Source organism: Prionailurus bengalensis, chromosome B4 (assembly GCF_016509475.1).
Source record: "Prionailurus bengalensis isolate Pbe53 chromosome B4, Fcat_Pben_1.1_paternal_pri, whole genome shotgun sequence".
NCBI classification, from domain to species: Eukaryota; Metazoa; Chordata; class Mammalia; order Carnivora; family Felidae; genus Prionailurus; species Prionailurus bengalensis.
The window spans coordinates 80382543-80498540 of record NC_057358.1 but is presented as its reverse complement, the minus strand read 5'-3'; the positions used below and the strand labels follow the sequence as shown (position 1 = coordinate 80498540).

Genomic DNA, 115998 nt, shown 5'->3' with positions numbered 1-115998 from the left:
ATTAAAGAATCTACTTCTGAGATCATTGTTGCACTATATGCTAACTTAGATGTAAATTAAAAAAATAAAACTTCAAAAAGAAGTAAAAAAAAAGGATACAGTTTTTAGGAGCATCTGACTCAGTCAGTAGAGCATGTGACTCTTGATCTCAGGGTTGTGAGTTTAAGCCCCATGCAAACAAAAAAGATATCGTTTTTATGAGAAGCTGAGTCTGGAGCATGTCTCCAAATCTCCCTTCTTAACTCTATAGAAGTCAGGTTATTCCAATCTTATATACACCTTATTCTTTGCTACTCTGTTCATTTTTAAATGTTACCCCTTGCCCTTCAACCATTGAAATCTCTTTCTAGCTGTTTTTTTTTTTTTTAAGGCTAATTCTTATGCCTCACCACATTTAAACTTACCAGGTGTCCAACCTCAACCATACCACAAATCTTCACAAGAGAAGTCAGAATCACATGCTGCTTTGTATTTGCTATACCATATATCACTAGCCTGGTGCTATGCATCTAGGAGATATTCACATACTTGGTGCTTAAACTGAATCAAGACCCAATTTATAACAGGCCAAAATTTGTTCCTTTTAAGCTGTTGTTTTTGTTTTTTGTTTTTTGCAGCTAGCTAATTTTAAAATGACTTCAGGGACACCTGGGTGGCTCAGTCTGTTAAACGTCTGACTTCAGCTTGGGTCATGATCACATGGTTCATGGGTTCCAGCCCCTCATAGGGCTCTGTGCTGACAGCTCAGAGCCTGGAGCCTGCTTTGGATCCTGTGTCTCCCTCGCTCTCTGCCCCTCCCTGGCTTGTGCTCTGTCTCTCTTTCTCTCTCAAAAATGAATAAACATTAAAAAAATTTTTTTAAATAATGACTTTTTTTTTGCTAGTTTACTGATTAGTTCAAGTATAGTTAGACTTACAATTAAAAGTAGAAATTATAATCAAATGGATATTTTCTGACCCTATGAGACTTATTCCTACCTAAATACTTTCTAGATCCTTTTCAGATGATCTTTTTCTCCCCTTTAAAGCAGAAAATAGAAGGGAGAAAAACTAGATACCTACAGAATCTAGCACATTCTAGTATACTTTGTACAAAGGAGGGCTACTGACTTGCTCCCTTGTATTTACCTAATATAAACAAGATTTTCATCTAAGGCCTTACACAGATTTTGAATTTTTTAAATTACACTTTGGTATATTAACACCAAACTATATGAAAATTAAAATGTTTTCTAGGTGGAGCACCTGGGTGGCTCAGTTGGTTAAGCATCCAACTTCAGCTCAGGTCATGATCCCATGGTTTGTGAGTTCAAGCCCCATATTGGACTCTGTGCTGACAGCTCAGAGCCTGGAGGCGGCTTCAGATTCTGGGTCTCCCTCTCTCTCTGCCCCTCCCCAGCTCACAGTCTCTATCTCTCTCTTTCTCTCAAAAATAAATAAACCTTCGGGGTGCCTGGGTGGCTCAGTCGGTTGGGCGGCCAACTTCGGCTCAGGTCATGATCTCGCAGTCTGTGAGTTCGAGCCCCACGTCGGGCTCTGTGCTGACAGCTCAGAGCCTGGAGCCTGTTTCAGATTCTGTGTCTCCCTCTCTCTCACCCTCCCCCGTTCATGCTCTGTCTCTCTCTGTCTCAAAAATAAATAAACGTTAAAAAAAATAATAAAAATAAATAAATAAATAAACCTTTGAAAAAAACTTTGGTAAGAAAATGTTTCCTAGGAAAAATAGCCCAAAAGACAAAGATGTCTTCCTTTATCATATTTTAGGTATATGGTATCGTCCCCTAAAAAGCCATGTAGTCTTAATTGATTGGTGTGACCACATAATTTTTCCTTCAAACCAGGATACTCTTGAGCATGAAGGGGGGAACAATAATTATCCTAGGATAACAACAGCAACAACATGTTGGCCACCCTAGTCTTAAGGGATAAAACATCATTAATTAGGCAGCTGCCATTCAAAATATAGATGTCAGATCTACTCAAATCTCACTTTGAGAAGTTTTGAGTTCATTGGAGGAAGGCACAATAGAAACTAAAATATCTTTTTTTTTTTTTTTGGCCTTTGACGTAACATTTGGTCAAAGCTTTGAAAGTAAACAAACTTATGGAAAAATACTTAAAAGGAAAAAAAAAGCAAAGTTTCAAAGTAACTGCCTCAAAGCCTGCCTAGATCCCCAAAGTCTTAACTATTCCCCCATACTCCCATAACAGGTGGTGTATGTCTCCATTTAATGTCCCTTCATTCTGATTTATTATTATTTTACTATAAGGTGCTTTAGGAGAGACATGATCTTGACTATGTAACAGTTCTGTACCTACAAAAAAAAAAGAAAAATCAAAGTTGCTGAACATGAAGAATCTATATAGACATGGGGTATAAAGAAGACTCAGTGCCCTGGGTTAAATATTTATACTGAATAAATCAATCTTTCCAAAACCTTGGTAACCAGAATCACTCATTTTCACCAAAAAGTCCTAACGAGGCAATTTAAATTGTATTTATGTAATGCTAACAAGCCTTCCTAGCTATGAAGTTTCTTCCCTACAATCACGTTTAGGATTTCTACTCTTACATTCACAGCATGATGGGGAAACCATTGCTAAGGCCCATTACTCATGTCATAATGTACCAAACTATAGCTCATTGGTTCCCCAGCTTTATCTTGTTGGTCCATACTTCTTGACCTTTCTGTGCAGGCTTCCCAAGCAACTGTGGTATAAAACGAGGAAAGGACAAATCTCCAATATTTCTTCTTCCCACATTTTCTTACAAGGTAGATGATGTCTCACAGTTGTCCTAACAGCTCCTGACAAAATACACCTGTGCTCTAAAATAATCAAGTATCTACTGTGCTTGCCACACTATGTTAAGAACTACAGTGGCGTGGTCCATTATAAAGGAACAATGTTGACAGTAAGAGTATAAGGCAATGGTTCTCCAACTTTCATGGGTATCAAAATCACACGAAGGCCTTGCTAAAACACAGATGAAAGGACATCTCACCCGAGCTTCTGATTCAGTACGTCTGTGGTAAGTCCTAAGAACTGGCATTTTCTCAAGTTCCTAAGTGATACTGATGCTGCAATTTGGGACCACACTTTGAGAACCACTGATCTAATACCCAGTTTAAGTGCTAGGAAGGGAGGAGGGTGGAAGGAGGTTATAAGAAAACATAAGAACTTAATCCCAGGCAAACATTAGGTTTCAGAGAAAAAAATGACCCTTGGGTGACATTTTTATTTTTATCTTATTTTTTGTTTTATTAATAATTTATTTACTTTTTAATTTACATCCAAGTTAGTTAGCATATGGTGCAACAGTGATTTCAGGAGTGGATTCCTTAATGCCCCTTACCCACTTAGCCCATCCCTCCTCCCACAACCCCTCCAGCAACGCTCTGTTTGTTCTCTATATTTAAGAGTCTCTTCTGTTTTGTCCCCTCCCTGTTCTTATATTATTTTTGCTTCCCTTCCCATATGTTCATCTGTTTTGTATCTTAAAGTCCTCATAAAACATTTGACGTTTTTAAAAATAACAGATCAGAATGACAGTAGAATTTTAGAACTGTTCAGTGCAAGATTAGTCCTTTATGTAATTTTTAGTGGGTAAAATTTCTTTAATATAATTCTGCCATTCTACCACCTTTTCAACAAACTTCTTTTAAGCAGTTCCATTTCCTCACCGATTTGTTCATAAGCCAAGTGATACTCACAATGGTTTGCAAACTTTGACTTACAATTTACATCTTAGCTGCCAGCATCAGAAACAGTGTGAGGAGCTATTTGTTGCTGACTCCTGGAAAAAGAACTAGCTGGAAGTCACGGAAAACAGAGAGAAGAGATTTCTCAAGCCCACTGGTAACTGTTATAGGCAATGTGGATTACATAGGTATATGACATTTATATATTAAGCCACAGAATTAAAGTACAACTTTTTCAAAAATCGCTATTTTTTTTTAATGTTTGTTTATTTTTGAGAAAGAGCCCGAGTACAAGCCGGGGAGGGGCAGAGAAAGACGGAGACACAGAATTCAAAGCAGGCTCCGGGTTCTGAACTGTCAGCACAGAGCCCGATGTGGAGCTTGAACCTACAAGCTGTGAGATCATGACCAGAGCCAAAGTCAGACGCTTAACCAACTGAGCTACCCAGGGACCTCTAAAAATCACTATTTTTATTCACCCTTTATTATCCTGTGTTTCTTGAGCTTAATATTGGTTATTATTCAATCCAAACTCCCACTAGGGACTCTTCTTTAAACATAAATTTATTTTCTTTGGCCCCCTGCTGGCAGCACTTCTCCCTGCTACTTTCCCTGAAAAATTGTAACCAGGCCCAACTTTTCACCCTCCTCTACAGCAATACTTCCCAATCTATCCTCATCAGTAAGAACATCTATTATGATCCCCTAGCTCTCTCATTTTGAAACATTTTGCAACTGTATTTATTGAATAGTTTTCCTATTTTTTAAATTTATTTTTGAAGAAGAGAGAGAGAGCATGAGCAGGGGAGGAGCAGAGAGAGAGGGAGACACAGAGTCCGAAGCAGGCTCCAGGCTCTGAGCTGTCAGCACAGAGCCCGACGTGGGGCTCAAACTCACGAACCGCAAGATCATGACCTGAGCAGAAGTTGGATGCTCAACCAACTGAGCCACCCAGGTGCCCCAATAATTTTCCTATTTTTAATTATGCACTTAACTACTGACTGGCATCTATAATTAGATAAGAGAATCAGGATTTTGTTGACAGCACTCAAGCCAGAAACAAAGAAATTTAATATTTTAGTCTTCCAGTGGGCTAAAGTTTCAGTTTTATTGGGCTATCTCAAACACTGAAACTCCCAAAGAATCTCAAGGACTACTGGAGTTCCTTCCATCCTAAAAGCTGAGAAAACTAATTTTCTAACAAAGATTTGTTTTTTTAATCACTAGGGTACAGATCTGTCTTTATAGTCATTAGTCCAGAGTGTTTGTTTTTACCTTATAATTAGTTCAAAAATATAATCTATAGGGGCATCTGGGTGGCTCAGTCAGTTAAGCACCAGACTCTTGATTTCGGCTCAGGTCATGATCTCACGGTTCGTGAGTTGGAGTTCCATGTCCAGCTCCTTGCTCACGGTGCAAAGCCTGCTGGGGATTCTCTCCCTCTCTCTCTGCCCTCCTCCCATCCCAAGCATGAGCGCACACACATGCTCTCTCTCTCAAAATAAATAAACTTTTTAAAAAATTTAATATACATAATCTATAATTTAAGGACAAATGCTAGCCTATTATCAGAGAGAACCAGCCAGGATCAGATTCGGTTTATGGTATTAATCCTAGCTAGCTTCTAGCTCCTAGACTAACCCTGTGTAAATGCCTTGGTTTGTTTTTTTTCCCTTTTCAAATATATTCAACCTGGCTGAAAAGCCAGTCTGAAAGACAACTCAGCAGGGATCTTAGATAAAGCAGGAACTTTCTAGGTTGGAGATGAATGAACAAAGCATTTAAGACTAGAAAGAATAGATGTGTGGCGCATTTTTATTTTAAAATCTCCACTGAAAGTTGGGGGGGGGGGTTTGTTTACAAGTTGGTGGGCTTGTTCACTCCTGCTAAATGGAACAGCTTTCTCAGCTGAGGATCCTGTCACCCTGACGCATTACTGAATGCAGTGAAGCCTGACTTTGGATTCTGGTTTGGAACCCACCCACCCCTTCCATCCTCTCAAGCCCTAGCTCTTCCTCAGAAATTTCAGTCTGAAGGTATCTGAAAAGTACTTATGGGTCACAGTAACAATGTCAACAATTTTACCAGCTTACTGCAATTTGAAGCCTGAAAAATCACATTTCACTTCAAATCACATTGGCCCCACCAATCTGCATGAATGATGTGATAAATTAAGAGGTTTAGAATTTCAGAAAGGTTACCTTAAGATATTCGTAACAATCTGAAACCGATTTGCCGAAACAGCAGCTTTCTCTAAAATGCTTTGTGCTAGGCTTGCAGTGAAGCTTTCATTCTTAGCTATTATCTTTCAAGAAGCACTTTAACAGCTTGCTCCTCCTTCACAGGAATTATCCAGGCCACTCAGGTGAAAGAATAGCTTTCCTAAATGCAAAACAGTGCCTAGGTCAGTGGTTCCCAGCCTTGACTGCACATTAGAATCACCTGGGTAGCTTTTTAAAAATAACTATGCCCAGCCCTTTCTGATTAACTGGTCTGGAAGGGGAACTTGGGCTCCCCAGATGATTGGAATGTACAGACAAGATTAAAAATCACTAGCCTACAAGAATGGCTTGGGCAGGGCGCCTAACAACGCATTTCTTTTTAGGGTCTTAATATGAGCCAAAGACTTTGATGCACACTCCTAAGTCCAAGAGCTGATAATCTTAAAAAAAAAAAAAAAAAAAAAAAAAAAAAAAAAAACCCAACAACAGGTAACAAATTATGTTTACGGAGTATTCTCGGAAAAATAAAATGTCCCATCTGTGATCCTTTTCACTGAAGCCACATTCAGTTCATGCTATCAGGATAAGTTCTCCTAAGTCACATTTAGGCACTATTAGTCACTGATAGGTTTCAAAAATCCCAATATTTCAGTACTCAGACTGATCTCTCATACTGCCTCCTATACTTTGGACAGTACAAAAATTTTTGTCATATCATATTTTTACTTCTTGGTTTTGAAAAATAGTATCACCAGATCTACCATAACAGATGTCAACATCTTCCTTTTTTCCTGTCTAACCTTCAAAGACCACAAGTCCCTTTTTTCCATAAAGCCTTCCCAGCTCACTTTGGGCCTCAGTGATTTCTTCCTAATGTAAATTTCCAGTCCTGACCATATTTTTGACATCTGTTATACTGCTATTTTGCCTTTCATCCACTCTAGGCCTGTTTTCCTAAGCACTTCAGGGACAAGTACTGCGTGCGTGCGTGTGTGTGTGTGTGTATCACAGTTTCCACAACAGGGCTAACAAATCTATGTTTGGGTTTCCATTATCGAGTTATAGCTTTCTGGCTCCCTTCACCTCTCCAACTCTTTTCATTGAGCTCTCCCCTCAACTCTAAAACTCCCTTTAACCCAACGAGGTCATCCTCCCTCCCAAGCATTCTTACCTACTATTATTGACTTCTGAATTTTAAGATTCTACAACGCTTGCTAAACAAAAACAACTAGATTCCTGTCCTTGGTGTTTTGTTTGTTTAGGCTCTTCTGTAGGCTTGTCTCCTTTACGATTTCCCTCTTCCCGCCCCGCAAAATCCAAATTACACCTCCACCTGGATAACTTACACCAACAAGGCTTCCTTCCCACCAGCAGCCGGCCCTAACCAGTCTCATTCCCGCTTCGAGCGCACATTCGCCTTCCTAAGATGGCCGCCACGAACCCCGAGGAAGGCAGGGCGGGTTCCACCCACGCAAGGCCACTACAGTTCCGGAGACCCCCAGGAGGATGGGCTAAAAAAGGAGAATGGCGCGAGGCGGGGGAACCTGAAGAGCAGGAAGGGGCCAAGGCGGGGCCCACGGCGAGGGAAAGGAGGGTCCACGCAGCCCACGCTCCCGCGGAGCAGAGGCCAGCGTCACAGGAAGTAGGGGCCCCACCCTCCAACGTCAGGGGCCGGAAACGAGCGTTGCTGGGGCGCGGAGGTGGGGAGAAAGCCACTGTGGGGAGAGCGTGTCTCGACCAGGTAGGGAAGGCGAGGCCCATCTGGCTTGGGGCCGCCGAACACCTCCCCTTTAGTGTGCTGGGACACCTTCGCCCTCTAATATCTTCCTTTTTCCTCCCGTAGCCTTGGGACTGTGGGTTCCCGGCGCTGCTGTTGTGACTGCGCACCCCGAGGGCCTCTACCTCTTTTGTCTCCATTTTTTTAAGTTAACCACCTTCCCCCCCCCACCCACCCTCTCGAGTTTAGTCTCCTTGCTTAAATCTACTCTGATTGTTTCGTTTAAAGGAAGAAAAACGATAGTTTTACTGAGACCCCATCTCTGTTAAGAGTTTAACCGGTTGCTTCAGACTACATCCAGCCCCCCAAACTTGACTGCTTCACGTAATTTGTCCATTTCACCGTGGTCTAGTACTAGGGAAAAGGTAAAGAATCGCCTGTTAACAGTTCGTTACGGAAGATACTTCAGTGGACACGGCTGAATGATGAAGCTATGGATTCCAGGGCCCTTAGTCTACTGTAATTAGGCGTTCTGCCCCCAAAGTTTACGGTGGCTTAAAAATCAAGGAACCTAATACTTGGTTCTTCCTTCCAAACCTCTTATTTTTTATTGAGAAAGTGTAAAGTACGTATAAGTAAAACTTGTCAAAAGGCAGATCGGGATTTCTAAATCCAGATATGAACAATATTTTTTACAACATTTTCACTAACAGTTGTCATTAAGAAATGGGCTCCACAGCAAATTTCTAAACTAGAGTTCCAGCTGATCACTTGTGTTTCCTATCATAGATTCCAAGGCTGCTTATGTCATAGAATGGGGGGAAGGGGTGTAGAATTGTATGAAGGGCCAAAGCAGAGCTTGCTCTAGAGACAATAGCCGTAAATCTAGCCAATTTTGAGGAGTTTCCTATGAGAATGGCTTTATATAAATTTAGTTCTTCCCCATAATGATGTTTGTTTAATCACAATGCTAAATAGGGGGAGATCTTCAGTAAAAGAGGATCCAAACTACAGAACTATTTCCTATCCTTTAATCGTCTGCATTTCTGGTGGAGAGTTGTACTTTTGTTACTGTGTTATCCATAAAATGAACAGTTTTTAAGTCCTAACATTCAAAAGTTTTCCCTCAGTGGTACAGGAAATGAGTTCTAACTGGAGGCACTTAACCAAGTGTATCCATTTTAGCATAGGAGATTGGCAGGGGGGAAGGGAGGTGAAACATCACTGGCATAAGTGTGGCACTTTGCAGTCCTGCTTAGGAAAAGTCACAGAAATAATAAGCTAGAATGGCTCTGGGCTTATTGGATCCATTAAGTGTGTACTTAAAGTAGACTGCCTTATCACCTGAATACAGTTTAAATTAGTAGTCATATTTGGTTTTTCTTAACTGTCTGTGAGCCCTAGAATTTATTCCAAGAGCGTGTGTTAGGCAAGCATGTTAAAATGCTTCAAAGTAGTAAAGAATGCTTTAAAGGAGGGTAAATATTTGGGGGAACAGGACAGTCAGGCTTTCTTATATTGAACTTGGGTAGCTTCAATTCCAGTTCGACTCCCCTTTTTGGGACTTCCTTTGGTACATATTTATTTCTGGTTACCTGAACCACTGCTTTTTTTTTCCCCCCTCAGCACTTGGATTCAGCTCCTTCATTTCCAACATGGAAGAAACTTACAGTATGTACTTCTTGTTGCTTTTAGAAAATAAGTTAAATTCTTTACATATAGTTTTATGTCTGACAAGACTTTTAGTGTGTTGGGAAGAATTCACATTTCTCCCTAAACTGCTGAAGATGTCTATGTGGTAGGTAGTAGAGAAATACCCAAAGTTGAAATAAGACACTTGAAATTTATCAAGCTTTGAAAAGGCTACAGTTGGGACAGCTGTGTTAAACTATATTTTTATTAAATGAAGCATTTTAATTTCTCAGGACTTCAATTGCTCCTATTAAGTACAAGGGGCTAGTAACCCCTGTTTTCTTTCTATTTTGAGGAATAATATTTTTACATAATCATGTTGACGTACGTTGAATTTTTAGGATTTAAAGACATCCTAGGAAGAATTCTTAATTCTTAAGTGACCCAGGCACCTTAGATGGCCCAAGAAGTCAAAAGGGAGTGAGCACCTAGAATCATACAAACGTAAAAACAAAAGAAACCTGAAAAATCATTTCATTTAAACGTTCAGATTTTACCTACGAGAAAATAGAACCTGGGTTAACTGACTTTCCCAAGGTCGCGTAGTAAGGGACAGAGTCCTATGTTTTTCATGTGTCATGCCATACTTGATACCATAAGGCACTATGGTTTCTAGGTCCTAACCAAGTTTAATTTTTTTTTTTCAACGTTTATTTATTTTTTGGGGGACAGAGAGAGACAGAGCATGAATGGGGGAGGGGCAGAGAGAGAGGGAGACACAGAATCGGAAACAGGCTCCAGGCTCTGAGCCATCAGCCCAGAGCCCGACGCGGGGCTCAAACTCACGGACCGCGAGATCGTGACCTGGCTGAAGTCGGACGCTTAACTGACTGCGCCACCCAGGCGCCCCAGGTCCTAACCAAGTTTAAAGAACCTCTGCATCAGTGAATGGATGAAACTTGTCAGCGGGGCCTGCTTTGTTTCTTACTTTGCTGTCTCGTTCAGAATGTCTTTAGAGTAAGTTCCAACGAAAGGATATTTTCGTTCCATTTTACCTTCAAGGAAGAGTCCAGTAGAATCTTTATTACCGATCTATAGAAACTACATGGAAGTGGTCTTTATTAAGTATCTACATCAGAGGTTTTCAGACTTTTGAGCATGCAGCAGAATCACCCAGGGAGCTTGTTAAAACTCAGATTGCTGGACTCAATCCCACAATTTCTCATTCAGAAGGTCTGGGACCCAAGAATTTGCAGTTCTGACATGATTTCAGGTGAGGCTGCTTATCAGAGGACCACACTTTGAGAATCCCTGATCTAGAAAGCTGATTCTCTTTGGTCTTCCGTAGGGCTCCCTCCCCTACTCCCTTAATTTTTCTTAAAATATTATAATTTAAGCCTGGAATTCCATGTAAGATAGGCAGATAAATATTTATTTGTTCTTGGAAGCTTACTACTCTATTAAATTAGAAAGCAACAACTCCCCTTTATGTCTCTCATTCTTTACTTTTTTCAGCCGTATGTTTCTATTTTGCTTAGAAAAATATCACTTGGGAGTATGTTAGAAATGCACAGTGTCAGGACACCATCCCAGACCTACTGAATCAGAATCTGCATTTTAACACAGTCCCCAAGTGATTTAACACCTAGGGATTATGTTAAAGTTTGAGAAGGCCTGCTTTAGAATATACTTGACCTTCTCAACCTTAAATTTTAACCTTAATCTGATAGGTTGTGGGGCCCCCGGGTGGCTCAGTTGGTTAAATGTCTGACTCTTAGTTTGTCTCAGGTCATGACCTCATTGTTCCTGGGATCAAGCCCTTTGCTGATGCTGAGGGTACAGAGCCTGCCTGAGATTCTCTCTCTCCCCCTGTCTCTCTGCCCCTTCCCCACTTACATGCGAGCACGTGCGCTCACGCGTGCACACACGCGTGCACACACATGCTCTTTCTCTCTCAAAAATAAATAAACTTAAAAAAAATAATTTGATAGATTCCAGAAGATTTCCAGTTTCTGCTTGGGAGCTGTACCTCTTAGCTATTGATACTTTTGTTGGGTCTAGTCCTGATTTCTATGAAGTTTCCTCCATTTTTTCTCACCGTGGGTTCCAGGCCCTACCCAAGGGTAAGGAACATCTGAGTCTGTGCTTTTAGAGGCAGCTTATCTACAGGGCCTACTCTGTTTTCCAAATTAAGTTATATTCCCAAAAAGCCAGACAGAGTTTTTGCTGAGCAGTTTGATAGTATTTATTACAGGTATTTATGACTTTAAATACACCTGTATCTCAATGCCGCACTCTTAGGTATCTGTCCAAGAGAAATGCTCATACGGTACACAAAGAAGTGTATACCAGATTGTTAGTCACAACATTATATATAATAACAAAAAAGTGGAAACAACCTAAATGTCCATCTGTATAAAAACTGATTGGGGGGGGCGCCTGGGTGGCGCAGTCGGTTAAGCGTCGGACTTCAGCCAGGTCACGATCTCGCGGTCCGTGAGTTCGAGCCCCGCGTCGGGCTCTGGGCTGATGGCTCAGAGCCTGGAGCCTGCTTCCGATTCTGTGTCTCCCTCTCTCTCTGCCCCTCCCCCGTTCATGCTCTGTCTCTCTCTGTCTCAAAAATAAATTTAAAAAAAACGTTAAAAAAAAAATAGTGTTAAAAAAAAACTGATTGGGGCGCCTGGGTGGCGCAGTCGGTTAAGCGTCCGACTTCAGCCAGGTCACGATCTCGCGGTCCGTGAGTTCAAGCCCCGTGTCAGGCTCTGGGCTGATGGCTCGGAGCCTGGAGCCTGTTTCCGATTCTGTGTCTCCCTCTCTCTCTGCCCCTCCCCCGTTCATGCTCTGTGTCTCTCTGTCCCAAAAATAAATAAACGTTGAAAAAAAAAAAAAAGAAAAAACTGATTAAAAATCTATGGCACATCCATATGCAACACTAAAATATTCCTGTTACGGTTTGGTTGTTTGTTTTTTGTTTGTTTGTTTGTTTGAATATTCTTTGTATGCACTGACATAGAAGGAGCTCCAGGATATATTAAGTTTTAAAAAAAGGGGGCAGGGGGTCAGAGCATCTGGCTGGCTCAGTTGGAAGAGCATGCACCTCTTGATCTCAGGGTTGTGAGTTCAAGCCCTACATTGGGGGTAGAGATTATTTAAAAATGTAAATAAAAACTTTAAAAAAAAAAGCAAATAGCAAAATAGGTGCAGGAAATCCTGTCACATACTACTATATGGATGAACCTTGAGGACATTATGCCAAATGAAATAAGCCTGTCAAAAAAAGACTACCCTAGGGGCGACTGGATGGCTCAGTCTGTTAAACGTCTGACTTCTGCTCAGGTCATGATCTCCCTGTTCATGGGTTTGGGCCCCGCATAGGGCTCTGTGCTGACAGCTCAGAGCCTGGAGCCTGCTTCAGATTCTGTCTTTTCCCCTCTCTCTGCCCCTCCCCTGCTCACGCTCTGTCCCTCAAAAATAAATTAAAACATTAAAAAAATTTTTTTTAATAAAATAAAAAATTTTAAACAAGGCTACTCTCTGCTTTTACTTATATAAAGTATCTAGAATAGTCAAACTCCTATAAACAAGAAGCAGGATTACTGGTTGCTAGGGATTGGGGAGAGGAGAGAATGGGGAATTGTTGCTTGATGGGGATAGCATTTTGGTTCTGAATTGCTTGATGGGTATAGCGTTTCAGTTCTGCTAGGCAAAAAATTCTGGAAACTGGTTGCACAACAATGTGAATATACCTAACACTACCGGACTATAGACTTACAAATGGTTAAGATGGCAAATTTTATGCTGTGTATCTGTGTATCACCATGAAAATTTTTTTACTTAGAAGTAAAACAAAATTTTTCAAATCTAGAAACCAGTTGAGAGCTGACCTAAGTTACCAGAGGTCAGGAAGTAAAGTGTTAATGGTAGGAAGCCATCATTATCAGCTCTGATGCATGGCACTGTACGGGCAGTATAATGTGTACGAGTCATAAGGTGTGTCCAGTCAGTCAGCTGCTGACATGGCCCGACATGTGCTCATGATGGAATGGATTAAATGAAGAGAAACTAATAAGAATTCTATCTGTAAACTCTCCCTGGGTGTCTTGAAGCTTCAGAAATATGAAAAGATTGCTGGTCAGGATGAGCCCGGTTGGCGTAACAAGCCTGCCCGTCCTCTAATACTTTTCCTGCCTATTCTTTCCGTCCTTCAAGTCACCTTTCTGGCTCATTTGCATCACGATCATGGCTAGCAGTCTGTTCCATGTTTACCACTCTTCCAGTGAAACTGCCTGTTTCAATTCCCCACTGACCTCTGATTTTCAGAGCAGTCTCCTGGTTTATAAGCTGCTTATCAAATGTGAATTGTTTACATGATTTCACTTTTATCATTGCCTTCAGTGATGGCAACAGCATTTTATTAGGTTGCCTCTTGTCCTCATAATATACTCAGAATGTGCTTAGCCATTTAATTTTCCTTTCTTAACCAAGCTTGTTAGAATTGGGGGCTCAGCTTGGGCATCATGTGAAGTCTACAGGTAGCATTATCCATTTAGAGAAACTTCTTTCGTAACTATAGAGGTTATTCCTGAAAGTATACTCTTCTTTTAAAAAAAAAAGTTTATTTATCTTTGAGAGAGAGAGAGAGAGGGTGTGTGTGTGTGTGTGTGTGTGTGTGCGCGCGCGCGAGAGAGAGAGAGAGCGGGCAAAGGGTAAAGAGAGAGGGAGACACAAAATCCGAAGCAGGCCTCAGGCTCTCAGCTGTCAGCACAGAGCCCAACATGGGGCTCGAATCACGAACTGCAAGATCATGACCTGAGCTGAAGTCAGATGGTTAACTGACTGTGCCACCCAGGCACCCCAAAAGTATAGTCTTCTAAGGGTAGTTTTAAATAGCATGATCTAGGTTAGGGGGTTTCTTTCACATATGTCTGCAATTGTCTTAAACTTAGGAGGTTCTGTTTTTGTAGCTTTTTTTTTTTTTTATCTAACTTGATAATCACTAGATTAGAGAATTCTGGGTTTTCCTCACCTGTGTTCCAAACTATGAAAAGTAAAACCACCAGGGTGCCTGGGTGGCTCAGTTGTTTGAATGTCCAACCCTTGGTTTTGGCTCAGGTCATGATCTCACACTGCGTTGGGTCCTCACTGACAACCCAAAGCCTGCTTGGGGTTCTCTCTCCCTCTCTGTCTTCTCCCGCACATGTGCGCACACATACAGGCATATTCTCTCTCTCTCTCTCAAGATAAATAAAAAAAATAAATAAAAAGGTAAAACCACCTGTCTGATAAAGGTATTGTTTTCATTTGAGAGGTGTCTGCAGCAACCAAGATCAGGAACTACTTAATAGTAGTCAAAACAGGGGCGCCTGGGTGGCTCAGTCGGTTAAGCATCTGACTTCAGCTCAGGTCGCGATCTCGCGGTCCGCGAGTTCGAGCCCCGCGTCGGGCTCTGGGCTGATAGCTCGGAGCCTGAAGCCTGCTTCCGATTCTGTGTCTCCCTCTCTCTCTGTCCCTCCCCCGTTCATGCTGTGTCTCTCTCTGTCTCAAAAATAAATAAACGTTTAAAAAAATTTAAAAAAAAATAGTAGTCAAAACAAACGAAAAAGAAATCTAGATCTAGAGCAGTGCTTATGAACTATTTTCACGACCTGGCATACTAGTAAATAGGCAGGAATGCTGGCAAAGGGTATTAACTACCCTCAATTTGCCCTAGAACTGACTGATGGGGGATAGAGGGCACACGTGCAGAAGAATCCCCCATCAATATATTGGCACGCCATCCATTCTGACCTTTAGCATACTGGTTGGGAGGCTTTGGTTTGGCTAGCTAGAGGTAAGAATGACCCTGAATTAGCACATCTAGAAGGGAGAAGAGGCTGTCATTTCATTTAACATTATTGTTGTTTTCATTGTTACTCTTCGTATAAAACAAATTTATGTACAACCAAATGTGAACTAATAAGATCCTATCTTATCAATATCCTGATAGCTTGTTTTGCTAGACTTCCCAAGATTTGGTGGTTAATACAGTTTTATCTTCTCAGAGTTACATTTTCGTGTTTAAATGTTTAGTCACCCTTTTTTTAAAATGCCAAGTTGTCATTAGACTGTCTTGTTCTATTGTTAAAGATTCTGTTGAAAAATCCAGTGTGTCTGGAATACTGGAGTTGTACAAAGTCTGGTTGGGTTTATGTTTATCCTACCTTTCTCTCTTTTAGTCGATTCCCTGGACCCTGAAAAGCTATTACAATGCCCCTATGATAAAAACCACCAGATCAGGGCCTGCAGGTTTCCTTATCATCTTATCAAGTGCAGAAAGGTAAGATATTGTTTGCATTATTTGCCTTGTAATGACCTCCTGAGTTCTTTTAAGAGACCAGATTTTGTAAATAACCGTATAATTTTAACAAAAGTGTTTTAACTTAAAGCCAGAATTGTTTTAGGACTCTAACTACCAACATTTATAGAAAGGAATTTATTTCTTGAGTACATAAATTTTTTCTTGTTTTCATTTTTTTCCCCCTTAACTAGTGACAAAACACCCTTTATATGCTCTTTTCACTCTTTGTAAAACAGAGGAAACACTAATTTTTGCTAGCAACGAGAAATCCCTCTTCGCTTGTAAATTTGATGTGGTCATTGTCCTGATAAGGACTGAGTGCCATAATACACTTATTTTTTATTTTTTTGTTTGTGTGTTTAGCAATGTTAGAGAAGTTGAACAGCTAGAGGTTAGCCTAAGAAAAGATTCCTAAAAATAATCATTTCTCCAAGTTTAAACAGTAAGCGTCTTTGGAGTTGGGGGGGGGGGGGGAAGAAGTCGTCTGAGTTTTTTTCTCTGGTCTTAGCTGATGTAAACTACTTTAATGCTGGTATACTAATTGAGGCACTTAGAAAGGATTTTTAGAATACAGATGTCAGATACAGAGGGCAAAGGTCTGCAAGGATTTTTGCTTGGACAACATTTTTGGTATTTAATCCAAACTGCATACAATTCATGTATGCATTAACATCCTTTAAAGGGTGTTTCTCTTATAATCTTGGAGACATGGTTGTAATGCCATTGGTGATCATTTCTCCACCCCTTTTGAATCTCTAGAGCAAGGATCCCTTAAAGTTGAACCTGGATAATCTGGACCAGCAGATACCACAATGACTTCCTTCCCTAGGCTCTCAAACATGCCCCAAGGGTAAAGGTTGGGAAAGGAAGCCAAGCGATAAAAAGACGCTGTCTTTAACTCTCTTCTTGTGATGCTCTTAATCTTTCACCACAAAAATCTTTGCATTGGAATGCTCGCAAATTCCTCACAATTTTCTTCATCCTCTGTTTTTCTCTAGTGTCCTCCCCCTTCACATTATTTTTACATTTTTGAGTATCATTTGTGATACGTGTTTTGCTTCTAATAATAAATGAATTTCTTAACTGCTGATGTACTTGCTTACAGGATTTGGGTGATGTTAAATACTTTGTTGTTTTGTTTTTTAAAATAAGAAACTTGGTCAGCAGAACAGACCCTCATTTGGGCTTTTCCTCAGTACAATAACCAAAATAAAGGTCAAATTGTTCACAGCCTCATTTCAGGGATCGTTACTTTAAATAAGCGTTCCTGTGTTAATCTGAAAAGCCATTGCTTTGCTGCTTCTGCGGCTCCCTTCCAACAGCTATTTTCCAGCACTATTGCATTGCAATAATAGGGGCGCTACTGCAATGCAGACCAAGAGTGTGTTTCCGTGTTACCGTTTCCTGAATATCACCCTTCAAAGACATCCAGAGAGCTCCACCGTTATAGGCTGTGCTGCCAGAGTCTTGTGACCCTGAGAAAGATGGCTCAAATACCCAATCCGAAATTCACCATGTCCTTCCGTATAAGCCACTTTTGACCCAGTATCTGTGTTGTCAGTCTCTGTGATCCTAACAAAGAAGCTTATGTTTTGATGATCTTGAGGTCACCTGTACAGTCTGTGTGAGTGATAAGTAATTCCCTCTCACTTTTCTACCATGAGTTTGCCTCCCATAGTTAAGCCACAAGTTTATTGAGAGATATTAGTGGAGTCGTTTATAGAATAAACCACCTTATTTTGACAGACCCCTTAATTTGTGTTCTGCAGAATCATCCTGATGTCGCAAACAAATTGGCTACTTGTCCCTTCAATGCTCGCCACCAGGTTCCTCGGGCCGAAATCAGCCACCATATCTCTAGCTGTGACGATAAAAGTTGTATTGAGCAGGATGTTGGTAAGACTAGCTAAAATGTTCCAGTGCTAGAGGTTAGCCCTAGCTATGTATTGTGCTATGTTGTCACCTTGATTTTTGACTTTCATCATTTCAGAAGAATAATACCTTTCTGCCTTTGAGTTTTTTATCTCATCAGTAACAGGTTGTCAGGTTGTGTTTGTCAGACTGCTTTCCCTTCTGAACAGCCTGATCCATTTTACCAATAATTCATCTAAAAATAAGAATCATTTTATTGCCGTAAATATGATAAATGTCTTTGTTCCTGCTTCTCTTTCTTCTGTCAGCAAAGGGATAAGACCTCTCTGTTTAGCTTTTGTAGCATCCATTTTTCAGCAACAAAGACCCGTTAGGCTACCCTGCAACCTTTTAGGCCATTGACCCCTTTTAACATAATTGGCGATGTCCCCTTCTTACAGCAGAGTCTTTATTATCTTGCAGTCAACCAAACCAGGAACCTTGGACAAGAGACTCTGGCCGAGAGCACCTGGCAGTGCCCTCCTTGTGATGAAGACTGGGATAAAGGTGAAGTGTTTCTATGTCTTTTTCTTCACAGTGTCTAAATTCTCAAGTCATTTGCTTTAGACAGAAGGAAGATTTTCCTTTTTTATGAGCACACCATGTTGTGCAGAATGCCTTATTATTTTTATTGGGCCCCAGAACGAGCACATTTGTATCACTGTGCAGACACGTGGAACGGCCTATCCCTCTTGATTGGAAGAAGCACTTCTTTACATCTGTTTTTTTCCATAAATTGTGTTGTACCATCTGTGTTTGGTTGTTACTGGGCACGTTTATTATTATTTATGTTGCTGTGTTTGTATCCTTCAATTAAATTCCTGCTACTGTGTCAGGCAGGGTACTTGATCAATTTTTACTTGCTTCTCTAAACTTAGGTGTATTACTTCCCCCCTTACAGATTCAACTAGCATAAACTACAGCACCACAAACTGTGTTTTGCTTTCTTTGGCAGATCTGTGGGAACAGACCAGCACCCCATTTGTCTGGGGCACAGCCAACTACTGTGGCAACAACAGGTAAATGAAATGGTCTCGTTCCCAGCACTGCCTCCCAAAATCCAAGTGCTCTGTTACCAAAGGAAGCCACCAAAGCCTGATTTGATCTCGTTCCTTAATGGTGTTACTTGGTGGTAATGTAGTCTAGATGTGGTTTTGACGAGTTATTTTCCTTTTTTATTCCTCAGTTCATAAAAAAGTCACATGCTTTGTGTTAATCACTATGGGAACACAAAAATACTAGCTTATAGCCTAGCAAGGGAGACAGTGGTACGAGACATTCTTGTGTCTGTTTGGTTTTTTTTGCTAGGTTCATGGTATTTAAACACTTTGAAAAAAATTCTCCAGCTACACCACATGGATCAGTTTTACTCTGGGTAGCTAGTGTCTAAGGAAAAATAATCTTAAAAGTTTGTGACTTGAAACTGGATAAGCCAGAGTACCTTTGGGTAGGGAAGAAAATGCATCTCTTCTTTCCACTGATTTGTATCTAAATCTATAAGATTTCTCATTACTGGGGAGCCTGGGTGGTTCAGTCTGTTGAGCATCCCAACTCTACATTTCAGCTCAGGTCATGGTCGTGATTTCATGGTTCATGAGATCAGGGAGTGGAGCCTGCTTGGGGTTCTGTCTCCCCTGCTCATTTCTGCATATTCACTCATTCGTTCTCATATTCTCTCCCTCTCTCTCTCCCTCCCTCCCTCCCTCCCTCCCTCTCTCCCCGCCAAATAAACTTAAAAAAAAAGATTTCTCATTACTACTTCATCTTCAAACAAGACCAAATTGCAAATATTCAGAAATGAAAATATTTATGGATTAGAAAATGAAGGAATGAGATGCTAGACTTCATTTTTCCCCAAATAGAATGCTTATCAATTTTTATTTCTTAGCTCCTAAGATAAGTTAACAGTTGCACGTGTACCTTATTGTGTGTGTGCACTAAAATAGAAGACCTTGAAGATGAATTTTAATAGTACAGTTTTAATTTTCCCTCCGTCCTATGAGATGTGTTGCCTTTGGTTTGCTTGTCTTGGCATTTTATCTCTCATATTTGTTGAGTGAGTTGATGAGCCTGTCACACAACCGAACAGTAGATGGCATTGCTGTTTATCTCAATTTCTGGAAAATGAAAATGGTCAGACCCATCTTAATGCTTTTACAGAACAGTGAGCTTTTCAGAGAAGTAGTAATCATTCTAATTGCAAGAATGTTTTGATGGAAATGTGTTTACATTTCAGAATGTAGTTTGCTGTTTTCCCCCAAATTACAAAAAACACATTTTTGATGGTCTTGTGTGTGCCTGCCTGGAGAATACAGATAGGCGGGCATAGGCAAATTTGTCTTTCTTTTTGCAGCCCTGCAAGCAACATAGTTATGGAACATAAGAGTAACCTGGCTTCAGGCATGCGTGTTCCCAAGTCTCTGCCGTATGTTCTGCCGTGGAAAAACAGTAAGTGAAATAAAGGCAAAATGCTTTTATTCTTTTCATTGTGCTAAATACAGTTGGTCTTGACTAGCCAAAAACGTGTTCAGTGTGAACACATTACACTCACATGACCCTGAGAGTGAGTGCCTCCTTGAATTTTGCATCTGAGCACTTCGCTTTCTTCACCCTAGCCCTGGCCCTGGTTAATAACAGGAAAGTACAGGATCGCAGAAACCAAAAGAATGTGCTCAAGTTGGGGTGACCACTGACATCAAATACCATGGGCAAATTTGGGGACCAATAAAAAAGCTATTAATTTTGCCTAGGAGGAAGTCATCCCTGACATTCAAGGCATAATATCAATAGGAAACTGGGATTCGAAATGGATTGCAGAGACCTAAAAGGAAATGAAAGAGAGAAAATGAAAGTAATAAGTCAGAAGAACTGGCATTAAGAATAGTATTCCGATGTCTTCCCTAGGCATCAGAGGCCGTTCTGGGTAAATAGGTACTGAATTCATATCATATCACCCCGATAAATTCCCACACCCAAGATATTGTCATTTTTATTTAATACATACTTTCCTAATGTTGCTCCCAAATGCACATTCCCTTGATTTCAGTCTCTGCTGCTGTTTGAGCTAATTTTGTAGGTGGCTAAAAGATTCCCTTTAAAACATTTCCCTTTGGATACTTCCGTTTCCAAAAAAATGAGATCACCAAATCATATGCCTGAAGGCTTGATAGGTAATGAATGAACTATTCTTTTCCCATGCGTTTGAGTAGAACCCAATCACTAATTTTGAATTCTTCTACTTTTATACTGTAATTCAGTCTACCCCAGGAATAAGTCATTTGTGTTTAGTAAGAATAGGGAATGGAGTGAGTTTCAATTGTCATGGTGTATTTATTTTGAAATATTTCTACTCCATAGATGGAAATGCACAGTAACTGAATATCTATCTCATCAAGTAAGTGTTTCAGTTTTATTTCACTATCTCTTCAGATGGTAGCAAGATTTAACTGGACATAAAGCAATTTGGGTCCAATTTTCTTTCAGATTATGGTACCAAATTAAAGCTTTGTGTGTGCCTCTGTTTTTTAAGTATATAGCTTCTATTATGGCTTTACACGCTAATGAATAGGCATTTACTGGTTAAATTAGAATTCTGTTAACATGCCAAGTTGCTTTCCCTAACGTTAATACACATTGCCTTTTTCCTTTTTCTTTTCTTCTTCTTTTTTTTTTTTATCAAAGTTGCATTCTAGATCTATCATGCCTTTTTTAATGGGCTTGAGATTAATCAGACAGCTGTGCTTCACTGCTCTGCAATTTTTCCCTGTGCTGTACAGTTTAACACTCATCAAAAAATTCACTCCTTTTAATGAGCACTTAAAAGTTTGGGGTCTCTAAGAATCTTGCACTGTCGATCTTATCTGAATACCTGATTTAGTAGAATCTCACAAAATCTATATGAAGGAAGCAAAATCTTTTTACAGAGAAAGCCTTTCCTTGAGGTAACCCTGTACACCTATGGCAGAGCCAAATTTGATGCTTCAAATGCTATTTTGGTTGAGGTTGCCCGGCCGTCTTGCTCCTGGCAAAAGGAATATTATTAGTCTAGGGAGGAGATGATATCCCCACTGTCATGCAGAGTGTAGGCTCTCTGTGAATATTTACTTAATGAGTAATTGGCCTGATGCCTTCCAGTTCATTCGCTTCCTCTGGACAGTGAAGCAGGTGGATCTCCTGTGAGTTAGGGTTCATGTTGTACCAAAACTGATGTTTCTTCTAGTGAGAAGCTGAAAAGAGATTCTAAAAGCAAACACCCTTTAGCCACGGACAATAATATTTACAAGTTGCTTCTAGGTACTATCCATTTTTCTTGGTAGGTTCTGATGTCACATGGTTAAATACATCTGGAAACCAGAAAATTAGATTTGGCCCCAGAAGAGAAAGTGCTACAGCAGCACTGGGGTGTGTCAGGAAAGCACACGCTGACCTGGATGAATGGCGAACTTTGAAGCCTTCTCTGACACGCCTCCCAAGATGCTTGGTGCTCATCTCCTCTGGATAGCTACCTAATAAAAATGGTCTAGGGGCGACTGGCTGACTCAGAAGAGCATGCAACTCTTGATCTTGGAGTTGCGAGTTCGAGCCCCACATTGGGTGTAGAGATTACCAAAAAAAAAAAAAAAAAAAAAAAAGTTACTCTAAGATGAAAGCCTAGGAGAAGCTCCTGTCTCTAACGCTGAATACTAGATGTTCCTCTCCTTTGGGACTTAACTCTTTGCTGTTAAACCCCTTACATGCTGAAAATGTATTTTTCTATATAACCTCTGAGGAACCAAGGGAAAAAAATTATCCTAGTTTAGGTAAGAATCCTTAAACAGCCACAGACCTTTTTATTCTCTTAATAAAAAATAAAGCATCATATTTTGAATGCCTGTTGTAGAATGCTGTAGCTTCTTTGGAAAGATAAAAAAAAGAAATAGAAGATAGGACTTTCTCCCTTAAGGAACTTAAGTATGGGTGGAGATTTTTTTGAATACATGTACATAAAAAGGGTCAGTTCACCTTGCATTTACTATGCTTTTATCTCATTGTGTTTTTATCAACAAATCTTTTTACTAGGTAAGTGTCTCGAAGCAGGTGATATATTAATTTTTGTTCCCCTAATGTGCATTGTAAACAGCTCAAAAAATATTACTGAACTAATGAGTAGATAGAGTATGTGAGAAGAGAAAAAGATCAATATGTTAGTTGAAATTCAGAATTGTCTCGAGGAGTCAATTGTATGGATAGTCAATTCTGATTTTCTTCTCACTCATGAAACTGTTGACACAAGGAGTGTACATCGATCTCTGTGTAGAATGTTTTTAATTCAATTAACAAGTTACTGTGTGCTTAGTGGAACTGAAAAGTTAAGGGTCAGAAGGTACTTGGTGTTCTGCCATTAACAATAGCAGATTCTTCCAGCTGACCAAGAGATTTTAATCAGGTTGTGTGGCCTGTTGTCAGATGTAGTTGGTGTTTTTATCACTGACAGGAACTAAGATCTCTTCTTTTTCTCTCATTTCCTTGCAGATCCCAGACCCTAGAAGACTCTTGCTTCTTCCTGCTACCAATGGGTTCTTCATTTTTTTTTCTCCTAATCTAATTATAGAAAGATAAACTGTGACTTTCAAACTGACAAGTACCTTTTTCTTTTTTCCTCCCTGCTTTGAGTCTCATTCATTTGATGCAGGAAAGAACTCTCAAACTCAGAACTGCTTCAAATAAAGCATCAACATAGATAACTTGATAGTTTCATTAAGTACCTGCAGCCCCAAGATCAGAAATCACATCCTGTTCCACATTAATGAAACATAATTATTTAAAGTTATCTTAAAGGATCCAGCTAAAGCAGGCAAGAAACTTGGGTTGGAAAAAAAAAATAACTGTATTTATCTTCTCTGACACACATCGGCCAGCTTCTTTTTAGAATTTATAGGAATGGGCCTTTTTTGATCAGTGCATCTTTTTATCCAGAGTCCTCAAGATGTTGATAGCATTTATATAGCAGAATACCCCATTCTTGGTTAAAATCTTAGAACATCTTGCTCTCTGAATATTTCCAACCTAGGGTAGGTTTCTTTTCATCTCTCCCACATTCCAGCTGGAAATTGTACCCGGTGTCAAACCAGGTGTAGATTATGTAGGAGTGAAGATTGGAATGGAGAGGAACAATGTATGTGTGGGGAAGAGATAGGCTTTCCACCTGTGTGTGAAATTTGATTAGCTTCAAAGCTTAAATTTGTGATGGCCCTGCCGACTACCCTGGGATTTGTGTAGAGTAAGTTCAATTTCTGAAACACCCAAAGCTCGGGCTGTCCTAGCATCTGGTTGGCCCTCAAGAGGAAACCTCATGATTTCCCCGGACCAGTTTTTTTTGTTTGTTTATTTGGATTATCTGTGCGTTTTGGTTTTTTTGTTTTTGTCGATTGGTTGGCTTTTTCAGGTTTGGTTTGGTTTGAAGTCTGCATGGAGAGGGATATAGGATGTGGTATAGATAAGGATTTGGATGAAGCATACTTACAAATAATTTCAAAAATGATCTCTCTAGCATTGTTTGTGGGTAACAGATAAGGGAGAGTGGGCTTTTATGGAATGCCTCCTTTCATGAGTTTTCCATTGGATTCTCTCCTAATGAAGCAGAGCAGTTTATTTAGTTGCCGTCTCTAAAAAACAGGTTCAAGATAAGCCCCAGTACAAGGTATTTCTGCTTCTAGCTGTGTGATCTTAAGTGAATAACTAAACCTTTTCCTCTGGAGATGGTGATAATGTATGGAGGGGGGAAGAAACACCCATTATGCCACTAAATCTGGTTATTTGTATATCAACCAATACCTCACAACCTAACGTTTTAAAAGTACTCGTCTTACTGGAAAATTACAAATCCCTGTTGATTTCATTTGTTTGGGTGATAACAACAAAACTGTCTATTCTGTAGTTGTAATCCAGAACACCTAACCACTTCAGGAAGAACAAGCAGGGGTGTGAGTCTCATTGCAAAGAATTAACTGCTTGAATACAACTCAACAAAAGAATCAGAAATCACAAAGTCACAAAACATCTGACCTTTTCGAGTGTGAGTACCACTCACTGTAGGAGAATGCCTACCTGTGTTAATTTCATTAGCTCACAAAATAAACAAGCCTGCTGTTTCTTTAGTAAACTAATGATTAAAGCAGCCAATTTGTCTGGTCCAGGAGTTTTCAGGGACTACTTGGGATGTTTATTGGGCCTAGAATTCACTAGTCTGGATTTAGTTTACTGGAGATTTTTGGAAATTCCCAAAAACTAGAATAAAGAAGTGACTAAGTCTATACATCTGTCAGAATTGGGAAGGAGAAACTTCTCTGTGAGATCCTCTTTTTCAGAGGATGACTTCCCTTTGGAATGTGGACAGGTAAGCAGCTGAATATTCTGCCTTAATTTCAGTTAAAGTCAAGTGTTACAGGTTAAATGCAGAGGTATTTCACAAGCTTAGCCCAGAGAGCCTTTGAGGCCCGCATTTCAATCTTATCCAAGGCTTCCATACTCTACCCCAAGGAGAGGATTTGCTTTTTGGAAGATTGCCTTTCGCTGTAGGGGTTCTAGAAGTGCCATTGTGATTTGCAAATGTTCTTACCAGGGATAAACACATGGAGGTAAAAATGATTCTGAGCTCTCCTGGTAGCTGTACCCGAGCTAAACAAGGAGAATATCTGGATTTAATTTCAAGTAATGCATGGTAGTACCTTTTCCTCTTTAATCTCTTAGACAAAATGTATATACCTATACTGGCATTCTTGGAGTCCTTTAGTGTTACTTTTCCCAGTTCATTTTAAGCTTTAAAGTAGGCAGACACTGAGGAGATAACATTGTGTTTATATTACCATTTTTAAAGAGGCAGGTTATAAAAATCAAGGTGATTTGTATACTATATTTTAAATGATTGAAGCAGGACTGGCCTTGGAAAGGAGACCTTTAAGAAAATACGCATTTTCCGGGGTGCCTGGATGGCTCAGTCGGTCAACTGTCCAACTTCGGCCCAGGTCATGATCTCACAGTTCGGGAGTTCAGGCCCTGCGTTGGGAGCCTGCTTCAGATTCTGTGTCTCCCTCTTTCTCTGCCCCTCCCCCACTCACAGTCTGTCTCTCTCAAAAATATAAAAAATAAACATTACAAAAAAATTTTTAAAAATACACGTTTTCTTGTGCCAACTCAGTGGGTAGCATAAGGAAAACCACCAAAATTCTATGAGAAAAATACTGTAGTGACCACTCATTCTTTTGATCACTGTCTTCCTGGTACGATTAAGGTCCAGAACACATTCACATCCTACTTTACAGTCCTGGCCTCTTCAGAAGCCACTGAGGACACTGTTAACCTGCTACCCCAGTACCAACAGTCTCAGGTGACGTTCTATAATAGCCGTACTGAGGTCTGACCAATGCAGACCTTTGTATGAACAGGACATTTGCCCTTTACACAGCAATTCCACTGCCTGGTCCAACTTACTTAACTCATAAACTTGGTAACTGGTGAGACAGATATAAAAGTTAAGATTGTCTATAGCTAGGAAAAATAGCATCCTAGGCCAGACAGTACCCCTGGAGAACAACCATATGGTCAGCAGATTTGCATTTGTGTTTACCTTAAAGACTGTTTTATATAAAAACTAAAATAGTGGAAGAGCCTTTGAAGAAACATGAAGACAAGAAGACCTATTACACATTTTTATGGAGGATGTAAATCCAGGTTGTATGAAATATTTCATATTAACCCAACCATGCCTCTTCGTTTTTATTAAAATGCTTGTCATTGAGGGGCGCCTGGGTGGCTCAGTCAGTTGAGCGCCTGACTTCGGCTCAGGTCATGATCTCACAGTCCGTGGGTCTGGGCCCCACATCAGGCTCTGTGCTGACAGCTCGGAGCCTGGAGCCTGTTTCGGATTCTGTGTCTCCCTCCCTCTCTGACCCTCCCCCGTTCATGCTGTCTCTCTCTGTCTCAAAAATAACGTTAAAAAAAATAAAATGCTTGTCATTGAAATGAAGTCTGCTTTCTAGTTCATTCTCAGGCTTGGGTTCTAGGTTTTCAGTGGACAAGGTGACAGATTATTTGCTCCTTGTGTTGGTTTTCTGTAGAGGAGAACTTTCTAGCAGAGGTACAAATTAAAAGTGATGGGAAGTTTTGATTTTGAAATTAGAAGCTCCACTGAGATATCCTTTTGTTGAATTGGAGATGTCAACAGAAGAGTCAGTGTTGTAGCTTTATAAAGCCCTTGAAAAACATATGGTTCTGCTAGGTGTGTAACTTTGATGCCCACCCAATCATATCTCATAGCCTTGGAGCTGGAGGGGAGTTTAAGAGCAAAGCTTTATCTTACATATGAAGAAATAGGTGCTGTACAAATGTGGAACATTTGAGAAAAAAGGGGGGGGGCGGCGGGGGGGGGGAGGTTCCTGGGTGGTGGCTTAGTAAGTTGAGAGTCTGAGTTTTGATTTCAACTCTGGTCATGATCCCAGGGTTGTGGGATCAAGCCCCGTGTCGGGCTCTGTGCTGAGCGTGGAGCCTGCTTAAGATTCTCTCTTTCTCCCCTATGCCATGCTTCTCCACTTACGCTCTCTCTTAGATGGATAGATAGACAGACAGACAGACACAGATAGGGAATGATAAACACAAACTTCAAGACAGTGGTTATCTCCAGTGGAGAAGCTGCGGGGATGGGATTAGGGAAAAACACAGTATATTATTCTATTCAATAAATTGGGTGGTAGGTTTCCTGGTGTTTATCTCATGCTTCGTACGTGTATATTAAATACTATATAACTGGGCATTAAATACTATATAACATAGCACCAGGCTATGAGCTGTCAGCACAGAGACTGGGTGGCTCAGTTAAGCGTCCGACCTCGGCTCAGGTCATGATTTCATGGTTTGTGGGTTCAAGCCCCACATCCGGCTCTGTGCTGACAGCTCAGAGCCTGGAACCTGCTTCAGATTCTATGTCTCCCTCTCTCTCTGCCCCTCCCCTACTTCCACTCTGTCTCTCAAAAATAAATATTTTTTAAAACAAAATGAATAAATACTATATAACTTTAAAACATGAGGAACAAGTATTACATAGTTGCAGAGTACTTACTGTAGGCAAACCACTGTTCTTACTTGACATTTTACATACTTTAACCCAGGGTGGAGGAAAAAGAGGCCCAGAAAACTATCTTTGCCAAGGATCCATGGCTTATTAGTACTGAGCTGTGACCATAACCTGGGACTTCTGATTTCTAATTTACTGCTTTTGGCTTCTAGACCCTTCCTGTTTCCCTAAATGGTAATTTGCACCCAACCTCTCACTCTCCCAGGCTGTGAGTTTCCTTTTGAACTCATTTCCATGTCTGTCACCTTGGACTTCATAGTCATTCCGGTGGCCTAAATCAGCAGCCTGAATTCTCTTGACCGCATTGCTTTTTTACTGTCTCTGTGTCACCAATTCCCAAGTCAAGTGGAACCCACTATCTCTTACACCCTATTTCTTCTGGGTTCTTGAGCATGGTGGTAGAAAATCACCTAAATATGCCAAATGACTCCACTGCAGATGTATGATTTCTTAACTCGGGTATTCATTCTTGTTTGGCTTTTTCAAATTTACCTGGTGACCACTGCACCCTTTTTATTGTTCTCAACTTTATCTTTTTTTAATTTTTTTAATGTCTTATTTATTTTTGAGAGAGAGACAGAGTGCAAGCAGGGGAGGGACAGAGAGAGAGGGAGACACAATCCAAAGCAAGCACCAAGCTATAAGCTGTCAGCACAGAGCCTGATGCGGGACTCGAACCCACAAACTGTGAGATCATGACCTGAGCCGATGTTGGACACTTAACTGAGTCACCCAGGCGCCCCTATTGTTCTCAACTTTATAGTCCCTATTTCCCATCCTTACTTTCAGCAGATGGCTTTGCCTCTTACTCTCTAGAGAAAATAGTGGTCATCAAACTTAGCTTGCTCTTTTTCCCATCCCCAGACTAAACTCTTAGAGCATCCACTTTGCCTTTATCTCAGGGGTATGCTTCCTCTCCAAGGCTAACCTCACCCTTGCTACCTGCTCTGTATCCCAGTGTATTAGTTATCTGTTGGTGCATAACATTTCCCCAAAGCTTAGTGGATAAACCAATAATAAACATCTATTACCTTCACAGTTTCTATGGGTAAGGAGTGACTTAGGCGGGTGATCCTGGTTTGGGGTCTTTTATGTGATTGCAGTCAAGATGTCAGCCCGTGCTGCAGTTTCCTGTACACTTGACCGAGGTTGGAGGTTTTGCTTCTAAGGTGGCTCGCTTACTCGCTTGGCAGATCAGTGTTGGTTGTTGGCAGAAATCTGAGTGTCTTCGCAACATGTCAGCTGCCTCCCTTCAGAGAGAGTAAGTTAAGAGCCAGTTGGAAACCGTAAATTATTTTATGACCTACCAAGAGCTACACAGTATCATTTCCACAGTATGCTTTTGGTTACACAGCTGAGCTGTGGCAGGGGATTTTACAGGAGCACGAGCACAAGGATCACCGGGAGCTACCTTGGAGGCTGGCTGTCACACCCACTTCTATCCTCCACTGTCTTCCAGAAGTTATTTGCTCTTTTCTCTTTACCTTAATTTTATTTCTCTTAAACTCTTTTTATGTGTTATACTTTTCGTTAATAAATAGCCTTTGGGGCGCCTGGGTGGCTCAGTCGGTTGAGCATCCAACTTCGGCTCAGGTCATGATCTCGTGGTCTGTGGGTTCAAGCCCTGCGGTCTCGGGTTCTGTGCTGACAGCTCGGAGCCTGGAGCCTGCTTGGGATTCTGTGTCTTCCTCTCTCTCTGCCCCTTCCCTGCTCATGCTCTGTCTCTCTCTCTCAAAAATAAACATTGAAAAAAAAATTTTTTTTTATAAATAAATAAATAGCCTTTAAGCTCCAAAAATGCTAAGGTTACATTTGTTCTTTTAAAAAAACACACACACCTAGGGCTTCTGGGTGGGTGGTCAACGGGTGAAGCGTCCAACTCGTGGTTTCAGCTCAGGCCCTGATCACACAGTTCATGGATTCAAGCCCTGAGTTGGGCCCAGTGCTGACAGTGCAGAGCCTGCCCAGGATTCTCTCCCTCTCTCGCTCTGCCTCTCCCCCATTCTCTCTCTCTCAAAATAAACATTAAAATTTTTTTTTATCTTGTAATTCTTTCCCAATTTACCTAATAATAGTTGCAGAGGCTTTTTGAGCACTTGATGTGCCAAGCACTGTACAAAAGCACATTGTATGTGGGGCGCCTGGGTGTCTCAGTCGGTTGAGCATCCGACTTCGGCTCAGGTCACGATCTCACGGTTCATGAGTTCAAGTGCGAGTTGGGCTCTGTGCTGACAGCTCAGAACCTGGAGCCTGCTTCGGATTCTGTGTCTCCCTCTCTCTCTGCCCCTCCCCTGCTGGAGCTGTCTCTCTCTCTCTCTCTCAAAAGTAAATAAACACTTAAAAAATTAATTTTTAATTAATTAATTCCACATAAGCCCATGAAGTAGATATTATTAGGTCCCCATTTGGTAGATGAGGAAACTGTGGATTATAGAATATACAAGATTTGACCAGAGTTACTTAATTACTGTATGGAGGAACAAGAATTGGAGTTAGGTCTGTGACCCCTAAAGGCAGTATTCTCTTTTTTTTTAATTTTTTTTTAATGTTTGTTATTTTTGAGAGAGTGACAGAGTGTGAGCAGGGGAGAGGCAGAGAGAGAGAGAGAGAGAGAGAGAGAGAGAGAGAGAGAGACAGGCGCCCCCTAAAGGCAGTACTCTTTTTTTTTTAATGTTTATTTATATTTGAGGGAAAGAGACAGAGAGACAGAGAGACAGAGCATGAGCAGGGTGGGGGGGCAGAGAGAGATGGGGACAGAATCTGAAGCAGACTCCAGGCTCCGAGCTGTCAGCACAGAGCCCGATGTGGGGCTCGAACTCACCAACCGCGAGATCTTGACCTGATCTGAGCTGGATGCTTAACCACTGAGCCACCCAGGTGCCCCTAAAGGCAGTGCTGTTTAGTGACTGTACCTTGGTGCATCTTGTTTCCTAAAATGCATTCGTTTCCTCCCTGTGCCAACACTTTTCTGCTTAGCATCTTCCACCTTCAAGTTCCAACTCAAATGTTATCTCCTTGGATAACTATTCCAGCCTCTCTGATCTAGGCTCCTACTGTCCTCTGTTCACACTATATTTTTAACGTTTATTTACTTTCTGAGAGAGAGAGACAGGGTGTGTGAGTGGGCAAGGGGCAGAGAGAGAGGGAGACACAGAATCGGAAGCAGTCTCCAGGCTCTGAGCTGTCAGCACAGAGCCCAACACAGGGCCTGAACCCACGAACCGTGAGATCATGACCTGAGCCGAAGTCAGACACTTTTAACTGACTGAGACACCCAGGCGCCCCTGTTCACACTATTTTTAATAGCATTTATTGAGTTGTGTTATAATTATCTTCTAAATGCCTGCATCAGGCAAGGTTTAGAACAGGAAACAGAAACTCACAGTATCTCAATATTCTTAAGGAAAAAGGAGCTTAATGCAGAGCATTAAGTGCTTACAAAATCACTTGAATAGCTGGAGAAGCAGACTATGGTAGGGCCTCTAGGAATGATTCCCAGAACACTACTGAACTAACCCACCTGGGGAGCTGCAGTCTCCGATGGCCGCTGAAATACTGAGTTTGAGAACATAGCGCCATAGCTACAATCCAGGGATCAGGAAGCTGCCACAAACAGTCCTACAACATATATAGTATCGGAGTTTTACAGAGCTACTGACCAATGTAAACATCCAAATGCATGGTCAGCAGAGGAAGGAAAAAGGAAACTAGATAGTCAGCACCTGAAGCACTGAGAGTTTACTCTTAAGGCCTGTTGAGGTTTTTGAATATTTGTTTTACAATAAGATTAGGTCACTCTTTTTTTTTTTTTTTATGAGGAAATTGGTTACTTTCAAAGTTCAAAGAAAAAAGCACCATATGGCAACCTGCCCCCCTGCTAAAAAAAAAAAAAAAAAAGCCAAAAATTTGTTGCTACAGTACGTGAGTACTAAGTGGACAAGGGCAGGCAAAAACTACTTGAGAAAAGTGGTTATGAAAGCAGTTGACAGAAGTGACATTGAGCTGAGAGTCCGTACAAACATACCTTCAATCTAAGACCAGCCCCGCGACCTTGGAAACCTTCAACTTTTCTGTGCCTCATAACTGTCTTCATAAAGTGAGACTGAACTTAGATAACCTCCGAGGTTCAATCCAACCCTACAATTCTGTTTTCTTAGTTATTCAATTGAAAAACATTTTTTATTTATTTTAGAGAAAGAGAGTGCAGGCGTGGGGGGCGGAGGGGGGCAGGAGTAGAGAGAATCTCCACAGACTCCACTCTGCACGGAGCCTAGCGCAGGGTTCTACCCCACAACCCTGGGATCATGACCTGAGCCAAAATCAAGAGTCGGACGTTCAACCGACGGACCCACCCAGGCACCCCCAAAACACATTCGTGTTGTTTTGTTTTGTTTTTTTAAGAGGAAGATTATACAACCATTTTTAGGGCTTTCTTTACTTTTTGACCATTCTGTAAAATTTTCCTGTCAACCTTAAAATATTCTCTGAGGCCATCTAGATGAGGTGAGAGAAGCAGAAAGTAACGTAGAAAGTGATGGGGTTTTGCTTCACCATGCCGAGTCACATAGAGTGTTTTAAAAGCACACCAGAGCAACTTTGGAGTTCCCTACTTTCCAGTCTGGGGTTTTGGTTAATCTGTCCCCAGGTGTCAAAGGGAAAAGAAATTCTTTAAAGAATCATCACTGATTCCGGGAGCTAGAAAGGCTCATCACAACCTCAAAAACGAGGCTTGTTATAAAAAAAAAAAAAAAAAAAAAAAAGTGCATTAAAAGCTGCCTCCAGGCTGTGTTAGCTAGGCAAGAGATTAAATAGAGCTTTCCCCGTGTCCCTGCAACCTCCTTTGGGCTATTTGAGGTGCTTGCTGGATTTTTTTGGCCTATTTTTTCTTTTTCCTTCAAGACTTGCCCTTCATTCTCTTGCTTCTCTGATGCAAACTTCTTTTCAGAACACAATTTCCAGACAAACCTTCAGATGTTAGCCAAGGGTCGGTACTGTTTTTAGTTGTTATTTCCTTCAAAATAGACACCGGCGGCGACTGGTGCTGTCTTTTTTCAGAGAAATCTGTGTTGTTCCAGGCTCCGCGTGCAGCCCGTGTCATTCCTCCCCTGCTAATATGCTTTCTTAGCTTGCTTCACGCGTGTTTACCAACTCCAGTTTAGTCCCCGGGCTCTCCACCCTTCACCCCGCCCCCTGAGCTGTGCATTTCAAAACGTAGAGAAAAAAAATGACAGCTTCTCCTCAGGCCCCTCCGGTGAAGGCTGCGGAATCACCAGGGCCAGTATGTCAGAGTGTACAGCCTTTACCAAAACTTTGCACAGACATATTTTGGATAAGCAAAAGAGAAAGCCACTCAACATGTAACACACAGCCTCTTTTCCAAGGGCCTCTAACGGACGGGCAGGCCCAGGGCTGCCTGTCCTCAGTGCAGAAGATAAATGAGATGACAGTGAATGAGCAGGGTTTAGTCCTTAGCCAAGGATGATCCAAACTCCGATGCCGTATCTATTGCTACATGCAGCAAATTAAATGGGATGTACACATGAAGATTTGTTATAGTTACAGTCCTGTCCTCGGGCCTTTTATAGTCAAAGGCACTGTTTCTCAAAGCGTAATCCAAATATCACCTACATCATAATTACTTGGGTGCTTATTTTAAAATGCAGATGCCTGGGCTTTGGTCCAGACTTACTAAATCAGAATATCTGGAAACAGCACACAGGACTCTGTTTTTCACAATACACCTCACGTCATTCTCCTGTACAGTAAGGTTTCTAAAAGTACATGTTACTTTGAATAAAGGCTTTTTACGAATTCACAAGGAAGATATTCACACTGTTTGAGTTTTTAAGGACCTAGGTCCTTCATGGGTCCTTAAAACTGTACACACTAATCACAAAGTAAAGAGTATAGTATAGTAACTATTAAGAATATGAGATAATAAAGGAACGGTACCTGAATCATAAGATCACTTGAAGGCACAAATGGGAGGGACACCTGGGTGGCTCAATGGGTTAAGCATTGAACTCTTGATCTCGGCTCAGGTCATGATCTCACTGTTGCTAAGATCAAGCCCCGCGTCAGGCTGTGCACTGTCAACTTGGGATTCTGTCTTCTCTCCCTGCCCCTCCCCTGAGTTCTCTGTCTTTCTCTCTCAAAGTAAATAAACATTTTTTTAAAGGTATAAATGGGGGGAAATGCACTAAAGTTTTTAATAGTGTTAACTATAAGCACTGTAGTGAATAAACTGAGGATATTTAATACACAGATGACATGATGTTCACACAGCACAAGATTATCCCCATACGTTGTCTTTACTCCTTGATTTCCAATTTTTAAAACAAAAATTTGAGGGGCGCCTGGGTGGCTCAATCGGTTGAGCATCCAACTTTGCCTCAGGTCATGATCTTGTAGTCTGTGGGTTCAAGACCCACGGTGGGCTCTGTGCTGATAGCTCAGAGCTTAGAGCCTGCTGTGGATTCTGTGTCTCCCTCTCTTCTGCCCCTCCCCTGCTTGTGGTCTGTATCTCTCTCTCTCTTTCTCTCTCTCTCTCTCTCTCTCTCTCAAAAATAAATAAGCATTAAAAAAAATTTTAACAAAAATTTGAAAGACAGAGGGCATCCTTTCAGTCAAGGCCAGGCATCCAAAACAATAAAAAAGAAATGACTGTTTTTTCTTAACCTTGGTAGATCACAATGTCGTCGGGGAAAGGAGAGTAGATTTCTGGATCTGGTGTCATTTGTTTCCCTAGCCCTGTACCGTCCATGGATTGACACTATTGTGTGTCCTACTCAATTTTAAGGGTATTTATTGACACTGTCCCATTTCACCAATAAAAGATTCATTTGAGAGCTGTCACTACTTATAAATGACCTTCACTTCTGAAACGACTTTCATGGTTTCCACCATGAAATGATTGAATGATCGCTGGTAGGTCCTAAGGGAGTTGTCTTTGCTAGTGGGCATGGGAAGAGAACAGCCATGAGTATGAGGAGAGCAGTAGAGAGGACACCCCACCCCCCGGATCTCCCATATCTCTCTGTCAGGTGGGGGACATAGAGACAAGGGCAATTCTTTATCTATCTTTTTTTCTCCCTGCCCCTAAGGTGAACAGGGACCCTGTGATCTATGCCTAAGTATAACCCCACCTACCTGCTGCTTTCTGTTTGTGGACATAGTTAACAGGTGTGAAAGAAGGGCATAGATTTCAACCACCCCCACACCTAGGGCAACTGATGCAAGGAGGTGAGGCCCTTTATCCAGCCTCTTAGAGACTTTTGGAGAGGGAAAGAATAGCATATGGAGGAAATTGTACCCAGCTCTCCCTGGAGTCCAGCCTTCTGAAAAGGCAGTTTCTAAGAGAGAAAAATGTGGCCTCAACAGATTGAGAAGGAAGAATTTAACCTTGGAATAAAGGTGGAGTATTAGTGAAGTTTTACTCTCCATATTCCAAAGAGAAAGCTAAAAGCAGGGTTGTCGATCTCCTTGGTGTCCAGCAGGTAGAGATGCAGTCTAAGTCTGCCTGGGGTTGCAGTGGAAAATACTGGGCAATAAGCAGCTTCCAGAGTCTTCTGAAGCCTGAGAGAGAGAATAAGCAAGGTACCTTTGTTGCTTCCCAGTCCCCACTTACCTAAACCTATTTACACCCCGTTTTCTTCCTTCCCTTTCTTGGAGACTTTGACCTCACACTAGGACCTCTCAGCTTCTGATACGAGGCTGGGAAGGAGGGATACAAAGAACTCTAAGGTGGCAGAAGGATGGGAAGAAGGGGATCACAGAGACATTTGAAGGAGTTTCCTGACGTCCAGGTCTGGGCTGTGTAACACAGGTCCTAGGTTGGCAGTGAGGTGTCCTGCCTACCGGTCTAGAAATGCCAGCATCTTAAACCCATGGAGAGACCATGCTTCTAAAATTCTGCCATATGTATACACAAATCTAAAAGTGACACAAACCAGGACCAGCAAATCAGACAAGATGCAGCATAGGTATCCCGCCAGCCATGTGGCATCTGTGGATATGCCAGGCACCAAGTAAAGGCATGGGTGGGCACCCTCCCTACCAGTGGGCACCAGGCCATGACCATCAGTTGGATACGATCAGCCTGCCAAACTGGAGGGCATCCCAGGGCATTGTGCCCATCCGCTTCCCCTGCCACAGACTGAATGGAGCCCAGAACTTCTGCGAGAACCTCCTGCACATGGAGAAATAGATTCAGTTCGTCACTGAGAGCGACAGGAGAAAGGGAGGCGGGCAAAGGGGGTAGCATTCTATCTGAAAACCATAGCAGAAGCTCTTCATCTTTGCCCTTCCATTGGAAAAGAAAAGTCTAGAAATGGACCTTCTGAATATAATCCAGAACTTGAGGTTGAGTGTTAGGATAAACGGGAGTGGGATACACGGGAATTCGTAGAGTGGAAGGCAAACGTGGCATGGTGGAAAGAACTAACTTGGAATAAAGATACTTGGATTCTGTCCCACGTTAGCTGTATGACCTTGGGTAAGTTACTTCATTTCTCTGGGCCTTGGTTTCCTTATCTGTAAAACGAGGACATTGGACTAGACAGTATCTAGAATATCTTCCTCCTCTAATATCTGCTATTTAGTTTTGAGCAGTGATTGACTTTCCCTTGTTGAGGGTGACCCATATAGCACCCACAGAACCCTGTGTGACCCCAGGCATAAGCTGTGTCTAAACTAAGGGAACCATGTACTGGGGGGGGGGGGGGGGGGAGGGGAAGTGAAAGTTCTGAGTTCCTAGTGTCCCTATTCGTGCTACCTCTGTTCCCACACTGGACGTCCACTGCCACAGGGATGTGAAGTCCACAGACCTCCTAGTCTTCTGTGTACTGAGAAGGCTGGAGGCCCTAGTCAACCTTGTAACTCAAAGAATCTAAAACTATTGTGTCAAAAATAAAGTGATGCTCATCTAGGTAATATCCTTTGTGCAGCATTCCTCCCCCACCGTCTGCAGTTTCACTTTCTACAGTTTGAGTTACTTGCGGTCAGCCGCGGTCCAGAAGCAGAGGAGCCTCAGACAAGATGTCAGAAGGTCAGTAGTAACCGATGTCATTCACCTCTCTGTATCTCATCACGGAGGCATTATCTCATATGATCATCGTAAGAAGAAGGAGGCACAGAGATATTTTGAGAAAGAAATCACATTTATAACTTTCGTCACAATATGTCATTATGATTGTCTTACTGCTCTTGTTAATCTCTTACTGTGCCTAATTTATAAATTAAATGTTATCATAGGTATGTGTGTATAGGAAAAAACAAAGTAGGTATAGGGTTCAGTACCGTCTAAGTTTCAGGTATCCAGGGAGATATCCCCTGCAGATAAGAAGGGACAACTGTATTGCTACCTACTGAGTCTGGGCCCAGTGCAAGTCTGTCTCTGATCTCTGCTCCATTGCCTACAGAGCTGCCCCTCCTCACTCAAGCTCCTTCCTGCTGATGCAGATTCACAGTGGGCTGGCCATTGGTTCTGGCTGCCTGTGCAATGTTCACCTGGTCCCTGGGCAAGGACTCGTGCCTGAAGTGATCCTGTGAAGAGAGCCAACACTTCACCTTCCCCCACCCCAGGCACTATCTCACTTCCTTTGTCCAGGTGAGTTTCCAGTATCCTCTGGATACTGGAAGTTTCCATAGGATACTGGAAACTCCCCATTTACCAAAGCTTCCCTATATACCCAGGCCTAAGAACATATTCCACTCCCGAACTGAGAACGGAGAATTCTGGGGGATTCCAGAATGACAAATAACAATACTCATCCTGAGACCTGAGTTCTACTCCTTTATCCTCACCTCCACCCTGGGACTCGTAAATACCCTCAGAAATAAAAAAACGGTCAGAATGGACCGATTGACATCTTGGTTTTCCTCATTCAGATGTGTCATACTGAATTTCAAGGGGAATGTCATTTCACCTCCCATATTTTGCCAGATATTTCAGTATGCTCTAATCTCTAAGGCGGAAGTAGGAAGGGAGGTGATGCCGTAACTTGAAGTAAAATAGGTAGAACTCATGAATCCTACTTTCAAGGAATTTCTAATCTGCATTCGGTACCTACTGATGCATAACGAACCGCCCCCAAATGAAGCGACTTAAAACAACAGTAAACATTTATTCTCTCACACAGTTCCTGTGGGTCAAGAACTCAGAAGCAGCTTAGCTAGGTGGTTCTGAGCCGAAGGTCTCTCATGAGGTTGTAGTTAAGATGTCAACAGGGGCTGCAGTTTTCTGAGAGCTCGGCTAGGGTTGGTCACCTTGTACTGCAAGGTGACTCATGTGCACAAACTCAAATTCTGGCAAGTCGGTGCTGGCTCTTGGAGGGCCCTAGTTCCTCACCACATGGGTCCTGCCATAGAGCTGCTTGAGTGTCACCATGACATGGCAGCTGCCTTCCCTCAAAGCAAGTGATCCAAGAGGCACACCAAGGTAGAAGCTGCAATGTCTGTTTATGACTCAGCCTTGAAAGTCACATATGTCGCTTCCACACTATTGTATTGTAGGAAGCCATGTAGGAAGGGAACACAGAAAGGGCATGAATACCATGAGATGAGGATCATTGAGCTGTCTTGGAGGCTAGCTACCCCATAATCCATCGAGGATTTCAAGGTTATCGTAAATAATATATTATGCTAAATAGAAGAGGTTGGATGTTTAAACGCCTGCAAGAAATTTTTTTTAATGTTTATTTCTTTTTGAGAGATGGGCAGAGAGACAGAGTATGAGTGGGGGGAGGGCAGAAAGAGGGAGACACAGAATCTGAAGCAGGCTCCAGGCTCTGAGCTGTCAGCACAGAGCTGGGCGCGGGGCTCTAACTCATGAACCACGAGATCGTGACCTGAGCTGAAGTCAGACGCTTAACCACCCAGAGCCACCCAGGTGCCCCCGCCTGCAAGAAATTTGAGTATGCTCATGATAGATCAAATTCCATAGTTTTTCACAAAATGCCATTAAAAGAAACTAGACCCTTTGCCATTGCCCTGAAAGAAAGAAAGAAGGAAAGAAAGAAAGAAAGAAAGAAAGAAAGAAAGAAAGAAAAGAAAAGAAAAGAAAAGAAAAGAAAAATAAAATTAGACCTCAGCAGATTCTATTTTCATTAAAACTGGTTCAATTTGATTTTTGAACTCCTTAAAAATATTCTTCAAAGTAGGCTGAGATTTCATGATTTCATGGTGCTCTTAATCTTTTTTCAAAAAACATAGGCCATGCTGCCGTAACAAAGAGACCCACAGAATGGTTCAAATAAAGGAATAAACCAGAAGGAGATGGGTAGGTAGTCCGTGACTAGTGGAGAAGTCTTGTATGGCTTGGTGGAAGGTGGCTACTTCGTTTGTCACGATGTCCCAGCAAGCAAAAGGAAGAAAGAGGAAGCCAAGGGCAATCAGCTTTCCTTTTTAAGAATATGACCCAGAAGTTACACGCATTGGTTCATTCACATTCCATTTACCAGAATTTGGTTATGTGGTCACTCCTACTATAAGAAAGGCTTGGGGGGAGGGGGTGGCGTCTGGACAGCTCAGTTGGTTAAGTGTCTGACTGTTGATTTCAGCTCAGGTCATGGTCTCATGGTTCATGGATTCAAGCCTCACGTCCGCCTCTGCAGTGACAGTGCGGAGCCTGCTTGGGATTCTCTCTCTTTCCCTCCCTCTCTCAAAATAAATAAATAAACTTTCAAAGAAATTTATTTTTTTTTATTTTTTTTTCAACGTTTATTTATTTTTGGGACAGAGAGAGACAGAGCATGAACGGAGGAGGGGCAGAGAGAGAGGGAGACAGAATCAGAAACAGGCTCCAGGCTCTGAGCCATCAGCCCAGAGCCCAACGCGGGACTCGAACTCAGGGACCGCGAGATCGTGACCTGGCTGAAGTCGGACGCTTAACCGACTGCGCCACCCAGGCGCCCCCAAAGAAATTTATTTTAAAGGAAAGAAAGAAAGGCTGGGCAGAGTAGTATCTAGCCAACAGCCATGTATCCTGCTAAACTTCAGTGTGGATAGCAGAGTGGAAGGGTCGTATTACTAAAAAAAGAAGAAGAAGAAGAAACTGGACGTTGGGAGACAGTGGTCTCTGCCATACCTGCAAATCTGGTTCTGTGGGGACAGCTTCAAGTGAACAATTTTAACAAGCCATTAGATCACATCTCCAGATACATTTCAAGAATTGGATGTATATCAAAAGCACGATAGCAAGAAGTGCTATCTTGCTAGAAGATTATCTTGTTAAAAAAATTATTTGTCATGGCACCTGGGTGGCTCAGCCAGTTAAGCGTCTGACTTCGGCTTAGGTCATGATCTCACAATTTGTGAGTTCAAGCCCCACATGGGGCTCTGTGCTAACAGCTCAGAGCCTGGAGCCTGCCTCAGATTCTGTGTCTCCCTCTCTTTTGGCCCCTCCTTTGCTCAAGCTCTGTGTCTCTCTAACTCTCAAAAATAAACATAAATTGGGGCGCCTGGGTGGCTCTGTCGGTTGAGCGTCCGACTTCGGCTCAGGTCATGATCTTGCGGTCCGTGAGTTCGAGCCCCGCGTCAGGCTCTGTGCTGACCGCTCAGAGCCTGGAGCCTGTTTCAGATTCTGTGTCTCCCTCTCTCTGACCCTCCCCCATTCATGCTCTGTCTCTCTCTGTCTCAAAAATAAATAAACATAAAAAAAATTAAAAATAAATAAACATAAATTTTTTGTTTTAATTTTTTAATTAAAAATTGTCATACAGTTCAGAAATTAATTTTGTAATATCACTGTTATGTTTACCTTTGCTTTTTGGGGTTTTTAAAATTTCTTTTTATGTTTATTCATTTCCTGAGAGAGAGACAGAGTGCAAGCAGGGGAGGGGCAGAGAGAGAGGGAGACACAGAATCCAAAGCAGTCTCTAGGCTCTGAGCAGTCAGCACAGAGCCTGATGTGGGGCTTGAAGTCACTAACCGCAAGATCATGACCTGGGCTGAAGTCAGATACTTAACCGACTGAGCCACCCAGGCACCCCTACCATTGTTGTTGTTGTTTAAGTAAACTCTACCCCCAACATGGGACTCGAACTCATACCCCTGAGATCAAGCGTCACATGCTCTACTGACTGAACCAGCCAGGTACCCCACCATTGCTTTTGCAAAAAGGTTTAATTTATTCAAATAATATTTACTGAACTGGGCAATGTGCTAGACAATGGAAAAACTGAAGTAAACAAGACCCTTGCCTCACAGAACTGAGTTTAGTGGGTGTGAGAAAAGACAGGATTGATTCATTTTCAGAAATACCAAATAAAAGCTGTGCTGTCTAGTTAACAGAAGGTTTACAACCTGTTGGAAATATATATGAACCCCCCCCCCCATAATGGAGTCCCAATCCCTTCAACACTTCACTTCCTGGTTCTTCTTACCCTCTCCGTTTCAGAGGCTTATTTTCGTGGGTTTTGCAATGAGCATGTGTCAAAGACCAGAGGGAGGAAGGACTGAAAGACTGTGTCACCTCAGGAAATGTACATTTGCTCCCATCAGACTACTTTCTTTGTTTTTAACGTTTATCTGTTATTGAGAGATAGAGACAAAGAGCACGAGCAGGGGGAAGGGCCGAGAGATGGAGAGATGGAGAGACAGAGGATCTGAAGCAGGCTCCAGGCCCTGAGCTGTCAGCACAGAGCCGGACGCGGGGCTTGAACTCACAATCCACGAGATCATGACCAGAGCTGAAGTCAGATGCTTAACCGACTGAGCCACCCAGGGTCCCCTCATCAGACTATTGTTTATCTTACTACTATGCCTTATATGGGCATAGGCGACACCCGGGTAAGGTTGTAACTTCTGTAGTACTCAGCCAATGAGGAACCAGGGGCGGGACTTGCATACTAGGAGATAAATTGCTTGCTGTGACTGGCCGAGCATGCCTGTCCATCAGACACCTGCTTTTGCAGGAACGTTGACGAAAGCCTGGCTTCACTGTGCTCCCAAGTCTCCGCGTCCCTCCTTTGATTGGGTCAGTGGGCTTATTTCTCACAATTGGCAAGACAAACAAGAAGATACAGTGTAATGACTAGAAGTCTAGGGAACTGGGAGAGGATTAAGGAGGAAGTAATGTCTGTGCTGAGAACTGACCAATAAAATACATCCCCTTTCATTCAAAGAGCATATCAGACTTTGGATAGATTTCAGATTCATCAGCCAGATTGGATGAGGTTTTAATATTTGCAGTCACGCACTGCAGCAGGTGATGGTACATGCACCATGCTCCTTTAATTCTCCCAACAAGTCAAGGAAGGTGTGAATTCTGCTTTACAGATGAAGGTACTGAGACCCAGGAATGTCAAGTAACTTGCTGTGAGGGAGGCAGCATTCGAACCCAGGTTATCTTTCCAGTATAACATATGCCTTTTCTGTACAGATTAAAAGCATATTAACAAAAAGCAAACGTTAGCATTAAAAAGTATATGGAATATGCTTTCATAAAATATTTACCGTTGCTTCTATCATATATACATCCAAACGTACTCACTTTCTAAATGTATTCACAAGGACTTTATAAATACCCTGTATAATTAAATGCTAGACTGTGTAGTCCAGACTATGAGCGCAAGAATTCAGAAGAGAGGAGCGTGACTGAGAGTTAGAAGGAGTTGGGGAAGTTTGTGCAGACCTTGATGAGTGCCTTCCAGATGTTGGAATCACAGGAGAAAACTAAAGATAAATTCAGCACATTAGTAAAACAATACCGAATCATTGAGCCTCAAGAGACTGACTTAGAGGTTGTATCGGGAAGAGGCTTTTTCTGATCCAAACAGGTAGGGGTGGAAGGAGGCTTCAATATCAATTTATCCCCATTTAAGTGGCCCTGGTAGCTGTGGCCCAACTCCCTCCCCTTTTCTAGGAAAACATATATTCCAGCATTCCCAAGATCTCCCTCTCCTCCTCCTGTATCATCATGTTATCACTTTGCATATCAAGAAATATATATTGGGGCGCCTGGGCGGCGCAGTCAGTTAAGCATCCGACTTCAGCTCAGGTCATGATCTCACGGTTCGTGGGTTTGAGCCTTGCATTGGACTCTGTGCTGACAGCTCGGAGCCTGGAGCCTGTTTCGGATTTGGTGTCTCCCTCTCTCATGCTCATACTCTCTCTCACTCTCTCAAAAATAAATAAACAATAAAAAATTAAATATATATATATATATATATTATTTTCCTAATGCTAGTCTGAGGGCCAAATCAATGGACAGACACACAGTCCTTGTTCCAGTAAAGCTTCCAGTCTAATGGGGATGCAAACAGATAATTTAGAGAAAAGAATGGGGCAAACATAGCCCAAAATGAAGCATAATTTCTCCCCTTAGATGTACTTCTAGCTATACCATAGAGAGGTCACGGCAAACTCCTTTACATGGAAGAGAACACTAGGCGCGGATGGCACAGTCCCAGGCTGGACCAGGTTACTTGTGCCCCCCAAATCTCTGGTCAATCCAGAACAGTCACCTGGAAAAGGGGGAAGAGGCCTTCCCTCCACTGGAACACTGCCTCTCCTATCTCTCCCCACAAATGAGCCCTGAGGGGGAAGCTGACCAAAGGAAGAAGTAGGAGGCGCTGCTAGGGTCAGACAGGACCCGGCAACCTGGACCCCGGCCAGCGGAAAAAACGCCATTGTCTCAGTTGCTTTCTCAACTTCCTGCCCTCAAACATCTACCTCACCCAACAGGCACACTGAGTGTCAGGCCTCCCGCTCTACCTCCTGGCGAGGAGGCATTGCACACCAAGAGGAGAGCCAACCCCAGGGTTCTCCTAAAGTGAGAGGGAAAAGCCGCCAGACCCGTCCCCTGTGAGGAAAAAATGACATAGCTCAGGCTTTTGGATCACTAGAGGAGGAGGATGGTTCTAGACCTTTAATGAAGATCCAGGATACACTTATCTCCCTCAGGCTGCCCTCCTTTCTCAGGGCGGGTCATCGGTCATGGTCATCGGAGGAAGATCGGGGGGGTTTTCTGGCAAAAGTGAGCAACAGCTGGATGGGAAAAGAGTGGGGGTGTGTCTCTGTAGGGGTCTGAGCCTCGAGGCATGTCACATTGGTGCGGTTTGTGGGAAAGGAGAATTCAGCAGACTGGGTGGGGCGGTGGGTGTGTCCCAAGTAGAATGAGAGCGAGATCTACCAGAGCGCAGTTTTGTGAAGATCTCCAGGCTCCCGGCCCTACCAGCCCTCACCCTGAGCCCATTTCATGACTCTGATGAGACCAGATGCTCATTCCCAGCTGATTCCCATTCCCAACCACTGGCTTCCAGCTCCTTGGACCCTCCCCCCGTCTCCACACTCACTCCTCTGGCAGGATAGCCCGGCTTTTGGCTGGGAACCGAGCTCAAAGCGGAAACGGGCAGTTGGGAGGTGTGATTTATGTCTCTGACTTCACCCCAGGCTGGAGCCCAACACGTGGACCCTCCTCCCCTCAAAGTGCCCTTTTGGTAAATTTCCTCCTCCTCCTCCCCCTCAGAAATCTCAGGCTCTTCGAACGGGTCAGAGGTCATCCGGGGGAGCCTCCGCCTCCACTACCATCCCTCCCCTTCCACCGCCCGCTACCACTCACACCCCCACCTCCTGCTGACCGGTGATGGAACAATCTATTAACTTTACAATCGCCCACAGGAGGCAAGATTCCCCTATCAACCCAAACAATAGGGAAGTCCCTCTGTATATCTAATTCCCTTCTATCCTGCTGTTGAGCCAGTAGTTAGTTGGTGAAACAAAGGCCAGCTAGTTCACTCAGAATTCAGCCTCTGGCCTCCCAGGCTCCTGTGGCCAATTTAAAGTAATTCCCCAACTCTATGATGATACCTTCTATCTCAAAAGGCAAAGGTATCAAGGTGCCATAACCGGTAACTTGTCAGGCACCTTAATGTGCATATTCATTCCCTGTCTGTCAAAGGCTCCAAATTACACCCCTCTGTCCTTCAGCTAAGTCAATCCTGAAACCCAGAGCAGAAAAGATCTTCACAGGAAGTGAGAATCCCCACAACTCCTTCCAGGGTCTCCCACCTTTACCACTTAGAAACGTCTAATAGCAATCTAATTTGGGGGGCGCCTGGGTGGCTCAGTCAGTTGAGTGTCCGACTCTTGATTTCATCTCACAGTTCGTGGGATCAAGCCCCACGTGGGGCTCTGTGCTGGCAGCATGGAACCTGCTTGGAATTCCCTCTCGCTCACTCTCTGCCCCTCCCCTGCTCGTCTGTACTCTCTCTCTAAATAAATAAATATTTAAAAATAAATAATGTTTTTTAAAAAAAAGAAATCTAATTTTGCCTTTTCCTGCTTTTTCAGATTCCTCATCAGTCAGATGGCTTTGTTAACTTTAGAGGGTTGTTGGCAAGATTAAATAGGGAAATTATTTGAAAGATAGAAACAGCTGCCTCATCAGATTGTTTTGAGGTTAAATGAGGTAATATACGCATAATGCTCAGATCTGTACCTGGTACTTAGCTAATTTTTCCCATAATACCTCAAAAATTGGGGAGGAACCTGAAAGTTTGCCCCTCCTAGACATCTAGAGCTCCTAGCCGCATTAGAGCCTCCATGGATGGGAAGCTCAGATTCCTAGGTTTTAATTTCTGAAGGTACATGGTTAAATGAATGAAAGAATGAATGAATGAGTCCATCCTCCATTCACTTTTCTGGGGTCTGGCCTGGCCTGGCCTGGTTTCCTTCCCGTCACCCCCTGCAGAGTCTCTCCCTCAGAGCCCTGAGCTCATCCTAGTTACCAAGTGTTTGTTTAGTCCTGCCCCCCCCTCCACCACACACACACACACACACACACACACAAGGACTCCAACCCCCACGCTGGTTTTCCCCCACTGAGTTCTTTTTTTTTTTTTTAAACGTTTATTCATCTTTTGATAGAGAGACAGAGTGTGAGTGGAGGAGGGGCAGAGAGAGGGGGGACAGAGAGAGAAGGAGACACAGAATCCGAAGCAGGCTCCAGGCTCTGAACTGACAGCCCAGAGCCCGACGCGGGGCTCGAACTCATGGACCGACCGTGAGATCAGGACCTGACCTGAAGTCGGACGCTTAACCGACTGAGCCACCCAGGCGCCCCTCCCCCACTGGGTTCTTATATAGGCATCTGAATGTGTTGGAGATGGAACTTCAGGGACCATCTAGTTCAATTCCTTGGTTTAAGAAAGAAAAAACTGAGAACCAGAGAAGAGCAGAGTCTTGCTCAAGCAGGAACTTCCAGGTCAAATACCTAGATCCATCCCAGAGGATCCCTGCCTGCTGTCAGAGCTAGAAGAATTCTCATTCTCCTCTTCCTTTCTCCACCTCAGTAGGTAGAATAAGTCACTATTTTTTAATGCCTAGAACAAAGCAAAGGCCAGAAAAGGGCTCAAGGAAGTCCCTCCGCACACACCTGTGGTTTCTTCTTCATTCTTCCCTCTTGGCCTAGATCTTATTTGGGGCCCCTTCTAGCATCCCCACAACCCTCCACCCCCACCCCAGCCCTCCAGTCACATTTATTTGGCTTCTGTCCTAACCTGCATATCACTTGCGTGTCACTCAACAATACGCTTGTTGGGTTTTGTTTTTGTTTTTTTTTAACGGACCAATGACTCTCTGGGAGTGTTTAGACTGTACCCATGCTAATACCCAAGGGTCCTTAATGGGTCACATTTAACTGGCAGCTTCTGTGAGCATCACCCTATAAGTCACTTGGGCATTCCTTATGCCTCGGCCAGTGAGGCCCAAGTATTCCACAAAGCCAGTGGGTCAGTTTCTCCTAAAGTGAAGCCAGATCGCTTGGGTTTGAATCTCAGCTCTTCCACTTACCCTGGACTAGTTACTTAAACTCTCTGTGCCTTAGTTCCCTCATCTTAACAGGTTCAACAGCAGCTCCCTCATACAGTGACAGTGCCAAGTAAATGAGTTAATATGTGTAAAGCTCTCATAGTATAGTACATAGTGTGTATTATAATATGTATAATCGTATATAGTATATATAACAGTAGCATACGCTATTATTATAGGAAAAGACAGTAACCCTAGGAAGCCCTGCCTCTACTCCCACCCCTATATATACCTGGGTCATATGGCCTGATTCCCCTCTTTTCCTGAGATCCCATTACCCTCCTTCAAACCAGTCCATATGGCCCCTGGGCAGTCCTTAATGCTTACCAAGCCCCCTTCCCTCCCCTGGGGCCCAAAACTGGATATGGGGGAGGGAAGGAGGAAAGGAGGGAAAAAACGTGGCCATTTTAGGGCAGAGGAGCTATTAGAGGGGAGAGGGAGTGGGGGCAGCAAGGGAATAGACCCAGAGTTAGGAGGCTCCTTATTGGGAAGGCCCCTGTCTAATTCTGGGAGACAGAGGCCAGGCCTGGGCACTCAGCCAAATCCAAAGAGCGGGCCCCAGGCTCTGTCCTGGCCAGCACCAGTGAAGGGACTAGATGCCCAGTTGCTTTGGGCCCTTCTCCACACAGTCACAGCACACAGACCCTACCCCAGTTCTACCCCTTCTGCCTAAACCTCCGCGACCATTAAAGTGGCCAGAGCCAGGAGGAGGACCTCCCCGCATGCGTGTGTTGGGGAGACGGAGGGCCTCCTGCTTTGGCTGTCTCTAGGACATTGCCCACCACCCACAACCCTCACTACCTCCCCTCCATGTCCAATACTGTGAGCTCCTCCTACAGGAATTCAGCCAGTTCTGGGGAGACCACTGCCAGTGAGGGGGGGCCCAAGGGTGAGTAACAGTTCCCGTGGGGATCGGGGTGCCCATGACTAATCAATGAGAGAGTGAGAGAGGAAACTTACATTCCTTGACTTGTAGGGCAGTGGATGGAGGTGGGAGGTGGGGCAGGGCAGACCGAGGCAAGGACAGCCAAGTAGGGATACAGAGAAGGAAGCTAGGCTGCAGGGGGGGTGGGGGTGTCTCTTCACCCCTGCTGTCTCCACATCCCAAGCTGCAGGAGGGGCAGGCCCCAGGTAACTAAATACCTGGGTCCCTGCTTGGTGCAGGGGCTTCCCATCTTCTGGCCAATGATCCCCTCCCACAGTTCATTCAAGTGGGGCTACTGACCTTGAAACGTGTTATGAGAGGGCTGGACTGGCATCTCATTTGCATTCCTCGGCCCCTATTCCCACTCCTCTAGGGGTCCCCGTTCCCAGAACACTCAGCTTGGAAAAACTCCACTGTGCCAGCCTGAGAGCTTCGCTAAGGGCATAAAAGCGGAAATGAGCTCGGAGCCAAGGTGGCTTGGGGAGGAAGGAAGCCCGTCTGCCGCCACAAAGGAGTCAGGAAAGAGAGGGAACAAACAGCCAAGTGCTTCCTGCCCACTCTCTTTTCTACCTCCCCACCGAACACCCCCCACCCACCTCTTCCAGAGTGTCCCAACATCTCGGGACCTGGGGGAGATGGGGGAAAAGGGTGTGGAGACCCACGCTGGACACCATCTACCGCTTCCAGCTCCGCAGCCTTTGTGGCAGGAGGCCAGGGGCTACTCTCGCAGCAACCCCTGCATCCACTGCTGGCCGATCAGCCCCACATCAGCCAGTCCCCGAAGCCCCTTGCCCCGATTTTTTCCACTGAGGAAGAAAGTGACCCATTCCTCCTTCTGTTTTATGGCTTGCTTTCTCTTCCTTCCGGTTATCTATGGTTGTAAGAGAAGGCCACTGGCTAAAGAAGGGGTGGGGCGGTGGGGAAAACAGGCAGCTCTCATCCCTCAGGCAGCTCTCTCACCTCCCCCTGCACTGACAAGAGATCACACCCCAACTGTGGCCTGTTGACCACTCAGGACAGAGATGCCCCCCACCCATGTATGTGCGTACACGGACACATGTGCAGGTGTTCAGACCACACACACACACACACACACACGCACACACACACACACACACACAGATTCTCACCTCACATAAACATTCACATCACACAGGATCTTTTCCCAGCCCAGCCAGCACAAACGATGAACATTCACGCAGGGATATGAAAACCTGGGCCAACTTGGGCCCAAGGTCTATCCCAGCGTTGACTCTTCTCCAGGCCTATTTCTCCTCTGGCCTTGCTTCTCCATGGCTTTCCCTACAGAGCACAGCAGAGGTAAGGTGGAGCACCTGAGGGTGATCCATCCCCCAGCCTGCTGGTTGTGAAACTCAGTCAGCTCTGTCTGGGTTTCTGGAACCCAGCCCCCATCCCTGAGGTGATCACATGGAAAATGTCCAGCTGCGGTTGCTTGGAGAGATGAGCTCAGCCAGTCTGAGTGGGGCTGGGGGCCTGCATTCAGCGTCAGAGTTTCCACCTCGGACCTTACCCCTCCTCCCACCCCCAAACACCACCCCAGGGATTCAGGAGCAGGAAAGGAGCCAGAGGGACCTCTGACACAAATGTCTCAGCCTGGGACGGATTTATCAGAGGAGGAGAGACACTGAGTGGAGAGCAGACGAGAGCTGGAAGCACCTCCGGGTCTGTTTCACCCCTGCCCACACACTTCATGGAAAGAAACCCATAGAAGAGGAATGCAGGAGACCGGCCTGTGGTGTGATGAGTTCAGAGGAAGCCGACTTCAGAAATTGGTACCCAAGGGGTGGGGGTGAGGAGGACAGGGAACCAGAGAAAGAATAGTCAATGCAAGGACCCCAAAATGGCAAGAAACAGACAAAGCTAGGTCCTAAATGGGGAGCAGGTGAGGAGCAGACCAGGCAGCCTGCAGGCTTCCTGCCCACTCCAAAGTGCCTCTTGGTGGCCAGCAGAGTTCCTGCCCCAGCAGGAGGAAGGGATGGTCCCCCAGTTCTATCATCTCCCACTTGCCATGCCTCCTCCCTCCCTCCGCACCCTCCCTCTTCCCCCTACTTCTTGCCTTCCTGGCCCTTTCCCCTTTCCTCCTACCATCTTTCCAGGACCCTCCTTCTCGCTGCCTCCACCCCTTCTGTTTCACCGGCTCTGCTGTCCAGTCGCTCTGCCTTTTCTCTTTCCGTGGCCCCTCTCTGTCTACCCCTTTGCTCCTATTTCATTCTCCATCATAGTCTGATTCTCCCTCCTCCTCCTTCTCCTTTATTATTCCCCCGAGCATGGCCCACTCAACTTTGTACATAGTTAGCACTCAAAATGTAGGCGGACTTGGGTCAACCACACTTCCTATGTGCCTTGCCTGGTTCTCAGCACTTTAGAGTAGACACATCTTTACTGGTTAAAAGAGTGGAGCCGTGGAAGGTTTTGAGCTGGGAAGCAACATCATCAGAGCTTTGGTTTAAGGAGATTAATTTGCCTGCAGCAAGTGGGGCAAATTGCAGGGGGAAGGAGACCCTTCTTTCCCCTCTCCCTCTCCAGCTCTTTCCTTCCAACTCTTCCAGTCTTCCTCCCCTTGACCACAACTTCTCCCTCTCTCCCTTCCATGAATCTCCCCTCCTTCCCTCCCTGCACCTCCATCCACCCAACCTCCTTCCAACACCACCCCCCCCCCTTTTGTGGCACATCTGTAAGCAATTGGCTTGTGGAGGGGGGGGTAGGGTTGTGATCTCTTCCCAGCCAGCTGTGGGGGTGTGGCCAGCCAGCCGTGGCTGGCTGGGTGTGAGGGTGTGGTCTGAAGAAAGGGCTGATCTCCCCAAGGTGAAAGCTTTGAGCTCCATTCCAACCCTTCCTCCCCTAGTCACTCAGCTCTCTACCAAACCCCATTTCCCTTCTTCCCAGATCAGTCTCTATCTCACACACACACACACACACACACACACACACACGCACGCACACACCTCTATCTTAGAGACCTGAGGACATGAGCCCTAACCCCAACCTCCTAACCCCACAGTTCTGTCAGCTGGGACCCCCTAGCCAAGGCTAGATCAGAGACTTTGGCAAGGAGGTGTTGGGTGCCCAGCCTCTGAGCTGCTGGATAGCTATTGAAAGGGATCTATGCCAACAGGTCAGGGAACTCCTCCCCTTGGCTTCTCCCCTGGGGCTTTGAAGTCCAATCAAAGGTTGAGGTCAGAGGTGAGAAGGGACAGAGGCTCAAAGGGCATAGCCCATTCAACCCTTGCAGCAGGTAAGGCAGGAAGCCTGATATATGTTTGCGCTTGTTAACTGTGTACAACACTACCTTCTATTATATTATTATCTCAACTCAGCAAACCACAGCCTTGGAGTCCAGAAGTTGGCTAAGAATCTTTTAAGGTTTGCGGAAGTTCCCCATCAAGCTATAGCTGTAGCAGAAAGGGAGAGGGCTCTGCCCGCACCACCCCCCCTCCCCAGGAGTGCTCCATAGCAGTGAGTTCCTGAGTCTCAGCCCCAGAGACTTTCTGTTTTACCCTTCAGGGCTGGCTGCTGGCGACACCTGGACCCCCTTGCAGGGGTCACTGCGTGCCCCATTTACCCCCAAATTCAGCACCCCAACAGGTTAGATCTCTCTGAAAGGAAGGGCAAGGGATAGACCTATTCTTAGCCCTGTATGTGATCCCTGGAAAACAAATGTGTTCATTACAAGGTGACGATGGACGGAGAGGAATTTGCAGCCAAGGAAGGAGTGTGTGTGTTTGTTTAGGGGTGGAGAGGTGAGGAGTGCAAAAGGTCCAGAGACTCATGGGGAGGAGGACTTCTGTCCTTTCATGAGAAGCAAGCAGGGGGCACATGCTGGCCCCCAACCCCAACTCATGCCACCGTAAATTTATTATTTTGTTAAGGACACATGGCATACCTGTGCTGTAACACACACACACACACACACACACACACACACCCTGATGCCTGCCTGATCAAGGATGTTGTCATGTCTGTGTAGCCAGAAAGAGCTGAAGTTAATGAAACAGTATGTCCAGGTTTGGGGTGCAAATCCCAGGAGTCTCTTGCCCGGCTCCCAGCCCCTTCCAATGCCCTAACTTCCTGTCTGGGATTGGTAATCCTTCCCAGGAGAGGGCTGGAAATGGCAGGCAAACTTATGGAGGTGGGAGGGACCGCCTGGCTCATCTTCAGCCCCTCACAGCCCCGATCGGATGTGTATTGGGAATCCTGGTGTTCCAGGTCCCTCCCTGATGGGCTCCAGATGTGCTTACATCTGGGAAGGCCATCCCAGGAAACTGCTGCTCCCGCCCACAGCTCCCACCCCGGATGGATCTCTCCTCCAGCCCCCAGGCCCTTAAGCACAGAAGCTTCAGGCACTCCTTTCCTGTCCAGAGGTAAGTACAGGGCAGCAAGGAAGAGAAAAAAGATGGAAAGTAATGGGGGTGGGGTGGGTGAGCAAATAAAATGAGGTCAACGTTTAGGACACCCCAGAGAATCGTATTTCCCTTTTAACTTCCTATCTGGGGTTGTTACATTTTCTGTAGAATTCTGTTCCAGGAAAAAAAAAAAAAAAAAAAAAAGAATAGAAAACCGAAGAGGGTTTGGAAGAGAAGACTCCAGCTGGGGTGGGGGAAATTCCTTCCCATTGATCTGCTTGTTTTGTACTCCCGGATCTTATATTTTTTACCCCAGTGTCTCCTCAGCCCTGCTCCTCTCCCATCAATGCCCTTCCCCCTAATTCCTGTCCCTCTGTCTCTCCCTAACCTAGCCCAGCTTGGGAAATTTCCCAGTTTGGTTCCTACCAAACTGATATCTGGTCACAGTCTCAAGCCCTAGGTTCAGAGCCCTGGAGCACCAAGAGAACTCAAGCATCTTATCTCCCAGGACTGGTCTTGTCACTCTAGCAAACATCTCTCATCTACCCCTCCCGTGCTCTGAGCAAAGTGGGGGTGGAAAGGGGTGGGTAGTCTGGGTTTATTTTAGGTCTAGGACATGGGGGAGGGGGTTCTCCCCACCAGACAGGGAGTGGGGGTGGTGGGTGGTGACTCACAGATGATGGAGCCATCAGTTCCCCTAGACTGAGACCTGAGTCAGGGCAGTGACAGAGCCCAAGGGTTCACATGGCCTGCTCCCGTCCTTTCCAATTGCTCTCTCTTAAATACACAAGCTCAGAGCAGTGCCTCGGTGTTAGCAGGCTCTGGACCCAGACTCCTGAGATAACTGGGCTTCCACTCTCCTTCCAGAGAGCCCCCTGCAGCTCCATAAACTTCCTAAGTATCTCTTCTTCCATCCCTCTCTGAGAATGACTCCCACTCATCACCCCACCATAGGGCAGAAGGAGCAGGACCCCCAGGCCAAAGCCAGGAGTCATAAACCACCCAACTCCTCTGGCCTGGCCCCTTTTGTCCAGCAAACTCTTCCAATTCTTGTTTTTATCAAGCGACCTCGAGAACATGATATTTGCACAGTCCACCAGGGTAAGTGAGAGCCACCAGCCTGGGGTTTCTGGCAGTCCCGGGTCTCTCTAGGCTACAAGGGTTGAGGGGATCGGTATCTGTCTTGGGGTACCTACAACCCATTTGTGTGTGCTATACCACACACCAGTGAGGGAGTTTTATTTCACGAAGACCTCACTCAGCCCAAACCACCCAAAAGGGCTTCGTACAGACCCAACAAGGCTTGAATCTACTCCTTGAAATCAGGACACCTGGCCTCAGTGTTCTCAGAATTTCCAGGCATTTGAGAATCTAAAAGAAACAACTGAGTCTCGCCCCAGAGAAATCACATGCATACTTCCATCCAGTTTCAGAGGATTCATGGATTGTGTACCCCATCTTCCCCCTACCACACCCTGGGGACAGTGACTCTAGCTTAAAGATCCCTGCTCCAGAATCTTCCCCCACAGAAACCAGCCCAGTTTAGAGCGCTAAACTGACAGTACAGTGGGAAAAGCAACGACCTTGGAATCAGTTGGGATTGAATTTGAATTCTACTTCTGCCCCTTTCTTTCTGTTGATCTTGGCTTAGTCACTTCACTCCGTGGGCCTCAGTTTCTTGACAATAAAATGAGGATCATAATACATTCAATGCTGAAGAGTTAGGAAGAATTAAGTAGGATAAAGACAAGTTAAAGGTCAAGCCCAGGACCAGGCACAGAGCACATGCTAAATAAACCTTTATCAATACTCCCCAGCCCTCTCCCATCCCACTGAAACTAAGCACGGCTCCTGGCTTTAGAACTTGCACCACTACCCTGACCACCTCTGCAAATTTACTCTTCTGGTTCTCAGGCTCCAGCCTTCAGGCAGGCAGGCTGGTGACAGCAGGAGCCTGGTGAGTGTCCTGCCCTTGCCCTTCACCCCTTCTGCCCCTCCGTCAAGCAGACTGTGATTAATAAGTGTCCGTCATCACAGCAAATCATTCCTACGGAGCGATGATGGGACAGAGGGTACCAGAGAGGTCAGATCTGAGAGAGAAAACAGAGACACTTGAAGATACAGAGGCTGGGCCAGAGACAAGATGAGACATACACAAAAGAGAGAAAGCGGAGAGGAGACAGAACGTTTAGAGGTCAGCTGCCTAAGAAGAGAGGGCATTGGGTTGAGTCAAAACACTTAAGTTCTAGACTCACCACTAACTTGCTAGCCGTGTGACCTTGGATAAGTCACTTCATCTGTCGCCACCCATTTCCTCTTCTGAAAGAGAGAGTTGGGCTGATAACCTCTAGGTTGACCCCCTCCTGGCTGACCTTTTTAGGCCAGCTTCCAGACCTGGAGGGCCGTGCTGAAGCCGTTCCAACTAGGAGGGAACCCTAAGCCAGGCCTGACCCGGAAGCAGAGGAAAGCAGAGCCAGGCAAAGGCAGGCATGGTGAGAGGAAAGGCAGGAGGTGTTGGGGCCACTGGGAGAGGACTTATAAGGGCAGAGAGAGCCAAGAGAGGAGGGATATTGGGGAGAGTAGAAAAGCCAGCCAGAGAATGACTAAGGGGCTCCCGGTATAAACAGGAGCCAGGAATGGACAGGGAGGGGGCCTGTTTGAGTTGGCCAAGGCTGGGGGTGTGGAGTGGGGAGGAGGACTGGGGCAGGACACTATGTCCCCTGTCCCCCACCAGGGCTCCTGGGAGGAGCTGAGTCACACACCTCCCTCCCTATTCCCCTCCCCGCCCCCACCCAAGCTCCCAAATCCTGGGAAAAATCTAAAGAGTTGGTGCCTGGGCTGGAAAAAAAAAAAAAAAAAAACACGAGAGAGCTGGATTCATACATTTGTGCTTTGCTGGATTATACAGCAGTCAGGCTGCAGTCCCTCTCTTCCCAAAGGGGGTTCTCAGCCCTTGGCTTGGGCAGTTTTCACCTAGAGGTTACCTTTGCAGCAGTGGTGGGCTTAAGATTCTGACACAGAGATTCCTTGGGTTCCTCGCCTAACAAAGGGTCAGGACCTGAAGATGTGAGGGTGGGATGGGGGCCGGCATCACCCCACAGTCGGAGCAGCTGGCCTCTCCCTTGGGCCGCAGCTGGCTCTGGAGAGGGGCTTTTAAAAAAACAGCTGGGTGATTTGGGACAGGAAGTAGAGTAGCAGAATGAGGAGGAGACTCGTGTGGAAGGAAAAAGCATTGACTCTGGGTACTTTCATTCTGAGTCCCCCAGGCCAGAGTGGGTCAGGGGCCTGGGGAAGAGAAGAGGCAGGGTTTGATTTGGGGGATTATTATTCTGGAAGGGGAGAAGTCCTGGAAGAAAAAGGCAGGAAGGGGGCGGGGAAGGAAAGTTTAGGAGAAAATCAAGGCCCCTTGGTCCCCCTCCCCCAGACTAAGATAAAGACTAGAATCCTGAAAGGTGATCTCATCACACAGAGCCAGGGCTGGGGGAAGGGGTGGGCAGGGGGTCACTGCCTTCCCTTGAGAAAGAGTCTCTTCCTCTATATTCACAGGGGATCCGGGGATAATGGGTTCTGGGTTCCAGCTTAAAGAACCTAAAGGTTGGGTGCGTTTGCAAGACGCTACCACCACCACCAACCACCCCACCCCATTCTACAATTCTTCAGGCCAGTTTGGTCAAGAAGTCACTGAGGGGCCCAAAGCACCCCCCCTCCCAACCACTCCCAGGCTCTTGGTCAACTGCCAGTTTCTGGGGAGGGTCTCAAAAGAGGTTTCCATACCCTACAACCAAGAAGGGGGTGACCTGAAGTAGAATCTTCCTGGTGAGTGATCCCCAACTCCTGGGTTTGCAATTCTAGCAGCTTGGAGGAGGGGGTGAGGGGGTCAGTACTCCAGGAGCCCCCGTAGGTCCCCATCAGATCAGGCTGCCCGGGAGCACTCTGTACCTCAACTCCTGAGTCTCAAATCCAGCTGGCAAAAACCCAGGCACCCAGTGGCCCGGGAAGGCAAGGGGAATCCCAGTTGGCTAGATGCCAGAGGTGTCTCCTGTCTCTTTAGACCCCAAAGTCTCCTCCCTGAAGGAATGAGGGAGACCCCCCCACACACATATACAGGCTCCCTCCTCCCTTTAGAGGTGATTCCTTTCCTCATTAGGAAATTCTCCGCTCCCTTTTTCCGACTCCTTTTCCGAGCGTTTACGTTGTACATCTGGAAAGGAGGGGGGAGGAAGGAGGGGAAAGCAGAGAGAAGGAGGGGGGAAACCCAAACCCGCCCAGTCTGACCCAGTCCAGACAACCGGCCTCCAGCTGGGGCTAAGGAAAGGGGAGTGGAGAGGTGCGGCCCCCCCCACGCCCCTTCGGGGTGGGGGGCGCGGGCTCAGCGTTCCAAGGACCCAGGAATGCCCCCCCTCTCGCCCCCCCGGCCGGCGGGGGGAGGGCTCAGCCGGGAGTTTGGCAAACTCCTCCCCGCGTTGAGTCATTCGCCTCTGGGAGGTTTAGGAAGCGGCTCCGGGTCGGTGGCCCCAGGACAGGGAAGAGCGGGCGCTATGGGGAGACGGGCACCAGGGTTCCCTCTCCACGCCGTGCAACTGCGCTGGGGCCCCCGGCGCCGACCCCCGCTGCTGCTGCTGCTGCCGCCGCTGCTGCTGCTGCTGCTGCTGCCGCCGCCACCCAGGGTCGGGGGCTTCAATTTAGACGCGGAGGCCCCAGCTGTGCTCGCTGGGCCCCCGGGCTCCTTCTTCGGCTTCTCGGTGGAGTTTTACCGGCCGGGGACGGACGGGTGAGTGAGGAGGGTTAGTGGCGGGATGGGGGCTGGGAGGGTGGGGGGCTGGAGACTGGGGGCGCGGCTGGAGTCTGGAGGGGACCAAGGCTTGAGTCTGAGAGGCGGAGTTTGGAAGGACTAGGGCTGGAGTTGGGGGCCCGCGCCAGAGTTGGGGGCCCGCGCGGGAGTAGGGAGGGGACAGTGGCCGGCGTGGAGCTGGGCGCCTGGAGTTTGAGATCAGTGGGGAGACATGTGTGGGGTGGGGAGAAGACACGAAACTGGAAGCTGGAGAGGTCTGGGCAAGGGTCTCGGGGCCAAGGAAAAGGAGGACGCACGAATGGAGAGCAGCGGGTCTCTGGCTGAGATCTGTGAGCTGCGGGGACCCGGGGCGGATGAGGGCGGAGAGGGGGCGCGGAGGCCGGGAAGGGCTTTTTGGAGCCCTGCGGGACCTCGGGACTCCTGAGGGCCATTGTGCGGAGGGAGGACGGGTCGTGGTAGAATGAGCTGTGTGTAGTAAGAGGGGAGTCTGAGACTGAGGGGGTCCGGAGGTTAAATGGGGACCAGCCCCATCCTCCCCTCCCCCTCCGCTCAGACTAGGAAAGACCCGGGAGGGGGATGGCGGCTCCCTCCCCTTTCTCCTCGGGCTCCTACTCCGCCCACCACCCCCAATCTCCGTTCAGACGAGGGGACCCGGGAACTTGAGGAGAGTCCCGGGACCCGGGCACTGGGGGCGCCGGCGCTGTGGCGGGCTCGGCCAAGGGCGGGTGCTCGGATGTGTCGGGAGGGGTGTGTGTGCGCGCGTGAAGGGGGGTGGGCGGTTTCCCTCTTCCTCTAGCTCTTGGGAGGAAGAGAAATGCCGATTTCCTGTAGCCTGTAGTCTGGAGCTGGACTGAGACCGGACTCCAGGGCTGGGGTCGGAAGCTGGGGAGACGCGGGCTCGCTGGGCCCCAGAGCGTCATAACATAGGACATCAAGGACTGGAGAAGTCTCAAAGGAGGGTCCTCATTCCCAGCTCAGCAGGGTGACAAGCAGACCGGACCTGACCGCCTGGAAAGTGGGGAGCCCATAGACTTAGGGAAACCGGAGTTAGAGCTGAGGCAACATGGGAACAGGAGTGTTTGTTTAAATGTGGGGGGTTGGGAAGGAAGAGGAGAAGGTAGCTAGCTGCCCCTGGGCCCGGCCAGGGACTCCCAGGTGCCAGATTCCTGATCCTCCACACTAACTGGGAAATCCTCCTTCTTCTCCGTCTCTGGGCTCTGAGCTTTCCACTGGTCCCGGCCACCACCACCCCAACCCCAATGTCTCAGGGTTTGATAGAAGTTCTGTCAGAGGTGAGCTGTTTTTATATAGGATACAGTTAACTGATGTCTATGCCTTTTCTTTAATTTTTGGAGGAAAGGGGTTAATCTAGCTAATTCAAGGGGGGGGGGGCACACAAATTTCTTCTTTGTCTGGAGAACGAATGTGGGGATGGGAAAAAAGAAAGATGATTAGGCCCCAGCTGTTGGTTCTGCGCTATTCAAGGTCCCCACCCAACCCCCACCCCACCCCCCCTGGCCTCCTGCCCAAACCCCATTGCATCACCCTGGCCTGGAGTCTCTGCCAGGCCTGGCCTCCCCCAGGCCCCCTCAAACTGCTTACCACAACCCTAATGGAATAGAGAAGACCCGGCAGGGAGGGGATGGGATCCTCCCCCATATCAGGGTAAATCCAGTTGTCTGGCTCTTAACCTCGCGCATACCCCACCCCCACCTAGCTAAAGTGTCATCTCCCTTTTCCAACACTCCTTTAAAACATCTGGACTTTCCCACACTCCCATTCCCTAGGTGTCTGTCTGGCCCCTGGCCTGATCCTACAGGCCCTAAAGCAGTCTTCCAAACCGGGACCCCGCTTTCTCATCCTCCCCCATCCCCTCCTGCTCATCTCTCTTCCCAAGAGAACCCAGGTGTCCAGCTTGCACTCCTCCCCTCTCATTTTCTCTTACAATACACCCTTAGAATAGGGCTCTGAACAATCCACCTCCCCAGTGACCTCCCTCCCTCCACAGCTGGGCCTGCAACCCCTTCCTGCCCAGTGGTGACAAACACAGCCCCCACCTGGGGCCATCATCCTGGAGACGGAGGGCCTCAGTGTTCTTGTTCCCCCTACAACCCCTCTCACAGGAACCCTGAAACAGCATCAAAGGGCAGGGTGAGCACAAGAGAGGTTTATGTGGCAGGAAAGGGCCAAGCTTTAAGTAAGGCAGAGCTGGGCGTGCGTCCTGGCCCCACCACTTGTTCTTTGTGTGGCCTAGGGCGAGTTACTTAAGCTCTGTGTTTGTTTCGAAGTGTTTTCACGAGAATCAGACACCTAATTTATGAACCTGTTCTGAGAACTAAATGAGACAATATATACAAAAGGCACCTGGTCCATAGAAGGTGATCAGTACACGGGAGGCATGATTTTTACAGGGTCGCTTTCTGTTTTCCGGTTTTCTCCTCCTTGGATATCACCTAGTTCTTTGTCTAACTTTCCCCCCCCCCCCGCCCCCAATCTCTTACTTGCTTCTAGTATTTGTTTATAGTAGTGGTCGTAATAATGGTCCCTCACATTCCTTAACACTGTCATATCAATTTTTCCACCGGATGGCTACAAAAATCTTTGCCTTAGAGGAAACACTATTACCCCATTTTATATGCACATATAAAGCCGATGCTTCAGGAATTATAGAAATTGGCTTAGGGACCATTCAAGGGCAATCCATCATTTTATAGGGAGCGAATCCAAAGCTTAGAAAGAAGAAGTGACTTGGCCCAGGTCACCAGCTGGAAAGATGCTCAGCCTTAACCCAGCTCTCTTTCTCTTCTGGTACTGCCACAACTCTTCCTCACCAAGCAGCCGGACATATCTCTTGAGAACACACTGGGGGATGTAGATGTCCTCCTGGGGCCTGGCCAGGGCTGCTATAGGACCTACAGGAGCTGGGCCCTGATCCACTTGACACTCCCCGCCCCCAATCTTGCCAGGCCAACAGAGTCAAACAGTAACCATGTATTGAACAGGAACTTGGTTAATCAGAAGCCTGGCTGGGGAGATAGTAGAGGGGAGAGAAGGGGGTAAATTGGCAACAGGGTAGACCAGAACCTTGGCTTAGGAATGAGGATTCGTGGCTTCTGGTTCTTCTGTCAGGAAGGATTCCCAGTGACCTTGGCCATGTTCCCTAACTTCCTTGGTAAAATGAGAACATGGGACTAGGTCAGCAATCTTGTAATTAAAGTTTCTTCCTGGGGGCACTTGGGTGGCTCAGTCGGTTAAGCGTCCGACTCTTGATTTTGGCCCAGGTCATGATCTCACAGTTGGTGAGATTGAGCTCCACGTCGGGCTCCGTGCTGGGTCTGGAAACTGCTTAAGATTCTCTCCCTCACCCTCTTCCCCACCCCTGTTTGAGTGTGCTCGCTCTCTCTCTCTCTCTCTCTCTCTCTCTCTCAAAAAACAAACAAACAAAAAAACCACAACAAGTTTTTTCTGTATTTTTGTTTAAAATCAAACAATATCTTTCCAGGGCATTCTGTATAAAACAGGAAAAAGAGGTTGCTCTAAAGGAAGATGGGGAGGACTGTCAGGACCAAACTGGCCTCCTCAAATGTCATGTGGCAGGAAGTCTGCAAGGAAGGCATCTGCAAGGAAGTCTTCAACCCAGTGGATGCTCTCTCTGGTGCCTTGCAGCTGTGGTGGTCCGTGTCTCCGAGAACCAACTCTAGAATTTCAGGGATCTGAGGTTTCAAAAGAAATGATGGCAATGATTTCTTCCCTTGAACTCGGCATTTTGGAAGAGTTTATCTGCCAAACTGCATTTAATAAGGAATAATTCATTCCTTTTCCCTGTTGTCTTTTTTTTTTTTTATCAACTAGAAGTTAGAACAAGAAGACATCTGTAGCCGCCAATCAGAGCTTTCAACCAATTTGAGATATAACCAGCTTCCCTACATCAGTTGATATAATTATAGCCCAAAGCAGATACCCTTGAGGTTTTAATTAGCCCAGCCACCTTATCAGGTAAATGCATGATTTCCGTTAGGCTTTCTGAAATATTGAAAATAGCGCAAGGACGCTCCGCTGTTACCTTCCTGGACCTCTAAGAGGGCCCAACTGTTGCCAGATTTAGGAAGCAAGAACTAGGAGAGGGAGAACAGCGATAAGCTCGGTGACGTGCCTACTCTGACACCAGGCACTTTGCTTGGCACGTGGGAGAGGGCACTGTTTATTGGGATGGAAGGGCCACTGCACCCGCAGGTATAAGTCATGGAGTGGGGACGGGCATCTGAGTCTGTGTCCCTTGCCTGCACACCACATCTCCTGAACCCTCCCACAACTACAATGTACACACCCCTGGCTCACGAGCCTGTGGGCTTCCCAGGCTTTGTAAGGTCTTTCTCGCCTTCTAACCCTGCCAGGCTCCAAGCTTCTTCCACAAGCCAGCCCAGGAGCACTCAGGCTCAGCTGCTCCCCAAGAGCAAGGGGTGTGGGAAAACTGGGAGTGGGAGCAGGGTCCTTTGGCTGCAGCCCTGTGCTCTCCTGGAAAGGGAGTGCTGGAGCTCCAAGAGACTTCAAGACAACCTGTTCAACCTCTTCACCCGGAGAGAGAAGGGAAAGGGTATTGCCCAAGTCCACACTGAGCTGGTGCCTGACCCAGAACTCCTGACTCATGGTCCAGTGCTCTTTTCACTGCCTCCTGTATCATAGCTATTCTCTGGGGCTGCCCCTACTAAGAGAGGCTTGCACCCCTCTCTCCTCACCCAGCCCCAGGACAATGCACTCACTCTCTGCCTGCCACCAAGCTGTGGGCCTGGCAGCTGACTGGGTCCCTGCCTTCCAAGTCGCCAGCTCCCACCCCCCTCAACTGGATGTAATGCCTGAGTGAGAGGGGTGGGGCCCTGCGGGTGGGAGACAAACGGAGAAGTGAGAGGTTGGAAACAGACAGGAAGCCACAGGCAGTAAACATTTCCTGTCCCCAGGGTAACCAGGGCTCGCACCCCACCCCCCTTCACTCCAGGAACTCTCCTCTCTGGCCCCCCTCCTGTTCCTCTGGACCCTGCCTTCTCCCTGCTCTGTTCTCATCCTCCCTTCCTCCCTGCCCACTCCTCACTTCTCCCTTCAGTACCATGGTCCTGCCCCCTCGTTGCTTCCATCCATTATTCCTCTTGAACCCCACCCCACTCACCCCTGCCCTTCCTGGTCCTCTTGGAAGACACCCTAGCTTTTGGGACCGCTACCATACTAACCCACTCGGGCTCTTTCCTGATAAGAAAAGCTAGGGAACATACCCAAATATCAGGGAAGGGATGACACTGGGAATGTTGAAAGCTGAAGGGGGCCAGAAACCAGTAGAGATGAAGAACACAAGATTTGAGATCAAGAGAGAGGATTAAAAAACCAAAACGAGGAAAGCAAGTAATCATAAGGGCAGAGGGACAGAGAGATTGAGAAGCAGTGTCTGAGGCAGGTATGGGAGGAGAGTAGAGGCCAGACTGGCAGGGACACCGGCCCAGGGGCCAGGTCCAGTTGCCCCCAGCTGCTAGATGCAGTCCTTGTGGGAGACCCTGGAGGAGAAAATCAAGAGGGCTGATGGCTGCATGGAGACCTTGGAGACAAGGGACCTCAAAGACAATGATAGAGGCAGAGTCGAAGGTGAGAAGATTGCCCAGGACCTTAACTCTGACCACCCCATTACATAGGACCCCCAGCAGAGGCAACTTTCTCCTCATCGTCTCGAAGCACCGTGTTCAGAGCTAACACCCCAGGAGAGCAAGATTTGAATTCAGATTCCTAGGGATGGTGTGCGGGAAAGGGGTTCAGGGGCTGAACAGAAACCCAGCCAAGATGGGGAGCTCTACCCCAGAGCCCAGGGGAATCTATCCTCACCATCCTCCAAGCTCCACTCTCCACTTCTACTGACTGATTCCCAAGACTCACATTTTTCTCCTACACACCCCAGGGCTGGGCAGCCCGATGCCTGGGTCTTGGCCTAGAGAAGGACTTTGGCTTGGGACGAGAGGGTAGAGGCTAGGTGAGAGGATGAGAGGACCCTGGAGCTCCAGGGGCTGCATATCCGATGCCGGCAGGTCCAGAGTGGAGATGGAGAAGATGGGGTTCGGGCCCTCTGGTGCCCCTATTCCTTTCTCAGAACTGACTCCGCTTCCTCCTCTCTTTAATAACAAGGGAAGGTGGTGGAGGGGGGTGGTTGTTGTGTTAGTGACAGCGCCACATGGGGACCGCCTGACTCCAGCCTGTGCCTCTGGCATCTGTGGCATCTTCTGAGATATAAATACAACCCAGGGGGCATCTACCCCACCCCCGGCCAGCCCCTGGCCCAGAGGCCTGGGGGGACTGGAGAAGGAGTCACTCTGAACCGCCTCTCCTTTCGCCTCCACAGGGTCAGCGTGCTGGTGGGAGCTCCCAAGGCCAACACCAGCCAGCCGGGAGTGCTGCAGGGTGGTGCCGTCTACCTCTGTCCCTGGGGCACCAGCCCGGTACACTGCACCCCCATTGAATTTGACAGTAAAGGTAACCTCCTTGGTAGGCGGGGAAGCTCAGGAAGGGACTGGGGGTGGTACTGCGGATTGGGGGCGGGCCGAAGGGTGCCTTGAGGGAGGGGTGGAGCCTGTCCAGTTCCACGGTCAGGCCACGTTCCCTCCAGGCTCTGGTGCTCCAGCTCAGTGTAGAAGCCGTGCAGCGACTCCCGTGGCACTCACACCATGTTCCCAGTCCAGCCCAGCCCAAGGAGGGCGGGCATGATTCAGAAACATGTGGCTCTCATTTCCCCTGAATCACCCACAACTCTGGGAGGCCAGGGCAGTAACACAAAGACAGGGAGAGTCACACAGACTTTTCAGTCCGTTTAACTAAGCACTGACTAAGTGACGGTGCACGCCAGGCACCGTGCTGGTGCTGCAGGGGACTGAAACATGATGAAACCACTGCCCTCAGGGAGCTCAAAGCCCAGAGTAGATGCAGAGATGGCTGGGAGGGAGACAGATGGAAAGATAAACAATAACAGCTAACGAACGCTTCAAGAGCACTTGCTCTGTGCCAGGTACAGTCCTGAGCGCCCGGCATATCTTAACTCACTTTAATTCACTTAATCCTTTCAGTACCGTGTGAGGTATTAGCCCCATTTTATAGATGACAAAATGGAGATTAAGTCCCTTGTCCAAAGTCAGCTAGTAAATAGTGGAGCCAGGGCATGAACTTGAACAGTCTGGCTCCAGAGATAAAGACTGGGGTAAAGGGACAAAAAGAGGAGAGATAAAAACACGGAGACGATGGCAGGGACAGGGATAAGATCATGAAACACATTCATTTTTTTTTTTTTTTAAGTTTAGTTATTTATTTATTTTGAGAGAGAGAGACAGAGACAGAGAGAGCAGGGTAGGGGCAGAGAGAGGGAGAGAGAGGATCGCAAGCATTCTCTGCTGACAGCCCAGAGCCCAATGCAGGACTCGATCCCATGAACTGTGTGATCGCGACCCAAACCGTTATCAAGAGTCAGATGCACTCCACCATTCAACCGACTGAGCCACCCAGGCTCCCTGCCCGCCCCGCCACTTTTGTTTTTAAATCTGAAAGACAGATGAGAATCAAAGGAAAGAAAGAAACCGTACTATAGAGAGCAGAGATAGGGCTTGGAGAGATAGACAGATGCTGGGAGAGAGACATAAGGTAACAGAGATCCAGAATTGTGAGAGCCAGAAAAGAAGGGATGGGACAAGGTGCTGTTAGAGACACCGACCCAGGTACAGAGAAGCATAGCCAGAGGACTGCCCTCTCGGGAAACAACCATTCTTACTTACCACCCCCGTGGCCCCACATCACTTCAAGCGTCCCTGTCCCAGCTGGGTGAGGAGGCAGGGGCACCAGGGGACAGCAACTCTAGAAACGCTAGGTTCTGTGTGCGCACCCGTGGATGCACACATGTCAGGGAAGGGGTGAGTCAGGCTACACAAAGCAGACTCTGAAACCCCCTCCCCACTCCTCCCAGTGAGTCATGGAGCTCAGGGCTTGCAAGTGCCCGGGCACCCCCAGACTGAGAGTGGGGGCCGCTCTAGGGCTCAGCCATCCACAGCCCGGCATGACTCCCTTTTCTCACTTCTCCAAGGCTCTCGACTCCTGGAGTCATTACTGCCCAGCCCAGAGGGAGAGGAGCCTGTGGAGTACAAGTCCTTGCAGTGGTTTGGAGCGACGGTTCGAGCCCACGGCTCTTCCATTTTGGTGAGGGCCCAGCAGGCTGACAGTGGCTCTTAGTGGTGTTATGTGGTGTGACCAGGGGAATGGAGCAGAGGCCTGAGGGAGTGGGGGAGGCCCTGTTGGACTCACCTGAAGCCCCCTCCTCCTGGGCCTCGCCAGGCCTGTGCTCCTCTATATAGCTGGCGCACAGAGAAGGAGCCGCTGAATGATCCCGTGGGCACCTGCTACCTCTCCACGGACAATTTCACCCGAATTCTGGAGTATGCACCTTGCCGCTCAGGTAGGGCAAGGAGGGGCATGTGCCCTGTGTCTGCCTCCTCCCTGTGATTCCCCACCCTGCTTAGCCTTTCTGATCACTGTCTGGTCCAGGGAGATCCTTTCTCTGGTTCAGCTCTCTCTCCTTTCCTGTGTGACCCGTCTGTGCCGGGCTCCTTCCCACCACCTTCTCCCCTCACAGATTTCAGCTGGGCCGCAGGACAGGGTTACTGCCAAGGGGGCTTCAGTGCTGAGTTCACCAAGGTAAGAGTGTTGCCTGGGAGAGAAGCAGCTGTGGGTGGTGTCCCAGGAGGGTCAGGACCAGATGTGGACTCCTCTCCTTCCCTCCACAGACTGGGCGCGTGGTCCTGGGTGGACCAGGGAGCTACTTCTGGCAAGGTAAGTCCTTCCTCTGCTGTCCCTTAGTCCCCTGGCACACAGCCTCTCATCCCTCTTCCAGTCTGAGGTCACCGTCCTTCCCTCTTCCCTCCCTGCCCAGATTCTCCTCTCCCTTCCTTGAGACTTCTGTACCCTTTTCCACCACCCTCCACAAGCTTCCCTTCCTGGAACCAGACTTCTGCAATCCCACCCAATCAGCTCCCAGTGCCCCCCTCCCTGCCACCCTCCTCCTCCATCCGTCCAGCTCCTCACCCCCTTCCCCAGGCCAGATCCTGTCGGCCACCCAAGAACAGATTGCCGAATCCTATTACCCCGAGTACCTGATCAACCTGGTTCAGGGGCAGCTGCAGACCCGCCAGGCCAGTTCCATCTACGATGACAGCTACCTGGGTGAGCGAGCCCCGGGGAGGAAATCGGGGGGAAGAACCTCCAGTGGTCTTGTCCCAACCCCTGCACCCCCCTCCCCACCTCTCTTCTTCCATTCGGGCATCCTATGTCCCCCTGCCCTACTTGTGTGCAGGCTGTGTAGGAAGGCCCAGTAGGGTTGGGGAAGGAACTGAAGGATTGGCCACAGCAGAGGGGTCCCCCCAGGGATACTAATATCCACCCATCCTGTCCCCCAGGATACTCTGTGGCTGTGGGTGAATTCAGTGGTGATGACACAGAAGGTGAGTGTGTCTCCAGGTGGGGGCCAAGGGAGGGGACGAATGGAGACCCAGGACCTAGGGCCACAGGAACCCAGACACCCTGCTGGTCGGATTTCCCTTTCCCCTCCCTTAGCCCACAACTTTCTCTTCTTTTGCAGACTTTGTCGCTGGCGTGCCCAAAGGGAACCTCACTTATGGTTATGTAAGACCCAACTTGACCTTCCCTCCCTCTCTCCCCTTCCCCTCCCCTGGTTAATCACAAAGAACCATGCACGGCAGTTTGTGAGGGTTCAAAAAGTGGATCAGAACACGGGCTCTGGAGGCAGACCTGGGTTCAAGTACTGGCGTTTACTCTGAATGAGTCATTCTGTTATTTATTCATATACCCCCCGCTGCATTCCACAAAATCCCCAGACCTACTTAGCCTCTCTGAGCCTCATTCTTCTCTGTAGAATGGGATAATAATAGTTCTGACCTCACGAGGCTCTTGTAAGGATGAAATGAGATAACGCCTGTGAAAGTTCTTAGTGAACTATGAGGCGGTGTACAATTGGTAGCTGTTATTATTAGACCGTGACAAGCGCTTTAGAAAGGACACAGATAAGACGGCCATAGGAGTTCATTCAATTAACAACATTTATGAAGGCCAGGTCAAAGATAAGAAGATGAATAAGACACCGTACCCCATCTCGTAAGGTGCTTCTAATCAAGTATGTAAGATAAAACACACATACAATTATAATCCGAGGTGTATCTACTATTACACAAGCTCGCCGCTGCGTCAGGCTCTGTCCTCTCATGATGTGTATTCTTCACAACAAGCTTCTGGGGGTAGATAATACGATACACCTTTTCCACGTGAGAAAGCTGAGGCTCTGAGACCAAGTAAGTGGTTTAAGATCACCCAGTTAGTAAGGGGCTGGAGAGAGATTTAAAACTAGATCCGTCTTGGTCCAAAGTCAGTGTTCCTTCTGCACGATGAGAAGTTTCAGAAAAGCAGTTAAGAGGATATAGCAGTTAAGAGGAAGGAATAACCTACTTTTCTAGGGCAGGAATGGATCGGAGAAGGTTTTTTTTTTTTCTCTTTACTTTTCCTTTTTAAGGTACATCCAAATTAGTTAGCATCTAGTGCAACAATGATTTCAGGAGTGGATTCCTTAATGCCCCTTGCCCATTTAGCCCATCCCCCCTCCCACAAACCCTCCAGGAACTCGGTTCTCCATATTTAAGAGTCTCTTTTGTCCCCCTCCCTGTCTTTATATTATTTTTGCTTTCCTTCCTTTGTGTTCATCTGTTTTGTCCCCCATATAAGTGAAGCCGTATGATATCTGTCTTTCTCTGACTAATTTCCCTTCACATAACACCCTCTAGTTCCATCCACGTAGTGGCAAAGGATCAGAGAAGGTTCTATGAAGGATCTGTGGAGATGTGGCAAGAGGGCATCCTAGACAGGAGCATGGCAGAAAAGGAAAAAAGTCAGGCCATTGTAGCAGACTCGTGGGCTGACTGAGCATGAAGGGAATAAGGAAAGGTTGAGGAAAAACAGATTAGTTGGGGCCAGATTCCCCAGGGCATCCATCAGAGGACCAGTCGAGAAGTTGAGAATTTGGGCAGCGGCTGCAGGGAATCACTCTGGGTTTCCAAGCCAGAAGTGCCCCTCCTGGATCTGCTCTGGGACCATCAGTGCGACTGAGGCAGTCGGGGTAGGGTGATGGAGGCAGGGAGAGAGCCGGGGGGCCGTCCAGCAGTCTGGGAGAGGACTCACCCCAGAGTAGGAGCAGCGAGAGTGGGGAAGGGGGCAAGGAGCCAAGCGACCAGGGACTGGTGGGGCCAGTCACTGAGGGGGGACCAAAGGGAGACATGAGCTCTTTGTGGTTTGGGAGGCCTGAAGGATGAGGGACGCCTGAGGTCTCAGGGTGCATTCAGTCGTTCAACTAATAATTACTGTCTGCTGCTCACCAAGCACGACTTCAGGCTCTGGGGAGAAAGCAAAGGACAAAACCAAACTCCTGCCCCCGCTGGTCTTCTATTCTAGTGGGTAGAGATGGACAACAGACAGACAAACGTAACCTCTGTCAGTAGTTGATAAGTGATGGAGAAAAATAGTGAGGGTGCCTTGTGGTGGAGCTTCCTGGCACAGAGATGGGGGTGTGAGAGCAAAGTCAGGAGGGAATTAACAAACAAGCGGTCTGTGTCTCCAGCAAATGCCTTCCCCCTGAATATCCTGTACCTGTTTGTTCTCTACCCGTGGGATGGTCTGGGAGTCCGGGACCAATGGGTATATCTCATCATCCCCAGGTCACCATCCTCAATGGCTCAGACATCCGATCCCTCTACAACTTCTCAGGGGAACAGGTGAGGACAGCCCCCACACACAACCCAGGCTGGCCCTCTGCCAACCAAGTCCCAGGCGTAAGCCAGTGAGCCCAGGCTCCCTGGAGTCTCTGACCTCCCCAGCCACAGTCCCTGCTGATCCTGTTGAGTGACCTCCTACTTCTGACCCAGTGCTGCCTCTGTGTCCACCCCCACCCCAGATGGCGTCCTACTTCGGCTATGCAGTGGCTGCCACAGACGTCAACGGGGACGGGTGAGTAGTGGGAAGAGGGCACACTACGATGCCCTTCCCAGATCCAAGACCGAAGAGCGGGGGGTAGGACAGAAAAATCCAAGGAGAGTTTTTCTCCAGGCTTTTGCTCTGGGTTCTCCTCCTGTGCTGTCATCCCCTTGCTGAGGAGCAAGGAGAGAACTGAGAGCTAAAAGACCACAAGATCTCAAGTCTTCTCACTTGGGTGGGCAAGAGCCTGGGATCCAGGAGGCCTAGGATGTCCTGGCACTGGGACTGGGGAGGTGGCAAGGCAGGGTATCAGGGTGCCTAGCTTTTCCCCTTCCCTCAGGCTGGACGACTTGCTGGTGGGGGCACCTCTGCTCATGGAACGGACAGCTGATGGGCGGCCTCAGGAAGTGGGCAGGGTCTACATCTACCTGCAGAACCCGGCTGGCATGGAGCCCACCCCCACCCTCACCCTCACTGGCCATGATGAGTTTGGCCGATTTGGCAGCTCCTTGACGCCCCTGGGGGACCTGGACCAGGATGGCTACAATGGTAAGCGCCAGAGGCCCCAGGAGCTGAGGAGGAGTCTGGAGCCTGAGTCAGAAGGGGTTTGGGGAGAGGGCGGCTGTCAGCTAAGATACCCAGACCCCCCAGTGACTTCCCTAGGAGGTGTGTTGACTTTAACCCCACTATCTAGGTCTTGGGGCTTGAAGAGATTGGAAAACTGGGAATGACAGATTGGGAAAAAAACAAAAAAAAACAAAAAAAAACATTCCTGGGTTCTGGGATCTGGTGGTAGAGATTTCTGGTTCTGGAGGCCTGGATTCTTGGATTCCTGGCCTCCAGACTAGTGTGTGTTCTGTGTCTTGCAGATGTAGCGATTGGAGCTCCCTTTGGTGGAGACACCCAGCGGGGAGTGGTGTTTATATTCCCTGGGGGCCCAGCGGGGCTAGGCTCTAAGCCTTCCCAGGTTCTGCTGCCCCTGTGGGCAGCCGGCCACACGCCAAACTTCTTTGGCTCTGCCCTTCGAGGAGGCCGAGACCTGGATGGCAACGGATACCCTGGTGAGTAGTGTCCCAGGCCCCTCTCACCTGAGAACTCTCCTGGTCCCGGACCCTTCCCCCCACTTCTGCATTTTCCTAAGCTCCTGGGTGCAGTTCTAGGATAACGCCACCAGGTGGTGCTGTCCCCCCGCCTCGGCCTCCTTTGAGCAATGACACTAGAGAGGGTTAGGAAAGGAGGACCTTAATGTGGGGCTCGCTGTAAGGGGTAGTTTCTGGACTTCTTGCAGATCTGATCGTGGGGTCCTTTGGTGTGGACAAGGCTGTGGTGTACAGGTATGAATTCCAGGGGGAGAAGTGGGAACTGGGGAACGTCTCAGATGGGCTAAGGCTGGGAAAGTGTACAAAGGCCACTGGCTTCCCGGGGCTTGGGCATCAGCTTCCTGTGCCCAGGGTTCCAGAGAAGTCTTAGTTCTCTTGACCCCATATCCACTCTTGGCAGGGGTCGCCCCATCATCTCTACCAGTGCCTCCCTCACCATCTTCCCTGCCATGTTCAACCCAGAGGAGCGTAGCTGCAGCTTGGAGGGGAACCCTGTGGCTTGGTGAGCAGGGGCCCAGGAGATTACAGAGACTGAGTCTGGAATACCTCAGTCTGGGCCTGGGAGTGGGCAGAGAAACCACGTCTGTGGTAGGGGACGAAAGGAGGTGCCCCAGTCTGGGTCTTTCTGGCGGGGGGGCGGGGGGAGCCGGAGGCTAGGGTGCCCGTTCACCAGCTTTCCTCTTGGTCTTCCTCCAGCATCAACCTTAGCTTCTGCCTCAATGCTTCTGGAAAACATGTTCCTGACTCCATTGGTGAGAGAGACTGTCTGAATCTCTTAGGCCTTGGGAAAGGGGGTGGGGAGGAGGGGGAGGGGACCTTGGCACCTCCCTTCTCTCTGAATAGGTTAGGAGGGAAAGACAGATTCTCCTGAACATATGTTCCTGGCTGCAGGCTTCACAGTAGAACTCCAGTTGGACTGGCAGAAGCAGAAGGGGGGAGTACGGCGGGCACTGTTCCTGGCCTCCAGACAGGCGACCCTGACCCAGACCCTACTCATCCAGAACGGGGCACGGGAGGACTGCAGAGAGATGAAGATCTACCTCAGGGTATGGCCCAAGGGTGGAGAACAGACTGGCCTGGGGAGGGCGTCACAGAGAACTGGGGCCCCTCTTGGAAAAAAAAAAGAGAGAGAGAGAGAGAGATTAGGAGAGTCCAGTGAGAGGCTTAGGACTTTGGGGGCAAGGAAGGGGGCCCTTCTGTCAGAGGAACTGGGAAGCAGGCTGTCAGGGCCTCAGAAACAAAGTGGATGGTCAAGTTTGGGCACCTGGATTCTTGAGGGCCCTGCATGGGCCAAGAGACATGTGAGAGGCTGAGGAGCAGGGCCACCAAGTCCCCAATGCCCCCTGACACAGCAAACCCTCTTCCCCACCCCCAGAACGAGTCAGAATTCCGAGACAAGCTCTCCCCGATTCATATCGCCCTTAACTTCTCCCTGGACCCCCAAGCCCCTGTGGACAGCCATGGCCTCCGGCCAGTCTTACATTACCAGAGCAAGAGCCGCATCGAGGACAAGGTGAGGAGATGGGGGAGCGATGAGACCCGGGAGGAGAGAGGCCTGGGCACCTGGGGGCAGTGCCCTGGAGCGGGGAGCCTTCAGCCCAGGAGGAGGTCTAAAGTCCGCCTCTCAAGGCTAACCTGCTCCCCAGGCTCAGATCTTGCTGGACTGTGGAGAAGACAATATCTGTGTGCCAGACCTACAGCTGGAAGTGTTTGGGTAAGTGAAGGCCAACAGCAAGCTGGGGGATTCCAAGATGCCAAGGTCGCATAGCAGAACATGTGGCGTTTGGAAGCACTTGGCACCTGCAAAGGTAGAATAGGGACATACTAGCAAGCTGTGTGACCTTAGGAAGTCACTCAACTTCTCTGAGCTTCAGCTTCTTCATCTGTATAGTGGGAATAATAGCATCCGTTTCTCTGCCTTTTTGGAAGGACTAAATGAAATAATCTACATAAAACATCTGGCCTACTTCTGGCCGTAGAGTTGGAACGCAGTAAATGGTATCTGTTATTATTATTATTTTATTCTTGTTATGGTTCATTGTCCTGATTTGGGGATTAACTTCCCAGTGTCCTTTACCCGGTGTTCCCCCTCCAGGGAGCAGAACCACGTGTACCTGGGTGACAAGAACTCCCTGAACCTAACTTTCCACGCCCAGAACGTGGGTGAGGGCGGCGCCTATGAGGCCGAGCTTCGGGTCACAGCCCCTCCAGAGGCTGAGTACTCAGGACTCGTCAGAAACCCAGGGGTGAGAGGGGATTCTGAGGCAGGGTTTGGGAGGAGACCCCGTCAGAGGGGCACCAAAGCTTTACCTATACCCACCCCACCTCCAGAACTTCTCCAGCCTGAGCTGTGACTACTTTGCCGTGAACCAGAGCCGCCTGCTGGTGTGTGACCTGGGAAACCCCATGAAGGCAGGAGCCAGTGTGAGTCTGGCACAGGAGTGAGGATCCGAGAAGACAGTGACCAGCCTTTCCAGAGCACAGCTGTGGAATAGGGAAGGGGGCTGGAACTGGGGTGAGGCAAATGCCCAGTCTGACAGGCTCCTTTGTCCTCCCTCCTTGTCCCGCAGATCTGGGGGGGGCTGCGGTTCACAGTCCCTCATCTCCGGGACACAAAGAAAACCATCCAGTTTGACTTCCAGATTCTCAGGTAGGGAACCAGTGGGGCCGGTGGGGCGGGGCCTGGTGCAGGGGGCGGGGCCTGGTGCGGGGGCATTCTCCTCAGCTGGGCTCCGGCACTGCCTCAGTCTCTCCTCCATCCCACAGCAAGAATCTCAACAACTCCCAAAGCGAAGTGGTTTCCTTCAGGCTCTCAGTGGAGGCTCAGGCCCAGGTCTCCCTTAACGGGTAAATTCCCCGGGGCAAAAATGGGGCCTTTCTGGGAGGGGAGATACTTCTAGGAAAGGGTGCATATGGGATCCCTTCCGCTGTCCTCTAAACCACCCTCCTCTTTAGTGTCTCCAAACCCGAGGCAGTGCTATTCCCAGTGAGCGACTGGCATCCCCGAGACCAGCCTCAGGAGGAGGGAGATGTGGGTCCTGCTGTCCACCACGTCTATGAGGTGAGGGACAGTCAAGGCGGGGGCGGGGAGGCACTGGGCTGGTTCCCCAGCAGGCTGCTGGGAGTGGAGGGGTGGGACCAGAATGAATGACAGGGAAAGGGGAGCCACTCACTGTAAGTGACTGATGGCTGGGACTAGAGAGAGGGACTGAAAAGAAGAGAGGAGGGAGGGGGAGGGGGAGGCGAAGGCCTGGACAGGGTCCTTGTGAGGGAAAGCCAGAGGAGAGACCAGCCAGTTAAGTGACTTGGAAGGGAAGGATGGCTCCATCTCCAAGAGTGTTGGCTGGAGAGGATTTTCTCTCTACCTGTTGATCTCCTCCTTCACTTCCGAGGTGGGAGACATGCAGGAGGGAAAGGCGGGCCGTAGTGTCCCAGGGTCTCAATAGGGCAGAAGCCTTCCCTTCTCAGGATGATTGTGTTCTCCTCTCCTCAGCTCATCAACTTGGGCCCCAGCTCCATTAGCCGGGGTGTGCTGGAACTCAGCTGTCCCCAGGCTCTGGAAGGTCAGCAACTTCTCTACATGACCAGGGTTACAGGACTTGGTAACTGCACCACCAGTCACCCCCCCAACTCACAGGGCCTGGAGGTGAGAGGCCTGGAGACTGGCATGGGGAGAGGGACCAAGGCTAGGGGGGGTTGAAGAAGGTCCCTGGAGGCCTGGAAGAACCAGGATGTGCCTGAAGCTGAGGACTGAGGTCACTGAACAAGGGGCAGAAGGACCACAGACACCTCAAGGCTGTGGGAGGGAAAAAGACCATTTTATACACAGCCTAGAATATCCTTCCCTTCCTTCCGGCCCAGGCATACCTCTAGGGCCCATCTCTGTCCCACCTTCTCTGGGAAGGCCCCTTCAGACCTGTTTCCCTGGGCCCTAATGCCTGGTTTAAAGTTTGTTTACACATTGGCAACATTTAATTAAATGAGTGTCTACACTGAACACTGTTATAGGCTCAGGAAATATCTCACCGAACAAAACTAACAAGGCCCCCACTCTCATGGAGCTTACATTTTAGTAGAAGGTAATAGACAATTAAAATGAAATAAATAAATAAATAAATAAATAAATAAAATGAAAAAGGGAGGGGCGCCTGGGTGGCTCAGTCAGTTGAGCACCCGACTTCGGCTCAGGCCATGATATCAGGGTTCGTGAGTTTAAGCCTCGCATCGGGCTCTCTATGCCCCCCACCCCCGTCTCTCTGCCCCTCCACAGCTAACACTCTCTCTCTCTCAAAAATGAGTAAACATTTTAAAAAATTACATTTATATTATATTACATCACATTAAAAAGGGAAAGATTAACAGGTACTGAAAAGTAATCGACATGCAATGTTAACATGGAAAGGCCAGGGGACCAGAGTCTTTTAATGAAGTCATCAGGGAAAATCTCTTGAGAAGGTAACAGTTGAACTGAGGCCTCAAAGACAAGGATGAACCTGCTTGTGAAGACTCAGGAAAGAGCATTCCAAGCAGAGAACAGCCAGTGCAAAGGCCCTGAGGCAGGGATGGGAACCTAACTATTTACTTACACATCTTGTAAATTCCAAGGACCAAGTTTAGTTCGTGTCTGTATTTCAACACCGAGCTTGCTGCCTTGCCATAGGAGATGGTCACTGGATGGATGAAAAGAACAGGTTGAAAAAAAACATAGGTTGAAGCTGCTCTGGAACCCAGGTGCTGGCTGACTTCAACACTGTGATGGGGCAAGAGTGGTCCCTAATGGTCTCTTTCTTCTTCCAGTTGGATCCTGAGGGTTCCCAGCACCACCTGCTACAGAGACGGGAAGCTCCAGGCCGGAGCCCTGCCTCCTCAGGACCTCAGATCCTGGTAAGTCACACTGGGACTTGGGTTCTCAGAGCCACCAGAAGGGCAGAACTCCACATTCAAGCCTCTCCTTTCTTCCCAGAGATGCCCCGAGGCAGAATGTTTTAGGCTGCGTTGTGAGCTCGGGCCACTACACCGGCAAGAGAGCCGAAGTCTGCAACTGCATTTTCGAGTGTGGGCCAAGACCTTCCTGCAAGTGAGGGAGCCTTACCTCAGCCCTGACCCTTGACCTTCAGAGCCTCCTGATCTTCCCCTCCCTTTCCCTAGTGCTTAAGCCAACTCATTTGGTGAATGGGACCCAGGCACTCCCACTCCCATCCCTCACCCTCCTTTAGACTGGGCTGTGTGTCCTTTGTGCCACCTGGTGGCCACACTGGGAGTGACAGCTTCCCTCTCCGGGCCCATTCAGAGGAGGGAGAACTGGAGAGAGACCAGCATGCAGAGAATGATAAAAACAACAGAGATGGAAGATGAATCCATAGTGGAGAGGCAAGCAGATGTAGGAATAGTAAAGAGCAGTTATTTACTGAGCAAACGCTGTGGGCCAGGCAGTGTCCTGGCTGTCTAACCCCATCAATGATTCAAAAAACTTAAAAATATATATATATATTTTTTTTAATGTTTATTTATTTTTGAGAGCGAGACAGAGAAAGAGACAGAGCATGAGCGGGGGAGGAGCAGAGAGAGAGGGAGACACAGAATCCAAAACAGGCTCCAAGCTCTGAGCTGTCAGCACAGAGCCCAAAGCAGGGCTCAAACCCACAAACCGTGAGATCATGACCTGAGCCAAAGCCAGACCCTCAACCGACTGAGCCACCCAGGCGCCCCTGAAAAAACCTTTTTATTGAACATGCCATCATCTAATTATACATTATTTAGTTACACCTATTTAATTACACATCTGTTATCTCATATAAGGAACACAGATATTCAGGAGAGAATGGGTCCAAAATAGGAAAGATCACAACCTGAGCCAGATCATGGGGAAGCCCCTGTGTCCTCTAGATCCTAAGGGGGGCTTCCCCGAACACCTTGTCCCCACCCACAGCGGGAGCACCAGCCCTTCAGCCTGCAGTGTGAAGCCGTGTATGAAGCCCTGAAGATGCCTTACCGAATCCTGCCTCAGCAGCTTCCCCGAAAGGAACTTCAGGTAAACCTGGGCCAGAGGTCTGGGCCAAGGACACTAGGGCTTGGAGTACTGGGCCTGGCACTAGAACAGGGACGTGGGTGGGGGCCGGCCTCGTTATTGTAAAATATGTTTATTGAGCGTTACTAGGTGCCAGAGCCTGGGCTGGATCCTGGAGATATAACGATTAGCAAGATGGACAGAGTATCTTCACTCCTGGAGTTCACAGTCGAGTGGGCAATGAGAACACAGTGTGACAAATGCCAGGATATTTAAGGGAACACATCACGGGGACAGTGAAACGCAGTCTTGCAGGGTCAGGAAAGGCTTCCTGGAGGAAGCGATGTTTCAGCCGAGACCTGAAGAATAAACAGGAACTACCAAGCTAATTAGTCAGGAAAGGTATATTCTCTGGGGAGGGGGAGTCAGCAGGGGTGAAGACCCAAAAGTAAGAGACAATGACGCACCTTTGAGGAATTTAAACTTTATAACGTCCAGAATTGTGTTAGCCCAACATGGGAGGTGAGAGGTGGGTCTTGGTCCGATGGCAAGTGGCAGCCAAGCGTAGGGTGGGGAGAACTAAGGACTTTTCAGTGACCTCTCCTGACTTTCTCCCTAGGTGGCCACGGCTGTGCAGTGGACCAAGGCAGAAGGCAGCCACGGTGTCCCACTGTGGATCATTATCCTAGCCATCCTCATTGGCCTCCTGCTCCTAGGTCTGCTCATCTACATCCTCTACAAGGTCAGCCACATCCTACCCGTGACTTGGCCGCCCTCTCGTCAGGTTCTGCCCTTAACCCAACGTAGTCCCAAGCATCTATCTCCAGGCCAGTTCTCCGGCCACGTGCCCCTACCTCTGCCCTGGCCACAGGCATGCCATCCTGAGCCTGCCTGTCAGATCCTTCCCTTCTAAACCCCTAGCCCAGAAAGAGTCTCTTGACCCAGGCTGCTAAGCTTGCCTAGACTTAAAAAAGCAATGTTACTCACAAGTGGCAAATATGTGGCATTTGTGATATCACTTCCTACAAAAATTAATGGCAGCCATCACCACTTGACTATACCCTAGAAGTGGCCTCAGAATCCTTCTCAAGAGGCAGCTACTATTAAGCAGTCAGACTTGGATCTTGAATTCAAAACTATTCGCCAGCCCTGGCCTAACTGGGGGCAATTTCACAGCACTGATGAACGAACCCCGTATACCAAAAGCACTCCCAGCATTAGCCCTCCTGGCCCATTGGACCTACTGGAGAGATAGTCTTTTTTTTTTTTTTCTTAATGTTTACTTATTTATTTATTTTGAGAAAGAGAGAGGGAGAGAGTGCACACGCGCATGGGGGAGGGGCAGAGAGAAGAAGAGAGAGAATCCCAAGCCGTACACACTGTCAGCATGGAGCCCAGTGCGGGGCTCGAACTCACAAACTGTGAGATCATGACCTGAGCCAAAATCAAGAGTCGGATACTTGGGGTACCTGGGTGGCTCGGTCGTTAAGCATCCAACTTCGGCTCACGTCGTGATCTCACAGTTCATGAGTTCCAGTCCCACATTGGGTGAGCTCGAGCCCCCGTGAGCCCTGCTTCTCTCTTTTTTTGCCCCTTGCTCACTTGTGACCTCTCTCTCTCTCTCTCTCTCAAACTAAAAAAAAAAAAAAAAAAAAAAGTCGGACACTTAACTGACTGAGCCACCCAGGCACCCCTGGAGAGGGAGTCTTAACAGCCAGGAATTTAGGCCACTTTCCCAAGATGGGGAGATTAGAAGCACTAGAATGATCTTCATTTCTGCTTAGGATAAGATCTGGGGAGAAATGGAAGCCAGAATATCTAAACTCTCCCTTCTTCCCCCCCTCTCATTAGCTCGGATTCTTCAAACGCTCCCTCCCATACGGCACCGCCATGGAAAAAGCTCAACTCAAGCCACCAGCCACCTCTGATGCCTGACTCCTCCCAGTCCCAGACTCCCAAGCCTCAAGGCCCAGTCCCCCCACCCTCAGTCTACTGACAGGGAGGGGGCTGGGCGCTTCCTGAAGGTGCTGAGGGCCAGGGAGAAGCTCCTCTCCCCAGCCCAGAGACATACTTGAAGGGCCAGAGCCGGGAGGTGAGGAGCTGGGGATCCCCTCCCCCCATGCACTGTGAAGGACCCTCGTTTACACATGCCCTCCTCATGGAGAGGGGAACTCAGATCCAGGGATAGAGGCCCCAGCCTCCCTGCAGCCTTTGCATTTTGGAGAGAGTTTCCTGAAAACAACTTGGAACCAGACCTGGGGAATCCAGTCCCAGTTATCTGGGCCAGATGTGCCACCAGGACTTACTGTCCAGCTCCAGCCTGCAAAGATCTATTCTCAGCCTTGCCAGAGATCCACAGGAAGCCCCCCAGCTAAGAACCTGGAACCTGGGGAGTGAGACCTGGAAGCTCTGGACAGCCCCCACCCTGGTGGGCCGACAAGGAAACACTAACCGTGGATGGTGCCCCAGGCCCAGCTCAGGACAGATCCCAAATGAGGATCGATGCTGGCTCAGAACCAGCTCCAAGGGGACTCAGAACTTTAATGGGGCCAGATCGAACCTGGGGCCTGGGGTTGATCTGGGACTCAGACTCAGACATTGGTAACCTAACCAAGCCAATCCAGGACTACATTTGAGCCTGTTCCAGACCTGGGCCTGGAGGCCCAATCCACCTCTGACTCAGAAGAAGTCAGGAATTGCCCAGGACCCTGAAGGGGCCATGATGGCAAACAGATCTGGAACCTCAGCCTGGCCAGACGCAGGCCCTCCCAGTCCCCCAGAAAAAGGGGAGCCCACTGTCCTGGGCCTGCAGGATTTGGGTTCTGCCCACCAGCTGCACTGACGCTGCCCCTTCTCTCCCTGCCCAACCCCCCCTCACCTCAGCTCCGGACATCCGGGACTTATTTAAACTCTGTTGCAAGTGCAATAAACCCGGCCCGGTGCCCCCACTGACCAGAGCCGGAATTTGTGTCCTACCCCACTCTTTCCAAGCCCATCCTGGAACCAGATGGCTCAGTGGATAGGAAATGTCTGTTTTTCACAGCTTCTTTCCACTGGGAGCCAGGAGTATGACCCCCAGGAACTATAGAACTACTTTTTGGGTTCCCTTCTCTCAGGTGAAAGAGATGATGTGATGATGGAAGGGGTGAATGGAGGACTTGACTCCTCTGCCCGTCACCCAGCTCCACCAGATCTGGTTCCCCGCGCCTCCCAGAGAGAAGGGAAAGAATTCCTTCTTTTTGGGTTTGAGCATTAGGGAAGAGTGCAAAGGGGGAGGTCCAAGTTGAAGGTGGAGGACGATGGTCCAGAATGCTCACCTGGGCTTCCCTAAATCAGAATAACGAAATGGCTTGAGAGAAAAAGCCACAAAACTGAATCAGAAGAAAGCCAGTTAGGTTTTTGTTCTGTTTTGTTTTGCTATCACTGCTTATTGTATACTGGTAGGTAGAGAGGGTGTTAAATAGTTTGCATACCTTATCTCATTTCGTTTCTCTATCCATAATCCTGTGAAGTGGGTACAATTAACCCCATTTACATGAGGGAAAATTGAGGTCCAGAGAGGTTATATAACTTTCCCAAGGTCACCCAGTGAGGGCGAGAGCATAGTCGAATTTAGCCTTGTCTGACTGTGAAAGCCCTCATTCTTAACCAACATGGTTTAGGTCTTTGAAGAGAAATCAAAGTAAGGGAGCCCCTCGGGGTCCTCTGTCTTTTCAAGGCCTGTCCTAATGTGCCACAAGAGGAAGGAGAGGGGTGAAGAAATTCTAATGGATTGTCGGAGGCAGATGTCCATGTCATGCTAGACCAGACTTCAGCCACCAGAGGGCAGCATAGCCACAAATTTGTGGGAATTTGGGGGATGGAGAGTGCGTGAAGTCCATCTCGTTCTCTTTCCCCATCGCCGGGGTTATTCTTTTTAACTTAGGCTCCTGCCCAGCAGTGCTTACGTCACCTTAAAAATATCTCTCCTGGGAGACCAAGGCTGCTGCACACTCCAATCCGTGACTTCTTGATAATTCTGTACCCTAGAACTTCTTCCCAGAACCCATAAATGAAGAGGGACTGATAAGGAGGAAGAGACCTAGTGAGGCCAAGAGCTACCCAGTATTTCCAAGGATTGCAGCTGAAGCATAACAAGACACTGGGAATTCTCAAGGAAGGAAATCTCATACTCCCCTTCTTGGCGGAGGGCTGGGATTGGCATCATCCAAATTCCAGGGGGCAGATCTGAGATTTCTTACACCATCAGCAGGAGGAAACGAGGAGGGGAAGTGCTCTGTGACCACTCAGCTGGGTCATGGGTGTGTCTGTGTAGTGCCTGTACCTTTGAGTCTCAGAGAGTGACAAGGTCTCTCGTGAGGGTGCACAACGACGTAAGGAAGGAATTCCTTGGGCTCAGAAATGCCGCAGTTGTAATCTAGCACCAGGCTTTCTGCCCCTGAACTGTAATGCTCAGGCTCTGGTCTGTTTCCCTTCCAAAGCTCCCAGCCCTTCCAGAGAATGTCTGCCTCCCATCCTGAGACTTGAGTGATCCAGAGGGACATGAGGGTAGGGGGCTAGGAGGCCTGAGCCCTTTCCTTATCTGTTTGTGTGTCGATGGAAAGGAGGCCCTGGGAAGGGAACAGCAGCTGGGGGTACAGGGAGGGGGAGGGGACTCAGGAGAGGCAGCTGGCAGGCGGGAAGCTGATCTGGGGGTCTCAAGTTTCTTGACATCAATTAGAGCAACCAGCCTGGGCTCATTAGTAGCCCGGGGTGCAGGGCTCATCAATAATGAATTCACCCCGCACACTGCCCCCACCCCAGCTGCCTGCAAGGTCACCCCGCCCTCCAGCCAGCTGCCTCACCTTAGTAAGCTAAGCAACCCCCTCTTCTGAGAGGTCTCTTCTGTAACCTCCCTAACTCAGAGTCCCTGGAGACAGCATGGGATGGTGGACAAATCAGAGGGCAAAGGGGGTCTGTATCACCAATCAACCACACCTGATGCTGACTCTGTTTTTTTCTGAGTTCACCAAGGAGGAGAAAGAATGGGAAGAGAAAAGGAAAGGTGTGAGGGGTGGGGTGGGGGGAGGCTAGATAACAGGGCCTGGGGAGAAGCAGGCTTTGTGACACTAGAGTTGAACAACATGGTGGCAGGTTGGAGCTGGAGGAACAAGACCTCCTCTGATTGGCTCAGAGACCCTACATTCTCCCCCAAGGCCACAGTTGGGCAGCAAGGCCACAGTCCCCTGAAATCTCGGCCTCTGGATCAGAACAAGACCAAGGCATTGGAATTCCCAGCGTTCTCTTGCCCTTGAGCTGGAACATCTTTCTGTCAAACCAGATCAGTGGGGTAAAGGCAAGAGACTGCTGAAGCTCAGAATCAGGAATTTGAAGTTCTTGTACCTTAATTAGTCATCTAGTCCCAACTTCCCTGCTGAACTCAGGAATGCCAGTCCCCAGTCCCCTTCCCTGACTGTTCCAAGACTCCAGTCTCAACACCCTTCTACCAACCTCTTCCTCCCTGCCTCCACCCTCCTTATATCCCAAGCGTTCTACTTCCCAGTTACACCTCCTTTCCCTCTGGCGCAGGGGCTGGCCTGAAGCTGGCCGTGTGGCATTCTGGGAAGTCCTCCTGCCGCCCTCCCTCTAGGGGCAGGTACAGACAGGTCCAGGCTGTGGCAGCTGCATCTTCTCCAGACACTTCACAGACTCCCAGACTCCAGCCTCATGCTGGGGTCCCAGTTGCCCACCTCTAATCGAGTCCCCTGTTGGTCCTTAAAATACATCCAGTGTCCTGTACTCCCCCCCCCCCGACACTCCCCAGCCCATACATTCGTCCCTATTCTCCATCCTCCCCTCCACCTCACCACACACACTAGTCCTCTACAATCCACACTCACCTTGGTGAATGCCCTGGGTTCAGACCCTGATGCCTGATGGGTGCTCCCATCCCCACCCCAATTCAGGTCCTCTCTACAAGGTTGAGCCTCAATTCTGGATCCTCCATCATCTTCTGATGGCCCTAATAAATCATCTCAGTGGCAAGCTTCTTTTTCCACCTCTTTGAGTGCATTGATTGCAACTCTCTTCATGCAGACCTTCCCTGAGGACCTAGGCATTTGAACCCCAGACAGAGATCAACCTGGGACCCATCTTCAGCCCCACATTTCATCCCTGAAACCCAGCCCCCAGGCATCCTGCTCCAAAGTCAAAGAAACAAAGGACCTTAACATCCTCTGCACTCCCCCCGCCCCCTGCCCAGTCTGTCACTCCGGAGAGGACCCAGGTGTCACACCCATCCCAGGCTCCATCCCTCCCCAGAGGACTGAGGCATCCCCCACCCTATATCAGCCCACGACCAGACTTCCTGCCCTCAGACTCAGCCCTTCCCAGGAACCCAGGCATCTTAGTTCCCAGCTTCCTCCGTCACCTCACACCGTCTTGTAGATGTCTTGTTCCCCCGGCCCTGGCTGCAGTGACACGGTAAATCCAGGAGACCCAGGGGCAGCCAGTAGGAGAGGAAGGGGCGAGGAACCGTCAAGACGCCCCCTCATGGAGCCCAGGGTGCCCGGGTTCCCCCTCCTCCCGTCTTCACCTGCTGCGGGCTCCGCCCCCGCTCCGCCTGGGCCGGCCTCTGCTCCTCCCCCGACTCCTCCCCCTGTACCCCCAGCCCGGCCAGAACGGCCCCCGGGACAGAGCGACGCGGAACCCCGGGCGCCTGGGTCCCCAGCATGATCCTCGGTGAGTGGGCTCTGCGGCTCTGGGCTCCGGGCTCCTGGGTCCCTCTCAGTAGGTCACCCCCCCAACCTCCCGGCACCGCGGTGACTGCGGCCGCCCGTCAGCGACCGGCTCCCCCTCCCCCTTCATCTGGCTCCACATCTGGGGGTCCCCTCTTCCCCTCTTCCCCACGCTGCCGTCTCCCCGGCTAATTTAGGGAGTGGTGAAAGAGAGAGCAGAGCCGAGTGAGACCCCCGCCCCATAATGAGGATATTGCGTATTCATGAGGCTCATGAATATTATATGACGGTCTACGAGAGGCTGGGGGAGAGGGCTGGTCCTGGCCTAGTGGAGTTGAGGGAAAGGTTCTGACCCGTCCCCGCACACACTCTCCCTCCCCCACCCTTAGCTCAGACACTCCGACATCCTTCTGGGCCCAGGATAAGAGGGAAAGGAGGAAGTGGGGGGCGGGCGGGGAGAAGATGGTGGGTGTAGCTTCGAGGTGTGTGTGGTGGGAGGTGGGAACCTGAGGGCTGGAGATAAGGGGGCTGGGTAGAAGCAGGGGTGGGAAACTGTCCTTCCCGGGGCCCCTGCGGCTCGGATCCTGTCTCCGCAGCCATCCTGCCCCAACACGCCGGGACCTGCCCCGCTCTCTCCTTGCTCTGGCTGCCTGGGCCCTTCCTTCCCAGCTTCCTTCTTCTTCCTTCTTCCCCCACCCCCACCCCTGCCTTGGGCCAGGGGCGCCAGGAGACAAGGGGCAATGGAAAGAGTAAGGATGGGGGAGGGGAGCCCCCGCGGGACTCTGACAACCCTTCAGCCACAGCCACCCCATCCTCATGACCTACATCGCCAGGGAGCCCCTGGGTGGGGGAGGAGAGGGACTAGCTGTGCGTCTGGACTCCTCCTCAGCTCCAGGGGCTCCAGGCCCCTGCCTCCACAATAGTAGGCCGGCCTGCTGTGTCCTGTGACCTCTGACCTCTGCCCTGGTTGGGCCGGTTCCTGGGCCCTGTTTATGGTGGGAGATGCCCCCCCACAACCGGGCCCAGACACCTGTGGTCTCCCTGCCTCCCAATGGAGGGCTTGCCCGGCCTCTGCTGGGTCCCTCTGCAGTTTGCTCTTTGGCTTCCCTTCTTTCATCTGATCCCTGTTGACTTCCCACTAGTGGTCTTTCTCCCCTTCTGCCCTCCTTCCTCTCTCTCTTTCTCTCCTCCTCCTGTACCTCCTCACTCCTTCACCATGTTACGTCTGCCCGCTCCACCTAACACTCCACTATACCTATTCAGTGAATGAGGGAACAGAGGCGTGAATGACTGGTGCCTGCCTCCTTCCCATGAGTATCTCCAGCAAAGAAGAGACTCCCCACCCAACTATGAAGACTATCCCCAGCCTAAAGTGACCCTCACCATCACATCTGGGACTCAGGTCCCCAAAGCACAGGCCCCACATTCTTCCAACGTGTGCAATCCCTGCATGTTGGCCCCACCCTGGACGCAGGCTCCACCCTGGGCACGGGCCCCAGAGGCAGCATCGTGCTTTTCCGGAATAAACCAGTGTGAGCCACACTTCCCCTGGTCAGTGGGCTCTAAAGGCGGCCTCCGAGACCTGCTCAAGCCTGACCAAGACCCCACCACAGGAAAAATGCCTGGGTCTGCCAACTGGACCCCCACCGCATCTGCCCGATATGGGACAGGACACTGTAGTTAACTCCCTCCTTGTGCCCACCTACAGAGGGGCGGGAAGCCTGCTGGCCCACACGCATGTTAGCCCTCTGTGAGGAAAGGAGAGAGGGAGGAAACTGCCAGCCAGGGCTCAGGCCTTGCCCACCCCCCTCCCCCCCACCCCCCCCCACCCCGGCCCATGCCATTGTAGGCTTTCAGCTTCCAAATACTGAGGCCCATTGAGTCCATGTACGTGGTGGCCCTGACCAGCAGGTGGGGCCCGGCCTACCTGCTTAAGATCTAGACTGTGGGCCCAGGTTTAAGCAGATGGTGGTTCTGGGCTCCGTTCCTTGTTCTGGGCCTTTCTTACTGTCCTCTCCAACTGGGTCCCATGGGGAGAGGGGGCATTGAAGAAGGCCCTGTCCTGTCAGGTTGGGAAGATTTCCCAGGGATCTTCCCTCTCTTCCCTTCCTGGCCACCTCCTCCCTTTAGGCCCCGCCCCCGCCTACATCCACCCTGGGGTTATTAAGGATGATGTTTTAAGTAGTTGTTCATAATCATCCCCTTGTTCCTTTAATCTTTGACTTCAAAGCCTTTCCAGCCCTCAACCTGCCTCCTGTCCAGATGAGGGAAATCAAGGCAGAAAGGAACAGAAACATGGGATTTGGTCAAGAACCCAAGACGCAGGAGTTCAAGGCTCTCCCCTCATTCCCCAGTTTCAGGCACTGCTGGGGAGGGAGAAGAGGCCAAAAGGCCTGAAGAGAAAAAGAGATGGATTAGAGATGAGATCCCGGTCCAGTCTCCAATCCAGTTCCTCCCTTGGCTCCAGAGTCTAATCCCCCCATCTTAACCCAGTGCTGATCCAGGCTTTTCACCACCTGGGGTTAGGGCCCTAATACAACTTGCAACCCTAACGCCAACCATATATCTCATCTCACTCTCATCCTGGCCCAACCTCCAAGACCAGCACTAACCCACAGCCCTACCCTAACACCTCTCCTGGCTCCTGTTCTTACCAGACAGGACCCCTCCCTGAGCTAGCTCAAGGCAGACACTCCCCTTCTTTACTACAAGGGCTCGAGGCCCCAGACCTGACCTAAGGCAGCCAAGGGGCTGAGACTCTGACCTGGCCAAAATTTCTGGGAAAGGGAGGAAGAAAAAGACCAGACTTCAGTGGGATGGAAGGAGTTGGATGTGGCTTGGTTGTGGCTCGGTGTGAGTGGGATCAAAGGGCCTAGGGCTAGGTAGGACCTAGAAAGAGACAGATGGACATCCATCCAAGGGTCTGAGAGTTCATCCCCTCTAAAGTGCATTGGGAACTGTCTTTAATAAAGCATTTGGCAATTCCCCCACAGAGCTGGGTGGGGCTCTATCTGCTGGAGGTAATTACTCTAATGAGCTTCCCTCTGGAGTGGCCTGCCCCAGCCAGGCCCCAGCTCCTCCCTGCCCTGCCTGACTTGTGTGCCATGCAAGAACACGTGCATGCATGTGTACACACACACACACACACACACGCATGCACGCACTCCAGTTCGATCTCCTACCCCCTCCAAACCTGCCCGAAGACCTCACCTAGTCAGATGTCAGAAGCCCTGGATTTCCTGCTTCCCCAGACCTTACTATGTACCTGCCTTTCCCTCCAATACCCCATCCCTAGTCTACCCACAAAAGTGTAGTGCTTGAAAACCCTGTCTCTGGAGCCAGACAGACAGGGTCACATCCCTCACTAGCTGTGTGACCTTGGTCAGTAATTCCCCCTCTCAAAGCTGATTGTCCTCATTGATAAGATGAGGACTCATTCATTTAACAAACATTTATTTAGCTCCCTTTGTGGCATGCCAGCAATTTACATAGATTCAATCCTCTCAACAACTCCTTGAGGCAGTACTATTGTTCTCATTTGCCAAATGAGCTAGTTCCCCAGCTTCTGAGCAGTGGAGACAACCTCAGGGAGACGGTGTACGTCCAGTGACTGGCACGTAAAGAGCCTTCAAAAAGTGGCAACTATTATGGAGCGCCCGGGTGGCTCAGTCCGGTAAGCGTCCGACTTTGGCTCAGGTCATAATCTCGCGGTTCGTGGGCTCTGTGCTGACAGCTCAGAGCCTGGAACCTGCTTCGAATTCTGTGTCTCCCTCTCTCTCTGCCCCTCCCCCACTCAGGCTCTGTCTCTCTCTGTCTCTCAAAAATAAACGTTAAAAAAACAAGTGGCAACTATTAGTATTGTCAGAAAAAGGGAGAAGGGACTGAGGCTTGGGCTTACCTGAAACGAGAGAGCTCTGCTTCTGCCCACTCGGCCCGTGAGCTGCCATCTGCCCTTCTCGTCTCATAGCTCAGTAGACCCAAAAATGGGGAGACACACGAATGTCCAGTTACCCACCTTGCTTCCTTGCCTCACTCCATCCTCCCTCCCCCTTCCCCCCCACCCCTTTCCCTCCTGGGTTCTTGTTCTGGAGGAGAGGAGTTGCTGGCCATAGGGCACTGAATCACTGCTGTTTGTTTTCCTCCAACCCCAGGAAGATGCAGGGACCTTCCTCTCCTTGAACAAGATGGAAGTCTGTGCTGGGACCTCCATCCCTTCTGAGTGACACTAGAGTCCTCGGGGGGTTATGTAGCAGTGAAAGAATTTGCAGCAGATCTTGATTTAGCTCCCAGCTCTGATACTTACAGGCTATGTGACATGAGCCAAAGTTTTTAACTCCTCTGAGCCTCAGTTTCCACGCACGTCAAGTGGGAAAAATAGTATCAGCTACCCCCATAGAATCATAGCTGCCTCAGAGATTAAATGTGATAATACTCAGAACTCATTACCTGGCACATAGCGGCTCCACAATACGTATTTTCTTCTATTCCCTTTTCCAGAACTCATCTGTCTCTTCTGAGATGGGGGCTTGAGGGAATGGGGGCTTAAGAGAATCTAGAGCTGGGAAAAGGGTCAAGGAGCTGGGCTGCTCTGGGGCGGGGCAAGTGCCAGCCCCAAACCAGCTGCTAGGGGTGGGTGCTGGGTGCCGGGGACTCTGGGAGCGCTCAGGTTTCTCTCACCATTCCTGATGCTGCCCGGGGCTCGTTAAGGCTGCCCTGGTCTGGTGTGCCAGGCTTGGGGTGGAGGGGGGGGGGTGTTGTGCATGGGGGGAGGAGCCCTGAGGGGACAGACCAGGAAGGGGAGGTGGTCAAACTGCCCCTCAGACCATCTGTCCCTCTCTTCTCGCTCCCTTCCTTGCTCTCTGCTCTCTGTCAGTCTTTCCACCCTGGGGTCTAGCCCTGTGTCCAGCTTTTCTGCAGTCTCTTTTTTTCTCTCTCATTTCACTGTCTTCCATCTCTCCATTGTTCACTATTCTTTTCTCTCTCAGTATCTCTGTCCCTTTTCTCAATCACTTACTCCGGCTTCTGTCATTTTTTCCCCATTCTCTCTCACTCACTTTTGTCTGTCTCTTCTCTCTCTCTCTCTCTCTCTGCTCTCCCCCTACCCCATCTTAACTCTGAGATGGCAGAGGAGGGAATGGACACAGGGTGTACAGACCTCCAGCTGCCCAAGAGCCAAAGCCAAGCATCCTGCCCTTTCCTTCAAACCCTTAGCCCTCTAGAGCCCAAGCTTGACCTCGGGGACCCTGGCCACCCACCCTGGCAGAAGAGCCAGACCCCTCCAGACCTTTCTGGACCAGCTCCCTGCCCCCAGCTGTGCCTGAGCCCTCCCCACCCCCTCCCTCTCGCCTCCGATTCCCTAATCCCTGCTCCCCCGCCCTCCCCTCTGCCCCACTTTTCCAGGACTCTGATTGGCTGATTCTACTGACTGGACTTGGGGGGGAGGGGGCTGGCAAGGGAGGGGGCAGGGGGCAGAACCAAGGGAAGGGGACGCTGTCAGGCCCAGGCCCCTGGGGGGCCGGGGCCAGGCCACTGCCTGGGGGCAGCAGGCACCAGAAACTGAAGGTATGCAAAGGGGCAGTCTCTGTGGAGGGAGCAGGGAAGGATCCTGGGGTAGCCTCTGCCCCAGTAAGGTCAAGGGAGGACGGGGCCAAACTTGCAGCCTCCTGGCTTTGCCTTTGTTCCTGGGAACCCCTGTTGCTGGCAGGGGGTTGTTAGAGCAGGGAAGGGCAGCCAGGATTCCCTGACTGGTGGACAGCGAGGTCACAGAAGGGAGCTGGGCTAGCGGAAGCCCAGAGGGGTCCTCAGGGCCTTTGGCCTCCTCCCACTGGAGCCTGGCAAGGTTCCTCCCATGGCTCTGAGGGGAGGAGAAAAAGTTTCAGGGGAGGGTGGGTAGTGGAGTGGCTGGCCTGGACTTTCATTTCCCCTTGGGGTCAGACCCAGGCATTCCCCTTCCAGAGGCCCGGGTGGCGGTTCCTCCTGCGGTGCTGGAGCTGAACACTCTCAGGGAGACAAGGGGGTTTGGGGGGAGACAGGAAGGTTGGGAGAAGGGGCTCTGAGAATGGGCCCAGGCAGTCCACCTCCCAGGGCAAACGCCACTCACTTATCACCTACCCCCAGAGATGTCAACAATTAACTAAGAACAGCCAGGACAGATCACAGTTCTTTGGGCAGCCTGAGAGACTCAGCGGCCCTCTTCCAAATCGAGACCTCAACATTCCCCTCTGGGCAGTGGGAGGAATCACCCACCTGACCCTGTCCCCCCTGGGGTGAGACCTCACCTTTGGGATTCCTTGGGGAAAAACAAAACCAGAAGAAGGGAGTGGCCAGAGCCGTGGGGCTCCCTGAGTCCTGCTGATCCAGCAGAGAAGGTCTGTCCTCTTCCTGGGTTTGTAAAATGCCTAAAGGTCTTGGGGGAGGGAGGCTGGAGAAGGGGGAAGTGAAAACCACCCAGAAGGGAAGGGCTGGTCTGCACTCTCCCCTGGGCCCATAGGGCACCGTGCTCCATTGCTCCGGAGCTAGCAAGCAGGGGAAGTGTGTGTGCGCATGGGGGTCACACTTCTGAGTGTGGGGGCCCCAGCCGGGGAGTGGGACAGACAGGTTTGGGTGGGGCTCCCAAGCTTCAATCTTCCTGCCCCACGTAATGTTTTCTCTGCCCTTCAGGCAGCCTGAGCCGGGCAGGGCCCCTCCCTCTGCTTCGGCAGCCCCCCATCATGCAGCCCCCACTGGACCTCAAGCAGATCCTGCCCTTCCCACTGGAGCCAGCCCCCACCCTGGGCCTCTTCGGCAACTACAACACTGTGAGTAGCAGCCTGCCTGCCCACCTTACCCTCCTGAGACCCCAGCTCCTTCCTTCACTCTGACTCACCCCTCCCTGCTTCTCCTATCTACTTCCTTATCTTTCCTTAGGACCCCATCTCCCCGGACTTCTAGTCTCTAGTCAGTTACAAGCGTTGTTGGCTATCTGGTATACTATTAGCAACAATAACAATAATAGCTCCTATTTGCTGAGCCAGACCCTGTGCTACATGTTTTATATGAATCAGCTCACTGAGTCCACCATCTAGAGAAGCAATGAGACCCAGATGGGTGATAGTGACTGCAGGGAGGTGGGAGGGGTGACAGGTGCCGAATCCAGAAGGAAGGGATAAGCAGGGTCACAAGCCTGCCTGTTTGTAAATTCTAGCTCTCTGGAACCCACAGTTGGGTGGGGAGGATCAGTGGGGTAGGGCTTAGAGGCCTGGCAAAGTTGTCTAGATTTAATACAGTATGAAATAGGGAGCCATTATCCATTGTTAAGCAGCAAAATGACTTTGTCAGAGCAGTGTTTGAGGAAGGTGATTGGGACAGCTGGATGAAAGGGAGCAGAGGCTGGAGGAGGCTGTCCCACCAAGGTGGGCCTGAAGGGCAGCCTGGAAGGCCACACCGGGCCTGTGGTAGTGGCAGTGTGAGTATATAGGAAGGGGGAAGGGCAAGGGGTTTGTTTCCAAGGAAATATTCCCAGGCCATGGTGACCAACTGATATTTGGGGGTAGGGGAGAAGAGAGAGGATGAATCAAGGCTGACTCCAAGATTCAAACGTCTGTGGCTAGGAGGGAGAAGTCACCTCGACAGAGGCAGGAGTTTAGAGAAAGAAGCTGGTCTGGGGTGAAGCTGTGAAGCTCACTTTAGGACATGGCGAGTTGGTGAACCAGTGGGACATTGAGCCAAAAACGTCCAGCAGGCAGTTGGAATTTGGGTCCTAGAAAGTGGGCTAGAGCTAAAGGTTCAGGGGAAGTCGGCTTTAGTCCACGCAAATAACCCACCATCAAACCATATTCAGCTGCAAACGTGTACTATCAACCACGCAGCAGGCACTGCCATAGATATTTCTATACCTGATCTCATTTCGTCTTCACCTCAACCTAACAAAGTAGACGTTGTTATTCCTGTTTCGCTCGGGAGGGATTAGTAACTTATCTACGTTGACATAGTATGTGCCTAAGGTATGATTTGAACCCGTAGCATCTGACTCCAAATGGAGTTCTCTTTATACCACAGCTGCTTCCTCCAAACTCCTCCCAAAGAATCCAAACCAACATCTGCACTACACTCTGGAGTTTACAAAGTATCCTTCATATCTTAGTCTTTATAGCAACCCTATAGGGTAGCTATTGTTTAATCCATTTTACAGATGAGAAAATGGAGTACTGACTATAAGCAAGGCACTGTTTTAGATAAAATAGAGACGTGAGGGTAAACACAATACAGTTCAATTTTAAGAGTTTGTGGGTTTTGGGGTTTTTTTTTAATGTTTACTTTTGAGAGAGAGAGAGAGAGCACAAGCAGAGGAGGGGCAGAGACAGAGGGGAATAGAGGATCCCAAGTGGGCTCCGTGCTCACAGCTGGAGAGCCCGATGCGGGGCTCAAATTCAAGAACCCGGGAGATCATGAGCTGAGCTGAAATCAAGAATCCGATGCTTAACCGACTGAGCCCCCCGGGCACTGCTGATACGGTCCAGTCTGGAAGGAGCTTCTATTCAGGGGAGAAATATAGAAATGTATGCAGCAATCTAGAACGCAAAACAGAGGCAGAGTTATAAATATTGTGACAGAGAAGGGGCGCCTGGGTGGCGCAGTCGGTTAAGCGTCCGACTTCAGCCAGGTCACGATCTCGCGGTCCGTGAGTTCGAGCCCCGCGTGGGGCTCTGGGCTGATGGCTCAGAGCCTGGAGCCTGCTTCCGATTCTGTGTCTCCCTCTCTCTCTGCCCCTCCCCCGTTCATGCTCTGTCTCCCTCTGTCCCAAAAATAAATAAACGTTGAAAAAAAATTAAAAAAAATATTGTGACAGAGAAACCAATGATGGTTCAAGTGAACAAAAAAATTTTTGAGCACCTACTATGCGCTGGGCACTGTACCAGGTGTCAGGGACACAGGACTCAGCCTGTGCCCCTGGGGAGCTCATGTTTAGTAGGAAAGATAACAAGTTAACAGTTACCCTGTAGGGTGAAAAGAGCTGCGTCAGAGGCATTTAGCTTGCATGGGAGTCCAAAGGGGTGTCAGGAGAGACTTGCTGAATGAGGTGGTGCCTAAGGGACCAACCAGAGCTGAGCAGGAAAAGGAGAACAGAGGAAAAAGGGATTCAACCCGGAGCAGGTGACATAGGATTTGGGCTTTGAAGAATTATTAGTAGGATTTTAAAAGGGGCCTTAGAGAACATTCCAGACTGAAGCAAATAGCATGAATAAGAGCTAGAAAAGAGCACTTGAGGGGGTCCAATTGATTCAGTTCGACTGGAGCAGAAGGTGCTGGGAATACTTCCCCCATCTACACGCCTCATTGACGCTTGCCCTTAGGTCTCTCATCATTTCCCCCATTTTATAGATGAGGAAACACAGACCTAGAGAGGTTAAGTGACTTGCCCAAGGTCACAAAGCCAGGCAATTCGCATGGGTAGTTCAGGGTTTCTCACTCCCCCAGGGTTCATGGCTCGACTGCCTCTAGTGAGGACTAGCTATTTAAAGCCATGAGCCCTGATAAGCTCGGAGAGTGCGGCAGGGTGTTGAGCAGCACCAGCTCTGGCATCTGACTGGCAGGATTTGAATTGACATTCCGAGAGCACTGGCTGTGTGACCTTAGGCAAATGGCTTCACTACTCTAAACCCGAATTTTACCAGATAGTAATAGTACCGACTCACAAGGCTGTTGCGAGAATCGTATTACATAATCAGAATAGCTAGCACAAAGTGGATGTCTGGTGCTGGCGGCTATGATTATTATTATGTCATTGCTATTATTTTTATTTAAGAGAGGACCAGAGAGAGAAAGGCCAAGACTCAGCCTTTTGGAATAAGCAGAATTAGGTAGTAGGAATAGGAGGAGGCTCCAGCAAAGGATGTGGGGGAGCCACTGGAGGGGGGTAGGGACGCAGCCTGGTGCCTGTAGAGTTGGAGAAGCCAAGGGAGAGAGTGTGGCGGGCTGCATCAATAGTGTCAAATTCTGCAGGGGAGTGAGGACTGCAGAAAAGCTGCAGACAGACCTTTGGCAGTACTGTGCAGCAGTTAAGTACATGGCTTTGGAGTCAGGCTGCCCAGGTTTAAATTCAAATCCCAGTTCAGCCACTTACTAGCTTATGACCTTGGGCAAATTATTTAACCTCTCTAAACCTCAGTTCCCTCGTCTATAAAATGAAGATAATAATAGTACTTATTCTGAATAGTGGTTGTGAAGATTAAATTAGATAATCCATGCAAAGAGCTCAGTACAGAGGCTGGCACATTCCAAGGGCTCAGTCAATAGGTGGTGGTGGTGGTGGTGGTGGTATTATTCATGGCTAATGGATTCTGGACTAATACAATACCTCCAGATCTCTCTCCTACTGGGGCAGTTCCTACCCCTTAGACCCTTCCCTGTATTATGCTTTCCTCTGCCCTTGGACGTCTCTCATTGTCTCCTAAAGACAGCCTCTCTCTACACTCAGTCCGCTGCTTCACTCATCTCTCTGTCCTAGACGGAATGGGAGAGGGTGAGAACCAGAGATGATAGAGCGGGAATCCTAAGACCTATTCGGAGAGGATGAGGAGGTGTCTGGGGGAGGGAGCGGCTCTGCCCTCCTGTCCCTGAGCCCCCAGTGCTGCTCCTACTTGACCGCCAGAGGGCAGCAAGTGCACGAAACATAAGCTCTTTGGGAACCTAGCTGTCCAGCAGGTGGCGGGCGAGGGGAGGAGATAGGAAGAAGAGGTTAGGGACGTTGTCCCCAGTATGAGGTCGCTTCTGCTCTGGGCGCCTCCCAGCTCCACCTTTCAGAGGAATCACTGAGAGAGCAGTGCCTGACACCTAGGTACCTGGGCTCGATTTCCCATCCCTAGTAAGGGAAGTGACATGTAAAAAGGGCACAGGGGCCGTGTGCAGAGGGAACACGAGTCTGGGGGCTCGGAAAAGGGGTTGTCAACAAGGGAGCGAGGGCCAGGGTGGAAGGGATGGAAGAAAGGAGAAATGTCCGAGCTAGAGAAATAGAGCCGTTCATTAGGATTGGTGGGGACAAGGGACCCAGCAAGAATCCTCAGTGGAGGAAGCCGAGGTCACCTGGTCAATGCCCGATCGCCGGACCGAGCAGCCCCTCACCAGGACAAGGTCTACCACCCTGGAACGAGTATCCGGATACGGACACCCTCTCCTCTCCTCTCCTCTTTTCACCCTAGCCCCCCTTCCTCCTGCTCAGGCTCCCTAGCCCCGCCCCCGTCCGCGGCCCGCCCTCGGCCCCGCCTCCGGGGCGGGCTCCGGTCCCGGCCGGCACCGCCTCCCCTTCTCGGGCCGGCCCGGCCGCACAGCCCCGAGCCACCCGGGCAACGAGCGCCGCGTCCCCGGCCTGCCCGGCCCGGCCAGGCTCGGGTGCCCCGCCCGGGTCCGCCACCCCGGGCCATGGAGTCGCGGCCCCCGGGGTCCCGCAGGGTAAGCCACCCGGCCCCTCCTCTCTCCCTGGCTCCCGCCGCTGCCGCAGCGCCCCCCCACCCTATCCCCGCCCGCCCCTGGCGGGCGGGCTACCTCTCCTTTCGCCCGGTCCTCGGGTTATTTGGCCCATCCCCCATAACTGGCGCGGTCCCTGCCAATCTCTGGATCCCAGCTGGCACCCCCAGACTACTGCCACCATACTGGATACCCCCACCTCTGCTTCTCAGATCCTTGGAGTCCCCCAAATCTTCAGACTTCCCATCAGGTCTTACATGTACCCTCAAATTACCACGCCGCTTAGATCCTTCTTATCCCATCCCGGCATCTTTCCTTTTCCCAGCATCCCTCCCCCACCAGCTTCCACCTGCTCTTTAGACACCCCCTGGCTCACTCTCTTTCCTATTTCAATCCTTCCTGTCCCTCTGGTCTTCCCATCCCCGAGATTGCACCCTCCTTCTCTTTTCACCTTTATTTGGGGGTGGGGGGGAGGATGGTGAAGTGGGGTGGTCAAACATGGGGCAGCGGTTTCCATCAGATAAAGGGCAATGGAAGGAAATATAATCATGGCCCCCTCTCCTGTTCCTGATCTGGTTTCCTCCCTTCCCTCCCCCTTGCCCTTCCTGATTCATTTTGCCCCAGCTTTAGGGAGCGATTCCCCTTCATGTCTGCTGTTGGAGGGCAGGTGGGAGAGGAATGTTTTGTGGCCCTTTCCAGGCAGTGTCTAGGCCAAGATCCCAGGGTAGGGGCTCTGGAGTGGGATGGGCTGTGGGAGATGTTGGCCTCCACCCCTCCCCAGAGAGCCCTCATCTAGGTCACCAGGGCCTCTTGACCTTGGCCTGGAGCGGCACTTCAGTGGCTCACGTTCCACCTGCACAGGGATTGGGCCCAGGAGCCCTCACCTTCAGCCTGGTGTCTCCTCAGTTCCTGGAGGAGAGGGTGGGAAGGACCCATGGCGCACTGGGTTGATACCCTCTTTCTCACCACTCCCCAACCCCTGGTTGGTGTTTATGGACTTAAACCTGAGGAGGGGTGTATGCAAGAGAAAAGGCTTTCACTCTGGAAGAGGGACCCAGGTGGGGCAGGGACCATTCTCCTGGGATGTATGTAGGCATGGTCAGCCCACAGGTCGTCCTCAGGGCACTGTGGGAAGCAGGCTGGGGTGATGGGTGGGGCAGAGACAGAACCCTGGCCTCTGCTGTCCCCTCTCCATCCCACTCCTCTCTCCCTAGTGCTGTCATCGACTTAGGTTTCCTGGCCTAGATTGGGTTTCTGTTTGGGCTGAATTCCATTCCCCACCCAGCATATGAGGAAGTCCAGGGGCTGAGGAGAACCCTGGGGCAGGGGGAGGGGGGTGTCTCTGCATAGGGAGGACTGACACCTGGAGACTGGGAGCTGAGAGCAGGCATCTGTCTCCCCTTTCTGATTAAAGCCTGTCTCCAACTTGGTCTGTCTTTATTTCTGCCAAACACATCATACATTCACACAGATAAACACACAGCTGAAGATTGCACAACCTGACCATTCATGGCATCGGCAAAGCCCCCGACACAGAAATGTTGATACATAAATGATGTGCACACAGCACATGACACTCCTTCACACTCCACCCATGCACAGATTGATCACAGCCTGCCCAGACACCCGCAGTCACACCCCTTCTTCCCCTGTTTGGCTTTTCTTTGAATAGGACCTAGGCTTCCAGGAGGTGAAAAGTGAGCTACTGAAAGGGGCTGCTTCCAGCCAAGGGCAGGCCAAGAGATGGACACTTGTCAGCCAGACGAGTCATCTGAACTTGGTCATGGCTCCCGCCTCTACATCTACCAAATGAGGCAGCCCATGTCACAGGGGTGCTAAAGCCCCCTTCCAACCAGACAGTGAGACTACTGGGGAGAGCCAGGATCTGTGGACTTTCCAGATTCCAGCCACCTTCTTCTCCCTGCTTCACATGCCTGTCTCTCACCAGTGTCTTACTGGGAACCATGAAGACCTGAGCATAGGGGAGGGCCGCAGCTGAGGAGCTAAGGACCCCTCGGGTCCCAGAAACTATTTTTCACTTGATCCTTCCACCGGGAAGACCAGGCTTCAGTTCTAATTTCGTTCTGTTTTTATGAGAGGTCCCAGCCATCACCCAATCCTCTTCAGCCTCGGGTGCATTCCAGTCTCGCCTCTCCCTGGCTGCCTAGGGGGCCAGAAGGGAGGAGGACTGTGCAGGGAGGCAGTTTTCATGCCTCTAGGCCCCTGGCTTCATCCCTTGATAGCTGAAGGCCTCAGAGAGAAACTCCCATCCTCTCCCTTCCTCATGTGAACTCTTGGCAGGAGACTGCAAAGACATCTGCTGACCCAGGGTGGGGGCAAGACTGTTCCTAATCACGCCCAGCCCCACAGCTCTGCCCCAGAAGCCCTGAGATCAAGGGAGGAAGAGTTCAGAAGATCTCTCCACTGCCTCAGGCCAGCCCAGCTTCTTAGGTCCTGCCCCCCTCCCCAACCCCCATTATTCACTACAGCCATGTACTCTCTCCTGAGTTCTTTTACTCCCTTTAGACCTGCTGCCTTAAAGAGATCTAGGGAGTATGTTAGGGCAACCTGGGGCCCAGAGATGGGAAGCTGGGAATGTCTGTCCCCTGGGACCAAACGCTTGGCTTGGTAGACATCTTGCCCCGGAGTGGGTCCAAAGAGTTCAGAGGCCTCAGCTGAAGGCCATAGGATCTAGGGTGCTTTGGGACTTCCCATCAGTGGGCCTTTGGTGGGTTGGCCGAGCTGTACATCAAAAAAGCAGAGTTGGATCTTCATGGTATGATGAACTGAGACAGCAGCCCAAGTTCAAGTACCAGTTTTGCTATTAACTGGTCGTGTGACCTTGGGCCAACCACTTCTATTCTGTCAGATGGGGGCACTGGGCCAGTTGGTCTCTCAAGGCCCTTCTAGTAGGGTGAGGATTGGGCTTGGAGGGGATCAGGGGACTGAGGCTCAGAACCCTCAGGCAAACTGAGGGATAGGGACGAGGCTCTGAGCCCTTTGGTTCAACCCAGCTGCAACCAATGTGGGGGATGATGGACATAAGCTTGTGCTGGGGTTCCTGGCTCACCCCAGCCTGCCTCCGCAGATGGACCCTGTGCAGAAGGCTGTGCTCTCCCACACTTTTGGGGGACCCTTGCTCAAGACCAAGCGGCCCATCATTTCCTGTAATGTCTGTCAGATCCGCTTCAATTCGCAGGTAAGAAGCCTTGCTGCTCCAAATGGGTGGGGCAGCAGTAGCCTGGAGATCTCGGGAGAGCAGAGGGCAGAGGAGCTCGGGCGGGGGGCAGAGATAAAGGGGATATCGGGAAGAGCAGGGAATGGGGACACTGTAGGAGGGGCAGGGGCGGATGGAAGGCACTTGAGAGGGACAAGCGATGGCTGTAATTTCAACGTGAAGTCGGCCAGTCCTCTCAGGTTGACCCTTCCCTCCCTTGGGGACTTGAGGCATCCCTGGCTCAGAATTTCCTAGAGCACAGGTGGCCATCATGTCTGGGTGCAAGAGTGGCCTCTGGCCCACTGGTCCTTGGGCACTGGGCTGAGTTAGGTCATTGACTCCCCTGCAGAGCCTGTGCCCTCCGGGGCCTCTGCTAAACTCCTCCCCTGGTCCACCCACTTCACTCTAACCTGGCTTCCTCCTCTGTCTGTCCTTTCCCGTGGGGGACTTTCCATGGAGAGAAGCCACCCAAAACGCAGAACCTAGGTGTCCCGCCTCCCAGCTGTCCTGTCCTCCTTGTGAGGCTCCCTCGGGACTTCTGTGTGGGCCTAGAGGAGACTTTGTGGGGTGCAGGTTCTGAGAGCTTTTGGAGAAAAACAGCAGAGCCTCATTCTGCTGAGTAGGGGGAAATAAAGCACGTTCTGTTTCTCTACCCAGTCCACACACGCGCGCACGCGCGCGCACACACCCACCATGCTGCCAGGCTCCGCACACCACTGCCTCACCCCTGGGGTATCAGTTTTCTTTCCCTACCTATCCATACTTTTTATTTCTACTCTATCCCTGTCCAGGTGACCTTGTGGCTCCAGAACTGTATGTTCTAGGCAGGAGGTGCACGTGGGGGTGGGGGTGGAACCAGGACCAACCCAGCTTTAGGCCTCTCGGTTCCCTCAACCCCAGGCATCCCCTCTCCCAACCCTGGCTCCACTCCCTGGTGGAGGGTGGAGGACTAGAGGGGCAGGGGGCCAATAGTAGGCAGCCCTCCACTTCCCTCCCCCACCAAGTGGCTCTGTTTTGACAGCTGTCTCTGCTGCTGTCTCTATCTCCAGAGCTGGGCTTGGGGCCAGGGTCCTCCAGGGTGTCCACAGAGGCTTCAGGAAAAATGAGAACCAGGGGGGAGTAGTCAGGGTAGGGCCCAGGCCTCAGGGCTCTTGGGACTCTTAGCCTGAGTGTAGAAGCAGTGCAGCCTGGATCCAGAGGCCGGGAGACACGACACACGCATAGAAGGCCAGGGGGCCAAGAGACTGCTAGCTGGCTGGATTGCTGGTCCCCTCCCATTTAAAATTCTATTATAGGTTGGGGTAACCCTCCCTCACCCAGAACTAGGTGAGAAGCCTGAGTCAGCAGCCAGGCCCTGGGTGTGGTGGTAGGGTGGAGTCTGGGCTAGGTGAGGATCCAGGTTCCCAGCGACTCAAGGTTGAGAAGCTAGTCTGAGCCCCAGGAAAAACCAGGGCTCCTCGGCATGGCTTTACATCCCACTGGTATAGTAAGAGATTCACTGCAGCCTCCTGGGACCACCCCGAGGACCTGAAGGAACTCTGTGGGGAGCATGGTCGGATGAAAGGTGATCTCAGATTCCCTTTTTTTCTTTCATCCCTAAAGAGCCAGGCTGAGGCACACTACAAGGGTAATCGCCACGCCCGAAGAGTCAAAGGCATCGAGGCTGCCAAGACCCGAGGCAGGGAGCCTGGCGTCCGGGAACCTGGAGACCCAGCTCCCCCAGGCAGCACCCCCCCAAATGGGGATGGCGTAGCCCCCCGTCCAGGTGTGTCTGAATACCCCGACATTAGTCTCTGTTCTTTGCCCGCTTCCCAGAATTCTCTGCTCTCATCTCTCTCTTCCTCAACCCCCACCCCCCCACCCCTACCCAAGGTGAGTCCTGGAACCAAACACAGTGATACAAAATTTCCATCCTGTCACCCGTACTCCCGCCCCAGCTCCTCTCAACAGAGTCCCCACTGTCTGTCCTCCCCACCGCCCAGTGACTCAGAGAGGGGCTAGGATGAGGCCACCTGGCAAACTTCCTCAAGAAAAAGGGAACCATCAAATCTAGGGAGAGGCCTCTTCATCTTGGGGAGAGGGACAGGGAGGGAATCAGGATATCTGAGGGCCTGCCCACTGGGCTTCCCCTTGGGGAGACTGAGAGCTCAGGACACTCAAGCAACACCCCGGATGATCTTGGTTGATCTTTTGACCTCTCTGGCCCAGTCTGCGTCCTGGGAGTGAGACCTTAAGATCTTGGAGGTCTTTCCCAGGTTTACAAAAAGCAACTCTGAGACTTTCTCCCTCATGGCTGGTGGCCATCTTCAGTCCTACTCCCAGCCAAGAAATTGGAAGGAAGGAATATCAAGACAGGAGGATATGAGCCCCCCTCATGCTGGGATTGCCACATCAGATATCAGTCATGATCAACTCCAGAAAGACTGAACATCCCCATTTCCTCCTTATCCTTGCCTGTCCTTTCTGCCCCACCCCAAATAGAATGAGAACCAGGCATCCACATCAGCAGCTTGGGAACCAGGATCCCACTGTCAACGCGCGCGCGCGCGCACACACACACACACACACACACACACACATACACATACGTCCCTCAGGGATGCACAGATAGGGCAGGCAGGTGAGATGAGTTCTAATTGTGCTCTGGCTGCTCTTAGCCTGGTCACCTTTTTTTAACTTGGCAACATCTCTGCAAAATGGGGATGACTCTGATAGTGGTGGTGGTAGGTAACATTTCATGTTCTGGGTGCTTTATGCATATTACCTCATTTAGTTAGTTCCGACAGGACATCTCTAAGGAGATAATGATACCTGCCCTACTTTTGTAAACCACCAAGCCCTGTCCAGTTTGAGACGTGGGTGTGCTATCTGGATCGGAATGGAGGTCAAGGATGTCAAACGAGTAAGAGAAATAAAGGGAAAGATCACAGGATGGACAAGCAAAGGGACACGTGCAGGGGTCAGGAGGTCCCTTTCTGCCAGTGCCCCACCCCCACTGCCTGCGGTCTCACAACCCGGAAACTGGATCGGCTGCTGGAGCAAGAATGGGAGTGCTAGAGTTTCCCCTGTACAGAGGCCAGAACCCAGCGCTGAGGCCTGGGGCCTGTGCATCTTTAATCAAGCCATGAATTATAGAGCAGGCTGCATCCCTGTTCCCTCTCCAGTTCTGCTGTTTCTGTTTCCCTTTTGCCGTGTCTGCGACTGTCTCTCTCGACCTCTCCTCACGCTGCCTCTGCCCCTTCCTAGAGCTCTCTGGCATGCCTCCCTGGGGACTGGGCAGGACTCTGGGAAGGGGCTGGCCAGGCAGGAAGCCCAGGCTGGCTGGCAGGCACTGAGGGGTGAATCCTTGTTCCATGCCTCTCCCCAGGGCTAGGCTGGCTGCCAGCTTCAACCTGAAGGGGAAGCCACTGCGGCTGGACCCCTCAACCATTCCCAGCTTCTCGAGAATGGGCCAGGCACTGGAGGCTCACACCCAGCCTGCAGCAGCTAGACCACATCTGGCTCGGGCCCAGGGCATGAGAGCATGCATGTTGTCACAGGGTGGGGACTCCTGGGCCCTTGCCCTCCAGGAAATGGGGGTGGGTTTCCTCCACATAAAGAATCTCCTCCAAAAACCATCTGAGGTGACCCCTATGTTTCTCCCCCCACAACAGTCTCCATGGAGAATGGACTGGGTCCAGCCCCAGGATCCCCAGAGAAACAGCCTGGCTCCCCATCCCCTCCCAGCATTCCGGAGACTGGTCAGGGTACAACCAAGGGCGAAGGGGGCACTCCAGCCCCAGCTTCCCTGCCTGGAGGCAGCAAGGAAGAGGAGGAAAAGGCCAAGCGGCTGCTCTACTGTGCCCTGTGCAAGGTGGCAGTGAACTCCCTGTCCCAGCTTGAGGCTCATAACAAAGGTAAGGACTCTCCCACCCCGACCCCTATTCCCGTATCCTCAGCCCACTCCTGCTCCCCACCTCTAACGCCCCTGGCTTCCAACATCCGGGCCCCTCCAAGACTTACCAGCCTATCTCTCTCCCTAATCATCTCCCACTTACTTCTTCAGTTCCCCGTCTGCTTAACTCCTCGACCTGTGACTCTCCCCTGACCTACCTTGTGTTTGGGGGTGTCCCAAGGGGATTGGAAACCCCCCCGCCCCACACTTGATGCTTCCCCCTATTTTAATTGGGAACGTGGGTTATTTGCTGCCGACGAGGCCTGGAGAAGTTTTCCTCCACCCCTTACCTTCTGTCCTCTGCGGGCCCCAGGTACTAAGCACAAGACAATTCTGGAGGCCAGAAGTGGGCTGGGCCCCATCAAAGCTTACCCTCGTCTGGGGCCCCCCACTCCTGGGGAACCAGAGGCCCCTGCCCAGGACCGAACCTTCCACTGTGAGATCTGCAATGTCAAGGTCAACTCGGAGGTCCAACTGAAACAGGTGGGTCCAAGGCCTTTCCTGGGAATTCTAGGGAGCTCTACTCACAAACAGGGAGCTTGGGTGAGGGCGCTTCTCTCAGGTCCTTTCCTTGGGACCACAGAAGGGGCGGGGCCAGGTGTTTTGGGTGTGCCTACCGGCTCGTCGGTTACTCCTTTCCGGGTGGCTCACAGCCCCTTACCCACTGCCCCTCCCTACCCACCCCCACCCCCACCCCCACCCCGCAGCACATTTCCAGCCGGCGGCACCGAGACGGCGTGGCCGGGAAGCCCAACCCGCTGCTGAGCCGTCACAAGAAACCTAGAGGCGCGGGGGAGCTGGCGGTGAGGCCTGGGCGCTGGAGAATTCGGCAATTGGGGGACCGGAGCTGGGAGGAGAAGGGGACGCGGGTCGGCACGGGGAGGGGTGGGGTTTGCGGGCCGCAGAATGACTCCTCGGTCTCCCTTTCCCCGCCCCTCTCCCCGCTGCAGGGCACTCTGACTTTCTCCAAGGAGCTGCCCAAGTCCCTGGCAGGAGGCCTGCTACCCAGCCCCCTAGCGGTGGCTGCGGTGATGGCAGCGGCAGCAGGCTCCCCGCTGTCCCTGCGCCCGGCCCCAGCCGCACCTCTTCTCCAGGGACCGCCGATCACCCACCCCCTGCTCCACCCGGCACCCGGGCCCATCCGAACTGCGCACGGACCCATCCTCTTCTCCCCCTACTGACCTGAACCCCGAACCCCCTCCCATTCAACACCTCCCCCCCCACCTCCAGCCGGGACCCAGGCCTCCGGGCTCCAAGCCTGCCCCTACTCCCGGCACTCCCTGAATGATCTCTCTCTCTCCTTCCCCCCCACCCCGAGGTACGGGGTTCCAGGAAAGGGGAGGGGTAGCGGGGGAGGGGGGCTTCAGAAGGGGGGGAACACCCCAGATCTCAGGGAACCCCGCCCCCTGCCCTTCCCTCTCCCCTAGAAAAGGGGGGGCCGTCTCACCCCCGAGCCCCCTTGGAGACACCCCCCCTCCCAAAAGCCATGTCCATTCAGCCCTTCCCCCCCAAACCTAGCACAAAACGGGGTTCACAAGCCATGGTCGGAGTCCGGGGGGCAGAAATGGATTTTTCTTGGCAATAAGCGGACTCTGGAACTCCGGCCCCTGCCCCCAAACTGAAGCGCTTCCGTGAACACCCCCATCCTCCGCAGGGGGAGGGGAGCAGGCGGGATCCTGGGTCCCTCAGAAGCACTTTGGTTTTACCGCCTGCAACCTCACTGTGCCCGCCCCGCACCATGCCCCAGCCCCAGGTCTAGCTGGGCCCATCATAGGGGGCAGCACTTGGGGGCATCTCTGGCACTTGGGTGGGACCAAGTAGATGCCCCTACAGACCCTTCCCTCACCTTCTTCCTCCCCAGTCTGGATTCCATTCTTTTCACCAGCACCCATCGCCCAAGGGGTACCGAGGGGGGCAAGGGGTGTCCAGTCCGAGCCCACCCCCGCCTCGCCTTCCGCAAAACTGTGAGCAAAAAGCAATAGAAGCCTCGCCCCCGCCCCTCCCCTTTCCGCAGGATTCGCTGAGTCTGTAGCCTTCCCCGTCCCAGCTCCTAGACCTCATGGCTGTCCCTCCCACCAGACACCTCCACTGCACAACTCGGGCGGGGGCGTGACCTCCCTCCCCCCACCCCACCCCTCTGTGGTTTCCGTATCGTCAGCCCTTCTAGCAGCCGACACGGGAGAGGGACGGGCCCCCACTGGCCTTCCCGTCCCCATCAACTCTTTCTGCTTGACAATGTAGCAACCCCGGCCCCCCACCCACGTCTTCCCTTTTCCTTCTTCCCGACAATAAAGTCTGGATTCGTTGCCCTCCGTCCCCCAGACTCAGACTCTCAATCTTTGCCCGCCGATATGGGAGCTATTCAACCGGAGATCTGTCTGCATGGTGAAGGGTAAGGGTACACGGGAAAGGGGGCCTGAAGGAGGGGTCCGGAAAGACAAGGGTGGGAGAAGGCAAGATCCAAAGCCTGTGCAAGGCGAGCAGAGGCTCCCAATATCACTCACCCCCACTCCCGCCCAGATCTAATGTAAACTTGGGCGCTGGGGAATCATTTCCAGTCCAGGTCTCAAGACTGTAGCCGGACTGTAGCCGCGGCAGTTGAGAATTCTCCACGACTCCACCACCAGGCGGCGCCAACGACATGGAAACGGAGTCTCCCCTAGGCTAAGACGCTCCTGTGGCACATGTGTCTCGAGATTCTGGAAAACAAGTCTAGATCCAGCCTCAGACAAAGGAAAGAATCCGGGCTTTTGTGCCTCTGATGGGAAACCCACGCCAGGAACACGCAAGGCATGGGAAGACGCTGGGACAGGGACTAGGCATCTGAGCTCTAGGCACTGCTGGGCCCCATATAGTGACCTTGAGTTAGTCCTTCCCCTCTCTGGACCTCAGTTTCCCCATATGCAAAATGAACAGCTTTGGGTCTCTTAAAAGTTCATTGAGACTTCATGTTCCAAGACTAAAGAACTGAGGCTATGCCATTTACAGATATGCAGGTATGCTAGAACACCTTCTCCTCTGGGTCCCCTACCGGTCTGTGGGACAGAGACGTGCACTCTGTTCAGCAGCCTGGCACATGATGTGGGGGAAGATGTTCTTTATTATCTCCAGAATTCAGCTCACACTCCCAAGAACAGTTCTGACTCTGTAACCCCTTCCCTCTAGCCCTGCTGGGTGGCAAGAAAGAAAGAAAGGCCAGACCAGAGCCCAGCATCTTCCCAAGGGTCCCCCTGAATTGCATCTCCTTTGCTCACTTCCCCCCTCTACCCACTTCCAGTTTTTCAGAGGAAAGGGGGAGGGAAGGTGAAATAAAGATTGTTAAAGAGGAAGGAAAGGGAGGGGCTCCGTCAGTTAAGTGTCCCGCTTGTAGCTCAGGTCTCGATTTCTCCTTTCCTTGGAGCTGGCTTGGGATTCCCTCTCTCTCTCTCTCTGCCCTTCCCCCACACTCTCTCTCTTTCTCAAAATAAATAAATAAATAAATAGGGGCACCTGGGTGGCTCAGTCAGTTCAGCATCCAACTCTTTTAAAAAAAATTTTTTTTTAAGTTTATTTATTTATTTAGAGAACCAGCAGGGATAGGGTGGGGGGCGGCGGGTGCACAGGAGCCATAGCAGGCTCTGTGCTGACAGCAGAGAGCCAGATGTGGGGCTCCAACTCACAAACTGTGAGATCATGACCTGAGCCTAAGTCGACCTGAGTCGAAGTCAGATGCTTAACCTGTTGAGCCACCCAGGCACCCCAAGCACACATCTGACTCTTGATTTCGGCTCGGGTCATGATCTCAGGGTCTGTGAGATAGAGCCCTGCATTGGGCACTGTGCATGGATCCTGCTAGGGATTCTCTCCCTCTGCCCCTCCCCTGCTCATTCCCTCTCTCTTTCTCTCTCTCAAAATAAGTGGACAAACATTTTTAAAAAATAAATAAGTAAACAGACTTAAAAATATTTAAAAAAGAGAGAGAGAAGGAAAGGGAAATAGGGGCCTCCTGGATTTGTCAGCTATGAAGTTGGGGGTGGGAGTTCACTGTGGGTTTAGAAATGGAATCCAACAAGTTTAGGATGGTTAGGTGTTTGTGTTTTGTTTTTTCAGGCCATCTAGCTTAAAAAAAAAAAAAAAAAAAAAAAAAAAAAGCAGAGACTGGAGATCCAGAAGTCCAAGTCCAAGAGGCAAGAGTGGTCCTCTAAGAGAGCGGGTGGAGAAAAGCAGGGGCTGGATCACACGTGGGGATAGAGATGGAGGCTAGAAGAGACTAGAATGAGGAGGGCTGAGATACATACCTCTAGCCTGGTTTGAAACTGAATTCATGGGGCGCCTGGGTGGCGCAGTCAGTTAAGCGTCCGACTTCAGCCAGGTCACGATCTCGCGGTCCGGGAGTTCGAGCCCCGCGTCAGGCTCTGGGCTGATGGCTCAGAGCCTGGAGCCTGTTTCCGATTCTGTGTCTCCTTCTCTCTCTGCCCCTCCCCCGTTCATGCTCTGTCTCTCTCTGTCCCAAAAATAAATAAACGTTGAAAAAAATAAATAAATAAATAAAACTGAATTCATGATTCACCCCGTTCCCTAAGCCTGCTGCTCTGCCTATTTATCCCCTATCTTCCTGATGCAAAGCACCACCAGCCACTGGGAAAACTGGGAATCAGCCTAGTCTTCCCTCTTCCTAACCCTTCATCCACTAAAGCACTAAATAAATCCTCTTACCGGGTTAATTTGACCTCTTACTGACCCATGGATCCTGATCATTGTTCTGTATACCCACAGCCACTGCCCTAACCAGGACTGGCTACGTAGCTCGTGGTCCCAGTGCAAGAGGAAAAAGCAGGACTTCTTGTTCAAAATGGATCTTAAGGGGCGCCTGGGTGGCTCAGTCGGTTGGGCGTCCGACTTCGGCTCAGGTCATGATCTCTTGGTCCATGAGATCGAGCCCCGCGTCAGGCTCTGTGCTGACAGCTCAGAGCCTGGAGCCTGTTTCAGATTCTGTGTCTCCCTCGTTCTCTGACCTTCCCCCATTCATGCTCTGTCTCTCTCTGTCTCAAAAATAAATAAACGTTTAAAAACAAAAACAAAAAAACAAAAACAAAACCGATGGCAGCCCAGATTTGGTCCATAAGCCAAAGTTTGCTGACCCCTTAGAGAATCAATGAAGCATTTATATATCTATACATCTGTGTCCCTTGCTAGACTATGTGCAAGCCCATGTGTCACAACTTCTTGTATCCCTAGAGTCTATCTCAGAGTCTTGTGCATAGTAGGCCCTCAGCACGTGTTTGTTGAGTGAACAGATGAATGAATGAACGATTGAACGGCGGCCTGTGCTCCCGTGGGGAATGAAGCCAGAATCCCGGATACTTCTCTTCTCACCTTTTTTCACCTGGCTCCTTTTATCAGATGTGTTAGGGTATCACATGGGACCCCCTGATTTGAACCGTCTCTGAGTCCTGGAGAGAAGAAAGGCAGTGCTCCTTCCTGACAAACGCAAGGCTTCCGGGGCGTCCGGAATTGCTCCTGGAACTTGGTCTTCTCTTTGGCCCCTAGAGAAGTGGCCCAGGCCTTCTGATGGCCTGTCTCCCTGTCCAGACAATTCTTGGCCATGAACTTGTAGGTGTCCTGCTATGCAAAGAGGGGAGAGAAACACCTTCGTCTTTGGCAAGGAGCGAAACAGCTTTGATGTAAGTAGCAGGGGATTTTCACCAGAGAAGCCCAGATTGCACTAGCCGAAGCAAAATGAGTAGGACTGAAGAGAAGGGAGGAAGTGGCTGAGGTTGAGAAACTGGGGAGTTTCTTATCCGTTCAGTCTAGTTTATTAATAGGAGACACACGACCATGTCCTGGAGCCTGACCGCCCACCAGAAAAGACTACTCAAGTGAGTTGGACTTCTTCCACTGGAGTGAGAATTGAAGGCTGGGAGACTCAGGTGAGTACTTTTGTGGTGGGTGTACTTTTACTCTGTCTCATCTCCCGGGTGATGAAAAAAACAAAACGAAACAACAAAAGACCTGAGACCTGCGTGTGTGTAGCAGACAAGGGCAAGAGGGGACCAGTAGCATCCTGAATAGAGGTAGGGAATTCCTGGGTGGTCTTAGGGGAAAGAGAAAAGATTAAAAAGTCAGAGGGCACTGAGGTTACTGAGAACGTCTGGATGGATAATGAAGAGGCCTGGAGTTTGGAGTGGGCGGACACCGAAAGATATTTAGAGAAGAATTTGGGGGAAATCTTTGAGAATGGGAGAGGACCGAGAGAGCCGAAGGAGGGGGGTTGGGGATCTCAGGAAAGGTTGGGGATGAAGAGGCCTGGGAATGGCTCAGGAGGCTGGCAAGCCTGTGAAAAAGCTCAGGTGTCCGGGGCCCCAGAGCCGTCCAAGAGACCTAAGTTCAAGGCGAGGTTCTGACTCCTTCTTTCCCTCGCACTCTCCTCTTCAGCCTCCATCATGTGGAACACCTCCGAAGCCAACTTCTCCTGCTACCATGAGTCCGTACTGGGCTATCGTTATGTTGCAGTTAGCTGGGGGGTGGTGGTAGCTGTCACAGGCACCGTGGGCAACATCCTCACCCTGCTGGCCTTGGCCATCCAGCCCAAGCTCCGCACCCGCTTCAACCTGCTCATCGCCAACCTCACCGTGGCCGATCTGTTGTACTGCACCCTTCTCCAGCCCTTCTCTGTGGACACCTACCTCCACCTGCACTGGCGCACCGGCGCCACCTTCTGCAGGGTCTTTGGACTCCTCCTCTTTGCATCCAACTCCGTCTCCATCCTGACCCTCTGCCTTATTGCCCTGGCACGCTACCTCCTCATTGCCCACCCTAAGCTCTTTCCCCGAGTTTTCAGTGCCAAGGGGATGGTGCTGGCACTGGTGAGTACCTGGGTGGTAGGCGTGGCCAGCTTCGCCCCTCTCTGGCGCATCTACATCTTGGTGCCTGTAGTCTGCACCTGCAGCTTTGACCGCATCCGAGGCCGGCCCTACACCACCATCCTCATGGGCATCTACTTTGTGCTGGGGCTCAGCAGCGTCGGCATCTTCTACTGGCTCATCCACCGGCAAGTGAAGCGAGCAGCACAGGCGCTGGATCAGTATAAGCAGTCAAGTATCCACTCCAACCATGTGGCTGGGACAGATGAGGCCACACCTGGTCGTTTCCAGGAGCTGGACAGCGGGCGGGCATCAGGAAGGCCCAGCGAGGGGATTTCGTCTGAGCCGGTCAGTGCTGCCACCACCCAGACCCTGGAAGGGGACTCATCAGAGGTGGAGGACCATCCCAGCAGGGAGGTAGGTCAGCAGGCGGCAGAGAAAAGCCATCCAGAAGCACCTGCCAAGAGCAGGCCGACCAAAAGGGCCCAAAGAACTCAGGACTCTCCGTCAGAGTTTGGGAAGGTGACCCGGATGTGTTTCGCTGTGTTCCTCTGCTTCGCTCTGAGCTACATCCCCTTCTTGCTGCTCAACATCCTGGATGCCAGGGTCCGCGCTCCTCGGGTTGTCCACATGCTCGCTGCCAACCTCACCTGGCTCAACGGTTGCATCAACCCTGTGCTCTATGCAGCCATGAACCGTCAGTTCCGCCAAGCCTACGGCTCCATCCTGAGACGAGGGCCCCAGAGTTTCCGTAGGCTCCGTTAGAACTGTGTTCCCCAGTCACCAGGATCCAGCACTGTCTCCTCCAGAACAGAGCTAAAGTGGCCAGCTGGTAGGGGAGCAGACGAAAGGAAGGCCTGTGGGCATTTTCACAGACAACTTCCCCCCATCCCCAAACCAGGCTTCTCCATCCCTTGATCGATGCTTCAGCTCGAGGCTGCCCAAGATGCATTATTAATTATTAATAAATGAATTCTATCCTTCTAGGGCTCAGATGTGGTCTTTGGGGAATAATAGGCCAGGACCGGTGTGCAGCTGGAACCTAACAGTTGAGGGTTTGGGTAACCTAGGTCACGGCAAGGTTGGGAAGCAGAGGGTCTAGGACACAGCCTTCAGCTGAGGGGTTTACGGGCGTAAAACATGTGAGTTGGTTTCAGAGGATCCACCTGTCTTTTCATTTAACTTCCCAGAAATGGCTCCTGCCCCTAACTACTACTGCCAGGATCGGTGCCCCCAGTCCCCCAATCCCTGCAAACAGGTTTATTTAGCTCAGAAAAGTTTTGTAATCCAGCTTTTTTTTTTAATGTTTATTTATTTTTGAGACAGAGAGAGACAGAGCATGAGTGGGGGAGGGGCGGAGAGAGAGGGAGACACAGAATCCGAAGCAGCCTCCAGGCTCTGAGCTGTCAGTCAGCACGGAGCCCGACGCGGGGCTCGAACTCACATTCCGGGAGATCATGACCTGAGCCGAGGTCGGAAGCTCAACCGACTGCGCCACCCAGGCACCCTGTAATCCAGCTTTGATAGCCATACTCCTGTGAGTCCAACGCCCTGGCCCTTGCCCTAGCCGAAGAGAATGGTCATGGGAGAGGATCCCCTGCTCCGTGGACATGAACTGAGCTTAGCTGAGGCAATGGCAGAGAGGGGTTCCGGCTGCCCTAGCAGTGACACCAGTCAGACCTAAATCAACTGAAGTCCTGGCCCCTCACTTCCCCCTGACTTGTTCTTGTCATCCTGGGTTATGAGAGCAGAACAGAGACTCTAGTTAACAGGGCTCAGGGGTCCAGCTGAGGGGAGACCATGTTCCCTTCCTCTAGCACGACCAACATCCTGTCACCCTAGTCAGCACCCGTGTGGACTTAAAGAAAGCACCTGTGGCCACCAGGTGACGCTGGTTCTCTGTGTTTCCTTGTTGAAGACCAAAGGTGTCAGAGGGACCGGGAGGCCACAGACCGCCTCCCACCCAGCCAGCAAGGGCAAAGACCCAGAGATCTGCACCCCTTTCCCCCCTCCCCCCAAAGCTTAGGCGGGAAAGTAAAGAATTAGACATTTATGATTACTTATGAGATATTTCTTGTCTATTTGGTTGGAAATGGGGGGAGCAGGCGGGCACTGTGCAAGCACTGGAATGTAAGAGTCATGTAGACAGTACCGCTGCTCTGGCTACACGCTGTCCCCTCCCTGCTCCCAAGTCCACGGTTTGGAGGGAACAAAGTGAAGTCCAGAGGGATTCAGACGAGCGCAGAAAGAACCATAGGTCAAGGTGGACAGATCAATGTCCTCACATGCAACCCACTTCCAAGTCCCAGGAATCCTGTGTCCTAACGCAGAACACGTGCTTCTGAGAGTTCTTCTTCCAAAGAACAAAGATCACACAGCAGCCTCAAAACTGAGTCAAGTTCAGGGTGCTGAGGCAGGGGCCCAGACAGGTGGGGTGAACAGCAGGACCAATAAAGACCATCAGCTTGGGAATGTAGAGAGACAAGGGTTCTCGTCAAGGCTGTCTGATAATTAGCTCTGTGAAGGTGAGCAGGACCCTGGACCACCTGAACCACAGGCTTTATCGCGGGTGCAAAGTTGGGGGTGGGGCGCAGTCTTACCACGTGCCCGGTGCTGTCCTAAACCCTGTAAATATATTCTTTCATGTAATTCGTACAAATTTTACCATTAAGTATCTGTTACAATCTCATTCTCACAAGTGAACAAATCGGAGCACAAATAGTTCAAGCAATTTGTCCAGCTGGGAAGTAGTATGACCATGACTTGAGGGCAGAGAGTCTCGCTTCAGCCCACATGTCTAACCACTACAGGACAGCTGCCTTCCTAAAACTAGAATCAAGTTACCAGATAATTCCTAAAAGTGCTTCCTGCTCCACCCTTCTAAGATTCTGGAAGCTGGCAATTCTCTGAAGGTCTGTAAAAGGGTTCACTTTTCATATTCCTTGAAGGCAGTTCACAAGCGTTGGCAAGTAGAAAGGAGCAGCAACAGAGACTGAAGTTAGACCTAAGGAGGGACTTCCCAATTCTCAGTCGCTGGGAAAAAATGACTCACGGGGCACAGGAGGAAACCCTGGAGTCTGAGACCAGAGACGCCAGATATTAGCAGGAACACAACCCCCTCCTCTCTCACCCTCGACGCCCTCCCCGCCCCCACCCGCCTCTAGTTTCAACAAACAACTTAGTGAGGAAAAAGAGGCGGAGGAAAAGCAAGGCGGTCTCTCAGGCTTTCTCATGCGGGTGTGCGTGGCGCGTCCGTGTCCACGCGCGAGGTCCTTCGTGGGGCGGCGCTCACGCGTGTCTCGGGGAAGTGTGTGCACTTGGGGGCCCTCATGAGTGGGAGTCAGTGTCTGTCTCTCTTGGTCTCTTTATCTCTGTCAGTCCCCCGCGCGAGCCGGATCTCTAATCGCTGACTTCCTGACGCTATCTCTCGCGGCTTCTCTTTGTCTCTCTGCATCTGTCCGTCTCTCCTGTAGGCTGTCTTCGTCTCTGGTACCTCCGTTATCGCCTTTTTTCTCCTCAACTCCTCTCTCCCTCCTCGCCCTCTCCCCGTCGCCCCTCCCCGCTCTCCCCGCGCCCCCTCCCCGGTCCCCCGCCCGGGCAGCGCTCGCTCGCTCGCACGCTCTCTCTCTTTCGCTGTCTCTCACCGGCAGATTTATGGTCAGCCCAGGGCTTCTCATTGGCCAAGCGCTGACAGGACTTGATTTAACGCCTCCTCTCATTGGCTGAGCTTGACAGGCCGATTTACGAGTCACTCCACCATTGGCCAAACAGCCTTGGCCCTGATTTATGGCTCTGTGGCTTCGGGGAAGAGGGGGGCGCAGCTGGGGAGTCAGGATGCCCCTCCCCTCGCCAAAGCTTCGGTCTCCCTCTCCTCTGCTTGCTCCCCTTGCTCTCCTCCCCTCGAGGAACCGCACTCACTGTACCTGTTCCTCGAGCCCCCCCCCTTTCATCCCCCGGGGAGGAGAATTGGGGTGTGGTAATGGTGGTGGTGGGGGGATCCCCAGCAGAGGATGGGGTCTGGAGGGGTAAATATAGGCGGGGGGGGGGGGGGAGGGCGAATCTGAGGGGTAGGGGTGGGGTGAGCGTAGAGTAGGGAGAGAAGATTGAGAAGGGAGAGAGAATGAACTGAAGAGTGAAGCGGGAAACTGAGAGGATGAAAGGGGTGACGGGAATAAAAGGAAGGCTGGGGAGAAAGGGGAGACTGAGGGACAGAAAAAAGGGGCTCTGAGGAGAAAAAAGGAAGGGCTGAAAAGAGGGCGCATTTGAAGGGGCAACGGGGCTGAAGCGGGTGGGGGGGGCGCGGGGGGGGGGCGGCGGAGCGGTGGGAGGGGGGGAGATCCGGGAACTGAGAGACTTATTTTCAAACCTCAACTATCCAGACTGTTGCATAAGAGACTGAAATTTCCCTTCAGACAATAGCTCTGAAGAGGCAGAGGCTTAGAGGAGCAAAGGTGCGATAAGAGAGGGGAGAGAGAGGGGCAGGGAAAGAGAACTGAAAAGTAACGGGGAAGAAACGGGAGAGAAGGATGGAGAACTAATAGAGAAGACAGAGCTAAGGTTGGTTTTTTATGGGGTGGGGGGTGGGGTGTAGTGAGAGAAGCCGAATCCCCAGAGGAACGACTGAGAGAAGCCTACTCCTCCTCTCCAGAAAGACCCATAGGCGCCTGCAAGGGGGCGGGGGATGGGGGGTGGAGGGCAAGTCCCACGCCTCCCCCAGGAGACGTTCCACCTCAAGGCTGCGGTGGGCTCCCCTTTCCCTACACCTCACTCCTCCCCCTTGCCCACCTCCCCAGTTAAATTTATGAGTTCAGGGCTGGCCTTCAGGAATTAGGAATATTTATGCTTCTTTGAGAGTGAGGTTTGCAAGGTGATAAATAAGGGGCCATGGGGGGGGGTGCAGCTGGGGGCTCCTATTTTTAGCGTGGCCACTTTCCCAAGGCCCCCACCCACCAATTCCCTCTCATCCTGAGCCAGAGAAGGGAGCGCCGAGGGAGGTGGGGAATGGGTTTCAGATATCAGGAAGGGGGTCTGGACTGCCCTGGAGAGCCCCTCAGAGGACTGCAGATCTTTGCAGCAGAAAGGATTGAAGGCAGATGGGGGAGGAACTTTCCAAGTGTCCTGGCATTCTTATAGCCCCTGGAGTGCAGTTACAGCATTTCTGCAGAAGATGGAGAGAAGTGGGGAGAAGCCAGTTTCCCCTCTGCCCCCCTAAGCTCAGTTGCTGAGAAATGGAGGAGAGGAGCCAGGAAATTCACAGGCAGGTTTCTCTGGCAATTCACGTCCCTCACAGGGAGAGGAAGATTTGAAATCCCCCCCTCTCCCCGACCCCAGACCACAGCCTGGGTCCCTGGGAAAGGAGGCTAGGAATGTGGGGCTCAGGGCATCTCCTAGGAGTCTCAGCCCCCAACCTGTCCACCCCCACTGCTGGCTGAGAATTAAAAACAGCCAGTAGTCCTTGATACTCCCTGCCCTGGGCCTCCCGGAAATGAGGGAGGGAGAGGATCTGTCCTGTGATCCACATACCTTCTCCAGCCCCTTAGCTCCAAGGACCATGTGTTTGTGACCCCCAGCCCAGTCAGAAGGCTTACTCTGGGCTTGGATAAGTAGTGAACAAAGATAGAGGTCAGTAATATGGGGGGGTGGGGGAGTATCTAAAGAGAACAGAGAGAGCTGGAGAAGAGGTGCCCCCACCCACCCCACACACACACAACACTGTGCCCTGCATCCACTGTGGCTTTAGTAAGGATGGCCACCGTGCGTGCACAAAAGCGCACACACTAGACTCTGCTGCGTGGAGTGGGAAAAGGGAGGGAGAGAAGGGTCTAGACTGGCCCTTTAAGAGCCACTTAGGGTCAGAAAGCCTGGGCTACAGAAAGGGGAAGGAGCTGATGTCAGAAGACGGATGGGCAGCAAGATGGGGATTGATGCTAATGGGGGAGTTAAAGCTAAGTACCCAGACACTCAGAGGGCAGAACTGCAGATCTGTCTTCCTTATGCTCACCACCCCCCCCAAACCAAGGCTGTAAATCTGCCTTCTCAATTGGGGGAAGGGGGAGTGAGGAAAAACGAGATGCTCTCTTTTCCCTTTTCCTGTTTTTTTTCCCCCTCAACCTGCACCATCCGCCATCCCCCACCCCGCTTCTTTTGTCCTCTCCCAATCCATGACCCTTTGCCACTAAAATTTCCAAATGTGTGGCTTTCCACAGGAATTGAGACAGTGATTTCCGCTTGTAGAAGGAAACTGCGAGAAGGTCTCCTTCACCAAACCCCGGGTGGGAATGGGTTGGCGGGATTGTGGTGAGAGGCCAGGAGGCTGGAAACGCCCAGTTGCCTCAGTTTCTCTTCCTCCCAGCCTCTTCTCACTTGGGGATAACTCTGGCGGCCTTCTCCCAGGACAGGAGGGTAAAGAGGCAGGAAGCAGGATATCGGGTGCCAGGAGCTGGAATGGGTGCGAGAGCTTCAGGGTTGGGTTTGTGGAGCCCTCCGACGCACTGAGGTGCTAGACGGGCTCGTGGGCCTCCAAGGGCAGCTAGGGGAGCTGCAGGAGCTGTCCACGGAAAGATACATGGGCTGGTTTCTCGGAAACTCCTGGATCATACCGTTCCCTCTCCTTGCCCACATACCCTGCCTGCTGAGTAGAGACGATTTCTGGCCAATAGTCTCTTTATTGTAAAGGCGGGGTCCAGCTGCTCCTCACAACCTCTCAGGAGGCAGTTGGGGATCTCAGGGAGGAAGGTCTGCTCAGAGGGGTTGGAGCTAATAACCCTTGGGGGGGATCCATGTCTTCCCTCGCTTTCAGGTAAGCCTGGATCTCCCATCTTCCAGGACCTGGAAGGACCTTTCTTTCTCTCTACTGGCAATCAGGGCCTGTTCTGGAGAAGTCCTTCTGTATTAGAGGCCTGCATCTCATCGGTTGCAGTTGTACACCTGAACTCCTTTCTAGTCCTGGAAACAGCTGCTGCCTGATTGCTTCTGGTTCCCGAATCTTCCTCTGTACGCATAAGAGAATGACCGTGAGATGTCAGTCTCCTCCCTTCCCTCTTCCCCGGTTTTCCCTCAGAGGCCTAAAATCACCCCGAGGCCATCCTCTCTCTGTTTCCTAACTCTTCAGGGACAAGGGAGAGAGCGAGGCTGGAGTGAGAAAAGTTGGGGGTTGTGAGCCGAAGCCATCGGAACCCAGGCTTCCAGCCTCCCAGCATCTGGCCAAGCACTCCCTCCCATCCCAGGGAGGTCAGCCACTGCCCTCAGCCCTGCGCTCTGGCTGCCTCTCTGTCCTGATGATAAATCCTGTCTTTGTCTCCCCTCCAACCCGGGGCCCCAGGCGGCTGGGGGGGTCAGAGGCTGGGGGAGGGGTCGGGGTGGAGGGGGGAGAGACACAAGAGTGGGAGGAGAAGATGGACAGGAGCAGCTGGTGAGCAGGCACTGGGGGTGGGCGGCGAGGGGTTGGGGCCTCTTGATGCTACGGATCCCGACTGCACATTCCAGCAGGCCAGCATTCTGAGCAAGAAAGCCAGGATTCTTAAGATGCGGAAGGACCTTGGGAATGGCCCCCGGGATATCAGAAACACCGGGACACGGGGTTGCTGTGGGGTTCTTCAAGGAAGGAGGCTGCTGAAAGAAATGGGTGAATGAGAACCTGTCCCCACCACCGACCCCTACACAAATGTGCTGTGCACTCAACACACTGAGACAGACAGACAGACACTCATGCGCACACACACCCAAGATTTATGACCCATCAGCATGAGGGAGCCGGAGCCCAGGAGAGCCAGCCTGCCCCTTGGCTGGCCCCTCCCCAGCTGTCTTCTCTTGCTGTGACTTTCCTATCTCCATCTCTCCATTCTGTTTCTCGGCTCCCAGGCTGGTTGTTCTTTCCTGGTTTCTCCCACTCTCCCAGTTCCTTATGCTGGCTTTCTGCTAACTCTCAGACTCTGCCTCTTTGTCAGTCATTTTTCTCTTTCGTTGTGCTTCTCGATCTTATTCCCCCCTCTCCGATTTCCTTGGACTCTCCATCCGTCCTGCCTCTGCTTCTCTTCAGCCCCACTACCTCACTGCCACCCCAGAGCCTCAGAGTAGAGGCTCTGAATGAGTGCCTGCTTTGGTGGGAGGTCTGGGACCATACTGTGTTAGGATATGGGGTGGAAGGGGGGACAGGGAAGCCAGATGACCAAGGAGACAAGCT

General features: G+C 49.9%; 4 protein-coding genes and 1 long non-coding RNA gene across 11 annotated transcripts; 4 read left to right on the top strand and 1 right to left on the bottom strand.

Annotated features, from left to right (window-relative positions):
- The first annotated feature begins 7482 nt into the window (after window positions 1–7482).
- On the top strand, window positions 7483–23137 carry GTSF1 (gametocyte specific factor 1). 2 transcript variants are annotated; one of them, XM_043564206.1, is made up of 9 exons: window positions 7483–7664; window positions 9267–9311; window positions 15488–15588; window positions 17379–17505; window positions 17944–18027; window positions 18476–18539; window positions 19874–19968; window positions 20878–20914; window positions 23032–23137. In XM_043564206.1, the coding sequence occupies exons 2-8, from the start codon at window positions 9296–9298 to the stop codon at window positions 20892–20894; spliced, it is 504 nt and encodes a 167-aa protein (XP_043420141.1). In that variant the 5' UTR covers window positions 7483–7664; window positions 9267–9295; the 3' UTR covers window positions 20895–20914; window positions 23032–23137. The 2 variants fall into 2 exon arrangements, with proteins under 2 accessions (XP_043420141.1, XP_043420140.1); XM_043564205.1 differs by lacking the exon at window positions 7483–7664 and adding an exon at window positions 8572–8689.
- A 32851-nt stretch (window positions 23138–55988) lies between these two features.
- ITGA5 (integrin subunit alpha 5) lies at window positions 55989–78617 on the top strand. The gene is made up of 30 exons (XM_043564197.1): window positions 55989–56498; window positions 62893–63023; window positions 64615–64727; window positions 64863–64983; window positions 65161–65222; window positions 65312–65357; window positions 65622–65747; window positions 65981–66025; window positions 66163–66206; window positions 68303–68359; window positions 68539–68591; window positions 68899–69107; window positions 69428–69619; window positions 69847–69892; window positions 70059–70160; window positions 70355–70410; window positions 70550–70704; window positions 71034–71171; window positions 71305–71372; window positions 71754–71904; window positions 71990–72082; window positions 72229–72308; window positions 72425–72505; window positions 72614–72719; window positions 73152–73304; window positions 74456–74542; window positions 74622–74735; window positions 75588–75689; window positions 76285–76407; window positions 77517–78617. Exons 1-30 carry the CDS (start codon window positions 56119–56121, stop codon window positions 77598–77600), a joined length of 3318 nt encoding a protein of 1105 aa, XP_043420132.1. The 5' UTR covers window positions 55989–56118; the 3' UTR covers window positions 77601–78617.
- On the bottom strand, window positions 70289–74332 carry LOC122473533. The gene is made up of 2 exons (XR_006294696.1): window positions 74245–74332; window positions 70289–71458 (listed from the first exon to the last, which is right to left on the bottom strand). It is a non-coding gene; the product is annotated as an uncharacterized LOC122473533 (long non-coding RNA).
- A 3640-nt stretch (window positions 78618–82257) lies between the features above and the next one.
- ZNF385A (zinc finger protein 385A) lies at window positions 82258–103290 on the top strand. Of its 6 annotated transcripts, none has more exons than XM_043564198.1 (8): window positions 82258–82385; window positions 89042–89178; window positions 96912–97022; window positions 98643–98805; window positions 100694–100936; window positions 101288–101457; window positions 101682–101777; window positions 101925–103290. In XM_043564198.1, the coding sequence occupies exons 1-8, from the start codon at window positions 82376–82378 to the stop codon at window positions 102153–102155; spliced, it is 1161 nt and encodes a 386-aa protein (XP_043420133.1). In that variant the 5' UTR covers window positions 82258–82375; the 3' UTR covers window positions 102156–103290. The 6 variants fall into 6 exon arrangements, with proteins under 6 accessions (XP_043420133.1, XP_043420139.1, XP_043420134.1 ...); XM_043564204.1 differs by lacking the exon at window positions 82258–82385 and adding an exon at window positions 87826–87943; XM_043564199.1 differs by lacking the exon at window positions 82258–82385 and adding an exon at window positions 88400–88749.
- Window positions 103291–106055: 2765 nt separating this feature from the next.
- GPR84 (G protein-coupled receptor 84) lies at window positions 106056–108802 on the top strand. Its single transcript, XM_043564196.1, has one exon. The coding sequence runs from the start codon at window positions 107397–107399 to the stop codon at window positions 108579–108581; it is 1185 nt and encodes a 394-aa protein (XP_043420131.1). The 5' UTR covers window positions 106056–107396; the 3' UTR covers window positions 108582–108802.
- Window positions 108803–115998: the final 7196 nt, after the last annotated feature.

Bases quoted from the DNA above. Each gene is read 5' to 3' on its own strand.
- ITGA5 (XM_043564197.1), top strand. From the start codon at position 56,119: ATGCCCCCCCTCTCGCCCCCCCGGCCGGCGGGGGGAGGGCTCAGCCGG. The intron at 72,506-72,613 runs GTAAATTCCCCG...CCTCCTCTTTAG, and splicing joins GCCCAGGTCTCCCTTAACGG to TGTCTCCAAACCCGAGGCAG. The intron at 72,720-73,151 runs GTGAGGGACAGT...TCCTCTCCTCAG, and splicing joins CTGTCCACCACGTCTATGAG to CTCATCAACTTGGGCCCCAG.
- ZNF385A (XM_043564198.1), top strand. The intron at 98,806-100,693 runs GTGTGTCTGAAT...CCCCCACAACAG, and splicing joins TGGCGTAGCCCCCCGTCCAG to TCTCCATGGAGAATGGACTG. The intron at 101,458-101,681 runs GTGGGTCCAAGG...CCCACCCCGCAG, and splicing joins CGGAGGTCCAACTGAAACAG to CACATTTCCAGCCGGCGGCA.
- GPR84 (XM_043564196.1), top strand. From the start codon at position 107,397: ATGTGGAACACCTCCGAAGCCAACTTCTCCTGCTACCATGAGTCCGTA.
- GTSF1 (XM_043564205.1), top strand. From the start codon at position 8,608: ATGCTAAATAGGGGGAGATCTTCAGTAAAAGAGGATCCAAACTACAGA. The intron at 15,589-17,378 runs GTAAGATATTGT...TGTGTTCTGCAG, and splicing joins ATCTTATCAAGTGCAGAAAG to AATCATCCTGATGTCGCAAA. The intron at 17,506-17,943 runs GTAAGACTAGCT...ATTATCTTGCAG, and splicing joins TTGTATTGAGCAGGATGTTG to TCAACCAAACCAGGAACCTT.